Genomic DNA, 110,439 nt, shown 5'->3' on the forward strand with positions numbered 1-110,439 from the left:
AAAAATTGGTATTGTATTTGGAGTAAGTAAATTCACCTTTAATGTGGCTATAGGAAAGTTAACAGTAAACTGAGGCTGATATCAAAGAGGTCAAATTAAAAACTGTACAACTGAATTACATGCTGCATTTTTCCCTGTAGATACGAATCAGAATACTGAGCAAAATGTAAATGTAATGGCTGTAGCTGAAAAATGTTGTGTTATCAAAAATAGTATAAAAAAATGTGGTTTGACTTAATGAAGATCTTTTATTATATTGTTATGTAGTTATGTTGGACTGTAACTTCTAAATCATTTACTACATTATTTATGTAAACAGATTAAAAAATATATAAAAATAGTGTCCCACCTAAAGAATATTACTGGCTGCTTCAATCACACCACATTGTGCTGGAGCTCCTATGAGCCAGTAAAGATAATTTATTTGTAAGATTGTCAGTCCCTACTCCCATATATAATTAGTGCCACGGGTGCTCAGCTCCGAGGCATCTATCAATCTTCCCCATACTTATTAGTGCCACGGCCATGAGTGCCTCAGGGCATCTATTAATCTTCTCCATACTTATTCTTCCGCCGTTTTTCGGCGCGTAACTCCTCCCGCAGCTGTGAGAAAACCCTGACAATATATACATCAAAACGTGCAGCTCGATCAGAGGTGCTATGACTTTTGGTATTGAAATTCCAATTTTTTCCAAAGTTATTCCCAAAAAATTGGGAGATTTCTCCATTGGAAATGAATGGGAATTTTTTGAAAACCCCCCCAAATTTCACCATTTTTCACCTTGCTCTCTCATACGTGCACGTAGAAACGTGATTCAAACTTTAAAACGGAGGAAAACTTTTCCATAAAATGTAAACTTTTCAAACTATGAGCAGTCAAACGAGGAGTGGAAATCACTTTTTCTTCAAAGTTAGAGTGGAAGCGGCAGTTAGCTTGAGTGTGACTGGGGATTTCCACTGGGTCCGTCAGCGGCGCGGAACGGCTGCACTACGGTTTAGCTCCGTACTCTGCCCGGCGTCAACTCACACCGGTTACAGCAGCGGACCGGAGCATGCTCTGGGAGAGAAAGCTGCCTTTTAAAATGAAGTTGTACTGTTAATACAGTAATTACGCCAGCCCAATCAATCCGAAGGAGTGCCTTTAGTCTACTGTAGTAGCAGCATAACTACAGTGGTGGAAAAAAGTTTTTGGACACCCCATGCATTTGTGAAATATAGCATTAAGAATCACTCTTAGTTCTTCAAGTGCAATTTCTTTTAGTGCAGTCACAGCCAAAACACTAAACAAATCTTAAAAAATCCATTAAAAATTTAAAATTGATTGGTTCCATAAAAATACATAAGATATTGTCAATATTGGGTCATTTTGGTACCAGTGATCCACTAATGAAGGTCATGGTTTTTCTTAAAAGACACAATTTTTGTTGCTGTGCTTCGTGCCTATATAAAAGGCAGCACATTTCAAAGTTCATCAGAGACAAAAATGGCTAAAACAAGGAACCTAACGCAGGAAACACGCCTGAAGATACAAATTCTAAGCCAGGAAGGGTACAGCTGCCGCCAGATAGCCAGGAAGTGCAGATGCAGTCCTTCAGCAGTTGGATATACTCTGCAGAAATACAGACAAACCAACAGCTTGGAAGACAAACCAAGATCTGGGTGTCCAAGGGTTTCTTCAGCAAGAAATGACCGCATCCTGATCCGCATGTGCAGGGAAAACCGCCGAATGACATCACAGGAACTTCAGCAGCAGTGGTCAAACCAAACTGGTGTCCAGTGTTCCACCCGCATTGTACGTGGCCGACTTTTAGACCATGGCTTAAGGTCCTACAAGGCTGTCAAGAAGCCCCTGATCAATGAGAGACAGAGGTTAGCACGGCGTCGTTGGGCCCAAGCACACAAGAACTGGACAGCCAGGAATTGGAAGAAGATTCTGTGGTCAGATGAGTCCAGTTTCCAGCTTTATCTTCCCCCTGCTAATGTGAGGGTACGCAGATGGCCAGGCGAAGCATTATCTCCAGCATGTATAGTGCCTCCTGTCAAGCATGGTGGAGGCAGTATCATGGTTTGGGGATGCATGAGTGCTGCTGGTGTTGGTCATCTCACTGTCTGTGATGGCACATTGAACTCTGCCAAGTACTGTGCGATTCTCGAAACCCACCTGCTCCCTTCTTCACGTGCACTGTTCCGTCGAGGTCAAAACTGGGTGTTTCAACAAGATAATGCCCCTTGCCACACATCCAGGGCCAGTAGAACATGGCTGCAGGAGCACAGTATCCAGGTCTTACAGTGGCCAGCTCAATCCCTGGACATGAACCCCATTGAAAATCTGTGATGGATTATCAAAAGGTCTGTTTCAAAGCGTAAACCGAATAATTTAGGAGAATTAAAAGCAGTAATTCAAGAAGAATGGGACAAGATTACCCCTCAACAGTGTGAAAGGCTTGTGGAGAACATGCCAGCCAGGATTAGAGCTCTACTGCGTGCTAATGGCAGGGCTACTAAATATTAATTTGATGATGTGATTGTTTATTTATTTTTTTGTTCAGTTTTGAACACATTATCTGTTATTTGTTGATTTTGATACCGACAATGTTGAGAACTGACATATGGAAAATGTCAAGAATTTAGTTTTGTTAAGTTTTTCTTGTGAACAATAAACAAAAACAATATCATTTGTATTTGTTTGTGTCTGTCTAATGCAGCCACACCTTTTGAAACACAAAAAAGATTTTTCCACAAACATTTCATGATAATATTTGAGATTGTGTAAACTTTTAAGGGTGTACGAAAACTTTTTTCCACCACTGTAAATGGCCCGGTTTTGCTAACTCAATTTTGGTTGATTCGGTAATTTTCTTTGAGTTTTGTGCTTATCTCATGTGTCAGTAGCTACGTAGCTAGATGGAGTCTGTTTTATTCATGTTTGTTGCTGAAATACGATCGGGAGGCTGCACGGGTTGTTTTATTTTGAAAGACGGAAGTTTTATTATGCCGATTCAGTGTCTGACTTCCTGTCTGGTGCAATCTGCTCTGTTGAGCTTGTCGCGAGTTACAAACGGCTCCGTCAAAAATAAAAATGCTACCTATTGATAGCGCTGCGGCAGAGACCGGCAGCAATACCTGTCTCGCTCCCCATTGACCCTAATACCTATTTTAAGGAATATCTGAATGAAATAAACATTGTCAGAATCTGCCGGCTTCTGTGTCTCTCACAGTGTTTTCGGTTTGTGGACAGGAGTTACGGTTTTCTCAACAGCTTGCATGATAGGCGGCACAGGACAACAGCTTCAACCACAGCTTCATAGTGGTCATAGTAAGAATTTATCAGTTTCAACTGTGAAGACAACACTTCGAGTTGCAGGATTGACAGGTTGAGTTGCAGGATTGACAGGTCGAGTTGCAGCAAAAAAGCCATTGACAATATCTTTGACATTTCTCTACTGAAATTCACTCTTACTTATCCACCAAAATGTACACCAATTCTGGCCTGTTATACTGATGTAAATCTAAAATGCTGAAACATGATTAGGTGATAATGTATTTAATAGATTGTTTGCATTGACATAATTACAACATTTTTCTTCCAATCAACCAAAATATTAATATAGTAGGTAGAAAAGGTAAGCGCTGATCCTGAGATATTTTGAAAGATAGCAAACGGAGGTCAGAACAGCTGAATACTTATCAAATCTGCTCTGGAGAAATCTGCTGTAACATGTCAAGAAGAAAGTTAAAGATCACTATCACCATGGCTTTTCTTCAGACTTCTCTTGTTGGTTTATCTGGAGTACTACTTTGTGAATGTGTGTTTGAGACAGCCAATCCATCAGTCTTCCTGTTGCTCTGGAACAGCTTCATACTGCGATGGACGTCTGTAGAAACAGTGTTGACTCATGAAGAGGATGTCAAACACCACAGAGAACAAACCCAGACCAAACTTTGTTGGATCACCAAATATCAGCCTCCACTCATCTAAGGTGAGACACAGATTACAGTTACAGTTAGTACAAACAACATGCTCTGTCAATCAAATACTGTATACTATTTGATGCGTGTTAATTGTTGGGGGAAGGGGGTGAGAAGGGGGGATTTGAAAATTCTGTGAGATTCCTTTGTAACTTAGAACACTAACATTTTATGTGCTATCAAAGAAACCTAGAGCTAAGTTGTTTCTGCAGGCTTTCCAGTTTCCCAGTAATGTTACAGTAACTGTAACACCCATACTGTGTCTCTAGTGATTTTGTCATTAGATTTTCTCTTGAACTTCAAATGATTTGTGCAACACATCACATGGATACATATATATGGGGGGGGGGGGGTCTGTTTTTCCTTTATCTTTAAGACAACATTATACTTTGTCTCATTTAAACCCAGAATCTACATTTAAATGTTTTCTGTTATATAAAATGGTCCAGAATATATCTACAGCCACATCATTCTTTTCAGGCATCTTTAACTAGCCTTCTTTAGACCTACATGCCACAAGGCCAAAGTATTTATGCAACCACAGAACCTCAATTACTCTTTGCCAAATAGAAAACCTCCTTTTTTTATTAAATTTGATTTAAATTTATAGCCATTTTGTCAACTGACTGCCCTAAATGCTACAAATGATAAAGTACAGCATTGAGTAAAAAATAGGATAAAGCACACTACTTACCATTGTTGTAAGACTGTAAAATCATCTGTAGAATACTAAGGGTTCCACCAGTGAAGTCCAGCAATACGTTACCAATACTCCACCCCTCAGTACTCTGTCTTCTGTAGTTCATGTATGCCTGGAAAGAGCAGGAAACCACCAACACTGTAACCATCTGTCAGTGATAACTTACTTAAATACTATAAAATATGATACTAGACTGAATTTGTGGAATACTATTAAAACAGTCTGATTGTATACAGTTTATGTACAGTGTAGTATGTTGTATTGATAAATTTAGAGTAACAATAAATATGTAAATATATATAAAACTTGTAATGCAATTCAATAAAATAGTCTTTCAATAAAAGGGGGTTGCTGTTGCTGTATTGTATTGTTTTTAATATTTTTGGAAAATTAAATACACCCTAACTACAATCTAAAAACATACAGCTGTCCGATATTGAGCATTTTAACAAAACTGCTGCATGACTATTGTAGTGCAATGCATTACACATGTTTCCTTTTTTAAAAAAAGTCTCTCCACGTGTATGTGTATAGCTTACCTGGGGCACATATTTGATCAGAGTGACAGCCAGTTTAATATAGGAGAAATAGTAGAGGTAATCCAACCAGGTGATCTGTTTGGCTACAGCAAGAAACAAACTGACCAAGGCAAATGTCCAGCCAATCAGCAACAATACCAGGGCCGTCCAGGAGACCTTCTGACCCCCTCTCTGGAAGAGATACAATACACACTAATTTACACAAAGATACTGTGTATTATGGTATCACATAGTAATGACATGGTAATATGATAATGTCCAAATGTTATTTTAATGTTGTTAGCAAATTCATCTGGGAGGGCATTAGGGTCTGTGGTTAGTAAGTTTAAGATATGTAAAACTCTTGGATATTCTACCTATTCACAACTTTATGATGCTTGTGTTTCTCCCATATTAAATTATGCTTCAGGGGTCTGGGGATTTAAGGAATCTAAAACTGCAGATTCTATAGAGAACAGAGCTGCTCGCTGTTTTTTAGGTGTTCATAAGTTTGCTCCGATTTTGGCTGTTCAAGGTGACATGGGTTGGCTTCCTGGTTCTATAAGACTTAAATTTATTTGGAGTAAATTAAACGGCTCTCCATGGGCTTAAGAAATATTTGCTTTATTTGAAGAGGTTGGTTTACAGTATTTGTACAGTAATAATTTAACTTGTTCAATAGCCTCATTTAGTGAGAAACTATTTGCTTTATTTGAGACAAAATGGTTAAATGATATTTTATTAAAGCCCAAATTACGAACATATATTCAAATTAAACATAATTATTGCCCTGAACCTTATGTTAAAGCAAACTTATCAAGAAATCAAAGATCCTTAGTGGCTCAGCTGAGAACAGGAATCCTTCCCCTGAACCTTGAAGTCGGTAGATTTAAAAATATGTTGGAAGACGAAGGGGTATGTGAAGTATGTGAACTCAATGAAGTTGAAAATTAATCACACTTTCTTTTATACTGTCCCTTGTATGATGAAATGAGAAATCCTTTATTTACTGAAATGTCTGTTAAAAACCCTGAAATGATTTGGGGCTGTGATGATATCCAAACGGACTGGTTGTTTAATTGTAATGTTTTTAAGTTGGCTAAATATGTAACCGAAGCCTGGAAAAAGCGTCAGGCAGCTATATGTTTAGTTTCTATAATGCCTGTTATCGCGTTATCTGGTTTTGTTATTATTTGTGCTTTTCTTCTTTTGTTTTAGTGTCCTGTAAGCCCATTTGGGCTGGGCACTTCTGGTGCAAGACACGTAAATAAAAAATCAATCAATCAATCAATCAATCAATCAATCAATCAATTAATGTACAGTATATCATTGTAAATTATTTTTGCTCTGAGAATGATACTTGTAATAAGTTGGGTTTATTTCTAGTTGGTAAGTTCAAGTAAACTGTAGATAACTTATAAGATCATTGTTGGCAAAGTGTGCCTCCCAGTGTTTTAAAGTATACTTCAGATGTAAAATGGCAAAAGGCTGTATTGAGCCTAAATAACTTTTATTTGGATTGAATCAAATTTTGTCTGATATTGTTTTGGATTGTATTGGATTGAGTTGGACTGTAAATATACCTTTGCATAACAAAATACATTTCAATTATGTAAAAGGAAGATTATTGCTGTCTACCAAAGGACTAATAAGTAGTCGTAGTAAGTAGAATATCAAACTATTATTTTGACTCACAGTGGATTTGTGAGTGCACTGTAGAAATTAAACAAACAGAAACATTTCAAAACAAGAAATAAGTGAAGGAGACTTGAATTGGTTGTTACAGATATCTTCTTTGACAAACTTCCTCTGCACACATTCACACAGAAAATATTCAAGAATCAACAATGCTAAGGAAATTCTTTGTACTACAACTCGACTCAAAAAAGAAAATAAATTTAGAATAAAGCAATCACCCCAAAATTCCCAAATTTAATCTCCTTCTCTATTGCTCTCCCTGAAACAACTAGCAGCACCACAGTCACTAATGTTTTCTTGTCACATCAACTCACTTGTTAGATGATGGGAGCATAGTAATAATATAAGAAGGGAGTCTGGGTTGGACACCATAGGTGAGTAATGTATCCTCCCAAAACTCCTGCCTTCCGCTTTTATTCATTATGTGAATTTCTTCATAATGTTTGATTGAGAAATGTTTCTTAACTTGAATTACTACTGACACAGTTTAACAGATTGAGTGCTGCTTTCCTCTCCAAATAAGATGGGAAGGGAGATATGATATGTAAGAAAAATGTTTATATAGCTTTGTTAAAAGAATACAGGTTATTCTGCCCTTATTAGTCGAGGACATAAAGCTCATGTGATTCTTATCATTATCTTTTCCACTATACATGGTGTTTCTTGTTGCCTGCATGGGGGAGATAAGGCAGTTTTGGGACGGCATCCAAAAAAGAAAACCCCTCCGCTTCCACTATAGGAAAGTCCCTCCACAAACTGTGTAATTCTCTCTCTCTATAAAGTAGCAGGCTATTCCAGTATTCTGTGCCTTCTTGAAGAGAATTTTCTTAACATGATGCAACTGCTTCAAGTGAATCATCCTGATGTAAAAGATGGTCATCAATACCCTGTTCAAGTCTGCAGAGGTGGTGGTGACATACGTTAACCTTAATATGAAGAAATAATACTCCAATAGATTTCACATAGTAATAAGTGAAAAACCCGGCAAGTGACTGCGGTTATGTAAATTATCAACCTCTTTAATGCCATAAGATGAAAAGTAGCCAAGCACATTTACTTTTACTACTACTGTTACAGGTATGTAACAGTAGTAGTTCTTCCTGCTCTCAACGAAGGCGGTCGCATCTCTCCCTCTCTCTCCTTCTCCCTTATCTTCCCTGCTTTGCTTCTCACGTCTCGTCCTGTCTTGTCTTAACTTGGAGCCTCTCTCTGCACTGCTCTCTAAATCTGAAATCATGGAATTGGTCAACTGGTCTCTCAACGCAATTGACAGAATTTTCTCGACGAGAAGCTTAGGTTCGGGGGAACCTGTCTGTCCTGATGGAATGTTTGCCGCTGGCTACACGATGGACTCCTGGGAGAGGTGGAGGGTCGTGTGCCTGGCGATTCTTTCCGTTGAGGACATCGAGGATGTCTACATATTCGGAACCATGATAACAGGCTATCTGCTGATTGGATTAGGCATTGCCCTGGTGTATCGGGGAATTCGGGGGTCGGTGTCAGCAGTGCAAATCTCCATGAAGCTGCCCGACATGATTGAGGGAGTGGGCAGAGCTGTTAGCACTCAGACTGCAATTATGAACCGCAACATGGAAAACATGGACAGAGCTATTAGTGCTCAGAATGTGGTCATAGATCGCAACATGGGAATTATCTTGGAGAAGCTTTCGGCTTTTGGCGGGCAAAGGGATCGATCTGAAGACCAGAAATGGACAAGAGAGTAAGTCGTGTCTATTGAAATTCGACTACTCGCCTTAACAATCATAATCTAATCTGCATTCCGGCCTTCCGCAGCACCGGCCTTGGCCAAGGCCGCTGCTGAAAACAACTCCCCCATGAGATCGCTGCAGCGAGAAGCCCTGTATTGTTTTCCCTTCCTCCCTTCTTCATGGACACCTGTTGATTGTTGACTCGGCCTGGGACACGATCAGGGACGTCTCCATGGCAACTTGCTGCGTTATCGCGATGACACCCTGCGAACTGAGGCACTGATTGTGAAGCGGGACGAAGAAACTCTCCGGGCTTATGTACACACACGCATCCATGGACACTTACACACATGAACATATACTACATTCCCCCCCCCCATCCCACGCCTTCGCCGCTTTTACCCCCCGGTGCGACAGGCGGGGTCCGATGGCGGTGCCGAAGATGGCTGCGGCCGCGGCTGGCTGCCTGTCTGAACTGGAACATCTCCCTCTCCCTTTCCCCCCTACCCCGGTGCAAAAGTTTTTTTTGGTGTTTTTAATGTGGTAAAATGTGCTTATATGTGCTCATGTTGCTGGGGGTTTTTTTTCCCGTTCCCACACTGTACTCAAGAGAGCACAGTCTGGGTGCTGCTTTTTTTTATCCCCCTCTCTCCTCGTTTTTCTTTCCCCTCTTTTCCCCTCCGTCCTTGCTCAGTCATCCAGTTCTGTCTTGTTATGTATTGTATGTTGTATATGTACGGACGGGTGATTGCTGTAATTTCGCTGTACTTGTATTTGTACTTGTTATAGTGACAAATAAAGCTATTCTGATTCTGATTCTGATGAAGAACATTAACTTAAGTTTAATATTTCCGTTTATTGCAACTGTTAATTTCTACTCACTTCTACTGGGAGGGATTCAGTTCCTTCCATTTCAGAGGAAAACAATAACTTGTCATTCTACATTTATCTGGCTTGTTACTAGTTACTTTACAGATTAAAACTGTACACACAAAGTATTTGATAAACAAATTAAATATATTGCATTACTATGGATTAAACTATTCAGCAGTATAAAAAGTAGTTCAAATGAGCTCTACCTCTACATTGTGCCAATAATATTTATACATTAAGTATATTTTCTAATGTAGTTTTAACAGTTTATATTTGGTGTGGCATTATTAGTTTAAAGTGCTGAGTGGACTACTTCTTCTACTGCCAACAATATCAACATTCTCTAATAGACAAAGGCATGAAAGACACCCCCTGACTCAGTTAGCCTAGGCACCCAAATCATTAAATTCATACCTGGCTAAATAACAGAGATGCAAATTGGCAGCTCTAAAAGCTCTCATCCATTTTAAGTTTCTTTTTAGATACTTTGGGATCAAATATGAGCACCAATCACTCCAGGGTATCTGATGTCTGCTTAAAAGTACTACTAACTATTACTATACTACTGTATTACTATAAGAAGCCCACTGCCTTAAAAAACAGATTGCTAATCTTCCAGATTCTCAAGACCTGCAGCAATGACATTCCTGTACACACATCTTTTAGTAGCTTCAATGTATTGATGTTGGACTAACAGAAAAATTACTGCAGAAACGGCAAATCAGACTCATCAATATGTTAGCCAAATTAAAGGACCAAACCTCAGAGGAAATCGTTATCATACACAGCAACACACAGAATGAGCTATCTGACCGTAAACCAAGCATTTATCTCGCCTTCCTCTGTGCCAAAACATGTTATGATTTAGCCTTGGATTTGATAACAGCTATGTTCTCAAAATCGTCACAACTTGAACGAGTGCTCTCCCTTTTTGAATGGTCAGTTATTTTAAAACTCACTGTTTTATAAAAGTATTACTGTGTGCACAGTAGCTCACACTAGTTAATTTACTCTCTACCTGCTGATAGTCCGCTGTCTTTTTATGGCAAGACATCTGTAGGCTTGTAGTCTCAGGCCAAAGGTGCATTTGGTCCAGTTTAACATCCGCGGTACGCTGGCCAGAGAAAACACTTGCCGAGACTCACTGCATATAGCGACCCAACAGCCACAGTGGTAACCCACTGGAGGGCATGTATACACTGCTCTACTAGTTATGATCATAAGACATAAATAATATAGATGCATTACTTTGAAAAGTTTACAGTTTCTAAGTCTTGGTATTTCATGGTACAGTACAGTACAGTAGTGTATTATACTGAAAAGTGTTCCTAATATTTTGTCCACCCCATTGACATATACAAGGGGGGCAAAATATTATGTACACCTCTTAATTAAATGCACTCCAGTACACCCTCATTACACAATATGACCTCAAACATTTACAAGTACAATTATTACCCTTCTGACAATGTCAGCAATAAATAAAAATGTATGCGCTGATGTACTGGAATACATTACATACATATATTTCATAGGTGCTTATTGTAATGTTCTTGGTAAGAATATGTTCATTCACTTTCTCAAAAGTTTCTCAACGCAAGAACCACACACCTCATATACAGCAGCCTGGCTGATGTAGACCACACAGAGCAGGAAAGCATGTAGACTGAAGAACACATCATTAGCGTTTACAGGGTTAATTCCATTAGGGTTCTTCTTCAGAAACCCCTCCTGCAGGGAAGAGAAACAGCAACTTAATAAACAACAAACATGATCAGTCTTTATGTATTTATTATACTATGTGCACATTTAATTTAAAATCAAATAATGGACAATAAATCAAAGCACCAAGTCTCAGTTTCAATTTGAGCAGGTTTATTTCAATATTGCAAGAACTGTGTGTAAGATATAGGGTTAGGGTTAGTTTATAACACATTGCGCCCACGGGTTCTTAAGTATTTTGACACTTGGCTACTCAGCAGCCTGGACAGCTATGTTGTTTCATGTAACTATAAAAGGAGGACTCTAGGTCTGTTTGTATGTAAGTCCTTCACATATGTTGATATTTTCATATCTGGTGGATATATTGCTACGGACCCAAGGAAGTGCAGTGTCAAATTTGGAGCAATTTGGACACTTAACATGTTTAGTATTAATAAACTTTGATAAACAAGCAATCATTGAGTCGCTCTGCTCTGCAGCAGCAGGGCGGGGCTTCTGGACTCAGGTGGTGAAGCTATATAACCCTGCCATGAGATGAGTCAAACAAATTTAGTCTGCTTCTCATGTGCAAAATCTTTTGGCAAGCTGCCTCATGAGCAGAGGTGGACAGAGTACACAACTTCACTACTTGAGTAAATGTACAGATACTCATTGTCAAATATTACCCCAATACAAGTAAAAGTAGCTTTGTCAAAATATTACTTAAGTAAAAGTACTAAAGTATTTGCTTAAACAATTACTTAAGTAAAAGTATTTAAAAATATCTCAGAAAATACAGGAAAGTAGCTTTATTGTCATTATACAATACACTGATGCGATTCTGCTTCAGAAATGTTTATAGCTCAAAAATAAACACATAAAGTCAAGAAGCCTCAGAACACCGTTACATTTCAGTACACCTAACCCCTACCTTGGACTCTTTGATATGAATTGTATAAAAAACATGAACAGAAAGTCAACTTAATCATTCAACTGCACTGCAACAGTTGCCATATTTTTAAACCGTTTAAAAATGGCAACTATGATACTACAAGCACATACAATTACGTTTAAAATGTTCATCTGCAATTTAACAAACATTAAGCTAGCTAACGTTAGTAGCTACTTTACTGCGACATACTTCAGGTTGGAAGACGAGTTTTTGTAGGCTGTGATCAGTTTTTGTGACAAAAATCTCAATCATGGGTTTGAGATAAGACCTGCTCGGTGGGAGTTTCTTCATTTCTTTGTATGGCATGACGTAGTACAGGTACAGCAATACGACTAAGACAAACCATATGCAAATCAGCAGAACGTTTATTTTTCTCAGAATTTTGCACAAAAAAAATAAAATAATGATAATAATCAGCTGACGTAAGCTCAAAAGTAGCAAGTAACGAGAGCATCAATAGAAATGTAGTGGAGTAAAAAGTACAATATTTGTCCTTCAAATGTAGTGGAGTGAAAGTAAAAGTATCTCCCAAAAATAATACTCAAGTAAGGTAGATACTCAAAAACTGTACTTAAGTACAGTACTCAAGTAAATTTACTTTGTTACTGTCCACCACTGCTCATGAGTAAGTTGCCGATCATGCTACCTGTGCACAGTCCACCCGTGCTAGAACCCTGGATTCTAGAACAAAGCTCTATGGACTGATGAAACTAAAATGAAACTTTAGCAAAATGATAGAGCATATTGTGGAAAAAAAGGAACCAAAAAACATGACACCTCATCTGTCTGTGGGCATGTATTACTGCCAATGCATTCAGCACACTGGCATTTATTGATTATGTCACTGCTGACAGAAGCGAAAGGATTAAGGCAGAGGTATACAGTAACATTATGTGTCCTCACATTCAGCCAAATGTAACAGAATGTATTGGAGCACATTTCATCTTTCAGCAGGACAACTATCCTAAACATATGGTCAAAGCAACCAAAGAGCTTTTTAGGTCGAAGAAGTATAATAGGGTAGATACAAATTGTATGTTGATGCCTATGGGTCGAAGATGGATTTGTACAAAATATGAAATGTTGTGATTTTATTTGACTTTATGCATATCTGTCCAATATAATTTAACCCCTTAAAGCCCACTGTAGTTCTAAACAAAGGCAACATTCATCCATCCAGTGAATGGTCCAAATTCCTCATGAAAATATGAATTCATGAACAAGCAATGCCCCAAACTGTCTGTGGCTACACTGTGTTGCAATAATTCAAATATATAGACAAACATATGTTATTTAACAAAATTATTGTCAGATGGCTTTAACATTGCCAAAAAGGACAGGTGGCATGACAGATGTAGGCTTTATTTTTAATATAGCTTTTTAATTGAAAATTGAAATATGTGTTATTAACTTTTATTATTATTCATTCCTGGCCTAAATTTTCCATTTTGTCTGAATTGTAATGCAAGGCTCAGAGACAAATCCTGTTCTGTAGCTGCCCATAGAGCTGCAATTGTGTTTCACTCTTGGTAGCGGAACACAACTGTACTGCAGTGGTACTCCAGTGATTTAGAATTTCACTTGAGAAAGTAGAAAATAGTACTAATCATGGGTGACCTTGGGTGAAGGGTGAAGTTACCTTTATATCAGGCACCCAGAACAACCCTATATTGAAGACACTGTAAGCGATGAAGCCAGTAAGGTTGAGAGCCAGGAAGTCAAAGTTGAGACCTACAACACTGAAAGCAAAGATAGTAATATCATTAATCTGAGTCAGTTTATTTTTCTTACATCCACATCTGGAAACTGAGTCTGAGGCCACTTGTATTCCAATGTGGTCCAATTAGAATATGTATGTGAAGCAGAAATCTATTGAAAGTCACAGGAAATATATTTGGAAGGTATTTGTAAAACACAGTTATTTACAGCACAATCAAAGACTATGCAAAGATCTGTGTGTATATATATATATATATATATATATATATATATATATATATGTGTGTGTGTGTGTATATTATGGCATGCTGTTCAGGAAATTAATATTTGTATATATTGAACGAAACTCTGAATATATTGAATGAACCTTGAATAAATATATATACAAATATATATATATATATGAAACTCTGAATATATTGAACGAAACTTGACTGACGTCATCAAGGCACTGGCACCATCTTGTATTATAACCCATGCAGATGCGGCAGCAAAAATGACGTGCTGCGTTAACGTGAGACTCTTATCGGGCGATAAAAAAAATATCGCCGTTAATCTATTCTCAAAGTTGGGTTGGGAGCTGGGTCTATACTAGGCAAGCTATGATGACTTTCACCTTGATATTGTAACGTCCCTCAATAACCACACGCCGAGATGTTAGCCGGTTTAGCTGGCTTTTTATTCTTGACTGTTACACAGCCTATTGTGGCCCGTAGCCAACGCCAAAACAACAAAAACCTAACATCAGTAGCTCACTAGCCACCAGTGATGGGGAAAAAAGTAACTTTTTCCCCATCACTGGTTACTAACGGCGTTACTTTTTTCAGTAACGGGTAATGTAACTAATTACTATTTCCATCGTTACAAAGCCGTTACGTTACTTAATTAAATGAGGCACGTTACAAATTGAAGCTAATCTACTCAGCGAACCTGTTCTCATCCAACTTTGCTCTCAGCCACAAAAGCTGCAAAGCCTTTTTTTTTTTTTTTGGAGAGGGGAACGGGAGAAGGGAGGGGCGGGACAACCGTGATGATGATTGGTTAAGGCAGAGTAAGATTTCATGGTAAGCCAATCAGAGGCAGTGTTTACACATGCACGACACATGCACACAGCAGCCTCACACACACAAACTAGCAGAAGCTGCAGCAATGGCGAGTTTGGAGGAAAAGGTTGCGTTTTTTACAGACACTACTTTAATCTCCTTGAGGTAAGAGGCAGGAACATACATGTGAAATGTACATTATGTATCAGAGCGAAGTATTTGTCCACGTCCGTTACAAGCAACTCTAACCTAATGAAGCATCTCTCAATGGCACACGCGACTACAAAACTTGTGGCCAAAAACACAGACATATTTATACTTTTTTTAAAAATTATTATTTTTTAAAGTAACGCAATAGTTACTTTCCCTGGTAACTAGTTACTTTTATAATGGAGTAATTCAGTTACTAACTCAGTTACTTTTTGGGAGAAGTAACTCTAACTATAACTAATTACTTTTTAAAAGTAACGTGCCCAACACTGCTAGCCACACACGTGCTGCCGTCTTCTTATGCAGAGGCTAACAACAACAAACACACTTACACGCTAGCTGCAAGGCTCACTCTCAAGATGCGTTCACAGACACTCGGAAAAACTAGCACTTTAACTGAACAGAACAGAATCTGGCTTAAACTCTCAAATTTATAAAACACAAAACAGTGACATGCCCAGTTCGTTACAATATTTTAGCGCGGATATGTAGTTTGTCACCAGAAAATGTGAACAAGCTGGTCTGCCTGAGTGACTGGTGGTACAAAGGAGAAATAGAGCTTGGACTGATTGACACAAAGCTACTGACTGTAAACAGTTCATCACGACCTCTTATGTAGGCCTACATTTCAAAAGTCATGTTTAACTGAATAAACATTTAGTAAACACAAGTACATCTTATTGAACATGATTTATTTTCATCACCAATTATCATAGTAGAACAGCTTTCTCAAGCAGTTTGTGATGCATTTGGAAACAGGAGATGAGCCCCTGGTCTAATGTGCCACCTGGCTTGAGAAACCCGTTCTCAAAAAAGAGTTCATTCAATATATTCAGAGTTTCACATATACACGCACATTATATACACGCACATTATATATATATATATATCAGGGGTCGACAATATAAATGGCCCGGTGGCCCGACGTACTTTTAAAACCGTCAGGGCCACCAGAACGCTCCAACCACTGGCCCGATGGTGCCAGTAAAAATAATGCCCTTGATTAAAAAAAACAAACAAAAGAAAAACAAGTAAAAAAAATCTAACTTCACATTAATTCCCCGTGGTTCCAATGTTTTGCGATGATTTCTGTTAAATCATCTCGGTAACTATACCGCTAATACTTTACGTGATCCCGATCAAAGACAGCCGTCAATGCAACCAGACTGTGCTCTCCGTGGGACGTAAACACACCTTGCTCGCTCCCGCAGAACGCGCGCGGCCGCTCAGTGCAGCTGCTGATACCGTGTATTTCGTGGATCATTAAGCTTGTTACAGCTTCTACCTGTTGAGAAGATCTCAGTCAGAAGTATGAGATGAGGAGAGCAGCAGGTTGACCTCAGGTCTCTACACTGAGAGCCTGAGGTAGGAGCAGCGGAGGAATCTAGCGCAGCCATGGAAGCCTAATGATGCCAAAAGTAAAATTAGTCACACTACCAAATTATAACACTATTTATATTTTGTTCTACTTGTGTATTTATGTGATACAGGATTTGTGCAATTTACTTTTATTTCTGTGTTGTTTTATTTATTTTATATTTATTTTATTTTATGTTATAATTTGTGAGAATTAGATTCTTTATTTAATTTATATTTATATATTAGAATTGTTTCTACTCTTTATAATTTACTTTTTAGTATTTGTGATTTATCTAACTTAGGTATTTATGGTTGTTATTTCCATTAATATCAAAATTATCAATATATAAAATATCTATATGGGGAAACCTTTTACAGTGCTGCAAACTGCATAGGATAATTATATATTTAGAAAGTAGAACTGAAGTGATTCATTATAAGATGATTAGTTAAAACATTTCAATTCCATTTTGTGAATTTCAAATAAAAGAACAGTCATTTATTTCCTCATTGAAGTTTTCTTAAAAATACAGTTAAAGTCTCGTCTTGATCTCGTAAACCCAATATCGTGCCTCGTCTCGTGAGCTGAGTGTATCGTCACACTCCTATGAAATACAAATACAATAGTAAAGCAACGTTTTTGGTTTTGGCTAGTAAAAAATCTGGTTGGCTAGTAACTTTTTTGATCTACTAGCCACTTGGCTAGTAGATCAAAAAGTTAATTTAAAGCCCTGGATGCAATTATTTTAACAGGCAATTAACGATAGACACTTGCTTTATAGAAATGTAGAGTGGCTAGTTTCATATATTTACAAAGGATGAGCAGTAAAAATTATTTTATTTCTTGCTTGTTTATTTGAGGAGTTCTCCACTCTACAAGGGCCATGTAGCAGAGCGGGCTACTGGCTTTGACCCTCATGAAAAGAGCATCGCACACCAAAACTGCTTTAAAAAGAAGTAGGCAGAGAATGTAACATCTCCTGTGTTAGCTTGTGTGCATGTCAATAGTGAAATGGCAGCAGGGTTCAAAAAACAAATGGAAAACATGTTCCACACAGCCTATTATGTGCTGAAGAAAGAAAAGCCATTTACTGAATTGTTCTTTTTCATGATTATTGGGATCTATACCTGACGTTGACCTGGGCCAGTGGTTACAATAGTCAGGCCAGTGATCTGCAAAAGCCACTGGCCCTCAAATTTTCCTTATTGTCTACCCCTGTATATATATATATATATATATATATATTCATATTCAAGGTTCATTCAATATATTCAGAGTTTCATTCAATATATTCAAATATTAATTTCCTGAACGGCATTCCATAATAAATATATATATATATTTCACATTTCCGGTGCTACCATCATGTAGTTTGAAAATTAAAATTCAATGACAAATCAGTTTAAGTTTAAGCAAGAGTAGATTTGAGTGCATGCATATGATTTCATATGGTATAACTCAATTGAGCAAAACATTCAAGAAACCCCTAGATGAATGAAGAAAAAGGGCAGAGACCAGGTGAACACTACCTTTTCCTCTTCCAGTTTTCCAAGGCTTGTGGATAGAAGGACACCGACCAGGCCAGAAAGTATATCCAGCCAATCACCTCACCGATTACTGACAGGACATTGCTATGGACAACCATAAAGCGGATCCTGACAGGCAAACTGTTGGAAAGAGGATGAGGTTTACAGACAGATACTATCATTTTTTACAAAGTAGCAGTCCTTACACTTACACTCAAGAAAGGCTGTTAAGGAGTATGCTCATGTAATTGCAGCATGCAGTATATAAAATACATTAGTAATAAACTATCAACTATACCCAGGTGTTCTGGTTGACCCATGAATGTCATTCTAAGCATAGCCTGTAATTAAAACTGCAAGCAGCATTGGGCGGGACCTCGTCCCCTTTTGCATGTCGGGCCGTGGCAAAGCGGAAAAGTTTCCGTTAGGGGCATTTAGAGGCTTTTATCGGACATCTCTCTCTCTCTCTCTCTCTCTCTCTCTCTCTCTCTCTCTCTCTCTCTCTCTCTCTCTCTCTCTCTCTCTCTCTCTCTCTCTCTCTCTCTCTCTCTCTCTCTCTCTCTCTCTCTCTCTCTCTCTCTCTCTCTCTCTCTCTCTCTCTCTCTCTCTCTCTCTCTCTCTCTCTCTCTCCATTTAGACTGAGCAACTGAAATGAACTGCCAACACTTCGATGAGTCAAACAGGAACTTATTTCCAGTGAAACCTGTAGATATGTTTGTAGTTCATGCTCTTGTACTTTGGTTTGATCTAGACTTTGACAGCAATGTCAGTGAAATAGTTGACAGACTGCACAGATATCTAAAAACATAATGCAGTCAATAAACTTGAACCAGAAACAGAAAACTGAAGGCACCTTTTCCTTATCAGGTATCATGAATCATTACAAGTTTTCTCCACTGGGTGGCACACTACGACCACAAATGAATCAGGATGACTGCAGAGCACAAATTAATCTAGATGACTGCTGGACTTCATTATCTACTGCAATGAAACAGAATTACACACAGATTACACCAAATTACATACATCTATAGATGAGACTTGCAGCTACATTTTGACTTTTGAATGGAGTCTGTATAGCTGAAAGTATGCAGGAATAATGTATATATTTTGAAAAGCCTGAAAAATCGACGATAATCATACATTTAAAGGCAAGTTGTTCACTTCCTGTTTGATTTAGGTCAGGGTTGTCAGCACGTGATTGGTAGGTCTTGATAAGACAAATAATTAAGTTTTAGTTTGATCCTTCTACATCATTCCTATCAGGTGTAGTGGCCGTTTTAGTCTTTCTAGGTGGTGCTAGAGCGCACATTTTGGCACTTTTGAGGTTAATTTTTCCATTTCATGAAATTTCTGGCCAGACCTGATGTGCATGGTAAATTTGGGTTTTTGGGCACTTGACCTTTGAGGGCTTCTAAAATCCAAAGCGGACGAGTAATGAATCTAAACATGCTTTCGTTCCCACCTTAATGTTGGAGACGGTGCATTACTCTGCAGTCATACAGAGTTACCATCACCCCAGTTTTAGCTGACCAATTTCTTTTTTAATCCATTTTTAAATCTATTGTTCACTCACAACACTGTACATGGTCAGGTACCTGAGCACATCAGTGAGTTCTTAACTACTTACTTTTCAAATAGACCTGTCAGATCTGCAGGGTTATGCCTTTTAGCTGTTCCAGGGTCCAGGTTGAGGTCAAAAGGTGATCAGGTTTTTGCTAAACTGGCTCCTTGCATGTCCTTCAGGCTGCTGACATTGCTTCAGCATTTAAATCTTTCTTCAAAACACATTTCATAGACTCGACTTTTTATCTGACGACTTTTTTTTTTTTTTTTTTTTTTACATGATACATAATCCAGCTCTTTTGCCATATTTTAGGTTTAGTTTTAATAGTTTTATCTTAGGAATGATTTATTTGTAACTGTCCATTGTAGTGTTGTTATTTTAGTTTGTGAGTAAATATGAATATAAATATTTTCTGTATTGTGGTAGAACTACTACTACTACTACTACTACTGTCAACAAATCACTCTTCATTTCTTTTTATTGTACTTAGCAAATAAAGTGATTTGTATAGTCATTCTGGACTCAAAGGAATGACTAAAAAGGAGGTGAATTTAATCAGACTGTCAGTGCTGCATCTGTACTCACCTGTTAAGGTCTGAGTTGTTGCAATACAGGTATGTGGTTACCTGACCAACATCATTGGCTGTCACATTGAAGCTGACTGAGGTTGCCTCTGCTGGCAGCAACACCTAAACAACACCAAGAACAATATAAGCAAAATAAAATTTTAGTAATCTACTTATTCTCTTTCTGGTTAAAAAAAAAGAGAACTACAGGATTCTTGGGGCTAATGCCGATACCAATATTAGGTATAAAAAAATTCTGATAGAGCTGTATCAGCCAATAAAATTATACGTAGATAAAAAGACACAGAGATAAACATTTATTTGCAATGATCCATCATTGGACGGACGGATAGATAGGATAGATAACATTGATATGATGTCTTCATGTCTGCTTTGAGTAGAATGAGACCTTTTCTCTCTCCATCAGTGGCTTAATCTTTGATAAGTCTCTATCTCTTGAAGAACACTGAACGGACTTGGCTGGTGCTGGGAATGCCTTTCCATTTTTCCTTTCGCTCATGCCAAAACACTCTCCATAGTGGTAGATCATGTCACCCATCTTCTTACCTATGAGAAGTCTTCGTGGTTCGGTGGGTCCCCCTATCAGCATCTCTGTGCTAGTATTAACCTCCTCAGTGACAGGGAAGCGGAAACTTTGAAAACTTTGATTTGTGTCCCGTTGCTGTGCTTCACTTGACTGAGTTGACAGGCTGCTTAAGAAGCATCCTGGGCAATGTGACGCCTATATCTACTTTCCCAGGCACCTTTTCTTACCTTGATGGATCTTCAAACCCATTGCTGTTATGACTTTTTCCTAACCACAAATACAAATCTGAAGCTTGTGTCCTGGTGCTGTTGTGGTGTTGTGTCTAGTGTGTTGGGCTCTCATTGTTCATGGTTGTTTTTTTTCGTTGCTGGGTGTCTGTGTTGTAAATTGGTGAGCCTTCTATGTCCCCCACTCTAACACACTGAATCCAGCATCCGACCATCTTACCAAGAAAAAGTATGTTTCTGCTCAATGCACTTTTGCCCCTTTGTTTTGGTTTCATGTGTTACCTGCTCAGGCAGTGAGATGACAGATGAGTAGTTCCACTGGGAGCTGTAGGTTACATTTAACTGAATCAAAGTTGACTGGTTGAAAGTGGAGCTAGAGAAAGACAAAATAAAAGAAGAAAAAAGGAGGTTTCAGTTGTTTTTGTTGAATTGTCCATTAAAACACCCATAACACGAATGAAATATCTATCATTATGCTCTATAAACCCATCATAAGGAGATTTAGGTAATTTTCCTTATAAAAACCAAGCAGGCCTTTTTCACTGTCAGGGTCACACAATCATGTTCCTTCACAGAAGAAGCCAAATTACTTGAGTCTTAGGACATAGCTGTGTGATTCTTTTGAATGTACAAGGCCTATCCTTCTCATTAAGTGATTTTTTTACTGAGGCTACACCACCAATTGGTATAAATTCAAAGCCTCTAGAAGTAGTCTTGAAGCACATGTTGCTCTTTGAACATGGCTAAGGTGAAGAAGGAGCTAACGAGTGAGCAACGGGTTCGAATAAAGGCCCTTTTTGATGATGGCTGGAGTTACCGCCGCATAGCCATGGATTTGAGATGTAGTCCAAGCACTGTAAAGTACAACCTTAGACCACCATGATGCCATCAATTAACGCCAGAACCGAAATGGGAGAGATAGAAAAAGGACATTTTCAGACAGACAAGTGAAGCATCTCAAAATGTATATATCTATGTATGCATGTGTGTATACTGTGGGGAAAACAATTATTTGATACACTGCCGAGTTTGCAGATTTTCCCACTTACAAAGCATGTAGAAGTCTGTAATTTTTATCATAAGTACACTTCAACTGTGAGAGACGGAATCTAAAAAAAAAATCCAGAAAATCACATTGTATGATTTTTAAATTAATTTGCATTGTATTGCATGACATAAGTATTTGATCACCTACCAACCGGTAAGAATTCCGGTTCTCACAGACCTCTTAGTTTTTCCTTTAAGAAGCCCTCCTGTTCTCCACTTATTATCTGTATTAACTGAACCTGTTTGAACACGTTACCTGTATAAAAGACACCTGTCCACACACTCAATCAAACAGACTCCAACCTCTCCACAATGGCCAAGACCAGAGAGCTGTGTAAGGACATCAGGGATAAAATTGTAGACCTGCACAAGGCTGGGATGGGATACAGGACAATAGGCAAGCAGCTTGGTGAGAAGGCAACAACTGTTGGCGCAATTATTAGAAAATGGAAGACGTGCCGCACTGGAAAGCACCGCTGACACATCCGAACAGCATGTCAAAGTCTTCCAGGAGAAAATACAACAACTCCAAAAGCGCGTCGAGGATTTGGATAATAGAGGACGACGCTGCAATATCAAAATCCTGGGCATACCGGAGCTAAAAGAAGGGAAGGACATGATTCAGTTTTTACAACAAGAAATCCCAACCATGCTGGAGCATTGATTCCCGACACTGGAGATACAGCGCGCACATCGAGTCCCCACTGGCCCGCCGAGACGAGAGCAGAGAGAGGGCGACCGGCCCTGGCCCGTGATGGTCAACATACTACGCTACCAGGTGAAAGAGGAGATACTTCGAGCGGCCAGGGAGAAAGGTCAGATCATGTGGCAAGGAGCCAGGATCATGTTTTTCCCGGACTACTCTAAGCAGACCATGGAGCGGAGAGTGTCCTTCAAGCAAGTTAAGACTGATCTGAAGAATAGAGGAGTTGAATACATGCTCCGCTTCCCCGCCACCTTGGAGATTAAACATAACGGAGCGCATCATCGTTTCGCTTCCCCTGAAGAAGCATCAGAGTTTGTCAAGAAGAGGATTATAAAGGAGAGCTGAGTTAAGACAGAATCTGGGGTAAATATTTAGAACCCTGACAGGCTCCCAACTATATTGTGATGATTGTTATGCTGACACTAAGATGTGGAGCCTGTCAATTTTCTTTGACTTTTTCAATTTTTCCTGTCCCTCTGATAATACTTCCTCTGCTGTTTTATTATACTCCACCTATTTACACGTAACCTAGGCAGCAGCAGTAAGTCAAATTTTCTTGGTTAACCTTATAATAGAAGGCCGCATTTAAGGCTTTTCTTTTCTTAAGTTTCTTTTCTCTTTTTCTCATTTAAATCTGTTTACACAATTAATAAGGAGCTTTGTTTAAGTTTTGATAATCCCCATTTAACACAGCTGATAAGGGACTAAACACATAGGCCTATGCAAGTGTTGGGTTTACGGAAAGTCGGGTTCGGGTGACATTTCCAGGTTTCCTAGTTTTACTGAGTTTATGACTTGGTTTTCATGTTTATATCCCGGTCTTTTAAATGTGACTGGGTTTGTACATAGTTTGTTTTTTATGTCTATTATTTGTTTGCCACCACTCTGTGCTTTTTTGGTAACACACACAAGATTTATGTATGCTTTACTACTCCATGGCTAGCACAACTGATTTGAAAATTGCCAGCTGGAACCTTAAGGGCCTTAACGATGTAATTAAGAAAAAGAAAATCCTGACATATTTGAAATCGTCTAAAGTTGATATAGCCTTCGTTCAGGAAACGCATCTAAATATGAAGGAATCCTTGAAATTAAGGTGCTCATGGGGGGGGGGGGGGGTCTTCTCAAGCCCAGGAAATGCAAAAGCAGAGGGGTTTCCATTCTGATAATAAGACAGATGTGTTAACAGACTCCGATGATCGATATGTGATAGTGTACTACTGGATACGCCAATTGCTCTTTGTAATATCTACGCACCTAATTTTGATAAGCCAGACTTTTTTCACAACTTCTCTTGGACCTCTGTGATATGCAGATAATAGTAGGTGGAGATTTTAACCAAATACTAGATCAAGATCTTGACAGATCATTACCTAGATGCAATACAGAAAGCAGTTCAGCAGCTGCCATCAGACAGCTTGCCACTGATTTAGGTTTAAAAGATATTTGGAGGTTAATGCATCCAGACGGTAGAGATTACTCGTTTTTTTCTTCTCCCCACAATGTCTACACAAGGATTGACTATTTTTTAATTTCTCAATCATTAGTTGATTTTTCTCTTAGTTCGGATATAGGTAATATAATCATTTCAGATCATGCCCCGGTTTTCCTCTGCCTAACAAAATTTTCACAGACACCTAAAAGTCGGAGATGGCGCCTAAATGTATCCCTACTGAAAGATAACTCATTCCTCGAGATGATACGCAATGAAACATCACTTTTTGAGGAAACAAATAGTAAGCAGGATAGCCCCATTTCTATTTGGTGGGATACTTTGAAAGCTTATTGGAGAGGGAGAATTATGTCTTATGCCTCCTTCAAAAAGAGATTAGCTAACGAGGAATCCAACAGATTAGAGAGTGAACGTAAAACGCTTGAAGTCTCATATTCTCGGACCAAGGACAGATCCACACTTAACAAAATAATTGCCACTAAATTTCAATTAAATAAACTATACCATAAAAGAACCGAATATGTCTTGTTTCGAACCAAACAGGCATACTGGGAAATGGGTGAAAGGCCTGGTCGCCTACTGGCCTACCGCTTAAAGCAACAGAACAGTATGAACCATATACCTGGCACATGACAACCAGATGGCCATATCTCTACCTCCTCTAAACAGATAAATGAAAGTTTTAGATCTTTTTATAATACTCTTTATTCATCACAAGGTGATTTAGATAAACAGAAGTTTGATAGTTTTTTTGCTGATCTTAATCTCCCACAATTAACTGACATAGACAGAGACCTTTTAGAAGCACCAATGAAACTAGAGGAGATCTCTCAAGCAGCCAGAAGCATGCCACCAAATAAATCTCCCAGGCTAAATGGACTGCCTGCTGATTTTTATAGAACATTTGAAGATATTATCAGCCCTATGTTGCTCGAGATTTACTCTGATGCATTTAAAGCAGGCTCCTTACCACAGTCTATGCACACTGCAGTTATATCTTTAATTCACAAAAAAGGGAAAGATGATTTAGACCCTAGTGGCTATCGACCTATTTCCTTACTCAACTGTGATCAAAAGATTTTAGCAAAGATATTAGCAAATCGTTTGTCAAAAATCATTGGAAGTATAATTCACAAGAACCAATCAGGCTTCATCCCAAATCGATATAGCTCCAATAATATTAGACGGCTTGTCAATTTACAATGATTAGTATACGACTCCCCCAATCCGACAATTGCTTTGTCATGTGACGCCGCTAAGGCTTTTGATTGCATCGAATGGACTTATCTTTTTGAAACACTTGAAAGATTTGGCTTTGGGCAAAATTTTATTACATGGATCAAAACTTTATATAATACTCCCTATGCTTGCGTTTTAACTAATGGTCTTATATCTAATCCATTCCAGCTACATAGGTCCACAAGGCAAGGTTGCCCCTTAAGTCCAGGCTTATCCGTGCTTGCCTTGGAGCCTCTAGCGCAGAAACTGAGGAATAATTCAGATATACATGGGATCACATTGGGCAGTAGTCATCACAAACTTTCACTATACACAGGCGATATGTTAGTACTACTTACACAACCAGAGAAATCCATACCCACTCTATTGAACTGTATTGGAGTTCACATTGCTATCTGGATATCGTATCAATTGGGATAAATCTGAGGCCATGCCTTCATCAGGCTATTGCCCATCTACCCTCTTAAATAGGTGGAAATTTCACTGGGCCTCGAATGGCATCAAATATTTAGGCATTCAAATAACTCCTGATTATAAAGATATGGTTCGAGAGAATATTAACCCAATGTTTTGGAAGATGAAATTGGATTTTGGCAGGTGGACTAAAACCCACCTTTCGCAGTGGGGAAAAATACACTATTAAAATGATGTCTGCACCGGTGATCTACTACATACTATCTCACCTTCCTCTGAATATTCCCGAGTCCTACTTTAGAGACTTTGACACCCTTATTTTAGACTTTCTCTGGGGCAATTCACACCACTGTTTAGGAATAAAGAAATGACAGGCCCACACAAAAAGAGGGGGATTTTCTCTTCCCAACTTCAGATGGTACTGCTGGGCTTTTAATATGAAACACATAAAAACGTGGTTACCTAATGACAAGACAGGAGATAAGCCAGGGTGGTTCCAAATAGAGGCCGAAGCAAGTGGAGGGCTGTCCCCTTGGTCTGAGATATTCTGTACGAAATTGCCATTACAGAAGGATAACCCTATTATCGCTAACACTAAATTAATGTGGCATAAACTACACAGAGCAGGCCGTTGGGACTTTTTCAAATCCCCTCATGCACCTCTCTGGAATAACAAGCGAATTCTAATTGGAAACAAAACAGTTGGGCGATTTGGCAGAAAGCAGGGATAATCTATATTTTACATCTATTTGATAGCAATACTAAGCACTTTTTAAGCTTTAATAAACTACTATACCAAATAGTAGATACAAATTGCCACATAATCAATACTGGAGGTATGTCCAAATGCAAAGCACCCTGTCTCAATGGTTAGGCGGTCCGCTTACCTGCCCTACGGGTAGCCCAATTGAAGAACTGCTGATTAGATCGAGTTCAGGTAAGGGCATTACTCCTAAGATCAATAATTTATTACAGGAACAACTATGTGACCCTTTGCTCAAGGTTAAGAAACACTGAGCAGGGGACCTGGCCATAGACATATCTCCTGAGGATTGGAAATCATGTTTAGATAACATTAATACAATATACAAAGAAATGGGTAATAGGTTTATTCAACTGAAAATAATACATAGATGGCATCGGACGCCACAACAACTTTATAAATGGAACTTAATACCAGCAGACTCTTGCTGGAGATGTGATGGGAGTGGTGCTTCTATACTACATATACTCTGGACATGCCCAGCACTTAAGGACTGGTGGAATAACATTCATCAGATTATATTTGAAGTCTTGCACAAAAGTTTCCAAATCTCTGCAAAACTGGCTATCTTGGGATCGACCACTGAGCTTCAGGACAATGACTTTTCGTGCTTTGAGAAAAGATGGATTATTTTGGCTCTAACAACAGCTAAACGGATACTACCAAGACACTGGAGGAAAACATACCCCCCATGGACTACAACAATGGCACAGCTAGCTGCCTACGAGAGGGTGATATACTCCCGACAAACTGGATCAATTTATGTTTACTTGGCACCCTTTTACTGACTGGCTGTCTGTAAGTTAGGCTAATGGTTGCCTTGATAATGTAGTGCTGTCAATGATTTATTGTGTTTATCTATTGAGAAGTATCAGTGTGGTGGTCTTTGTTGTTTTTGTTTTGTTCGTTTTGTTTTCATACTACACTCACTTACAAAAGGGAGCATATTTCTGACCTAGATGGTTATCTGATTGAGTGAATTGATCTCTCCCTGCCTGTATTATTTGTGTGTTAAACTTCAAAAAAAAAGTGTGCATTAAAAAAAAAGAAAAAAAAGAAAATGGAAGACGTTCAAGATGACGGTCAATCTCCCTTGGTCTGGGGCTCCATGCAAGATCTCACCTCGTGGGGCATCAATGATCATAAGGAAGGTCAGGGATCAGCCCAGAATACACAGCAGGACCTGGTCAATGACCTGAAGAATGCTGGGACCACAGCCTCAAAGAAAACCATTAGTAACACACTACGCCGTCATGGATTAAAATCCTGCAGCGCATGCAAGGTCCCCTTGCTCAAGCCAGCACATGTCCAGGCCCGTCTGAAGTTTGCCAATGACCATCTGGATGATTCAGAGGAGGAATGGGAGAAGGTCATGTGGTCTGATGAGACAAAAATAGAGCTTTTTGGTCTACACTCCACTCGCCGTGTTTGGAGGAAGAAGAAGGATGAGTACAACCCCAAGAACGCCATCCCAAACGTGAAGCATGGAGGTGGAAACATCATTCTTTGGGGATGCTTTTCTGCAAAGGGGACAGGACGACAGCACCGTATTGAGGGGAGGATGGATGGGGCCATGTATCGCGAGATCTTGGCCAACAACCTCTTTCCCTCAGTAAGAGCATTGAAGATGGGTTGTGGCTGGGTCTTCCAGCATGACAACGACCCAAAACACGCAGCCAGGGCAACTAAGGAGTGGCTCTGTAAGAAGCATCTCAAGGTCCTGGAGTAGCCTAGCCATTCTCCAGACCTGAACCCAATAGAAAATCTTTGGATGGAGCTGAAAGTTCGTATTGCCCAGCAACAGCCCTGAAACCTGAAGGATCTGGAGAAGAACTGTAAGGAGGAGTGGGCCAAAATCCCTGCTGCAGTGTGTGCAAACATGATCAAGAACTACAGGAAACGTCTGATCTCTGTAATTGCAAACAAAGGTTTCTGTACCAAATATTATGTTCTGTTTTTTCTGATGTATCAAATACTTATGTCATGCAATAAAATGCAAATTAATTACTTAAAAATCATACAATGTGATTTTCTGGATTTTTGTCACTCACAGTGGAAGAGTACCTATGATAAAAATTACAGACTTCTACATGCTTTGTAAGTGAGAAAACCTGCAAAATCGGCAGTATATCAAATACTTGTTCTCCCCACTGTATATATGACCAGAGCACTTCTCACAGTGAGTATACCAGTAAGTGGAGAAGGCAGATGAATGAGGCGTACAGGCTGGAATCACAGACACCTCACAGGGAATGAAACAGTGCAAAGAGATAGTACGACCACAAGAACTACAAACAGGGTGTAGAGTATTTGTGAGGAACTTCAGGGACAAAGGTGGTCCTGTGAAGCTCAGACCTGTGGAAGAGGATAAGCTGGAGAAAAGGATTATGGAAGGGAAGCCAAACCCAAAAAGCACACAAAGCAAGAGAGGAGAAACTCTGACAGTAGTTCATAGGATGAAAGTCACTGCAGATTGGTAACGGAGCAGAGAGGACACTGGCGTTGTTTTGTAAAAACACAGATGGAGAAGCGACGAACAGTTCACAATAGTTTTAACATCAACCTCACTATTGTCGCTTGCCACCAGCCTTTTTTTTGGATACTTTTTTGGATATTTAATTGTTTTTGTGTTGATTCTGCGGACTCTGACTGTCAAACTACTTTAAGCGTTTTGAGATCTCCATGGCAACAGAAGAGTGGAGAGGACGCTGATGCTGTTTTTTTCCACAACTTCTCTACAGTTTACAATAGTTTTATTGTCATCACTTGCCCGCAGCCTCTTATTGGATGCTTTATTGCCTCCTGAACACTCACAATTCATCCACCCCGACGATTTGGCTTCTCACTACAACAACGGCCTCAACAACATCCTTAATTCTCTCACTCCTCTGAAAACTGGTCTTGCTATTCATAAAGAGATGCACAAAAATCACATGCTACATTATAAAGGACTCCATTTCTCAAACCAAACTCAACTACTACTCTGACATAATCAGTTCACCATTTTCTCTTCTCAACAATATTCTCAGACCCCCGGCCTCTCTCCCACCCCACCTGTACTCAACTGCTTTCTGTAACTCCCTGATGTCCTTCTTCAATAAGAAAATTCATCAGATCCACCTTCACTTAACTCCAAGCTCCTCCTCCAGTACCTCCCCTGAACCCTGTTTGACATCTCACTCATTCTCCTCCTTTCAGCTGGCCTTTGACTCAGATATCTCAGACTTCATCCTAAAGTCCAAGCCCTCCACCTGTCAGTTGGATCCCCTCCCCGCAATTCTGGTGAAAGTCTGCCTCCCCTCTCTGCTCCCCCTCATCTCTGCCATCGTCCACTCCTCACTCTCCACTGGAATTGTCCCTACACTTTTCAAAACCGCCGCCAACTTTTCTTTTGTTAAACAACTGGAGTCTAGGTTTACTATTTTATATAACTGCTTGCACTTTGATTAATTCTTTTCCACTTAGCACCTGTCATTCAATTACTTTCTGGCTTTGTGGCTCTCATGTCTAGTTCACTTAAACTCACCTACTTGGAATGTCCAAGGATTGGGCCATGTAATTAAAAGGAAGAAGATTTTAACTATTTTTGCACCTTTGTCCGGAACAACCTATCACAATTCTGGATGGATAATAATAGTTCTCCTGTGTCCCTTGCTACAATCTGGGATGCAGCAAAAGCTACTTTACGTGGACACCTTATTTCCTATAGCTCTCATCAGAAGAAAGTCCTAGAGAAAAACAGGAAAAACCTTGAAAAAGAGGTGACTAGACTGGAGCAAATACACAAACAATAAAGGCGCTAGTGGCTGCTAAGACTGAACTTAATATGGATCATACTCGTCATGTCCAGAAACTATTACTTTATACTAAACAGAAATATTATGAATTTGGTAATAAGTCCAGTCGCCTGCTCGCCCACCAATTGAAAAGCCAAAATAATGATTGCTCAATTAACATGATAAGAAAACAGAACGGGGATGTCACATGTGATCTGTTAGTTGTCAATAGCACATTCCGGGACTTTTATAAATCACTGTACAGTGCAGAGAAGGCAGACACCAATATCGCTTCATACTTGAACAATATTCCCTTACCTACCATTGTGTTGAGAATTTATTTTGTTGGACAGACATTATTTCTGAAGAATAAATGAATGATAAATAAAGAGCAATGAGTTAAAATACAAATTAACATTAATATTGATAAATACAGTTCATATGTTGAATATGTGGTTAAAAAGGAGACTGCATTTCATTTGATTTGGCGTTACATTAAAATGGACTTCATTTCCCATGATGCTTTAGGAGCAAGAAGGTAACTTAACGTGATTACGTCAGGTTTGTTGTTGTTAGTCAGCCATGCTGAACCTTGCAAAACTCGCACACGCTGTATGATTTTCTCTTTTCTTTTGTTACTATTATCAACTAAAGTACTTTTGAATGGAAGAAAACGTCTCGCTTCGTCATTTTTTAGTTTGAAGTTAAATCTACAACATTTTTTGGTGCCGAAACCCGGGAAGGAAGGAGATTATGGCCGACGAAGCTAAAGACACCGAGGAGCAGCAGTTACTGGACGATGTGGAACAACTTGTTGAAAGGTCGAAAAGGAAGCGTCGGACAATACGGAGGTCCACAAGGTGAAGCGCAGTATAGTGAAGCTCAGCTTGGAGAATATCTGGGATAAACAGCAGAGAACTGAAATAGAGGCAGTTGTGACCCCCAAAGTTTGTACTGCACTGATGAAAGTACCTGGTGAACATATACAGAGAGAAATGAATAAGAGAGGTCTCCAACTCGCAGACTTCGCTGGAGATGATGAACCTGAACTTTCTGTGCTAATTGGTTCAGATTACTACTGGCAGATAGTATCAGGCCGAGTAGAAAGAATGACAGAGAGCCTGGTAGCACTGGAGAGCACCTTTGGATAGACAGTGCAGGGCCCAGTAGCAGTGTCCAGCATGACAGAGACAACATGCATGCACATTCAGCTCAGCGAGGATAAACAGATTGACAAGCAGCTGCATGCATTCTGGGAGCTTGAGTCCCTGGGAATCACAAGTGAGAAGTTTGAGAGCCCAGATGATGTGGAAGCGTTGCAGCGGTTCGAGGAAACTTCCATCTTCAAGGATGGGCGTTACCAAGTGGAGTTGCCATGGAGACAAAACCACACTCCACTGCAAGACAATTACCGCATCGCAAAAAAGAGACTTGAGAGTTTGAAAAGGAAACTACGAAAGGATGTCACACTCTACAGCAGATACAACGATGTTGTGGAGGACTACTTAAAACAAGGAATGGCTGAGGATGTGCCAAGGGAGCATACATCCCCACCAAGCAGTCAGACATATTACTTACCTCATCACGCTGTACTGAGGGAGGATAAGGTGACAACAAAATTGCGGGTTGTCTTTGATGCTTCATCCCACGAAGATGGAAGTCCCTCACTAAATGACTTAAATGTCTCTTAACAGGTCCCAATTTGAATCCAGATCTGATGAGTGTTTTGATTAAGTTTAGACGGCATGAAATTGCATACATGGCAGACATTAAGAAAGCATTTCTGCAGATTTCACTCTCAGAAAGAGACCGGGATGCTGTAAGATTTCTGTGGTTCACAGGCCCACCAACAGAGGAGAAGGACGAGAAGCTGCGCATTCTTCTTACTTGCAGCCACCATCAGGAAGCATTTGAGACAATATGAGCTTGAACACCCACAAGTGATAGACACCATCAGCTCCTCACTTTATGTGGATGACTTGTGCGAGCGAGGTGACAGAGGCACATGCAGTGACTACCACAGCCAAGAACATCATGTCTGCTGCAGGCATGGAGCTATGTAAATGGATGACGAACTCTCCTGAGCTGAACGAAAAATGGCAGGAGAGCTCACTGGATTGCACTGCACAGCCAGAAACACACGGGTCAGTGCTGAAGGTTCTGGGCTTGGTCTGGAGACCTGTCACCGATGATTTTGTGTTCGACCTCAGGGGACTGCTTGATATTCTGAAAGAAAGAGAAAACACAAAACGAAGTGTTCTGCAGTCTTCTGCTCGCATTTTTGACCCTCTAGGATTTTTGACCCCTTTCACTATCAGGATAAAATGCTTGTTCCAGGAGATGTGGGAAAGAGGGCTTAGGTGGGATGAGGAACTGCCGCCTGATTTGACAAAAAATGGCAACAGTGGTGCTCAGAGCTTCCCCAACTCCACCAGCTGTCAATCCTACGTTGGTACAAAACACACATGCAGCAGCAGGACAGTCAAGATTTAAGGCTACATGTATTTTGTGACTCAAGTGAAAAGGCTTACAGTGCAGTTGCTTATCTCCAGGGAGAAACAAAGGATGGAAAAGTGACCGTAAGCCTGGTTGCATCCAAGTCCAGAGTGGCTCCACTCAAAAGAATGACACTGCCACGCCTGGAGCTGATGGGAGCGGTAATAGCAGCCAGGCTTGGGAGCACCCTCATGAAAGCACTGCAGCTGGACAAGACACAACTCAGACTATGGACAGACTCAATGATAGTGCTACACTGGATTCACAGTTCTGCTCACAAGTGGAAACAGTTTGTAGCAAATAGAGTGACAGAAATCCAGACTCTAACTGACCCACAGTCATGGTCTCACTGTAAAGGAAAAATGAATCCAGCTGACCTTCCCACCAGAGGACTAACGGTGCAGGACTTGAAGCAGAGCACACTGTGGTGGAAAAGGCCTTGTGTTCTGATATCACCTGATCAGTCAGAGAGGAAGATGTTCAGGAAGATGAGGTAAAGACTGAACTCAGATCCAAACACCAGATTGTTGTACAGTTTGTTAATCAAGACATAGACTTTTTAAAACCTGTTCTGTGTCTGGAGAAGTACAGTAAACTAAAAACAGTGCTCCGAGTGACAGCCTGGATAAAGAGGTTCATCACCAACACTCGCTCAAGCACAAAAATGAGTGGTGAACTGACAGCAGAAGAGCTGAATGAGGCAGGAAAACATTGGATAAAAGTGATTCAGAACCAGAGTTTCAGCTCAGAAATTGACCTGCTCAAAGCACTAAAAGGCCCAAACTCTGACTCCAGAATCCGAGAGCTAAAACCATTTCTGGATGAAGATGAGCTGCTCAGTGTGGGAGGAAGGCTCCAGCATTCTGATCTCTCTTACAGAGAAAAGCATCCATGGATTTTGCCCAGCGATCACAGATTTACAGAAATGTTGGTGCAATATCAACATGAGAAGATAATGCATGCAGGGGTAGAAGACACTTCAGTGCAGACGAGAGAGAAGTATTGGATTTTGAGAGCACGACAAGTAGTCAAGAAAGTGGTGTCAAGATGTGTACTTTGTAAAAAATTCAAGGCAAAGGCGGGACAACAGACTACTGCACCGCTACCAAGGGACAGAATAACAGAGTCACCGCCATTGAGATCACAGGTGTGGACTTCGCAGGGCCACTCTATGTGAAGGCGCAGAACTCCATGACAAAATCCTACATAGCGCTGTTTACTTGCACTGTAACCAGAGCAGTGCACTTGGAGCTGGTCTCAGACCTATCTACAGAGAACTTCCTACTAGCACTAAAAAGATTCATCTCAAGAAGAGGATTATGCAAGGTGATCTACTCAGATAACGCTAAGACATTCAAGAGAGCTGATCAGGATCTAAAGGAGCTCTGGAAAAGCATTAAAGATCCACAGCTACGAGAGTTCTTCTCAGAGAAGGGCATCGTCTGGCGGTTCATCGCTGAAAGAGCAGCCTGGTGGGGGGGATTCTGGGAAAGGCTTGTAAGGTCAGTCAAAATTATTCTCAGGAAGGTGCTTGGCAGAGCTAGACTCAACTTTGAAGAAATGTGCACCATTCTGACTGAGGCAGAAGCCATCATAAACTCGAGGCCGCTCACTTTTGTGCACAATGATGTGGATGAACCACAGCCATTGACACCTGCCCACTTCTTGGTGGGTCAGAGACTGACTTGCTTACCCCCTAAGCCATTTCCAGCTGATACTAACCATCTAACAGCAAACAAGGAGGAGATGACACGGAGGTGGCGTTACAGACAAAGACTTATGACTAACTTCTGGAACAGATGGCGGAGAGAATATTTATTGGACTTGAAGTCGGCCCATTGCTGTGACATCCCGCAGCCTTCTCGGCTGAAGGTGGGAGACGTTGTACTCATCGGAGAGGATAACACACCAAGGCAGAGCTGGAGGCTGGGAAGAATTCAAGAACTCTTTCCAGGGCGTGATGGCCTAGTCAGGTCATGTACAGTTCGAACCAGCTCAGGCACCCTTCTGAGGAGACCAATTCAACTGTTATATCCTTTGGAAATTTAGATAAACTGTAGTTTATGGGGGGGGGGGGTGTTGAGAGTTTATTTTGTTGGACAGACATTATTTCTGAAGAATAAATGAATGATAAATAAGTTAATGAGTTAAAGTACAAGTTAACATTAATATTGATAAATACAGTTCATATGTTGAATATCCCCTCCCTGAGCTACTACCTTACTGTGGTGGAGGGGTTTGCGTGTCCCAATGACCCCAGGAGCTCAGTTGTCGGGGGCTTTATGCCCCTGGTAGGGTCTCCCATGGCAAACAGGTCCGGGGGGAGGGGCCAGACAAAAGGTAGCTCAAAAAACCCTGATGACGAGCAAGATAATTGGATTTTCGTGTCCCTTGCCCGGACGCGGGTCACCGGGGCCCCCCCCTGGAGCCAGGCCTGGGGGTGGGGCTCGGAGGCGAGCGCTTGGTGGCCGGGCCTTCCCCCATGGGGCCCGGCCGGGCATAGCCCGAAAAAGGGACATGGGACCCCGCTCCCACAGACCCACCACCAGTGAGAGGGGCCAAAGGGGTCGGGTGCAATGTGAGCTGGGCAGCGGCCGAAGGCGGGGACCTTGGCGGTCCGATCCTCAGCTGCAGAAGCTAGCTCTAGGGACGTGGAACGTCACCTCTCTGGTGGGGAAGGAGCCTGAGCTGGTGCATGAGGTTGAGAAGTTCCGGCTAGATATAGTCGGCCTCACCTCGACGCACAGCAAGGGCTCTGGAACCAGTCTCCTTGAGAGGGGTTGGACTCTCGTCCACTCTGGAGTTGCCACTGGTGTCAGGCGCCGGGCAGGGGTGGCAATACTTATTGCACTCCCCCTGGGGATTCCCTCGTTCTGCTGGGGGACTTCAACGCCCATGTTGGTAGCGACAGTGAGACCTGGAAGGGTGTGATTGGGAGGAACGGCCCCCCTGATCTGAACCCGAGTGGTGTTCTGTTGTTGGACTTCTGTGCTCGTCACGGATTGTCCATAACGAACACCATGTTCAAGCATAAGGGTGTCCATATGTGCACTTGGCACCAGGACACCCTAGGCCGCAGTTCGATGATTGACTTTGTAGTCGTGTCGTCGGACTTGCGGCCGCATGTCTTGGACACTCGGGTGAAGAGAGGGGCGGAGCTGTCAACTGATCACCACCTGGTGGTGAGTTGGCTCCGATGGTGGGGGAGGATGCCGGGCAGACCTGGCAGGCCCAAACGTATTGTGAGGGTCTGCTGGGAACGTCTGGCAGAGTCTCCTGTCAGAGAGAGTTTCAACTCACACCTCCGGGAGAGCTTCGACCATGTACCGGGGGAGGCGGGGGACATTGAGTCCGAGTGGGCCATGTTCCGTGCCTCCATTGTCAAGGCGGCTGACCGGAGCTGTGGCCGCAAGGTGGTCGGTGCCTGTCGGGGCGGCAATCCCCGAACCCGCTGGTGGACACCGGCGGTGAGGGATGCCGTCAAGCTGAAGAAGGAGTCCTATAGGGCCTTTTTGGCTTGTAGGACTCCGGAGGCAGCAGACAGGTACCGGCAGACCAAGCGGAGCGCAGCTAGGGTGGTCTCTGAGGCAAAAACCCGGACATGGGAGGAGTTCGGTGAGGCCATGGAAAAAGACTTCCGGACGGCTTCGAAGAGATTCTGGACCACCATCCGGCGTCTCAGGAGGGGGAAGCAGTGCACCGTAAACACTATGTACGGTGGGGACGGTGTGCTGCTGACCTCGACTCGGGGCGTTGTGGATCGGTGGAAGGAATACTTCGAAGACCTCCTCAATCCCACCAACACGCCTTCTGGTAAGGAAGCAGGGCCTGGGGGCTTGGGTGTGGGCTCTCCTATCTCTGGGGTGGAGGTCGCCGAGGTGGTTAAAAAGCTCCTCGGTGGCAGGGCCCCGGGGGTGGATGAGATCCGCCCCGAGTTCCTAAAGGCCCTGGATGCTGTGGGGCTGTCATGGTTGACACGACTCTGCAGCATCGCGTGGACATCGGGGGCAGTGCCTCTGGATTGGCAGACTGGGGTGGTGGTCCCTCTTTTTAAGAAGGGGGACCGGAGGGTGTGTTCCAATTACAGGGGAATCACACTCCTCAGCCTCCCTGGTAAGGTCTATTCGGGGGTGCTGGAGAGGAGGGTCCATCGGATAGTCGAATCTCGGATTCAGGAGGAGCAGTGTGGTTTTCGTCCGGGCCGTGGAACAGTGGACCAGCTCTACACCCTCTACAGGATCCTTGAGGGTGCATGGGAGTTTGCCCAACCAGTCCACATGTGTTTTGTGGACTTGGAGAAGGCATTCGACCGTGTCCCTCGGGGGATCCTGTGGGGGGTTCTCCGGGAGTATGGGGTATCGGACTCCCTGATAAGGGCCGTCCGTTCCCTGTATGACCGGTGCTCTCCCTTAGAGATAGGGTGAGAAGCTCAGTTATCCGGAGGGAGCTCGGAGTAGACCCGCTGCTCCTCCACGTCGAGAGGAGCCAGATGAGGTGGTTCGGGCATCTAATCAGGATGCCTCCCGGACGCCTCCCTGGTGAGGTGTTCAGGGCACGTCCCACCGGTAGGAGACCTCGGGGAAGACCCAGGACACGCTGGAGAGACTATGTCTCTCGGCTGGCCTGGGAACGCCTCGGGGTCCCCCTGGAAGAGCTGGACGAAGTGGCTGGGGAGAGGGAAGTCTGGGCTTCCCTGCTTAGGCTGCTGCCCCCGCGACCCGACCCCGGATAAGCGGCAAGAAGATGGATGGATGGATGGATGTTGAATATGTGGTTAAAAAGGAGACTGCATTTCATTTAATTTGGAGTTACATTAAAATGGACTTCATTTCCCATGATGCTCTAGGAGCAAGAAGGTAACTTAACGTGATTACGTCAGGTTTGTTGTTGTTAGTCAGCCATGTTGAACCTTGCAAAACTCGCACACGCTGTATGATTTTCTCTTTTCTTTTGTTACTATTATCAACTAAAGTACTTTTGAATGGAAGAAAACGTCTCGCTTCGTCATTTTTTAGTTTGAAGTTAAATCTACAACACATTGCGGAGGAGGATCGCTCTTAGACGCTGCATTTACACCAGAGGAGGTCTGGGCTGCAATTCAATCTATGCCAAATGGGAAAGTCCAGGCCCAGATGGGTTTCCATTGGAATTTTTTAAGAAATTCTGGCCAGAGATCAAACCAATTTTTATGCCCGCCATTAACGGTATTTTAAGAGGTGGCACCCACCCCCCCTCCTGGAGATACGCTTCCATTAGTCTATTCTTAAAAAAGGATAAAAACCCATTGGATCGTTCATCATTCAGGCCTATTAGTCTCCTCAATGTGAACTACAAAATTGTTGCAAAAGTACTACATCTTGCAGAAAATAATAAATCCAGATCAGGCAGGGTTTGTAAAATCAAGATATGGCACAGACAATGTACGCCGTGCTCTTAATGTTGTTCAATATCTTAACACTCATACTCCCTTGATGCCGAAAAGGCCTTTGACCGAGTAGAGTGTCCTTTTTGTTTCTGGTATTAGAAAAGTTCGGCCTAGGCTCTAACTTCATTAATATGATTAAAACCTTCTATTCCGACCCAATAGCCACAGTTAACACAAACGGCCTGATGTCTGATGGTTTCCCGGTGCTCAGGGGTTGCAGACAGGGGTGCCCCCTGTCACCTTTATTGTTCATACTATTCATTGAACCTCTGGCCGAGGTCATCAAAACTAACCCTGATATATCTGGAATTAGGGTAGGTGAAGAAAACCACGTCATTTCCTTATTCGCAGATGATGTTGTTTTATATCTGAATAAACCAGAGAAATCAATTCCGGCAGTTTTGGAATCCATAGCTACATTCAGTGCCTTGTCGGGTTATAAAATTAATCTGGGGAAATCGGTCGCTACGCCCTTTCATATCCCACTGGATGTGTCATTACAATCTCCTTTTCAGGTGTCTAAGAGGGGCTTCAAATATTTAGGTATCGTTGTCACTACTGATTTAAATAATCTTTGAAAGTAATTACTCACCCCTAATTCAAAAGGTTAAGAATGATCTGACAAAATGGACCTCCCTACCAACTTCTCCCCTTGGGAGAATCAACTCTATAAAAATGAATATTCTTCCCCGGTTGAACTATGTATTTCAAAATCTTCCCTGCTATTTGACCCCTGCATTTTTTAAGTCGCTGCACTCTCATATCTCTCGCTATATTTGGAACAAGCACCAAAGAGTTCTCTACACTTACTAAGCCAAAGGATCTGGGAGGCTTGTCTTTGCCCAACCTACAACTATATTACTGGTCAGCGCAACTTAAAACGATGTCGAATTGGTTTGTGAACAGAAAATATTCTTTATGGTTGGGTCTTGAATCCCTATCTTGCCATCCCAGAAGGCTTAATTCTCTTCCTTATATCAATAATATAGATCAGTTAAATCATCTCAAGAACAACACTATCGTTTATAACACACTACTGGTCTGGAGGGATGCGAAGAAATACCTAAACATTTCCCCTGCAATCTCTCTTTGGTCTCCTCTGACTCTGAATTCCGATTTACCAGCACAGATTAGAAGTATTGGATTGCTGGAGTGGTCATCTAGGGGCTTGTAAAACTTTGCAGACCTGTTGGTCTCTGACTCTATTAAGTCATTTGAGCAAATTAGGGCTGATTTAAACATTCCCCATACAGATTTCTATAAATATCTCCAAATTCGTCACTTTATAGGGTCTCTCTTGAGGACAGGTGGGATTCGCATGAGACTGTCAGAGCTGGAAAACATAGTTTTGACCAAATCCCAAAGGACTGCTTTCCAAGATTTATGCCTCACTACTTTACTCTGATTCTTCAGGTTTTGACTCTCTGAAGCTGATGTGGGAGCATGATTTGGAGGTGACGTTCAGTCCTGTAGACTGGGACAAGATCTGTAGCGGGGTTTTACCTAAATGCACTTCAATCTCTATACATGAACATCATTTTAAACTTTTTCACCGAACTTATTACACACCTGTTCACCTCCAGAGAATGTTTCCTGCCACCTCCAATCTTTGTTATAAATGTAAAATACACAAAAGGTACATTTATACATTTGTTTTGGTCATGTGACCGTATCCAGACTTTCTGGAAGGGAGTTCACACTGTAATCCAGCAGGTCACTGGTAAACAGTTTTTGCTGTCTCCTTCTTTCTGTCTTTTAAACCATACCCCAGGAAATGTTTTGGATGCGGACACCAAATCTCTATTAGTGATTCTTTTATTTCTGGCTAAAAAATGTATCTTGCTGCGGTGGTCGGCTCCTCAGGTCCCTACAGTCGACATGTGGATAGGGCAGATTTCTGCTCTTATTCCTCTTGAAAAACTGACTCATGACCTTAATCACAAATCGGACAGATTTTGGAGGATCTGGGAACCATTGCACTCCTTCCTATAGGAACTTAACTCGGTCTCATCGGTCTCTGTTTATTGCAGCGCTTGATGTTAGTTTGGGGTGGGACTTTTAGTTGTTTTGTATGTTTTGTTATTGTTTGTTCACGAATCTGGAAAACCAATAAAAAGAATATTACAAAAAAAAACCCACCGCCATCACTCCAATATTGAAAAAACCAACCCTAATAACAATAATCCTTGTCCCATCTCCAACCTACCTTTCCTCTCCAAAATCCTTGAAAAAACTGTTGCCTCGCACATTCACTGTCATTTAACCCTGAACAACCTGTACGAGCAATTCCAGTCTGGTTTCCGCCCCCTCCATAGCACTGAATCTACCCCCCCCCCCAATATCTTCCACAAATATGACATCCATTTCCACTGCTACGTGGATGACACCCAGCTCTACCTCTCCAGCAAACCCAATTCCACTCTCCCACCTTCCTCCCTCACTGACTGCCTCAGTGAACTCAAATCCTGGTTCTCCGCCAGCTTTCTCAAACAGTGATAAAACTGAAATCCTCCTCATTGACACAAAATTAACCCTTGCCAAAGTCGAACAGTTCTTTCTTCACCATCGACCACTCCTCTGTCTCCTCCTCCCCTCAGAGGGAGTCTGGGTGTCATCCTCGACAGCACATTATCTTTCCAATCACATATCAATAACATCAGCTGGTCTGCATATTTCCATCTACGTAATATCAATCACCTCCGCCCCCTCCCTCTCTCCCCACTCCACTGCTTTTCTTGTACACAGCCTTGTCACCTCCTGCATTGACTACTGCAACTCCCTTCGTCTACCTCACAAATACCTCCAAAAACTTCAACTGATTCAGAACTCTGCAGCTTGGATTGTCACCAGAACCCCCTCCATCCACCACATCACTCTGTTCTGTTCTGCAGCAACTCCACTGGCTTCTGGTCAAGTTCCGAATAGACTTTAAAATCCTCCTGTTTACATTCAAGGCCATCCACAACCTTTCCCCTCCTTATCTGTCTGACCTCCTCCACATCACCACCCCTTCCCATTCAGATCTGCCTCCTCCATCCACCTCTCTGCCCCGCCAGCCTCGTCACCATGGGGAGAAGGTGCTTCACTCATATATATTCATTCACTTGCAAGAGCAACTGTAATATTTTAGTAGGTTAATTCAGTGATATTGGGAGTAAAGCTCACACAGTCACCCTGGGCAGCTGAGGGGTCCTTTAGGCAGGACACAAGGGTTTCATTCAGTAAACAGAGGCAGCCTGCAGCATGTAGCAACACTGAGCTAATGTGCTTGTGTTTCTGTATTTCCAGTACAAGTGGGATGTTTGAAATGATGTGTACCTGTGGTGACCTGTCACCAATGTCCTCCATCAGGCATCTTCACCTCTTACTGAGAATCCTCCTAAAGTAGCCTTGTCGTGGCTCATCTCTTCAGAGTGTCTTGGAAAACTGGCTCCAGTTGGAGATAACTGTATGTATATATGTCTGTATATATGTCTCTATATGATCTTATTATTCTTTTTGCTGTGGTATATGACAAGTGTAGAGCTTTAAGCATTCCAGATACTGCATTCTATGCGTACCATTCCCAGAAAAGGGTATTCAATAATGGAGACCTGGCCAGCGACAATTATTTCATTTACTGTAATGTGAATTTGACTTTTCCGAAACCTTTATTAAATACTGTGCTTCTCTGGTTACCTGGAAGTGACGGTGATGTTGGCTTTAGAGTATTCTTCAAGTGTGACTGCATCAGGAGCAAACAAATACACTCTGGAATCTGTGGAACAGAGATATAAAAATGAAGAAATATGACAACTCATTGTTGACATCACTAGGTAGTAGGGATTAGGGATAAAATAATATCACTTTGTCAGGGCTGTAAGTCAAGGAAGCTGATAACCGATATTGAGTTGCAGTAAATGGTAAAACAGAACTTATGTTACAGCATTGAGTTTTGTAACTATGACAGGTCCTTCTTACCAACTCATGTTACAGAGTGAGTTTTATGCTTATGGCATGCTTCTCTTAACTTCTTAATTTAGAAAAATGGTCTGTAGAAGCCAATAATATAATAACGGCAGATAATGTAATAAAGGTGAAGTGCTTTATAAATTTGACAATTTTTTAATGTAATAAGCCAATAATGTAATAACTTGCCAATGATGTAATGAAAGTCCTGAATCAATAATGTAATAACTTTTGGTAATTACGTTATTGGCCTGGTAAAAAAAAACAAACAAATGTAATAACTGGAGCAGATAACATAATAATAGCAGTAATAATAAAAATGATAATAATAATAATACATTTTATTTATAAAGCACAGGTCCGGACACTGAATGGGAGACAGAGAGTTGCTCGTCAGTAAGCGGCTACAGAGGTAGCGGCTGTAGGACGCTGAATTCACTTTACACGGTCTTTAAGCTCCACAAGATAGATATTGTTTTCCTTCAGGAAACTCACCTTACATTGAGTGATCATACAAGGCTTAGGGGGACGGCTATTTTGATTTCTAAGAAGCTAAAAAATCATACCAGATCATTATGGGCGCTTCATCATTGTCTCAGGCTGACTCTTTCATATACCAGTTATACTAGTCTGTGTTTATGCTCCCAACTTTGACTATGCCAAATTCATGACCACACTTTTATAATCAATCCCATAGATGGATACACATTATTTAATTTTTGGAGGAGACCTGAATTGTGTTATGCATACCCAGCTCGATCGCTCATTTATTATTTATGGAGGACTATGGAAGTTGTGATCCCTGGAGATTTTTACATTAAGACACCAAGGCCTGTTCATTCTTTTCACATACATACAACATAATTAAATCAATGTACTCAAACTCTAAATCAAATATTAAAATTGGCAAAAAAACGAACAGAATTCTTTCCTCAAAATAAAGGAGTGAGACAGGGCTGTGGTCTGAGTCCAACATTGTTCAATATTTACATAAATGAGTTGGCTGTGCAGTTGGAACAGTCTACAGCCCCTGGACTCTCAGACTCCAAGAAACGGAGGTCAAATTTTGGCTCTTTGCTGATGACATAGTCAGAGGCGCATCTCGTCACCAGGCAGGGCAGGCAGCTGCTTGGAGCCCCCGATCCGCTAGGTGGCGAAAGACTCTAGCGTCGAGCTACGGTCATTTACTTGCACGTCCGCGTGGCCGGAATAGTTGCAAGCCCGCGGTCTGCGTGTCTGGAAGTTGTCTCTGCCATGCACACATTGGCAAACCAAATGACAGCTATGCGAACATGAAGAGGAGTTATCCTTCCGGTAGTGAGAAAAAAAAGAAGAAAAAAGACGCAGAGGAGAGGAAAAAGCAAGACAGAGGTATGTCAAAATAACAACGAATGCTGTGCTGTGCTGCTGTCCATGGTGCTAGCTAACCTAGTTTCACCTGCGTTAAAATGGCCATACTTTTCACGTTGTTTTAAATGACTGTACAGTCATACAGCTGTTTGTTTTAACGTGCAAAGTTAGTTTGGCTCCACGACCCCACACATGGTCGCACTGTGTCATCATGTCACGAATGGTCAGTCTCTGGCGCAAGCTGTTAGACCACCGACTACCGTCATTACGAGGCTGGAAGCAGAACGCAGGCGGCAGCTAAAAGTTGAAGATGACACTCGAATACTTTCAGACCAGAAGACGTAATCCATGTATTGCTTTTAAATTTGGCAAATTACAACGCACTTACAAACACTCACTGTGGAAAGGGCTGAACTGTAAACTGGGACTGGAGATGAAAGCTAATATCAGCAAACGTATGGCAGGCTAATATTCTGGCGTTTTTGTTGTTGTTTTAGCGGCAACTGTATTTTAAGTTTTGTATCTAGGCATAAACCAAGTATTTTCACCACCCAACCAGTGACAATTTAACTTTTTGCTTTGCTGTGTTTTTAAAGAATTGTTAAAATAATGTGGAAATATTTAAAATGTAATGGATATGTCATGTGATTCATAGCCTACTAATCATCCATTATTTCCCATATACATTTATTTAGGGTCATTGCTGAAGTTTTTAACACCAGCGGTGCCTAGTAAAGAGAGCCAATGCGATGAGGTGTCCTCTTTGCCAACTGATGGCTGTGAGTATAACTTCTACAGTACATTACATCTAATGTCAAAGTCTTGTACATAAATGTCAAAGTCTAATGTCAAGTTTCTGATTTTTCTTTTTCTTTTTATAATTGTGTATTTTCAGCTCAACCTGGGCCATCTTCTGCTCAGCAGTCAGTGCCAAGTGAAGAGGGTCAATGTGATGATGTCTCATCTTTGCCAGCTGATGACTGTGAGTATAACTAGTACAGTACATTTACATTTTATGTCAAGGTCTAATGTACATACATGTAAAGGTCTAATGCCAAGTTTCTGATTTTTTTTCCTGTTTATAATTGTGTATTTTCAGCTCAACATGGGCCATCTTCTTCTCAGCAGTCAGTGCCAAGTGAAGAGGGTCAATGTGATGATGTCTCATCTTTGCCAGCTGATGACTGTGAGTATAACTAGTACAGTACATTTACATTTTATGTCAAGGTCTAATGTACAGTTGAAGGAGAGGATTGTGCACATCCCAGGGAAAGGTGCAGGACAAAGCAACTGTAGTTTTCAGAGTGAGAAGTCTGCACACTTAGAATCCTTTTTGTTGTGTTTTATTTTTTCATGGCAGGATAATGTTTCGACCTCAACAGTCTTCTTCAGATCTGAATGTACATACATGTAAATTTTTAATGCCAAGTTTCTGTTTTTTCCTCTTCTTTTAATGTACTATTTTCAGCTGAACCCAGGCAGTCAGAATCATCCCTCAGCATGTCATCGGCCAGCAGGCAGTCTGTCTCCACATTCTCCAGTGCATCTACCTCCATTGCACAGTCAACACTTGCCTCCAGCAGAATAACAGATAGCCCTGCCCCTGCCAGTCCTGACCAGGATGTACTAATACCACAGACAGATCAGACAGCCTTTTCAAGTGGTACTTGTGATATCAGTAAGTTCTACAAAATCTCTAAAAATGTTTAAATGCACCATATCCTATAGCCCCATAATGCACGCTGTTCCACCAGTAGAACACTGTAGTAGTCATTAAAAAGTTAACTACCATAATACTACACTACTATGACATAACATAACACAGGGCCTTTAATAATGCACTACAACTTGGTCATTGTCATTCTGGTAACAAACAATGTATAATGTTCTGTCTTAACAGCCAGGTGATCCTATGTAATTAAACTACTTTATGATATTAAAACACTTTTTGTCATTTCAGCTCCGTCATCGCCCTCCTTGAGTGAACATCATGAAAATGACGACGTGCCACCCTCTTCAAAAGGTTTAATTATCTCAGATGACCCCGCACAATGGCCAGATGTTCTCAGCCCTAGTCAAATGTGTGATGTAGTCAAAAAAGGACCCATACAGGTAAAAGACATGCTTTTCCCTCAAAATGCAGACAAGGGTCCACGGAGGTTCACCAAAGAAAGTTACAACATGGTGATGAAAAATGGGGAAAAAATACATAGGACATGGCTTGTATACTCTGTTAGTGCAGATGCAGTCTTCTGTTTTTCTTGTAAACTCTTTGGAAAGCAGGACAATGCACTTAGCAAACAAGGGTTTAGAAACTGGAGAAACTTAACTGGCCATTTGAAGGAGCATGAGCATTCAAAAACCCACATCACCAACATGAGAAGTTGGCATGAGCTCCAGAAAAGGCTCAAAGGCAAAACGACAATTGATCAGACCAACCAGGACCTTTTACATCTTGAAGTGCAGCACTGGCGAGGTGTTGTATCCCGAGTGATAGCAGTAATTTGTCACCTGGCTAAAAGAAACCTGGCTTTGAGGGGACACACAAATCTGCTGTATGATCCTCAAAATGGAAATTTCCTATCCCAAATTGAATTGATGGCAATGTTCGATCCAGTCATGACTGAACATCTGCGCAGAATTCAAAACAAGGAAACCAAAGTGCACTACCTCAGTTCCACAATACAAAACGAAATAATTTCTCTTCTTGGGGAGAAAATACTGGAAGAAATTGTGAAGAGGGTGAAAAAAGCAAAGTACTTTTCAATCATTATGGATTGTACTCCAGACAAAAGCCACACAGAGCAACTCTCTGTTGTATTAAGAGTGGTTAACTGTGAGCCATCAGTTGGTGCATCAATAATTGGAGCACTTTGTCGGATTCATTGACGTGGAGGACACCACCGGCAAAGGTCTTAGTGAAACACTCTTGGGAAAGTTGGACCACTTGAACCTGAATATTGCGAACTGCCGTGGTCAGAGTTATGACAACGGCAGTAATATGATGGGCCACAAGCAAGGCGTTCAGGCCAGGATTTTGCAGATCAATGACAAGGCATTGTGTGTGCCGTGCAGCAGCCACACCCTTAATCTTGTTGTGTCTGATGCTGCACAGTCTTCAGTCACCTCTATTTCATATTTTGGTGTACTGCAAAGATTGTATAACCTCTTTAGCTCATCTGTTCAACACTGGGCAGTTTTGGAGCAGCATGTCACACAGTTGACAGTAAAATCACTCTCAACAACCAGGTGGGAAGCAAGGATTGACAGCGTAAAAGTGGTTTGTTATTTCTTGCCAGAAGTTGTGAATGCGTTGTCTGCCCTGGAAGCCCACTCTGTTGCAAAAAAAGACACCGTGACGCTGTCCACCGCAACCAGCATTAAAAAGGAGCTGCTGACATGGCGGTTTGTGCTGTGTACTGTTATTTGGTACAACATACTGTACCAGATAAACCGCATTAGCAAGCTGGTACAGAGCCCCAGTGTTTCTCTGGAAACCCTAAAAAGAGAAACCGCCTCAGTCAGACAATATCTTGAAAACTTCAGGGAAAATGGCCTCCATGCATCTGAAACGGATGGCAGGGAAATGGCGGAGGCACTGGACATTGAGAGGACCTTTCCTGCAAAACGAAAGAGGAAAACCACCAAACAGTTCTCATATGAGGGCCAGGAAGAGACCCAGTCTTCTCCTGAAGAACACTTCAAGAGAGAATTCTTTCTATCTCTAGTGGACACAGCCCTTACTAGTCTGAATGATCGATTCAGCAAACTGGAGAAGGTGTACGACCTTTATGGATTCATTTTCTCAAAAGAAGACATTCAGAAAGCAATTCAGAATGCAACACTTGGAGAGAAGTGTAGGACACTAGAGCGAAATGTCAATGACCTTGATGCTGAAGATCTAATCCTGGAGGTCAGGGCTGCATACCATGCATTTCCAGATGATGTATCTTCTCCAAGAGAGATGCTGGATTACATTTATAGGGAAGATCTTCTGGATCTGTATGCAAACCTGAGCATCGCCCTTCGCCTCCTCTTAACCCTACCAGTAACAGTAGCTTCTGGAGAGAGAAGCTTTTCATCTCTCAAGTTAATCAAGACATATCTCCGATCAACCATGTCACAAGATAGACTTTCAGGTCTAGCAATGATCTCCATTGAACACAGGGTGCGAAGGTCATTGGACCTTGAGGACATGGTTACCGCATTTGCACAGGCCAAGGCCCGGAAACAGATACTGTGAAGACATCACTTAGACTAGTGTTTCTCAAAGGGGCTCTACAGGGCGTTGAGGAGACAGGTGGAGGGTGGGGTACTCAGTTGCCAATGGTTGCACAATAGTCTATTCTATTTTCTTAATACTAAGGGGGCATTAGTAGACTTATAATGAGGTCAAGGGGCTGTTGGCAAGCTTACAATGAGGGCAAGGGGGTATTTGTTTAAAAAAAAAGGTTGAGAACCTCTGGCCAAACATTTAAGCACTCAGTTGAAAGGGGTTTTTGTTTCTTTTGTAAGTGAATTGACAATGACTTTGCACAATGAACAGAAACTTGAAGCAATGTGAGAAATGCAAATCACAATTTGTTGTTGATTTGAAAATGATGACTATCTATTGCAACTTATTCTAACCTCACTTTTTATAACCCTCTTTAAAGGGTGTTTTGTTGTTGTTATTGTCTTTTTTTAAGTGAATTGACAATTACCTTGCACTCTGTTGAAATTAACAGAAACTTGAAGCAAACTTGAAGTTTGTAACTTATTCTTATTGCACTTTTTATTACTCAGTTTAAAGGGGTTTTTGTATTTGCTATTATTGTTATTTTAAGCGAATTGACAATTACCTTGCACTGTCTGTTAAAATGAACAGAAACTTGAAGCAACTTGAGAAATGCAAATCACAATTTGTTCATTTTACAAAAATGATGATGACACTCATCTACTCGTTACTTATTTCTAACTGCACTTTTTCATTACTCAGTTTAAAGTTTTTTTGTATTTGTTGTTATTGTTGTTTTTAAGTGAACTGACAATGACCTTGCACTCTCTGTTAAAATGAACAGAAGCTTGAAGCAACTTGAGAAATGCAAATCACAATTTGTTGTTTATTTATGAAAATAATGTCACTCATTTATTAGTAACTTCTTCTAACTTCACTTTTTATAACGTGTGAAATAATAATAATAAAAAAAACTGTTCACAATTTGTTCTAGATTTATTGAAATGGTGCAAAATTTCACATATTTGCAACATGGGGGAAAAAAGTACTATTATCATTTTTAGGTGAATTATTTATGTGACGAAAAACGACATTTTGGGAATTTCTGTTGCGGTGGGGGGCCCCCACTGAATTTCCGCTTGGGGCCCCAACAGACCCAAGAATCGCCTCTGGACATAGTGCTGCTGTCACCTTCAGAGTAGGGGTTACAGCAGCTCCTGGCACAGAACTGCCAGTCCTGGGCCCTGGCAGTTAATCCAAAAAAGACCACATTTATGATCTTCCAAAAAAAGCCTAGGGGTCAGGAACACAGATACATGTTCTGCCTAGGCAGCACCGCCCTAGAGTACACAATGCAGTATACCATACCTACCAGCATAATTCAGCCTATTGCAGAATTAGGCCTTTTTCCATTAGCTCTATCAATCCAAAAAAAAGAAGCTTAAAATTCTGTATGCACCTAAGCAACAGTCCCAACAACACAATCCAATTTGAGGCACTAAAAACCCAAGAGATGAACCCCAAAAATGGTAAATGGACTGTACTTATATAGCGCCTTTCTAGTCTTTACGACCACTGAAAGCATTACAACTCATTCACCCATTCACACACATTCATACACTGATGGCAGGGTGCCAACCTGCTCATCAGGGGGAATTTAACCATTCATTCTCATTCACACACCGTTGCCGCAGCAACGGGAGCAATTTGGGGTTAAGTGTCTTGCCCAAGGACACATCGACATGTGGACTGGAGGAGCCGGGAATCGAACGATCAATCGTCCAATTGGAGGACGACCGCTCTACCTCCTGAGCCACAGCCGAAAACCTCCTGAACAACAACCGAAAAGAGTCCTCTGTGCCACATTGGCAACATTAAGGACAGCGGAAGGGCTTTCTGTTACCTTGGCACTTTGAATTGAATTGAATTGAGAGAGAGAGACAAACAGACAGACTCTCTTTGTCTCTGTCTGTCTCTCAATTTAATTCAATTCAGAGAAAGAGAGACAGAGAGAAAGAGACAGAGAGAGAGAGAGAGGCAGAGTGTATTTGTATGTGTGAATGTATTTTGACTGCATTTTCACAGTTGTATCCAATAAATAAAACTTAAATTAAGTTATATTAGCATATTATTACATTATTGGCTCCAGTTATTACATTTGTAAAGGATTTTGTTTTCACAAGGCCAATGACATAATAAGTTACTACTTTATTGGTTAAGGACTTTTATTATGTTATTGGCAATTTATTACATTATTGGCTTATTACATTAGAAAAAGTGGCAAATGTATTACGTTATCGGTCAATATTAAGTTATTGGCTTCTACATGGTCCATGAAAAGTTATATCGCAACTGCTGTGTGCACACGCTCAGTTCCCAGGTGAAGTGCAGCTCCCAGCATGAGGGCGTGAGTCGAGCTGTGCCAGAGAGAGTGGCGGCTGTGTCAGAGGAGGGTATGTTGCGTAACGGAGCGCAAGCATCACAAAAGTTATTGGATTTTTTTGTAATCAGCCAGCTGATAAAAACATACAGATCCTAATAAAATGAAAAATTATGAATATCTATTATGGTATCTATTATGGATGACTGAGCATGTTTGAACACTTTAAAAATCTATACGTCTTGATCATGTGCTAAAACATATTATTTCTTAAAATACAACCTGGTTCAACTTTTTTGATGGATATTCAGTGTCAGTGTCAATGCAGTGGCCTCAGTAAAATTCATTTTATACAGTGAGATTGGACTCCCAATAATATCAGTGAATCGCTCACCAGATAAATTGATCAGCATCCACATCAGTAGCATCTTAACAGGTAGCCATCTCGTTGCCAAGCCCAGATCCGCCATGTCCACGTAATGATGGATACTATGAACCTAACGAAAAACAAAACAAAATTTTAAAATTTTAAAACATTTAGGTGTTTAGCTGGTTTCACAAAAGACGTAGCATGTGCTTGTATCAGTATAATTTTTACATTTAAGAAGGAATGTTTTTCCTGGGTAACGTTTATGCATTCTTAAAGTGACTTCTCTCACTTAATAAGACACTGGTTTAAAGACAACGTCCAGACTTTCTTTCAAGGAACATTTTCAACACCATCCCAGTATCAAATTACTGCAGGTACTATAACAATATCACATTTAAATAACAGCTTGACTCCTCTTCTTGTTCTTGTGACTATAAGCGGAAACCCCCAATGCAGTTTCACAAGGATTGTGAGTAAACAGTAAAATACATAACTCCAGAGGGAATTCTGGACTCTTCAGGAGTTTTTGGAATGGTACAAGAAATTGTGATAAATGTTATAGCTTACCATTTGGCTTAAGCAGCTGCACAACCAGCAAAATATTATTTTAAGGCAATCTCCAAGAATAAAGACTTTTTTTTAAATAATGTTCCAATTATTCCAAGTTAAATATGTGTGGATAGAAAAATGATGTGCTTCAGGCAGTTTATTTTGAATCTGTAATCAGAAATGCAAAATCAAGTACAGTGAACCCTCGTTTATCGCGGGGGTTACGTTCCAAAAAGAACCCGCGATAGGCGAAATCCGTGAAGTAGTCAGCTTTATTTTTTACAATTATTATACAATACAATACTGTACTATAGAATGAAACCAAAGATCAAAACCTGTTTTCAGGCCCAAGCATTTGTCTAAGAAATAAAAATATAAACGTTTTCTTACAAATAACTATGATAGTTTTTAGAAATACTGTAAAATAATAATTAATCAATACGAGGTTGGACACATTGTGACTGACGCTATGTCACAGTTCCTCTGACTGTGCCTCTTCGTCCTGACTCCGCTCCGCTGTAGCGTCTTTCTACTGAAGGCTGTGGTGCAGGTGTCTTTTTCCGAGAGAAGAACATAGTTATGGGTAGTTGTTAGCGCTCTTTTTTCTTCTGGGCAAGAAGATTCTTATAAACAGACATGCCACCCACATCGACATTGTGGGTTTTGTCATGGAAAAAATTGCAAGCGTAAATTTGGCGAGCTGTACAGAGACGAGGCACGGAGACTGTTGACATTGGTCTACAGTCCCTTAGCCAATCAGGATGCAGAACACAATGCACTGTAAAAAAAAAAAGCATGAAAAAACTGCACTAAAAAAATCCGCGAAAGGTGAACCGCGTTATAGCGAGGGTTCACTGTATATTTAAACCACCACACTCTCTTGTCTACATCGCAAAAGATTGCTGTGATTGTTGTTATAAAGTAGACCAATGAATAACTGTCGTTTTTTATGAGGAGCAGATCATATATTTATATAGACAGTGCTGCATAGCCTTTACCTGTGGAGAGCAGAATTCTAACCCTTAGTGATAAAATTCACTGTAGCCATGAGCTTACTTTTGGTTTTATTAGTGTGATAGGTGTGAAGTTGGATGGACATCTTCTACTGCAGTGTTTGCTTATGATTATTCACAAATATGTTACTTTAATTTTTTTATGGAAATGTTACATATAGATGGAGTTGCGCAATCTTTTGTAGCCAAAATCTCACACTTTTAAAAACAATAGTCTGGAGTTGAGAGATGTCTGTAAGAAATAATTGTATCATAAGTATTAAGGTAATGATTTGATTTTAAAACTAAAAAACAAAAAAGATCAACGGATTGGTTTTATGCCCTAACAATTGTCATTTACATTTTTAAAGTCTTCTTAAGCTGAGATAGTCTGCATGGTATCAACTTATATAACTGTTTTTAAAAAAGCTACCATGAAACTAAATTTAAGTGTTGCACTTTTTAGGTGGTCCCTGCACACTCATCTCAAAGCCGGCTGTACGTTGAGACCGATTTTATTTGTCTAGGATGGCTTATTTAGGCGAAAATGAGGTTGTAGCTCACTGTCTACCTCACTACAGAAGGCAAAGGGTGTGGTTTGTGTTTTAATAGTGTTAGTTATTGTCTTAAGAAGTGTCAGAGCTGGAGTAGCATGATTGGTTAAAAATAATTATCAAAAGGTAATTATTAATATTAATTAAGTTGTTAATATGATCAGGGCAACACCCAGAAGCCGGGACCAATAACCAAATAGTGATGTAGTCTCATAAAAGGGAGTACACTTATAAATGTAATATCTGTGGGATACCAGCATGCAATGTTTGAATCTGAGTTGTGACTCTCTCAACCAGTCTTTTGTCACAATAATCACAAAAAAAACAACAACTTATCTTTCAATGCACAACAGAATTTATTAACCTCAGCAAGAATTAATACAACTAGAACAATGCGCCCATTGGGCACTGCAGTATGTTTACTTGCCAAAAGACATGCTGATAGATTAAAGCAGTGAGAAGAATGTATATTTGTATATAAAAAGGTCACAGTAAGTATGTGTCAAACAAACATACAACAAACAAGCATGCGTAACTTGGTGTGGAGCTGTCCATGCTCTTTTGAAGTTTTGATTCCTCTTTCTGGTTTTGTCTGTTGTTCCACACTGCTGAGCTGCCATTTGTTGTTGACCTTAAAAGTCATAATGTTGTCTGAAATTAGTTAAACATAACCAGGGGCCACATCATGGCTACGGGCAATTGTCTGAAAGGGTTAATTGGGAAGTAGGGGTACCTATAGCTGCAGGTGTCTCCAATGATCTCTTCAGTCTCATTTGCTGCTGACTGTCCTCACAGTGCTCAGCTGAAAAGTAAATATTTCAAATGTGGCTTTTATGCAGTTGACTAAATGATAATTTTTGAGTGTAGTAGAGTCAGTTTGTAGTTTGAAATGAGATCCACACAACCAAGCTTAGTTAGGCCATGTGTGAATAAGACTGTATGTAAAGCAGAATGTATGAGTACTTGTAATTTGAGGTGGCTCCAATGTCTCTTTCACTGACGATTGTTCTCACGTCGCTCAGCTGAAAAGTAAATATTAAAGGGCGTTTTTTTATGCAGTTGAGTACATTATAATCTATGACTGTAATTGAGTCAGATAGTCATTTGAAATTAGATCCACTTAATGAAGGCCACATTAGGCCATTTGTGAATAAGATTGTTTATGTAAATTATCATTGTTAGTGTTGTTACTGTGGGATGAATCAGCTGGGGTAATTAGAAAGTATGAGTATCTGTAACCTGAGGTGGCTCCAGTGTCTTTTTCAGTGTCTTTCCATGGCGATGGTTCTCACGGTGCTCAGCTGAAAAGCAAATATTTCAAATGTGTTTTTAATGATGTTGACAAAATTATTATCCATGAGCATAGTTGCGTCAGATAGTTGTTTGAAATTAGATCCACATAACCAAGGACATGTTAGGCCATGTGTGAATAAGATGGTATATGTAAATGATAATTGTTATTGAGTTGCTTTGGGATGAATTAGTCATATAGATATGTAGGTATTTAATTAGCATTGTAATACTAGCAGGTAGGTAAGAAAGTGAAGCAGAAATGTTTACAGTGGAGGAAATAATTATTTGATCCCCTGCTGATTTTGTAAGTTTACCCCCTTACAAAGACACGAACAGAGAGACAGAATATCAACAAAAAATCCAGAAAAAAAACATTAAATAAAAGGTTAGAAATTAATTTGTATTTGAGTATTTGATCCCCTACCAACCACCAAGAATTCTGACCCCCACAGACCAGTTATGTGCCCACAAGGCACTCAAATTTGTCCTGTCCCTTTAGGAAAGTTCTCCTAATCTCAACTCATTATGTGTATAAATGAAACCTGTCACAGAATCAAACCATTCAAACCTCTCTACCACCATAGGCAAGACCAAAGAGCTGTCAAAGGATGTCAGGGACAATATTGTAGACTTGCACAAGACAGGAATGGGCTACAAGACCATCAGCAAGAAGCTTTATGAGAAAGACACCACTGTTGGAGCAATAATTCAAAAATGGAAAATAACATGAAAGATCAGGGATCAGCCCAGAATTACACGGGAGGATCTTGTTAAAGCTACCTTTGTTACATTTTTACACTTTTTTTTTGTTTAGGTTAAAATGCTATTAATAAGGTAATGGCACTCTAAAATGTTAGAGAGATCCGCCAGGCACAGAGACAAAACATTATTCCATTCTCATAATATTCAGTGAAAACGCCGACCAATCATATCATTCAGTCCGATATGATTGGCCGAGCGACCTGCCTGTTTTAGGCCTTCCGCATTACGTAATCGTGTGCGCACCCCTACCCGGAAGAGAGTCTGTTGTGGGTCCACGGCATTATAATACATCCATGATACACGGAGATAGCCGTAACCAGACAGTAACGACTGACAATGACCGACAAAAGCGGGACACAGCTTCCACCTCCAGCCGCTCCCACGGAGAAAAAGAAAAGTATATTAGAAAAAGCCACCACAGGTTCAACTCTCAACTTCCGGTTTGGGTGAGCATGTGAAGGCAGCACTGTCTCAGTCTCCCGCAGTGAACATTTTGAAAACTTATATTTTCTTCTAAAACCTCACCCAACCAAGACTGAATGAGCTTACACCTGAGCCCTAAACACCTTAGACGAATGCCAAGGAAAAAGAAAACAGAAACAGAAACAGATGCGGCCGCCTCTCCAAGGGATGATAGCACGGTGCTAACTAGCATAGCTAACTTGCTAGAGGACCACAGAGCTAGCATTGCAGCGGACTTCAAAACTACATTCGCGACCCTGGAATCAAGGCTCGACAAAATACAGACAACAATCACAGAGCATGGTCAGTGAAGGGACTCACTGGAATCTCACGCTGAACTGCAAGCTCAACGAATTCAAGCCCTGGAGGAGAGGTGTGTAGCATTAGCACATAGCAGCATCACGCTAACAGCTAAGACTATTGATCTCGAAAGCTGCCGCCACAGAAACAACATTAGAATTGGTCTCCCAGAGTCAATAGAACCCCACGAGCCTCTTTGCCGACCTTCTGGCTGAACACCGGTAACCAGATTCTTCAGTCTCCTCCTCCTGAACTGGACCAAGCCCACAGAGTGCTCACTGCAAACCCACAACCTGGCTCTCGGCCCAGACTGGTAATAATTCGCCTTCATCAATACCAGATCAAGGAGTTGATCATTCGAGAGGCTCGTAAGAGGCGAGGGAAGCTCCAGTACCGAGGGTCACCAATCCAGATTTTTGAGGATTACACGCCTGCAATCGCAGAGGAACGAGCTAATTACCGGACGGTGATGGCCAACCTCTACAACCTGGCTCTCCGGCCAGCGCTTCTCTTCCCGGCCCGTCTACAGATTACTCTGGAGAACAGCGCGAAGAAGAGATTCTCACCAATCTGGTTTCCTCACAGGAGGAGCTGATTTCGTTTTGGTAAGTCTTTAAATGAAGACAGGAGCCTGGAAAGCCCTGGCACTTACTGTTTGTTCAAGGACGACATACTAAATTAATTATTTTGTTTAGTTTAAAGCAGCGGTCCCCAACCCCCGGGTCATTTGGTACCGGGCCGCACAGAAAGAATAAATAACTTACATTACTTCCGTTTTATTTATTTCGGAATCTGAAAGATATTTTAATTTGAAAAATTACCCGATTCTCTGTTACATCCGTCTATGTCACTCTTGACGCAGGTCAAGGCGCTCTTCTCGGTCACGTGATAGGTTACCGCTAAATTGAAACCCAGGAGCTAGCAAAATGAGTAAAAAACAAACGTCTTTGGAAAGTTTCTTTGCAAAGGGGAAAAGGCCCAGCCAGGAGACAGAAGAGGAGCCTACGACTTCCAAGAAAAAGAAAGCTACATTTAATAGACAATATCAGGAGTCCTACTTAAAATACGGATTTATCCCAACAGGAGATTCCCACGCACCAAGCCCGCTCTGCATAATATGCGGCGACCGGCTCTCGAATGAGGCAATGAAAAACTCTTGCCACTTGGAGACCAAGCACCCTGCATTAAAAGACAAGCCCGAGGAAGGAAAATGGCAGCGTAGAGAGTAACCCTAACCCTAACCCTAACCCCGCTAGCGTTAGCATGTCTGACTCTCACCCAGGGGAAGAAGAGCAACAATCGCCACAAGCTAGTACCGAGGTTGTCCTTGACTCTGCTTTTCGCCAAGCTATTCAGAAAATAACGGCAAACATAACTATGGTGATTGACGAAAAACTGGGACCGCTATCCCAAATGATCCAGGCTCACGCCCAGCAGCTGAAAAAGATCGAAGAGAGAACCACCGAGGCGGAGAATAGGATTGCTGCGGCTGAACACACCTGCGAGTCGGTGGACACACGGGTTCAGGTGCTTGAAAACCAGATACAGAGCATGGCCGAGCATATTGACGACCTCGAGAACAGAGGTAGGAGAAAAAATGTTCGGGTTATGGGTCTACCAGAAGACATAGAGGGGAGTAACCCAACAAAGTTTTTCGAGAGCTGGGTACCCCAACTGCTCGGGATGGAGACGAAAGCCGGCCGCATAAAAATTGAAAGAGCTCACCGCACCCTAGCTCCAAAGCCGGGACCGAATCAGCGACCACGGCCCGTCCTGATCAGATTCCACAACTTCGCTGACAAGCAGAGGGTGCTGGACGCCGCAAGACGCAGCGGGACCGTGAAGTACCAGGACTCCACCATCATGTTTTTCCAGGATCTGTCAGCCGCGGTTTTGCGCAAACGAAAGGGATTTGAGGACGTGAAGAAACGTCTGCGGGACATTGGTGCCAAATACATGATGCTCTACCCGGCTACGCTGAAAATAATGCACGGTGGGGAGACCAGAGGCCTGTACTACGAAGCTGGATTTTCTCTTATCGAGGTAACTTCAGGGTTAACCCTGGGTTTTCCGTACTACGAAGCTGGTTCACTTCTTACCGGGGTAAGTCACCATGGTAACTTATGCTGAACGGCTAACCTGCTCCGGAGCAGGTTATGTTCTGGATAAGAGATCAGTGAGTACAAAAGCACCACCGCCTGACCAATCAGCTCTCTTAGAAAATGACCTGCCCATTCTTAGAAGATCCTGGCTGTCAACATTGGTACGCGGATCGCGAGAGGAGCGCTTAGGAGAGAAAGAGTTTTTAGGGATAGATGCAATTTTTTAATTGGCCAAAATATATATTTGTAAAATAATCCTTGAGGCACGTGGGGGATATTATTCTGTAGGTTTGACATCCTGAGATCAAAGTGTCAGGGAGCATAATAACTGTATTTATTTATTGTAATTGTAAAAAATTGACGAAAATATATTGAGGCACATGAGGGATATTATTCTGTATGTTATACAGTTGGTTTGAAATCATTCACTCAAATGGTTGAAGCGCATAATAGGTTAAAAGTGACATTGTGTGATCAGAGTGCTGTCCGTTTATATTGACCAATAAATTAATATTGTATGATCTCATGAATTTACACATTAACAGAGTCGGCAATTTTCTGCCAGCATTGCTTCCTGGCTGTTGCTGCAGCAGCAGTGTTGCTTTTGGCCTGGATGATGTGATTGAATTCTTCATATAGTTGAAGAATAATTGTCTGCTCCTCCATGGTAAAGTAGTCTGCTCTGCAGGGTTTCTGCATGTTTGTGATTGGTCAGACGCTGCAAACACCTCCCCTTTATGTGAGCGCGCAGAGATCCAGATTGGAAAACCCTGGGTTGATTTACCGAGTTGATAACCAGCTTCGTAGTACCGCTTATCCTGGACTGCGAAGATCTGGTTAAGTCAACCCAGGTAACGGAGAGAGATCCTGGATAGATTAATCCAGCTTCGTAGTACAGGCCTCAGGAGCTGTGACTCCCCCGCTAAAGCCATGGCTTTTGTTGACACACTCAGATGAGCAACACGTGAGTCACCAGCCGATTTGTTTATGTTCATGGGCAGGCAGGTTACCTATCTGGATCAAAATGTATTTGCTTTGAATTTATTTTGCCTGCACACGAACTATATACCTATCATGTGTGATTAATGATGATGCACACAAGGCTATAACTGAGCAATTTCTTTTCTGTCCCATCTTTCTACACTGTATGTTAATGGTGATCGTGGGTGATTGATAACGTGATGTGTAAACCGTTATTATAGGGAGTATCCTAGTACGTTCTTGTGGAGAGATGGGGTCCCCCCTTTTTATTATTTTTTATTTATTTATTATCTTATTTTTTTTAATTAATTAATTTATTTTTATTATTATTACTATTTTTTTCTTTTCTTTTTTCTCTCTCCCTTTTCTTTTCCTCTTTCTTTTCCCTCTTTTATATTTATTGGTCTGCTCGTCCATGGTTAAGGTAGTTAATTATCATTCTGGTGGTGTTATTTGAGCTCGGAGTTGTAAGAGAAGTTAACCAAGTTAGTTTCCAGTTAAGGAGAAGGTTATGGTAACACACCTGAATGATGAGGAGCACCTAAAGCTGCAACAGTGTGGCTTTGATCAAGTTTATTTCTCATCTTTCACCTCCAAGAGTAGAGGGGTGGCAATACTCATTAGGAAAAATTTACCAGTTAAAGTGTCAAAATGTATTAAAGATAAATATGGACGGTTTGTGCTTATATTAGCCTCCCTGCACGGGGAGGACTTTGCTCTCTTAAATATCTACTGCCCTCCATGTCTTCCTCCTACCTTTTTGATGGAGGCATTTGCCAAATTATCTGATTTTGCAGTGGAAAACACTATTGTAGGAGGTGACTGTAACTGCCTTATGAACCCTTTGATGGACAGGTTTCCTTTGGGTGCTTTAGCCACATCGAAACAGTCAAAACAAATCATTGGTCTCTGCGAGGACTTTGGATATGTGGACATCTGGAGGTCACTCCACCCTGCAGACAAGGAATTCACCTTTTTCTCTAACCCTCACAAGTGTTACACAAGAATTGATTATTTTTTTGCCCCAAAACAGCTTGTGGAATCTGTTGTCTCCTGTTCAATTGGAAACATTATAATATCAGACCACGCTGCAGTGTATATGAATGTCACATTTAAAAAACTGTCTAAAAAACCCACTAGTTGGAGATTGGATACCTCAATTCTCAAAGATCACAAATTCATATCATATTTCACTACAGAATTCAGGTACTTCCTTACCACTAACTCTCCCTCGGCTACTAACTCATCCCTACTGTGGGAGACCTCTAAGGCCTATGCCAGGGGGCTGATCATATCCTACACTGCTACCAAAAGACGTAAAAATATGGAACAACAAACTTTATTAGAAAAAGGGTTAAGCATATCTGAGAAGGAATATGTCAAGAAACCCACAGCAGCTAAATTGAAGGGAATTATTGCTATCCGCTCCACATTAGACTCCTTGCTAACAAAAAGGGCAGGGGAAAAATTAGGATATGCAAAACAAAGATTATTTGAACATGGTGACAAACCAGGAAGATATCTAGCCAATTTGACAAAAAAGCGAAGGACCTCTCAAATCATTGAATCAATTCTAGACAGGTCAGGGACTTGCACCTCTGATTCTAAACTAATTAATGACACCTTTGAAAATTTCTATACAAAATTATATCAGTCAGAACAAGCTAACAATGCTAAAACACTAATGGAAGCTTTTTTCTCTGAACTCGATCTCCCAACTATATCACAAGATCAGAAATTTAAATTGAATGCCCCAGTCTCAATGGCTGAATTGCATGAGGCCATTCAACTTCTTCAAACAGGCAAAGCACCAGGCAGTGATGGTCTTAGTAGCGAGTTTTATAAAGAATTTCAAAATCTTTTATTAGAGCCTATGATAAATATGTTTAATCACTCCTTTGACTGTGGCACACTTCCACCATCACTTAGGGAAGCCAATGTTTCATTGATTCTCAAAAAAGGGAAATGCCCCGAGGACTGTACCTCGTATAGGCCAATCTCGCTGTTAAATGTGGATTTAAAAATCCTTTCCAAGGTCTTAGCAAGACGCTTAGAAGGCCTTTTACCATTCATAGTGAAGGAGGATCAGACTGGCTTCATTAAAGGCCGTAATTCGTACAACAACATTAGAAGATTGCTAAATATCATTCAGCTATCTGAACAACAGGACTACAGGATGGTCTTGTGATTTCCTTGGATGCGGAAAAAGCTTTTGACCGCGTAGAATGGTCTTATTTATTTTTTACTTTGGATCGGTTTGGCTTAGGTGGGGACTTTGTCAAGTGGGTGAAGATCTTGTATACAGTGCCATTGGCTGCAGTACTAACCAATGGACTTAGGTCCACAAATTTTGTGGTCCAGAGGGGTACCAGACAGGGCTGTCCTCTGCCACCACTTCTATTTGCAGTGGCTATTGAGCCTTTAGCGGAAGCCATTAGGCGAGACCCCTTCATGGCTGGATTAGATGGATCACATAAAATCTCCTTATATGCAGATGATTTGTTGCTGTTTATTTTAAACCCCTCTGTTTCAGTCCCTCGTCTTATTCAGATTATTGACGGATTTGCTGCCTTTTCTGGATACAAAGTTAATTTTTCTAAATCAGAGGCAATGCCTCTGGGTAAATTACGACAACCACCAGATAATCCCAATCCTTTTCCATTCAAATGGTCCTCTACGGGTTTCATATATTTAGGTATATATATATTACACCTAAATTCAATCAGCTGTCTCAAGCCAACTTTAACCCACTATTTGATAAAATTAAACAAGATTTGGAGAGATGGAACAATCTTCCTATATCATGGCTGGGCCGAATCTCACTTCTGAAAATGATTGTCCTTCCGCGTCTGCTCTATCCAATTCAAATGATTCCTGTCTTATTCAGTCATAAAATAGTGAAAAGACTCAATGGTTGGTTTAGCTCATTCATTTGGAGTAAACGAAGGCCACGGATTAGGATGTCAGTGCTGCAGTTACCGAGTGCTATGGGCGGGCTGGATCTCCCAGATATTAAGAAATATCAACTCAGTGCCCACTTAAGATACATATCTGAGTGGATTAAGGATGATGCCTCCTCCACCTAGCTTGATATTGAGAAGTCCTTATCCAATTGTCCTCTAAAAAATTTACTTTTTGTTGATAAACTGAAATGTATTAAAAAGCTTTGCAGCAATCCAGTTACACTTTGTCTTAAATGTAAGACAGAAGTCGGTGATCTTACTCACTGCTACTGGTCTTGTGTAAAAATACAAAAATATTGGAGCGATATCCTGTTTGAAATACAGAAGGTTCTGGAGAAAAAACTTGAACTCGACCCGGTTTCCCTTCTTCTGGGCCTTCCCAGTGATCATGTTACGGATATGTATCAAAAAAAAATTGTATAATGTTATGACATTTTGTGCCAGAAAAAATATTCTTCAGCAGTGGATCACAGATAAGGCCCCCTCAGTGGTGGGGTGGCACAGGACAATAATGGAATACATACCTCTGGACTTTCTCACCTGTCTTTTGCACTCCAAAACTAATGCTTTTGAAAGAACATGGAAACCATTCCTTGATTATATTGGTGTAAATATCTCTGTTATACTGACGAGAGCATTTATATAAAACAAGGGGAAACAACTGTGTTGTTTATTTTTAGCTCCCATTGTATTTTGCTCTGTGTTATATGATGTACCTGTTACATTTTCCTGTCACACAATTGTTTTTTCTCAGAACTGATCTTTTTGTTTAGGTTTTTGTATTGCTACTCCCAGCTTGTTTATTGTATGTTTTTGATGTCTTGTTTGGTCCTGTCTTCTGTCTGTTTGTTTATGGAGAAAATTAATAAACACATTTGAAAAAAAAAAAGCGTGAACAAGAAGGACAGAAACAATTACTGAGGGCCACCACATCAACAAATGTGAGTGCACTGAGAGCATCATACTTGGTGGCTAATCGTATTGCTAAGGCTAAAAAGCCATTCACCATTGGCGAAGAATTGATCCTGCCCGCCACTAAAGACATCTGCCGTGAACTTCTAGGAGAGGCTGCGGTTAAAAAGATAGCACAGGTGCCTCTTTCGGCCAGCACCATCACTCGGCGCATTGAGGAAATAGCAGAGGACATTGAGACACAATTGCTGGAGAAGATTAACACATCATGGGGTTGAGCATAGCTCAGCGGGTAGAGCACCCGCCCCATGTGTTGAGGCTATAGTCCTCGTTGCAGGCGACCCCGGTTCGAATCCCGAGCCGAGCGGTCTTATCCTGCGTGTCATTCCCCCCTCTCTGCCTCCTGTTTCCTGTCTCTCTACACTGTCCTGAACATTAAAGGCAAAAAAGCCCAAAAAATATACTTTAAAAAAAAAAAAAAAAAGATTAACACATCACCATGGTATGCACTCCAGGTTGATGAGTCTACAGATATTGACAACAAGGCAATACTACTGGTTTATGTGCGATATGTTCATCAGGAGGATGTGCATGAGGATATGTTATGTGCACTGTCATTGCCAACCAAAACCACGGCCGTAGAACTATTCAAGTCCCTTGATGATTATATATCAGGAAAACTGAAATGAGCCTTTTGTGTCGGCATATGCACAGACGGAGCTGCTGCCATGATCGGACGGCTGTCTGGTTTAACTGCTCGGATTAAGGAGGTTGCACCTGAATGTGAGTCTACACATTGTGTCATTCACAGGGAAATGCTGGCTAGCCGAAAAATGCCACCGGAACTTAACAACGTATTGAATAATGTCATTAAAGTTATTAACCACATCAAAGCACACGCCCTTAACTCGCGCCTGTTCGAGCAACTTTGTGAGGAGATGGACATGGAACACAGACGCCTTCTGTTATACACATTCTGGTTATCCCGAGGGAGATCGCTAGCCAGAGTGTTTGAATTACGGGAGCCGCTGCAGAGATTTCTCTCAGAAAAAAAGTCACCGCTGGCTGCACATTTCAGTGACGAGGAATGGGTCGCTAAACTTGCTTACTTGTGCGACATATTCCGCCTGCTCAATGAACTCAATCTGTCACTCCAGGGGAAAATGACAACTGTCTTCAAATTGGCAGATAAAGTAGCTGCATTCAAAGCCAAATTGGATTTGTGGGGACGGCGACCAAAACAAAATTACGAAGTACACTGGACATAAGCCACACTTCGGGTGTCATTGTCTCCTATTACCCCTAGATGGGACCGCCTGGTTGCAGAAAAACAAGCTCAGGGCTCCCACTGATTCAGCATTGTGGTGAGTTGTATTTTTCATGCACTTTATATTTGCGGTGTATCTTATTTTGAAGGCATGTTTAAACGTTACCATAGCGACCAGAGAGCGTTGCGACCAGAGAGGACGTTACTCACATCATGATTCGTGTTTATTATTATGTTTAGAAAATACTACAGTTTTCATGCAGGTCATATCATATTATTTTGTTGTATTTATCCGCCACACCTTAAACGCCGGTCCCTGAAAATATTGTCTGACATTAAACCGGTCCGTGGGGCAAAAAAGGTTGGGGACCGCTGGTTTAAAGGGACTTGAGGACTATTCAGATGTGCTAGGGCCCAGGCGGGATGTTTATCATTTAGCCTAGCCTTGGCGCTATCCCAGCTGGTTCAGAAGCTGGTTACACTCAATTTCAATTTGAGACTAATCACAGAATAAATAACCTGTTTTATTTCAGATCATTATATTTCATATTTAAGAAAAGGTTGGAAAGATATTACATAATTAAAAACTTAAGGAAAAGGAAACCAACCTCAAAGTTTAATTCTAAGTGACCAATATATATATATATATATATATATATATATATATATATATATATATATATATATATATATATATATACACACACACACACACACACACACACACACACATATATATATACACACACACACATTCAATTCATACTGCACAAGTGTCACGAAAATGTGTTTGGGGTTCACATTCATTACTATGGGGGTTCTAACTGATCTTATAAAGCTGCAAAAGCTGAGACAAGTAAAGGAGAAGAGGAGAGAAGACACAGAAAAAGAAAGGGAAGTATGACAGTTCGGGTTTAGTTTTGATGATTAGGGCAGGGGGAAAGGGATGGGGGAAAACGTTTTCACTCGATTTTGTTTATTTTGAGTTTTGTGCTGTGTGCGCATTCATTCTACATTGTGCTATTTCTGTACAGAGGATTCCACTCACTTGTCGCTGCTTGCTCCTCCAGGCCAACCTGACAATTTTACTGCTGGACACCAAACCATGGCTAGTGTAACCAAGGGGGGCGCTGCTGGTGGACAGGCTGTGAGGATAATTTCACTAAACACTGGTGGGCTAAACGCTGCAATTAAACGTACAAAGGTTTTGACACACATTAAAAACTTAAATGCTGACATAATGTTTCTCCAGGAAACGCATTTATGCAACTCCGACCATAGGAAACTAAATAGGCCTTGGATTGACCAAACTTTTCATTCTCATTTCAATGTAAAAACAAGGGGCACAGCTATACTAATTCGGAAAAATGTTCACTTCACCTCAGATAAAGTACTAACAGACCCAAACGGCCGATATGTTATTGCCACAGGTACGCTATATGGAAAACATGCCCCCAATTGGGATGACCATAAATTAGTGAGCTCACTGTTTACTACCATTCTGAAATTAGATTCCCATCTTTTAATAATGGGAGGAGACATGAACTGTGTGATTGATCCAACAGTGGGTAGGTCGAGCTCGCGATCAACGATCATCTACGCCTATGAAAATGTCCCAGGCCCTCGCCACGTTTATGAATCAATTTGGATTAGTTGACCCTTGGCGATTTTCACATCCCTCCGTGAAACAATACTCATGCACATCGCTCATTCTCGCGCATAGACTACTATATTTCTGAAGCAATTACTTTTTTCTGTGAAACCAATAAAAATAATGAAACCTCTCCGTCTCTAAAAGCCTACATAAGGGGTAAAATTATTTCATTTACGTCTCATGCTAATAAATTACGCAGATCCCAGCAAAAAGATTTGGGAGAAGCCATCGCTGATGTGGATAATTCCCTCTCATCTACAAATACACCTGATTCATATAAAGAAAGAACAAGACTCCTAACAGAACTTGATCTCCTTCTCACTTCCAAAGCTGAACAACTTCTCCTTCGCTCCCGTGGGTTAGTGTACGGACATGGGGACAAAGCTGGCCGTCTCCTGGCACAGCAACTGAAAGCAAAAGTAGCATCAAACCAAATTACTCAGATAACCGATGATTCAGGCTCAATAACTTTGGACCCGGACAAAATAAATAACACTTTTAGATCTTTTTTTCTCCCAACTTTATACTTCAGAATCACTCACAGATGAAAACCAACTAAATAACTTTTTTGAAAAATTGGACTTACCTAAATTTCACCCGAGAACAACTTGAAATTAGACGCCGCTCTTACACTCTCAGAAATTAAAGAAGCAATACAGTCAATGAACAGTGGTAAATCAACAGGCCCAGACGGTTACCCGGTCGAATTTTCTAAAAAACTTTCAGATCAATTAGCTCCACTATTACTTGAAATGTTTAACCACTCATTTGAACAAGGTACCCTGCCGCCCACACTCATGCAAGCTTCCATCTCCCTAATTTTTAAAAAGGGTAAGGAGCTGTGCATCCTATCGACCAATATCACTCCTCCCGGTAGATGTTAAAATACTCGCAAAAATCCTGACTCAGCGATTGGAATCTGTTATGCCCTTGATTACTTCAGAGGACCAGACGGGATTTATAAGGGGAAGACATTCATATTCCAACATAAGAAGGCTTCTCGGTGTCATCCTCTCTCCATCTCCCTCTTAACGTCCCAGAGGCCATAATATCTCTCAACGCCGAGAAAGCCTTCGACAGGGTGGAGTGGGCCTATCTCCAATTTGGTTTTGATAATAATTTCATTTCATGGGTCAGATTACTCTACTCCTCTCCATGTGCCTCAGTCTGCACAAACAACCAACACTCTGCTCCGTTCCCACTTTTTCGGGGAACAAGACAGGGGTGCCCGCTATCCCCATTATTATTCGCACTAGCGATTGAACCACTATCAGTAGCTTTAAAAATGGTGGGGGGATTCGGAGGGATTGACAGATGGGGCATAAAACATCAAGTGTCGCTATATGCAGATGATCTGCTTCTCTGTGTTAGTGATCCCTTATCAAATATCCCACGCATTCTGACTATTAAACTCCTTTGGTCGCCTATCTGGATATAAGCTTAACATTACCAAAAGCAAATTCTTCCCAATCAACCAATTGGCCGCAGACTTACCACCGTCGACTATAGCCTTTAAAATAGCCAGCACAGGATTTAAATATCTTGGCATTGTGATTACACGTGATCAGAGTACATGTGATTATCCCTGCAAACAATACGAGAACAAAATCTCACTTTATTAACAATGAAGGTCAAGTCCGATTTACAGAGATGGAACTACTTGCCGCTGTCCCTAACCGGCAGGATTCAAATTATGAAAATGAATGTATTACCAAGATATTTATATGTTTTTCAATGTTTCCCTTTTTTTCCTTCCCAAATCATTTTTCACGATTATAAACGACATTATCTCATCTTTCATCTGGGCTGGCAAACGACCAAGAGCTAGTCGCTCGCTTCTCTACAGGGATAGATCAGCTGGGGGATTGGATTTACCTAATCTAATTGGTTATTACTGGGCATCAAACATGCTATATATTATCCTGGTCCCTTCAAACCAGTTGGTGCCAGAGTGAAGCGGCCTCCTCCTCCTCCTCCTCGTCGCTACGAGCTTTAGCATGCAGTACCTTTCATTCCTCCCCGTCAAGTCTTTCCTCCAATCCAGTTGTGGTTGGAACACTAAAAATTTGGACACAAATAAGAAACCACACCTCCCTCTAGCAACCCCAATTTGCAACAATCATTTGTTTGCTCCAGCAAAAACTGACCCACGCTTCTCTGCCTTAGAAAATAAGGGACTTCGCAGTCTGGGTGACTTATACGTTAATGATATTTTTGCAAGTTTTCACTAATACAATTTAAAGTTTTTCATAGACTACACTACAATAAAGAAAAATTGTCTAAGCTTTATCTGGATAAATTTAATGACAAATGCAATAAATGTTCACAGACTCCATGCAACCTCACCCACATGTTCTGGGCATGCCCTAGGTTGTCTGAATTCTGGCAACGATTCTTCAAAACAATTTCAGATATATTAGGCATAAAACTAACTCCAACTTCACATACTGCTATATTTGGTAAACCTCCAGACAACCTTCGCACCACAATCATCCAAAACAACTTTATTGCCTTTGCCTCTCTCATCGCCCGTAATAGAATTTTGTTGCTATGGAAATCGTCCCAGCCACCATCAATCAAAGTCTGGTTACATGACATTTTGGGTCTCCTGAAGTTGGAGAAGATCAAATTCCCCCTTCGAGGTTCCTCTGGTTCTATACTCATTGAAGAACATTACTCAAATATTTAGATGAGCTACCAGCTCGGGAAGTCCATTGCATGACCATGCACAATTTTGCCCACTTGTGTCAGCAGCGCTGCCGGCAGTTGTTCACTGAATGTTATAAAAGGAAAAAGAAAGAATGCTATGTGTATGTACTTACACACTTTATGACTGTCTGGCATTTGATAAATAAAAGTTACCAAAAAAAAAAAAGAGAAAGCCACCACAAAGAAAGAGCTTGATGCAACAAGAGCTAAAACAAGAATCAACATCGGCTCCGCTTTCAAGCGATGGAGGAGTCTGATGAAGCTTCATCCAGAGCTAAAAAGGGATAAAATGGTCGCGGCGTTTCTGGTTGAACGGTATTTTTATTTTGTATAATCTAACATACAATTTCTGTAGGAGGGTGTGTATGTGGTCTGGAAACAATATAACAAACGGTAACATTAATCACCATGGCAACAATGGTATACAATGTAACTGGAGGCTATCATGTAAAACATTAACATTCAATAAACTTAAGAATTGACATCAATAAACATTTATCAACAATTTATCTCAAAGTAATATATTAATGTGTTAATGGTGATAAAATTAGTTGTTGCTATTTCTGGCACTAATAACAGAAAACCGCTATAAACGTTATAGAAATGTGCTAGCATAATTCTAACGAGTGCTATAACTGCCGTTTAAATTCTATAAATGCCGTCAGATTTACATAAATCAATAAACAGGTTATAGTCAAACAAACAATCAGTGAAACATCAATTCATATAACTTACTTATCATTTAAGGATGCACATTAGGGAAAATAAAGTTAGCCGCTTCATAGCGTGTAACACAATAACCGGGCAGGGAGGAAACCATGGCAACAACAAACTTAGGTTCCGCCTTCAGTCTTTCTAACATCATATGTGATAACGTTACGTTTGACTGTATTTGTTGTAACATTATAGTTACCGGATCACGGTTTAACTTTCTACTGTAACAACCCGTCCACTCACGTTACTATGTGTGTGTGCATGTGCATTGTCTTGGTCATCAATATTGTAGTGTGCATTCGCGGATGGTAAAGGGAGTGCAGAGGTGGGACATAGGAGGGAGGAGGGGTTGTTGCTGTTCAATTTTTTTCAATGTGCTGTGTGAAATGCAAGAAAGTTAAGAGTAGCTTTAATGAACTTAAGGGAGCTGGGGCCGCAGTCACCAAGAAAACCATTGGTAACACACTTCGCCATAATGGATTGAGATCCTGCAGTGCCCGCAATGTCCCCCTGCTCAAGAAGGCACATGTACAGGCCCGTCTGAAGTTTGCCAATGAACACTTGAATGATTCAGAGCTCTACGGCATCAACTCGACTCGCCATGTTTGGAGGCAGAAAAATGCTGAATATGACCCCAACAACACAATCCTCACTGTCAAATATGGAGGTGGAAACATTCTGTCTTGGGGCTGTTTTTCTGCTAAGGGTACAAGAAGACTTCATCCCATTGAAGTGCTGACGAATGGGACCATGTACCATAGAACCTTGGATGAGTAACACTGAATATGGGTCGTGGATGGGTCTTCCAGCATGACAATGACCCAAAACATACAGCCAGGGCAACAAAGGAGTGGCTCAAGAAGAAGCACATTAAGATCCTGGAATGGCCTAGCCAGTCTCCGGACCTTAATCCCATAAAAAAATCTGTGGAGGGAGCTGAAACTTGTTAAGCGACAGCCTCCAAACCTTTAGGATTTGGAGAGTATCTGTAAAGAGGAGTGGACCAAAATCCCTCTTGAGATGTGACCAAGAAACGTCTTGCCTCTGTGCTTTCCAACAATTTTCTTGGGGACATTCACATTTTGCTTGAGGATCAAATACTTCACTCAATGTCTATGGCTTCACAAAACGGCAATCCCAAAATAATCTCTGGAGCCCTGAAATACCGAGACTGGAGGTACGTGGAGCATACTTTTCACTCAATCAAATACAAATTAATTTATAACCTTTATTTAATTTCTTTTTCTGGATTTTTTGTTGATATTCTGTCTCTCTCTGTTAAAATAAACCTACCATACAAATTATGGACTGTTCATGTCTTTGTAAGGGGTAAATTTACAAAATCAGCAGGGAATCAAATAATTATTTCCTCCCATGTATGTTGATTTGTGCATTAATTGAAATATAGGCATACTATATGTACTATATATACACACTATATATACTATATAGGCATATAGGAGTACCTGTAGCCTCAGGCAGCTCCAATGACCTCTGCTGTCTCATTCTGTGGCAATTGTCCTCACAGCGCACTGCTGAAAGGTTAGGGTGAGTTTATTTAAATGAGATAATGCATGATGACACACCACTGGTTAACAAAATCAATATAAATTGATAATGGGATTTCTGAGAAATGTTTATATAGACTATGACACACAGACTAAATTGTAATATAGTGGACTCAATGCATAAAAAGGTTAGGCTTTACATGCATAATCACATGAAGTTTAGTATGATTAGTATGATCTCTTACTAATGAAAACAGTCTTATTATGTTTAAAAACAAAAATCTAAGTAATCATGTCTAAACCTTGGTAAGGAATGATAGAGGAAAATGTGTATACTCATTATATCAGAAAAGTGTAATATTTTATGCAGGTATTGTCTGAAACAATATATTTTCCCTTGTTTTAACCGGTGTTACACCAAAATCTGTGACCATCAAAAATGGTGACCTTGTTGCTGGCTCTCTGCTGAAGAAGTTGTTTATAAACCCAAACTTCACCTTAACCTTAACAGTGATATAGTTTACTTTGCAACTTGGCTGTTTAGTGGTAACACACATAAAAAATAAAAGATCAACAATAATTTTACTTGCAGCCTTATCCAACTACCAAAAAAATACTACCACCAGAGGTGTGGGTGGGTGTGTGTGTGTGTCCGTGGCGCGTGTATTTGTGATAACAACATGATACCGGACCCTCATTCATAAATCAAAAGTTTTTGTTAGGCAAGTTATTATTTAACTTTGGAACAAAACGGATCTTAACCTCAGAATGCATGAATTCATGTCACGGAAGGATAATTACATGGTTAGAAGGCTGTATGGGTGAGTAGCCAACAAACTGTAGCATAAGCATTAGCATTAGCTACTGTGTGGATTGTGTTTTGTGGTTACTTACCTAACTTCTCTGGAGTTTCGCCACCTTGCGTTAATGTCATGCGGCGTTTGGTGGCATTTTCCAACAGTGATTTGCTCTTGTTAGGCATGTTGAAAATGTTTGTGACCTTGGATAACTGTCTCCTCTTCCTTCGTCTTCTTGTCCCGTTATTCACGCTACATACAGCGTCTTTGCGCATATACGTCACAGGCCGAAAAAATAGTCCCAGCTGGCTGTAGCTTCGGAGTCTGAAATAAAAGGTATAACTGCAGACAATTTATTTAACAGTGAAATAGAAATTGAAGCTGACAAGAAACTAAATACGAAAAAAAATGCCAAATGCAATGGCTGGCTCCTTGAACCTTGGAGGAGATGGAGGGGGTTGGCGAAAGGTGAACGAACAGATGGACCGACAAACATCCTGCTCTCCAATTATAGTAGTAGGATAACCAGAGGTGGAAAGAGTACGGAAATATTTGACTCAAGTAAAAGTACCACTACTTTGAAGAAATTTTACTTGAGTACAAGTAAAAGTACTGGTCTAAAAATATACTCAAGTAAAAGTAAAAAGTAGCTTGTTAAAAAAATACTTTGAGTAAAAGTTACTTAGTTACTTTTATAATGGGGGTGGGTGGGGGGGGGGGGGCGGCTGTAGGACAAAGTGATGGCTCATAAATCTCTAACTAGTTGTTTTAATTAAAGATAAAAGGTATACATTTACAAATTCAGCTTCAATGACAAAATATGTCGACACACAACATTTAAAACATTTATGGAGATATGTCATTTTAGTGAAGACCATCCCATAAAACATTTTCAAATAACACAACCATTAAATTGAAGGTGGCATAGTTGTGGATTCTGTAAACCCAGAGCGATTTTAGAATTTTTTGGGGGATTTTCTTACACCCCTAAATTTGATCTCAGCACCCCTAAAAATAAATAATAAACCCTCCATAGTCTCTAAATATTGTGTGGGAAACACTGAATGATTATTGGGGTTTTTTAAAACACTTGCAGGGCATTGAATGTCAAATTCTCATTAGGAGCTGAGCTCCTCTAAAGCTCTGATCCTAGTCCTACATCACCCTGGTTTAAACCAACAGTCATACTGCATATCTATGAATCACTATGGGTCAAAGTCACAAGAGCAATAACTTTTCTTTACATTACCCAAAGAAGACCAAACTTTTAAGTACTCATGTTTAAAAGGCTGTGCCCCTGTGCAGCTTTCGCTCAATTCTCTCATTTCCGACGCTGTCCTTTTCACGTGAACGCATCATGCGCAATGCCTCGTCCTACACGAAGAGTGAGACAGATGACAGCACAACGTCTAATGGACATTTCTTTTAGAGTTTGTTGTGTTGTGTTAGAGTTTATATGTCGCTATGAGAGCTAGCTGCCAGGTGTAACAGGCTGCATGAATGTTAAGTCATTGTATCATGCTGGTTAATGATTCTGTACGATACTCTTTGCTTTAAAAAAAACATTCGGCCAACATTTTTTACTCAGTAACGGATGTGATTTAAAGTGTAGCGAAGTACAATACTTCACACAAAACATACTTAAGTAAAAGTAAAAGTACAGATTTTTAAAACTACTTTGAAAAGTACAAATACACAGAAAAGCTACTCAATTACAGTAACGTGAGTAAATGTAATTCGTTACTTTCCACCTCTGAGGATAACAAATGCTTCAGTCAAACACTGCATTACACCTGACACTACTAGGCAAACATACATAAATATACAGAGTAAAGAAGTCTGACATATTGTGGACCTTTAAATCGCTGGTCAGGAAATGCTCTTTAACTTATACAGTTTTAAGTCCATCAAAGGTCATCTACTTGTGGCAAAAAATACAAATAAGTTAATACCAGTGTTATTCACATAACATGAGAAGAGACAAAGGTATGAGCTAGGAGACCATGCCTGGTTGCATGGCGTGAAATGCCTCAGTGAACTTATCATTTCACAACAATTACCTCAAGTAATATCTTGGCAATTGATGAAGGCTCGTGCTCCAATGTAGAAGGCAAGTTTTCTTTCATTTCTTGCTGCCTTAATCATGGGCCTCAATCTGGTATGGAGTTAGATTTGTTTCATAATGTTATCTTGGGATGTGGACTTATAGTCTGTCCTCCCTTTGCCATAAAAAGGGCTTTTTTGCTGCTGAGGATTTACACGGAGACACAGGAAGCTCAGGAAAGTCTTCCTCAGACATGGCAGTCAATACTGTTGGTATAGTGTAGTCATAGCACAAGGATCACAACATTGCCCGGTGTGCTGTTTGTGTTCTTTTGCAATCTTTTTTTCTGTTGCGACTCAACATTAGGTTGTTTTCAACTTTCACTGAAACAAATCCACTGTACTGAACAGACTCTGGCTGCAAATGATGTCAAACAAGCAAGATGGCAACTCTTGGAAAAACAATATTTTGCCTTCACTTTTGCATAGCAGTAGGAAGTGGAGGAACATCATTGATCTTTAGGGATTTGTTATATTTTATTTATTTAGTTATTTCCCAATTAACTGGCAACAATGTAGTTTAATCTTATCTTGTGTACAATTATTTTGAGTTATTGGAGTTTTTATTTATTATTTTGCCTTCTGTCTGTACTTTCCTGTTTAGCACTTACGTTGATGTTGAAGTGCACTACATGTAGAGAAATCAACATTAAATTATTATAACATGAGACAAAAGTCATGAGGTATGTGTCCTCACCTTATTCTATCACTGTAAATAGTCTATTGAAATTGCACATAATACTAAAACTTAACCTTGAGATTCTATACCAGTAAATGCACAATTGCAGACTAACATACACAGGACGGATAGTCACTTTGGCTATAAAACAACTGTTAGGCCTCTTAAACAACATTTAAGCAGTATCACATGGTGGGCATAGAGAAAAATAAATAGGTCATCTAGCCCAGATGTTGATCTGTTTCAGTGTTGTTGGCTACACAAAGGAAAGAATGAAAGCACAATTTGGGAAAAAACAGCATTACACAAGTTAACCAAATAATGCAGGTAAGCTAAAAATGTAATTTGCCCTCAAGATATCTTCTACAGTATAGTTCTGACCTCATGGCCTATGGACTAGTCAATAATATTCCAAGTATCAGTCATATTTTAGAACGTCTAGCTGTACTCAAAACATTAACATGAATAGATGTAAAAACAAATTCACTGTAATATTTAAATAGACCCCACAATTTATTGTGTTCGTGCTGCTTAATAATAGGTGTAGGAGCTATATGTGTGTGTATGTGTCATGTTGGTAAGTTGGCACTTGGGTGGTGGGCGTGTCACTGGGCCGTGTACTCTGATTACAGATACTTGTGCTCACCTGTGCTCAGTTCTGGTTTTGTCCACGAAGGAGGGTGAGTCAGGAGGGAAACTTTCTGTTGACCGCTTAAACATCACATTATGGACCCTTTTATATGCATTTTTAACTTGCACTAGCACATGTGTTAGCATCTGTTAAAGTGTATCAGCTGCACAACCTCGTAATATGGTAATAAAGAGCAATAAACTGAGTCAAAGGATTGAATGTGAATTAATTTATGGGCGCGTCAATAGTTATCTCCCGTGTTGAGCCTCCTGCGGCATGTTGGTTTTGTAGTGATTGTCAGTCAGTCGCAACAATAGGCTAATCCAAATTTTTACATGGGGTAAGTCAAAATCCAAAAATCCAGGTCCCAATCCAGCAATGTTTTAGGGGCAACTTCTATTTCAAATTTTATCTACTAGATTGTGTCATTGTTCACTGTTAGACTTACTAGTAACATTGCAAAGTTAGAGGAGGTAATTTTCCCACATTCCCACAAATAATATCATTGAGTCATCGTTTTAAGCACTTCAATCCATTCAACAGAGTGAGGGTATTCTAGTTAAAGATAATGCCAAATAGGGAACATGCACTAAGTGAGAGGACGCAAAGGCTGAGAGCTCCTGACCACGTGTCAAACAATTTACTGAAAGTCATCACAAAATCTCACCTCAAAAGAAAATTAAGAGTCCCATTGATTAATTAAATCCCCTTGTGCAAAAGCAGCCTAATGGATGGTATTTTTTCTGAAATGTTGGACAAAAGCTGACTGCTAATTGAGCAAGGATAAAGGGACTGAATAAGGTGCTGGACACAGCGGTTAAACCGGAAGGAATTAGGAGGAAGCAAGATTTATTTATTTAAACATAGAAATATGAACAGATTAACATATAAATACTTCTTTTTTGGGTTGTGAAAAGGGCCATTTCTTGGGTTTGTTTCTTGCCACCTTATTTTCCCTTTTCAAAAATATTTGGAATATGGATGAAATTTGAGAAACAGCTGAGGAGTTACCAGCTGGAAGAGTGGAGGAAGGAGGCGGGGGGAGTAGTTGAGGTGAATCGGTCTAGTGCTAAATTCATTTAAGTGTTAAATGATTAATACATACATAAATGCAATGCATTAGTCCATACTGGATATCTATTATTATTTTACAGCCTATAGGTAATTTATTTTCTCTCCTATTTTATTAATTAATGTATTTGTTTATTATTCCCATCCCTTCTCTCTCCCTCCTTTTGTTTTTTTCTCTCTCCTTTATAATTTTTCAAAGTATGAAGTAGAAGATGGGGGAGGGAAGGAGGAGGAAAAACACAGACAAACATTTGGTTGATGAAATCCTTGAAGGAGGAGGGTTTAGTTGGTATTAAATTGGTAGAGAGTCAGGTGTTTTTGTGGGATTATGTATGAGTGTAAAATTCTGAAGATGTGAGTGAGAATGAATATTAGTTACGACCATTGTTTGCACAACAAAATAGAGGGGTTTATAGCTCTAACAAAGCATGTTCCTAAGGGATAGATTTGGGGAAGAATGCATGGGGTTGTGTGTGTGTGTGTGTGTGTGTGTGTGTGTGTGTGATGCCACTGCTAGCTGCCTCTGCCACCTATCGGTCCAGTACCGTAAACCACTACTGGACCAGGAGGGGCATAACATCAGCCTTTTGATCTCAGCGTCGCTCGAACTATTTTGTGGTTTAGTTTGTCAGCTGTATAACTTTATTCCATTTACTTGACTTCAATATGGCGTATATTCCTTATGTGTGTGTGTGGGGGGGCTCCACCATTTTCAGTCGTAGACCTACGCTAGCCTATACAAGGAGGCAAAACATTAACATACTCGTCTTTGTAGTGGGTTTAATCATTTTATGGTGATACTTAGTGTATATTTATTTTTTAAGTATTAACAGAAGCCAAGATAAGAAAACTGTAAGAAACAAAGGCTTCCTATTGATTTCGAAATGTGATCTATCGTTATGGTATCGAAAAACTCAATTTAAAGTTAGGGTTTACTGTCAATGTGAAAGAAGAACTTGGCGTTTGACAACAAAACTTGCACTATAACCACAACAGATTATTGCTTTGTTCATCCATTTGGTCTCGGAGAATGCCTTCTCTGTAGACAGGTATTGTAGTCTACTCAACGACCTTAACTTTTGAAAACGTAAATTTGCTTAATCTGAATTAATAAAAAATGATTCCACTTACCGCAGCTGATACGAGCATTTCCTTATTCACGGATCACAAGACCAATCGAAATTGGCCGGAACTATTCTGCGCTTTATATTGTTCCAGTAGGACATGGACTCGGGTGTTTTCCAGTGTGTGACCTTCTAGTTTACGTACTTCCTGTCAAAATATATGACTTGTCTCCACTCGGCTGCTGTTGGATGAATTACAAATACATTTTGGTTTAGTGTTTTCACTAATTGTAAAAATGTCTTTTATGAAGCTTTGTGTTCCACACAGTTTATCAAGGTAAGACTCACAGAATAATGTTGGGAAATGCAAGCTAAATAGAGATTACAAAAGTAAATTTGATACTGAATTGCTTATCGTGAAATGAAACACGTTAGCTAACTTGCTACATGACAGCGTGTGCATTACTGTATTGATAGAAACGGATTTAGTGTCTAATATGGTCGTTTTAGCTGCGGTACATATTCAACGTTTTACACGACGCTGAAGTTGGCTTCCGATTCGCCAGCCTCCGATTCGGCAGTTAAGGGGGAATGAATTTAACGTGCAATGCGACTGTTTGCCCAATAATTGTCAGATTTTTGTGACACTTCTTGATGTGAAAACATTTTAGATATTTTAGGTAAGACATTAACTTTGTCTGAAACCTATTATTGTGTTTGTGAAACTTTTATTTTATTTGTGAAAATGCTAAAGGGAAAATTTCACCGTTTTTGTTCAATACGTCTATACCTCATTAGACCAGGTCCAGATTAAAAACCACTGACCCTAGACTTTTTCAAATCTGGACTAGATTATCCTACAGACCCTGAATTGTGAAACCCTTAATCTATTTGTGAAAATGCTATAAAGGCACATTTCACTGTTTATTTTTTGGACCTGGTCTAATGAGGTCACAAAAAACAAACAGTGAAATGTGCCTTTATAAATAAAAAATATCTAAAATGTTTTCACATCAAGAAGTGTCACAAAAACCTGACAATTATTGGGCAACAGTCACATTGCACGTTAAATTCATTCCCCCTTAAGTGCCGAATCGGAGGCTGGCGAATCGGAAGCTAACTTCAGCGTCGTGACATTTATTGTATATTTTTTGTGTGTGTGTGTGTGTGTGTGTGTGTGTGTGTGTGTGTGGTCAGGAGTGTTTGCCCTATGTTCACCCGGACAGGTTACCTATCAGTGCTCGGCCAAGCTTCCTTTCTTCACACACAAACTCCTCAGCTGAACTCTAACAGGACGTCAGTGGTGCGCTGTGGCCGACAGAGATATGAGAGACTGTACCCTGTGATGCTGGTCCGGCCTGATGGATCCACATTTAACATCAGATACAAAGAACCCCGACGTATCCTTATGGTTAGCACACCATCCCTTTAACTTTCTATTGAGTGCTTTCTAATAACCATTGATTTTTGAGAAATAACATTGTGACTCTGCATTAGAATGAATTCGAGTTTAAAGTAAATTCAGTTTTAAACATGGGCTGTATTTGCATAGTTTAGTCCAGTCGTCTTGCTTTTGATAACTTTACTGACTAACTACTCCAGCAGTATTATTATTTTTTCATTTAAGCATGTGCAGTAAATTAGTCTCATGATGTTAACACATCCTTTATTGGGAGACTTTAGTGATTAAGTATTGCATTTCCATAATACTAGGGACTTGTAGAGATAAAGTTAAAGCGATGGTTCGGAGTTTATTAAAATAAACACTTACCTGATGGCTTTTACTCTGCGGCTACTGCTAAAGTTGAAACATCGTCAAAATCTTGCACAACCACACCGTATTTCAGTGATCGTGCAATCGTGGGGGGGTCTGGAGGTCGATGTCATTTCCTGTATTCTGGTGCTTTTTAACAGGTGTTTTGACACTTTGAACTGACTATACTGTGAGAGAAATGATGGGTACATTTTTGTAATTACATCCAGATGAAGTGTTTGGTCCCAGATCACATTAGAAGTTATTAAAAAGCTAAGTATAGAACTTGATTAATCTATATGTCACAACTGTAACATATGGCAAATTCAGATATTTTTTGGGTGGTCTATGCCTTTAGATGCTTCTTTTTAATGTGTTTTTAATTTATGTAACTCTGTACGGTGTCCTTGAGTGCCAAGAAAGGCACCTTTTAAATAAAATTTATTATTATTAAATAATTCAATATTCCCATTGACAAATTATTCTAAACTGTCAAATCCCTTTCATCACTCTCTACAGTAAAGGATCTCTGTATGAAGGTATTATTGGTGCAAAAGGTTTGAGCACCTGTAACAGTGATTTGTAGTTGTATACAGTGATGTGTGTATGTGTCACTCCGCATGTAAACAAAAGCCCATCTCTGATTGACTGTGGGACAAAAGCCCCTCTCCTCTCTGATTGGCTGTGGGATCGTGCAAGATTACAATGATGTTTACAGCTGTTAATAAACTCCTGGTGTACTTTTGCATGGATTTATGAGTTAGACCCTATTTGTACTACTGTAGAAGTTTGGTAACAATCCAGGCACTATTAGTGGGGTAATTTACGAGGTACACTTTTGGTTCCATTAGTGCCTGTAGTGGCTCTAACTCCACTGATATGTGACCAAAAAAAAAAAGGGCTGAGGCGGTGTTTAGATAGACATAATGGTGCATATGATGTGAGGTCTAAATTACACTGAACCATCCCTTTAACAAACTGGTAAAAAAAACAAAAAAACAGGGTTATTTTTCAGGCATGAAGAAGCACCATCAAAACCATCATATAGCTGGTTTCACTGGTTAAATAGTCCCCCTTTCTTTCTTTCTCCCCAAGAAAGAAAGAAACTGATATTCATTTATTGAAATTGTTTCATTTAAAACATTGTGTGACACCCTGTGTTCTGTCACATCCCTAACCCAACCCTGTTAATACTGACAACTTCCTTGCTCAAGAAAAAATATATATTACTCTTATATGAAATGAGTTATTTATTGACATTTCTTCATATCTTTTGAAAGATGCCAGTCGATCTGTCTAGTCTGTCTGAAGAGGAGCGTCGAGCTCGACAAAAAAAGAGAGAAGTGAAGAAGACAACACAACAGACAGCAGTTCACTATGAAGACGACTTTAAAGCTGATAAGTACAGCCACTTCTGGAAGAAGAAATAACTTACTTATTTGTCAAAGCACAACCAAGGCAGCATCCCTAATATTAATTGCTGCAACAATGTTTAGTTAATAATTGGATTTAAAACTGTGTAGCTGTGTCGTGTATTTTCATAAAAGACAAATTTGCTGTTAGATGCTGTACAAATTCTGCTGTCGAAAATTGTCGATGGCCTTGTTGGCCCTGGAAGAGCCATCAAAGAAGACAGGTTACATAGTGTACTTGCTGCAGAAAGCAGCAGCTTTTCTCTGTACTCCTGGATGAAAATGAAAATATTTCAAACAAAAAAATTAAATTCCTGGAGATCTTTCAGTTGAAGGGACCGTCCTAAAGCAGTCTTTCTAAACTGAAGGTATTTCTGGATTTGTTTATGTATCCCTGTCATCCATGTTGATAACTGAACAGCTTTGTTTTCAAGTAAAATATTCATTTGGAGAAATAAAACAAAGACTACTAAATATGCCTTATGAGTGTCATATTTTAAAAATAAATTGGTAGAAAGTATTTCCAATCATAAGAGACTGTGGCAAGATGATAAGTTTGAAAAGTTTGTGGTGGTTATCAATAAGTATTTGAGAAGACAGACATGACACTTGACTAATTCTTTTATTTCATTTTGGGGGGCCTTTCATGGTTATTGGCCGCTACCATACATCAAAGACATTTTAAATGTGGGCGTAACATCTCATGGGGGGGGGGCGGGGGGGGGGGGTCTGGAGGTCGATGTCATTTCCTGTATTCTGGTGCTTTTTAACAGGTGTTTTGACACTTTGAACTGACTATACTGTGAGAGAAATGATGGGTACATTTTTGTAATTACATCCAGATGAAGTGTTTGGTCCCAGATCACATTAGAAGTTATTAAAAAGCTAAGTATAGAACTTGATTAATCTATATGTCACAACTGTAACATATGGCAAATTCAGATATTTTTTGGGTGGTCTATGCCTTTAGATGCTTCTTTTTAATGTGTTTTTAATTTATGTAACTCTGTACGGTGTCCTTGAGTGCCAAGAAAGGCACCTTTTAAATAAAATTTATTATTATTAAATAATTCAATATTCCCATTGACAAATTATTCTAAACTGTCAAATCCCTTTCATCACTCTCTACAGTAAAGGATCTCTGTATGAAGGTATTATTGGTGCAAAAGGTTTGAGCACCTGTAACAGTGATTTGTAGTTGTATACAGTGATGTGTGTATGTGTCACTCCGCATGTAAACAAAAGCCCATCTCTGATTGACTGTGGGACAAAAGCCCCTCTCCTCTCTGATTGGCTGTGGGATCAGTCGATCTCAGATCAGCACCCGCCTTTTGCTCCATAGACTGAATGCACAGATAGTTCTGCACCACATATCTCAGTGGAGGCGCGATTTGTGATGTGTAGTTCTGTGACTCGTGGGGAAGATTCGAGCAGTTGTACTTATCGATTTGTGTTTGTGTTTTAAAAGAACACAAATGTTTTCGTGAGAAATTATTTTGCATACATTGAATATTTATTGCACAAGTTCACGTTCAGATTTGCACATATTCAAATTTTATCCACAACTTCACATTGTTTGATACAGGTACACAAATATGTTTTGCACCAAATATACTACAACAATAGGAGCAAAAATGTGAACGTGTCAGTTTTTTAATCTGTGACTTGTAAAATAGGATTTGTGCAATTAAGAATTGTGAATGTGTAAGTGTTGTAGATTTTTTCTCTCTCCACAAATACAATAAAAGTACACAACTCAGAGTATGTGACCTCAAATTTACTGACACACATACACAATCACTGTATACAACTACAAATTTCACTGTTACAGGTGCTCAAACCTTTTGCACCAATAATACCTTCATATCTCTGCACTGTCCCTGCATCCTGTTCCTGTCTGTGGCTCACTCTCATGCTCCTAGATGTCAGGAGAAGAGGTGCACTGATCATTATTTAGTGAGCAGTATCTATTCTTTCATGTTTATAATCAAAACAAATGATACTGAATTTAAATACAGCTGACTGTAAAATACCAGTCTGTGCAACAGGAAATGTACCCAAAGCCCTCAGCAGCAGGCCAAAGATTACTCCTCAAAAAGTAAAATATTTGTCGCTCTTATGAGCCAGTTTATAAATGAGGAAGCCAGGCTTTTATTAGTCAGCTCCTGACTAATATTTAGTTTCAGTAAGTTAAAATTGTCCTGAACATTTAATGACAGTGTTTGACCCACCTTAAGTTTCCCGGTGTCTGTCATCGACCGAGCGTCAGCAGTGCAGTGTTTGTACGCCCAGCTCGTGCGTGTGTGCATGTGTCAGTATCAGTCTATGGTTAAAACATGGAGGGGACAGGGGAGTTTCACTGATTTGGGTTTTCTAAAATAGATCTCTCAATAAGTAAGTGGAACGTATTCAATAATCAAGCTCTGACACAGCGCTCTGAAAACAGCGCAGAGTGGATAGACTGATGTACTGATTATCGAGGCCTTATTAGATTAACTTCATCAATTATATAAATATGATATTTAAACACTCATGGTGTCTTTCCAAATGAAGACAAGACGAGAGGAGGAGAGAGACTGCTATCCAAGAGGGAGTGTGTTTCTATCAGCAGCTGCTCTGAACATTCAGTGGCACTGAAGGGAGAGGTTGAGGTTGAACTGTAGAGGTTGATGGACCTTCTTTCTCATTGTAATTTCCAGCATTGCTCTGTTAGAGAAAGAAGTTGCAAGTTGTATTGTGGAACACAAACTGAAACCAAAGTTGTTTTATTTTTAAAAAGAAAAAAGTGTAAACCTCAACAGGCCTCTCTGCATCTTCCCCCTCTGTGGCAGCTGATAAGGTGTCTTCATCATCCTCCTGTAATGAAACAGAATGTGTATATTATATTCTACCCATTATGCCAAATCTGTGGAATATTGAATACTACAACAGCATGGAGGTCTGTTATGGCAGAAGGCTCCACGAGGCAGATTATGCCATCAGTAACTGGTAGAAGAAGATTAGATGGTTGATTACCCAGACAAGTGCCCCACCTAATTTTATTTTATTTTTTTCTTACAATAGTGTGCAGGTCCTATCACAATTTCTCAAACTCTGAGTCACCTTAAAATAGGTTGATATCTGAAAGCAACAGCAGCCAATTACAAAGAACTGTAGCCTACTGCTACAAGAAAAAGGGTGCCAAGTTGTGTTTAAGATGAATAAGTGGCCATTAATGAGAACACAAAAAGGATTAATGTACATGCCATTCATTTGAATAACTTACCTCTTATGTAGGCCCCTGTGTCCTGGGGCGTGGCTGGGTCCGATGAGCTCCCCCCAGAGATGCCCTCAGCAATGGGTTGCCCACTGTTCTGACTGAGGGCCATCTCTTCAGCCTCTGTGAGAGGTGGTGGTGGACCGTCACCTGTTTTGCAGGCCTCAGCCTTTTTTCTGTTGGCTATAATGGAGGTCAAATTTAAATATATCCAGAAAACACAAATTTGGAGACTTGTAGGCTACTGTATGTATAAAAGGCATTTAGGTGTGGTGTTGCGATCTAGAAATATCTGGGAAATTATAAACTTCAGAGGTATAACAGGTGAAGCAGTTACAAGAAAATGTATTTTTATTTCGTTTGGTTTATCCATTATCCAGATATTTTGGTGCTTATGCTTTATTTCATTGAGTGTAATACGACAGTATATGTTATGAGTCGGCACGTAGGTGTGCGACAGTCGTGCAGTTTGAGTTTGGTTTTTGGTACAGATACGATATTGCTGTATGAGCTCCGGCTGCAGTCTTTTGAAAAACTCTTATAAAAAAATAATGCAGAACTGGGAAAATAAAGTTGCCTAAACGGAAGATGGAGTCCTGTCTTTTTAAGGGTGCAACAGTTGCTTTCATATAGACAATATTAAATACTGGCAGTGTTTCCCTAACGAATGAAAATCTATCACATGTGGAATGTAGCCACTGAATGCTGTTTAATGAGGGCAGGCTAAACAACATCACAATTGGTTGTACTTATTATACCTTACCTGTTTGAACTACATTTTTATATTTCATCTTTAGTTGCTGCCAAGTCCGTTTGGTGCCTGTTGGGTTGCACCTGTGCGCACAAACACACATATGGAATATAATTGTTGAAAAAGTGGAACATTCAAGACAAAACATTTCTTTTTTTCAGCAATTTTCTGCCATGCGAGCTCTCGCTCTTTTGCTGCTGCCACAGTATTGCTTATTTTTTTAGAAATATATGCTTACTTTCTGCATATGCGGTCATTAATATTTCCAGCTCCACCGGGGAGAAGTAGGAGGATCGAGGCTTTTTCTCACTTGTTGCCATGGTGAATCATGTTATCTGTGTGCCATTGATGAGGGCTTTTTATGTCCTCATGCACGGGCTTCACTCGGGGTTACCTTGACTCCGAGTTGATTGAACTAAGTGTTATCACCTGTTCTGAAACCGAAAACTCTGAGTTTGACAGCTCAGAGTTGGTCAACCTAGGGTTAAGGTTTTAACTCAGAGTTTGTTGAACCTGCTTTCTGAAACGGGCCCCAGGCCTCTGCTCTGTGTAAAGTGCCTTGAGATGACTTTGTTGTGATTTGGTGCTATACAAATAAAGATTGATTGAGAGTTAATTTATTTTCCAACCTGTGTGTGCAGGTTCATTCAGTTATGAACAGCATGTGTGATTTGGTGGTTGTGTGTGAAGTGTTTTGGGACCACCAAAATCCTAGGGCCTTGCCTGTAAAAAAGACTTTTTTACACAAATGTTACAGATTTAAAAAAACAACAAAAAAACAAAACTGAGATTGTATTTTCATAATGATAAGATGATCTCATAATCATATACACATATGTAAATTATTCATACCCCTGGCAAATTTTTGACTTTTTTTGACATGCCACTTTTTGTTCAAATGTCAAACATGACTGACAAATTTTTTTTTTTCCACAATGATGCCTCTTGTACATTGTCTTATTGTCTTCTGGGAGACGCCTGTGTCATTTCCGGTCAAAAAAACAACTTAAAGTTAAATTTTGACTTAAAGTAGCTCTAAGTCAAAATTTGCCAGGGGTATGAATAATTTCGGGCTTGACTGTATATTCTCATAATTATGACTTACTATCTCAAAATTACAAGAAAACATCTTGTATGTCATAATGTGTAGATTGTAAATGATGTGATCTTTTCTCATATTTATGAGATAGTAAGCCATAATTATGAGATACAGAAGTCATAATGAGTTAAGCCCTCCGATTTCTTTCATTGGTAAATGCAATAGACTTTTGTAATTATCTGGTGCTTGTTGGTTTGTTTGTTTTTTTAACTTGCAATGCAATGATCAACATTCATTGAGTATGTGACCACTCTACCAATGAATAATGCTTATTGTGCTCACATATCAGGCAATTCACAAACGACATACAACGTAAATAACAACTTACCTGAAAGGGTGTTCACAGTCTCATATTTACCTAAGACTGCAGTGGCCGAAACGTGTGTTCATAAAATATTAAAATAAGGATGTGGAACAAGATTGATTTTCGTTATTATGTACAGACTGTTGTCCACCGCTTGCAGGAATTTGCCTCCTGATGACTGCCCTTCTATTCTTCATAGACTGTTGTTAAATATTATACTTATAGCCTAGTCTATTTACAGTCTATGGTACCAATACGCACTCCATTCCAGTAGGTGACGTTATGAACTATAAAATGGGTTACATACTCGGTCCACAGTAATTTGTAGTGACTCCCAATCAGCATTACAGTCTATAGAAAACTGTAAATCCAAGGCTAGACCAGACATTTTAACAGAAATAATGGTGTCTATACTAAGAATGACTAAATTGAGATGCAGTGTGAGATATGGAGACAATGGAAAAACTGATGGAATTTCTGCATTCCACTGGTTTATACCCTTTCTTCTATACAGTCTATGTCAGATGATTTAAGTTTAAACAAATAAAGACTTCCGACTGAGGGGGGCAGCAATATGCCGTTGCCGCGTCTAATCTGCCAAACCCAAAGAAGAAGGAGGAAAGCTACGATGAGGGTTTGTTGACGGAAAGAGGAGGTGCAGGCGTACGTGCAACAGATCTCAGCGACGGACAAACAAACGGCGGTGATTTTGAAATTGCGAAGTGGTGGTTGGCATAAACTGGTTTGTGACTGGATCAGGATGGCGGCACAGGGGATAGGGGTGGATGATGATGATGATGATGAAATGGAGTTTGGGGAATGGTCTCGTGTTGCTAGTGGGGGAAGGAGAGGAGGAGACAGGCAGGAGGGAAGGAGTCAGAGCAGCAAGAGAAGTTGGGATGGAAACAGTTCAGAGGAAGACAGGAGAGGTAATCGGAAAAAGACTCTGAGGGAGGAGTGGAAAATAATCCTCAGATGCAGAGAGGAGGATAGGCATATTAGTGTGAGCCCGGTGGTACTGTCTAGAGAACTGAGAAAGAAGCTAGGAGAGGTGGAGACGGCTAAGACCCTGAGAGTTGGCAACTTGTAAATAGTATGTGTAACAGAGGTTCAGAAGAAAAAAGCGTTGTTGATGGAAAGTATTTGCAAGAAGACGATAAGTGAAAGAAGGGTTCTGGGAGAGAATAAAATTGCAAGAGGAGTAAGAACAGGGATTCCTGTAGATGAAGATTTGGAAAGGATCACACAGAGTATTGTGGGGGGTGAAGTGAGTAGAGCAAAGAGACTGCAAAAAACAATAAATGGGGAGAGAGTGGACAGTATGTCTGTTCTTCTGGAGTTTCGAGGTTTGGTGCTTCCAGGAAGAGTGAAAATAGGGTGTATGAGCTTTCCTGTTAGAGCTTATGTACCTCCACCGCTTCGATGTTATAAATGCCAAAGGTATGGGCCTATTGCAGCAGTATGTAGGGGGAAACAGAGGTACCTCAAATGTGGAGGTGAACATAAAGTTGAGGAGTGCAAAGAAGAGGCACAAAATACATGTTGTAATTGTGGTGGGCAACACAGGGTCACGTTTGGTGGATGTGAAGTAAGGAAGGAAGCTGTAGAAATTGAGCAAGTGAAAGCAGTGAACAACATAAGCTATGCAGAAGCAGTGAAGAGGGTGCAAGGACAAAAGAGAAAGGCAGAGAGCAGAGCAGAGGAAGGCCGAACAGAGGAAACTAAGGCAGAACTGTCAATTGATAAACTGATATTGTTCATGGCTTATGTAATTAATTGCACTGACCAAGTTAAACATAAAACAGAGAAGATTAAAATAATTGTGAGGGGAGCTGAGAAGTTTTTGGGTGTGTCTTGGGAGCAAATTAACAAAAGACTTGAAATAGATGGGAAACCAGGTGCTTCAAGTGATAAAGCAATCTGATTGTTCTACAATGGAATGCAAGAAGTCTCATAGCAAATGGCCAAGAATTCAAAGGATTCATTAAAGACTTAGAAAAGAAACCAGAAGTAATATGTGTTCAAGAAACCTGGCTCAAGCCATCATTGGATTTTGTAATTACGGGCTATGATAGTATCCGTAGAGGTAGAGGAGAGGGGAGTGGAGGGGGATGTGTAACATTTGTGAAGCAAGGGTTACAATATAGAGTTTTGGGAAAAGTGACAGGGTTGGAGTGTTTAATAATTGAAATCTGGACAAAAGTCGGGAATATAAAAATTGTAATTTTTTATAACCCAGGTAATAGGATGACAGTAGAAATGTTTGATGAAATAAATGTACATTTAGGGGGGAAAGTGGTATGGTGTGGGGATTTTAATGCACATAGTACGTTATGGGGTGGTAGGAATGATGAGAATGGTATAGTGGTTGAGGAACTAATGGAGAGTAGAAATTTAGTATGCTTCAATGATGGGAGTGGGACAAGAATTAATATTAGATCTTACACTAGTAACAGATTCATTGGCAGGCATTTGTTCATGGACTGTGATCAGAGACACTACCATTGGCAGTGATCACTATCCGATTAACACAGTGTTAGGTGTGGGGTTAGAGGGAGGTGATAATGAAGGAGTGGAGATGTGGGCGTTTGGGAGGGCTGATTGGGGAAAATTTGGGTGTATATGTGATAAAGGAATGGAAGCAATTGATACTAATACAGATGTTGACACATTAAATATTTCTGTTTGTGAAGGTATTTTAGATGCAGCAAGGAAGGCCATTCAGAAGAAGGGAGGTAAGCGCGTGAAGAACATTGTTCCATGGTGGACAGAGGAGTGTGATAAAGCAGTTAAATCTCGAAATAAAGCTTTTAAAATGTTGAAAAGAAATCAGTTTTCAGAATCTGATTGAATATAAAAGAATGCAGGCACATGTAAGGCGGGTCATAAAAAGTGAAAAAAGGGAATATTGGAGGGCATTTTGTGATTCCGTGGGGAGGGAAACAGAAATTGGGAAAATCTGGGGTATGATAAAGAGAATGAATGGTATTAAAAGAGAATATGGGTATCCAGTATTAAAGGATGGAGAAGTGACAGCGGTAAAAGATGAAGAGAAAGCAGAGATGTTGGTGAAGGCTTTTGTCAAAGTGCACAGTTCAGGGAATATCACTGAGGAAGGGGCAAGAGGAAGGGAAGCTACAATAGCGGAGAATGTGGTAGTGGTGCAGTCTGAGGAAGATACTAATGACTTATTAAACAAGGCATTTACAAAGGCCGAACTAAACCGCGCTCTCAACAAAACTAAGATGTCAGCTCCAGGCAAGGATCAGATTTGGTATATAATGTTGAAGCATCTTAGTGAATCGGCCAAGTACATATTATTGGAGTTATATAATAAAGTGTGGGAGGGTGGGAAGTTGCCACAAAGTTGGAAGGAGGTGGTGGTAGTTCCAATACGCAAACCAGGAAAAGACTGCACAAATCCAGGAAATTATCGACCAATTGCTTTAACATCCAACGTTGGAGAAAATGGTAAATGACAGCTTAACCTACTATGTAGAAAGTAAAGGATATGTGTCTAAATATCAAAGTGGATTTAGAAGAGGGAGGAATACTATGGATCCAGCTGTCTAGAACATGAGGTGAGAAAGGCACAGATAAATCGAGAAAGTATAGTGGCAGTGTTTTTAGATGTAGAAAAATGGAAATTGGAAATTAGGTGTTAAAGGTCGTATGTTCAAATGGATTAAGGATTTTTTATTTGGAAGACGTATACAAGTCAGGATAGGGACTAAATATTCAGAGAAAATGGTTATTGAAAATGGAACACCTCAAGGGAGCATAGTGAGTCCATTATTGTTTTCTATAATGATAAATGATGTGTTTATGAGATTAGGACATGAAATGGGGGTGTCTCTCTTTGCAGATGATGGGGCAATTTGGAAGAGGGGAAGGAATCTGGAGTTTATCATAAAGAATGTACAGAGTGCAATCACAAAAATAGAGGAATGGTCATATAAATGGGGATTCAAATTTTCAATTGATAAGACAAAGATAATGGTTTTTACAAGAAAAAGAATTTGTGACAGTTAAATTAAGATTGTACAATCAAGAACTGGAGAGAGTGAAACAGTTTAAGTTTTTAGGAATATGGTTTGATGAGAGACTCACATGGGCGGTGCATATTCAAAATGTGGTGGATAAATGTAAAAAAGTCTTAAATGTGATGAGGTGTTTGGTGGGGTATGCCTGGGGGGCAGACAGGAGTGCGCTAAAAGGTATATATTGTGGGTTGATGAGGTCTATTTTAGATTATGGATGTGTGGTGTATGGATCCGCGGCAGGCACATGCCTGAGAAAGCTAGACATTATTCAATATCAGGCATTGAGGCTATGTACTTTTAAAACAACTCCAACAGCAGCATTACTTGTGGAAATGGGGGAAATGCCATTAGATATGAGGAGGTTGCAATTATTGTTGGTGTATTGGGTTAATTTGCAGGGTCATGTGACAGACCATCCAACAAAATGCACTTTAGAACTGTGTTGGGAAAAGGGAAAAAGGGACAGTAAAAGTTTTGGTTTGACAATAACACAGGAAACAGAAGAGATTGAAATAGCCCATTTAGATATAAGTCAGACAGTACCATCGTCAATCGTTCCACCTTGGGTTTTGCCAAATGCCACAGTAGATTTTACACTACTAATGCAGAAGAGCAAGGAGGGAGAGTTTGGGTATAATGTACAGAAGGTACAGACATGTATTGATAGATATCACTTTTACGTTCAACTGTATACAGATGCATCCAAGAACTCAGAAAGGGCAGGAGTAGCTTTTATTGTTCCTGAGTTTCAGGTAACAGTAGGGAAAAGGATTAGTGGGGAAGTGTCCGTGTACACAGGGGAAATGGTGGCAATATATTAGATTAGATATTAGCAGTGCAGTGGGTTGAAGAAGTAAGACCCCTCAGAGCAATTATTTGTTCTGATTCAAGTTCATCACTAAAGAGTCTTCAGTACAGTCACTCACACAGCAGGCCAGATATTTTGATTGAGGTGCAACAAACACTATACAGGGTGCAAATGATGGGGATTACAGTGTTGTTTTTATGGGTACTGGCACACATTGGGGTAAAAGGGAATGAGGAGGCAGATAAGGCTGCAAAGGAGGCAACAAAACATAGTGTTGTTGACTTGGCAGTTAGCCTCAGTAAGGCAGAAATCAAAAACATAATCAAACAAAGATTGAGGAGTAGGTGGCAAAAGCAATGGGAGGAAGAGAGGACAGGACGGTGGTTTTACACAATACAAAGGAAAGTGGGAGACATGAGAAGTACAGGACGGGGCAGAAGAGAGGAAACAATAATATCAAGAATTAGGTTTGGGCATACAGCACTAAATACACTATAAAATAGGGAAACATAACACGGGTGAATGTGAGAAATGTGGTCAAGCTGAAACAATAGAGCATGTTATGGTGCATTGTCGGGGGTATGAAGCTGAAAGGTAGAGGTGGATTAGAAAACTTACGAACAATAAGATACAGTATGATCTCAGAACAATGTTACAGGAACACGCTGGAAGTAGGTGTTGGCAATTGATGTTAGAGTTTATTAGAGTGAGTGGTTTAATGGGGAGGATAGAAGTTCGTTTTGGTTGTTTGTTTATTTGTTTGTTTTAATGTATTATTTATTTATTTATTTATTTTTCTTTTAGTATTTATTTAGTTATTTTGTGAGGGTGTTATGGCCATTTTGATCCACACTCCATTCCAGTAGGTGGCGGTAATGCACCAATTCGTTGTTTGCCAACCGCCATTAAACAGCAGAAGAAGAAGAAGAAGAAGAAGAAGAAGAAGAAGAAGAAGAAGATACGATGAGTTTTTTCTCGCGAGAATTTTGGTAATCTCAACCTGTCCTTGCAAAGACCGATCAGAAATGGGCTACTGGGACCTGCCAGAGGGCACAGACTGCGTCGAAAAGACATGGATCACTACTAAACTTGCAACTGCCTTGGGTAAATGTCAGCATTAGTAAAAACAATTCAGAGTCATGCTGTCTAAAACGGGATGTTGTTGCGCTGCGCTGTGACAGTTAACTACGCGGTGAATGTTTTAACTAAAGCGAACGGTTTTTGAGCAAGCAGTTTAGGCTAGGACTGTTATAAAGTTCTAGTATGCGATCGGGTTACAACCAAATGCTAAGCTCAACCAATTTAGTTTAGGTTTAATATTGCGAATTTGGCTGCGGAGGTGTTGCAGTCCGTATGTTTTTAAGTCAGAAACAGCCATTCTATGAGGTCACCAGCCAACATTATGTGTATTGTTGCTAACAGTGAGCTAACACACACAAACCTCTTGCCATGCACAAACGGTTTACACATTAATTATAGTGCATACATTTCATAACGAGTTCAAGTACAGTAGTTTAAAGTCTTATTGGGTTCAGGGGTCAGAAAGAATACATTATCATAAATTAGTACAGAATAAGAATACAAGAGACCAAATATACTGCCAAGAGCTGATTATGTCTCTGTCTTTTTTTTTTTTTTGTTACTTTTGTTCCCCTTTTTGGACATGCTGATAACCTAGAAATTTGGAACTAAAACTGACAATTTGAATTGTAAATTACTGGCAATGTAATAAATCGATTAGTTTAAGAAAATGAACATATGTAAAATGCTCCAGGTAATACAAAAGCCAACTGACAGCTCTTAAAAGCGTTTCATACTCAATGCTACAGTTACATTTATTTGTTGACTTCCAGTTTGTTAATGTGTGTGTGTGTGTGTCTATGTGTGTGGTTTTCCAGGCCTGGTTGGTTCAGCCTATCACATAGTGGCTTTCCAGCCTGATTCTGCAGTGGCAGCGGTACAGAGGGCCACCAACACCACTGTTACCATGGGTAAATATTTATATTCTCATCTACAAGCTACAAGTACACAAGTGTCTGGTCAGTTTTTTCTGTGCAAGGTTGTTAACAGAGGAGAACGAAGAAGATAAACATCAAAGTGAGGAGTAGTCTTTGCGTATTTTGGTTTGTTTAGAAATATGCGTATGTGAAACCGAAACCATACCGAATTCAATATGCCTGCTGCGGATCAAACAATGAAACTGTAGATCTGAAAAGGCCCTATGTTACTGTCCAGATGAGTCTTTATTTGCCTGATTGTTTCAAGTAGTATGGTCTAAATGAGTTAAAGCACTAATCTGTGGATCCGACAAATTGCTCTGGAAGATGCCATCAAATGATGTAATGATAATGTATGCGTCTGTCTGTGTTGTACTAGCCACCATGGGAGCCATCTTTGGCATGGCCACATGTCTCAGTGCTCAGGCTCGTGAAGCTCCAGATGACCCGCTGAACTACTTCATTGGGGGCTGTACTTCTGGGATCTTCCTGGGAGCCAGGAGTAAGTAACCATACTGGCAGAGAGAGACCCTGTGTGCTGTCAGGGGGTTTGGGTGTTCTTCCCTGGAAAAATGTGTTGTTTGACTAAAAACTATGGACTATTATCATTACAGTTCAATTCAAATTTGATTAAGTACACAGCTCATGGAGGGTCTAGTCACAATAAAATACAAAGTGATACAAAAAGAAAGAATAAATAAATAAGAAATACATTTTACAATGATCAGACATGTGCCTTTAGGCTGGAATACAATCTTCTGGACAGGAACCTTGCAGAACTCAGCTCACATACTAACTTTATGAGCCAACATGTTTGCTTGTACGTACAACTTTTGACACTGTCTGTATATGTCCTTATCATCTGATAGATAATTAGTTATGTAATTGCCTAAATATTGAGCCTCATTACAAACTTTAAGGGCAGTACCAGACACAAAGAAATCAGGAATGACCAATTTTATGTCTTCCCTCCTTCTGACTATAATAATATTACTCTTGTTTGCATTATATTTCATATCAAAATATATATCATATTGTGAGCATACCTCAACAACCAGCACTACATGGACTGAAAATCATCAAGTGATCTGTGTACATAAGGTGGTTATGGAGATCATTACCAACCATACACCCTGTTCCCTGTCAAACTCTGTGAATTAAAAGGGGGACATTCTGTACCTGATCAATTGTATGTAAATGACAAAGCGTGATGAGCATACCAAACAATGTATTTTGACTGAAATCTGGGAACCCCTTTTATTGTTTTTCCCACTGAATTTTGAGAGACTATGGTGGCAGGAAATGTTTTCCATTTTTAAATCAAATGCATCATTCTGATGCACTCTGAAAGCAACATTAAGAGGTCATATCTAAAGAAAATGTTTTGTGTTTAAGTAATTTAACTACTGGTGGAATAGTTATGAATGGTGATGACGCAGCAAAAAGGTCACACCCCCAAAGCACAGGAAAGGCATTTTACCAACTGATAACTGTTCCAAAGAAAAAAGGCTAATGTCCATATTTCAGATTTGAAACAAAGACAGCAGAAGTGACTTAAGTTCAACGAGTTAATAACTTATGAACATATACAATACTGTTTCAATAAATATATTTTTCTACATTGTGCTTCCTCAAATAAGGATACATTTATTGATCCCACAGTGGGGAAAATTCATTGCTGCAGAAGCTCAATAAATAGTGATATAGAAAAAACAAATGTATACAACAATACAATTTTAAAAACGAAATAAAACAACCCTAAAATGCAATTATAATTTTATATATATATATTATATATATATATTTTTCAGTGTTGTGTCAGGATGGAAACACCATCTAGTGGACCAGTAAGAGAACAGTCTAGTGCTGACTCAAACAGGTTGTCTATGTATTATTTAGAGGCAGTTATTATTTGTACAACATGGTGTTATGATGGTCAAGACTCATATTATTTTGTCTGTTGATATATTATTTTTACACATTGCTGGCGTTGCTAAGGAGTAACGCAAAGGTAATGTAATAAGAAGTGTAATTTCTTTCTACAGGGCGTATTTAGTATCGCATCACTTTTAAAAAAAGTAACCTTCTGTAATATATTAGATTTTTTGAGCAACTTCCCCAACACAGGGTGTCAGTAGTCAGGATGTGCTGTTCCAGACTATTTAGTAGGGTTCTTTCAAGCACTTTGGATAGAATACTGGCTAAATCTATAGGCCTGTAATTCTCCAAGCTGTTACGTTTACCAGACTTATTTTTAATGCCAGGTACTAGTATAACAGATAGAACAGAGTCTGGTAGAATATCATGGACTAAAAGAGGGTGGACTTTTCTACTAGCAAGTTTAGGTGTTCAACAGCTATATTGTCCATAGCAGATGCCTTATTATTTCCTAGCTTCATAACAGCGTCTTGGACTTCTTTTGGGGTAACAATCACATTCTCACTATTATCTAATGAGTTAAGTATGACCAGTCCAATTTTCTTGCACTTATGTTGCTATCAACAGACAGTAACTTTTTTTAATCATGATTATTGGGTCAAAATCGGTTTAATTAATTTTCTCTGCCGCTTAACGCAACACACAGCAGAAAATGAGCAGAGATATTAGAGCTGAGCAAGTTACCATGACGATAGTTCACACATAACATCCTGCTTTTAATAATTAGTCAGTAAACTCAGCATTGTCTGACGCAGGCTGGAAACTCTGCACTTTTATTTACAGTTAAAACAACCCTAACCCTAACCCCCCCCCCCCCCCCCCCCCGATTTTATTAGTTTCGAGATCATTTGGCCCCTAAATCATAATCACGATCAAATTTTGATTAATTGAGCAGCCTTAATGTTTTTGCCATTACAATTGAGCTCTATTTGAATAGTCCAATCAACAACTAATCTAACCACATTAACCAGTGGATCGTATTTTTTAATCCATAAAATGGCAATTCCTGGGTATCACCTGGTATCGTGCCATGTAGTATTCTGCTACTAAGGTCAGTAGCTGACTCACACGCCCCATAGAAATCTTTATGCAAAGAATTTATTCTTTCATTGTCTCGCATACCACCCTCATCTGATCCACAGGCCACACTGTCATTAGTAGCTCTTGGTCAACAACCCCAGTAATAACCATGAACATTAGTTCCAGCTGGCCAAAGTTGTAGATTGTACATATCAGCGACTTCATAACGTTCTACAGTGACATGAAATGAGCTGCATCTGTTCCGGGTCAAGTCTATCTTTAAACATGGACACTGATTTTATTGTGCTATTTCTCAGTCAAATAATGATGTAGAGGGACTGCATCAAGATTAGGGGAGAATCTAGAGGCAAACACATTCACCAGTTTGTTTTTTATGTTACTCTTTGATTGGCCTTGTGGACTCTTCAGGCCACTCAAATCAGAAGTTGTTTGAAGCTAACAGAACAATTTGTCGTCGCCATCGTGGCTTAGTGCCCTCATTTTAGCACAAAAAAGTTCAAAAGCACATCTTCCACTACTGGTCAACCGTATTATAAAGTTTGTTTTTTGTACGAGAACAAACCCTGCTACCAACAACAGCACACACTGCCACTCGTGCCATCTTATTTAAGTTCTTCAATATTTAAAAAATGAAATATTTAGTCATTTTTTCAAATTCCTGCGAAGTAGGCTAGATGTTTGGATTCTGTGTGTTTTTCTGACTTCCTGTTACCCTCCATCTTTACAAGCCTTTTGGATCCTGATTTGAAAAACAGGGTGCCAATACTGTTGTGTAACAAATTGTCCATTGGGGTCAAACACGATTGACTAATTGAATTCTTTTTATAGGCACAGTTTATTATTGTATGACAAATAAAGTGTAAAATTATGCCATCAGCTTGCCTAATGTATGTGTGTCTGTCTCCATGTATCCAGCCCACAGTGCTATGACCGGTACATCAGCATGTTTGGGTCTAGGAACACTGGCCTTCTTTACTAAAGTTGGCAAGATGGAAGGATGGAAGCTAGCTGGGCCCCCCAAACTATGAGGAGGAAGATGGCTGTAAGATCAACAGTATGCTGTAAATTAAGAGTTCATGTAAGAAATTTTTTTGTGAAAATAACAATAAACTCCACTACTGAAATAACTAAAGTTTGATTGATCTTTTATTGATTTTATCATAAATGCTCCTGTTTGTGGCATTTGTTTTACTATGTAGAAGTGCTTAGATACTCGGTGCTCAGTCTCTGATACAATACTAAATTTTAACAGCAACATGCTTGCATTGACATTGCTTCACTAACCTGTTTAACTACTTAGCCCTAAACATAAAGTACAGTAATGGTTGATGGTGTCAGTAGGTCATAAACCAAAATATTGGACAAATTTAAAATTTGACCTTTAACGAGGCTAGAGAAAAAGGTAAAGGAGAAGGTAAATAAATGTCTGAACCAAATTTCAGAGCAAGTTATCTAACAGTTCTTGAGACATTGCACTCGTAACCACAAATGTCAAGCTCATGGTGGTGCCACAGAAAAAGGCAGGGAACCACCTAAATCACTCAATCCTCCTGTAGTAATGCCTATATACAACATTTTGTGCCAATCCATCTAGTAGACATTGACACATTTCTCATTGAATTAAAAGTAAGGGGCTTTCTTCTTTTTTCTCAAGGGAAGCTGCTATAACATTTTTGAGAGAGCAGGGCAAAGTCTTATTTTTTCTCATCCCACATTTATTGTAAAACATGTTTATACATTTTAGGCTGCATGTGTGCCCCGTGTGTAATACTGGGGCCTGTTTCAGAAAGCAGGTTTAACTAACTCTGAGTTAAAACCTTAACTCTAGGTTGACCTGCTCTGAGCTGTCAAACTCAGAGTTTTCGGTTTCAGAACAAGTGTTAGGGCTCAGTCCTCCTACTTCTCCCCAAAGAAGTTAGAAATATTAATGAATACATGCAGATGATGAGTATATATTTAAGAAAAAAAGCAATACAGTAGCAGCAGCAAAAGAACATGAGCTGATGTGGCAGAAAATTACTGACAGTCAACAGTGAGTATTAATGAAAAAAAAAGTGGTCGACTTATCCAGCCTTTATATTCTGTGTATGTCTGTGTGCACAAAACGTAGGCCTACTTGGCAGCAACTGAATATGAAATATAAAAATATAGTTCAAACAAGTAAGGTATTCATTAGAAGCAATTGTGTTGTTTAGCCTGCCCTACCTCATTAAACAGAATTTAAATGCTACATTCAACATGTTATATATCCCAACACTGCCAGTATTTAATATTTTAACACCTACAGTATGCCTTTATACATACAACCCTACAAAAGTGTAAACGTTTAAGTGCAATAGTCAAATTGAGTTTTATGTTATGTTATGTATGCACTTTCACCTTAATTTAACAGTAGCTGGTATAGAGAGAGAGAAAAAAAGTTCCTCACTGGTATCAAACCAGCAACACTGTCAGAAATTAATATTTTAACACCTATGCCTTCATACATACAACCCTACAAAAGTGTAAATGTTTCAGTGCAATAGTCAAATTTAGTTTTATGTTTGGGCACTTTCACCTTAAATTAGCAGTAGCTGGTATAGAGAGAGAGAGAGAGACAGAGAAAGTTCCTTACTGGTATCGAACCAGCGACACTGTCACTATGAAGCATGCGCAGTAACCACTTGGTTATCAATCACCTTCAAATACTGCATTTGTGACAGCCCGACAGACGTTTGCCTTGGAAACATGAACTTGAAGAGAAAACTTGTTCTGAACTGAGAGCATGTCCATGTGGTGTCATACAGACGATACGAGGGCTGAGAATATTGTTCAGATAAATTATCGGTATAGAAAAATGGAAACACTCAAACAGAACATCATCAGAGAATGATAAAACATCCCAGCAGGGTCCGATCACCCTCTGACGGAGATTTGTGCTTCAATATTAACTGACTCTTTAAGAAAAGGACACACCATGTCTGACACCTCCTTCAGTCTGCGGGCTTCAACTAAAAAGGAGGAGAAACTCAGGGTTAGTTGAAGAAAACCCATCCAGCGAGCAGGTTAGGTTCACAGAGTATGTTGCCAGGGTAACTGACTCAGAGTTAAGCTGAACTGGCTTTGTGAAACCGAAAAACCAGAGTTTCCCTCATCTCAGGGTTAACTAACTCAGAGTTTTCACTAAACCTGCTTTCTGAAACGGGCCCCTGGCCTCTGGAATACCCCGTATTCAAAACAGTGTGACATATGGTCATGTAATTGTTGCGATATAGAAATATCTGGGAAATTATAAACTTCACAGAGATATAACAGGTGAAGCAGTTACAAGAAAATGTATTTTTATTTCGTTTGGTTTATCCATTATCCAGATATTTTGATGCTTATTATGCTTTATTTCATTGAGTGTAATATGACAGTTTTACGACAGTATATGTTATGAGTCGGCACGTAGGTGTGCGACAGTCGTGCAGTTTGAGTTTGGTTTTGGTACAGATGCGATATTGCTGTATGAGCTCCAGCTGCAGTCTTTTGAAAAACTCTTATAAAAAAATAATACAGAACCGGAAAAATAAAGTTGCACTGAAGTATCTGCTGACCACAGTTATCCTGCCCACTCTCCAACCAGCTGATTCCCCTGGAGCCTAAATAATGAAGTGGATGACATAACTCTGCAGGTGTGTCTCAATTAAGGATGGATTACCCAAGGGGCACACACCTAGGGGTTGTAATTGTAATTTCAACTTCTTGGTTAGATACCCAACCTCCCACCTTCTCACCAAGATATCAGACTTTTAATTGTACAGTGAACCCTTGTTTATCGCAGGGGTTTCGTTCCAAAAAGAACCCGCGATAGGCGAAATCTGTGAAGTAGTCAGCTTTATTTTTTACAATTATTATACAATACAATACTGTACTATAGAATGAAACCAAAGATCAAAACCTGTTTTCAGGACCAAGCCTTTGTTTAAGAAATAAAAATATAAACGTTTTCTTACAAATAACTATGATAGTTTTTAGAATACTGTAAAATAATAATTTTAATAATCAATACGAGGTTGGACACATTGTGACTGACGCTATGTCACAGTTCCTCTGACTGTGCCTCTTCGTCCTGACTCCGCTCCGCTGTAGCGTCTTTCTACTGAAGGCTGTGGTGCAGGTGTCTTTTTCCGAGAGAAGAACATAGTTATGGGTAGTTGTTAGCGCTCTTTTTTCTTCTGGGCAAGAAGATTCTTATAAACAGACATGCCACCCACATCGACATTGTGGGTTTTGTCATGGAAAAAATTGCAAGCGTAATTTGGCAAGCTGTACAGAGACGAGGCACGGAGACTGTTGACATTGGTCTACAGCCCCTTAGCCAATCAGGATGCAGAACACAATGCACTGTAAAAAAAAAAAAGCATTAAAAAACTGCACTAAAAAAATCCGCGAAACAGCGAAGCCGCGAAAGGTGAACCGCGTTATAGCGAGGGTTCACTGTAATTGTAAATTCAATTCCTTTGCTTTTCTACTACCTGAGACACCCATCCTCCCACTTTCTCATCAATATTCAAATCCTTTTGTATTTTAAATTGTGTTGACTAAACCTCTTAACTTCACAATTCAGGGGGTCGGTGCCAATACCTGCGAAAGACAAAAGAGTGTGGAAGCACACCATAGGTAAGAGGCCAACCCCACAGCAGACAAAGGATATAAAACACACCCCAGGGGTGGGCCTTTCCCTCAGGTATAAATGTTTAAGTTTCCCCATGCTCGGGGTCTTTCTTCATTTTGAACCGCTCGCATGTTGATTGACCTTTTCTATGCAAATATATTTGCATTCTTCACCAAGAGCACAGAATTTCCACGACAGGGTCAAGGTGATATGGGGCCTTGGGGACTATCTCTGAACCATTAATATCTTAGTACAGAATGAAAGGACTGAGTCTCAATAAAAGATTCCTAAAGACCTTCAGAAAAATATCTTAACAGGTAATGTTTATCCCCTCTGGTTTTCTGAAAGACATTCAGGCCTATGTAGCAGCCAATAACGCAATAACGACCCCCCCCACACACACACACACACACATTTACATCCTTTATACTTGGCACACCTTACACAAATTTGGCACAATTAATCACTACAAAACTGAGATTAATTGATTGGGTACACAAGGTCATGGGGTCAAGGGTCAATGTGACATGAGATCGTAGATGATATGTTGCTCCATAATGGTTTGCTCACTATTATTAGTATTACCATCACTACATACAATACGAACTGAATTGCTGCTATTCACTGACTGTTCTTTTTTTTAACACTGTTACAACTTAACTTATACAGGAATTTATGCAGCTACTTCCTGCACACACACACACACACACACATATATGTATATACACTCACCGGCCACTTTATTAGGTACACCTTGCTAGTACCGGGTTGGACCCCCTTTTGCCTTCAGAACTGCCTTAATCCTTCGTGGCATAGATTCAACAAGGTACTGGAGACATTCCTCAGAGAGTTTGGTCCATATTGACATGATAGCATCACGCAGTTGCTGCAGATTTGTCGGCTGCACATCCATGATGCGAATCTCCCGTTCCACCACATCCCAAAGGTGCTCTATTGGATTGAGATCTGGTGACTGTGGAGGCCATTTGAGTACAGTGAACTCATTGTCACGTTCAAGAAACCAGTCTGAGATGATTCGCGCTTTACGACATGGCGCGTTATCCTGCTGGAAGTAGCCATCAGAAGATGGGTACACTGTGGTCATAAAGGGACGGACATGGTCAGCAACAATACTCAGGTAGGCTGTGGCGTTGACACAATGCTCAATTGGTACTAAGGAGCCCAAAGTGTGCCAAGAAAATATCCCCCACACCATTGCACCACCACCACCAGCCTGAACCGTTGATACAAGGCAGGATGGATCCATGCTTTCATGTTGTTTATGCCAAATTCTGACCCTACCATCCGAATGTCGCAGCAGAAATCGAGACCCATCAGACCAGGCAACCTTTTTCCAATCTTTTATTGAGATCCAATCTCCCGGAATCTGGAGTGAGCAAGAGCGCGAACTAGAGAGTGACTGTGTGTGTGTGTGTGTGAGAGTGAGAGAGAGAGAGTGTGTAAGAACAACGGGCAGTATTTCTTCCTGTTGACGCTCTTTATTTCTTGCAGCACACCGGCAGTAACTTACAACTACTTCAACTTGACGGGACTACTTTTTGCGACCCTTATCAATACACATGTGAACTCATATTAATGCGCACAGTGCGCGCATACACAAAACAGTCCCCTGTCTAACACACTCACATGACATCTCCCCTCTTTTGAGTCATAGACATTAATGTATGCAAACAATAACCAAGAAAACCTGCAGTGTCTCTTCTCTTAAGAATTATATAACTGAGACAGGTAATAATGAGAGAATAGCAATTAACCTCAGTATGATTACACCACAGTGTATGTCAGAACAACAATCTGTAACTTAATAACGTGTCACTTGTCAGCCACTTATAAAAAGGCAATAAAGTGCTATAACACAACAGGAAGAATAACATTAACAGTGCACATCTGCATTTTTCCCTTCTTTTTTTTTTGAATTATTTCCCTGAGGTTATGGGGTAGACTGCCCATTCCCTTCCATAGCTGCCGGAGATTATTCTGCTCCTTTGTGGGCAAGCTATGTGTTAAGTACATACAAAGTCTTTGAATCTGTCAGGTGGACGGATGACTCTTCCACTGGAAGTCACCTGAGTCTGATCATGTCCCCCAGGCTCAGCTGGAACAGTCTCTCTGACAGGTGAATCTGGATGTGAGCACAGGGGTGATGATGGTTGTTCACTCGCCTGCGTGCTCTCTGTCTCGTCTGGCTGTTGGACAGGAAGGAAGACTGGGCGCAGGTGGCGCCTGTTCCTCCGCAGCGTTCCACGGTCTGTCTGGATCAGGTAGGATCTTGGTGCTGTGTGTAGTTGTTGGACTGTCCCTGCTGTTCCCCATTTTGACTCTCCATCAAGTTTCACCACTACTCTCTCTCCTTCTCTGAGTGGTGAGAGTGCTCTAACACCGTGGCGCCTGTTGTAAGTGTGTCTGTAGGTCTCCTTCGCTTTGGCGTCAGCTTTACGCACCTTGGTGAAGTCAGGCCACTTTGGGGCAAGGATTTTGTCCACTGTTGGCACAGTTGTCTTGATTTGACGGCCCAACATGAGCTGTGCAGGGCTGGCACCCGTGGCTTGTAGCGGTGTAGCTCTGTAGCTCATAAGAGCCAGGAACGGGTCGGCCTGTCGAAGAATCTTTTTCGCCGTCTGAACTGCTCTCTCAGCCTCACCGTTTGACTGAGGGTAGTAAGGGCTGGAGGTGATGTGTGTGAAGTCATAAGCCACAGAAAAGCTTTGAAACTCCTTACTAGAAAACTGTCGTCCATTGTCTGTGTGTAGCTCATCTGGACACCCCCACCTGGCAAAGATGTTCTTCAGCCGTGCGCAGGTGGTCCCGCTGGTCATGTCAGGTAGGTGTCCGATTTCCAGATAGCGAGAAAAGTAGTCAATGACAATCAGGTAGTTTTTCTTTTCATACTCACAGATGTCGGCTCCGACCTTTTGCCATGGCCATTGGGGGAGCTGTGTTGTCAGCAGAGGCTCCTTCCTCTGTGTCGGTCTGGTTTGCATGCATTCGGGGCCCTTTGTCACCAGCTCTTGAATTTCCTTCTCCAGACCAGGTCACCACACACTCATTCGCGCCCTCTCGCGATACTTAGTGATGCCCTGGTGCTCGTCATGCAAACGGTGGAGTATGTCACCTCTCATACTGTGTGGGATAACAATGCGGTCTCCATACAACAGAAGTCCTTTTGAAGTTGACAGGTTGTTGCCCCATTGGTGATATGCTTTGGCTTGTACTGGGACGTTACCCACGTGCTTTGGCCACCCCTGTCTCACCAGGTTACTCATCACCTGCAGGTCAAGGTCAGTGCTTGTCTCTTGCTTGATCCGCTCCAGCTTGGAAGGCGACACTGGCCACGCTGCACGAGCTGCATCCTCGAACACTGAAACATCACAGGTGAGTTCTGATATTTCACTCTGATATTTCACTCTGAATTACAGGTAGTGGCTGTCTGGACAGCGTGTCGGCTACTGTCAGTGTTTTCCCTGGTACGTACTCTGCAGTGGGGTTGTACCTCATCAGACGCATTAGCAGGCGCTGGCACCTCAGAGGAACCATGTCAAGGTCTTTGTTGTTGATCAGCGGGGCTAGTGGTTTGTGGTCTGTGTGCACGGTGAAGCTTTCTAGTCCGTACAGGTAGGTGGAGAATCGCTCACAGGCCCAAACGACTGCCAAGCTCTTTCTCTATCTGCGCATAGCGCCGCTCTGCATCAGTTAGTGTCCTGGAGCAAAAAGCTACTGGTTTCAGTCCCTCAGCATGGCGCTGTAGCAGCACGCCACCCAACCCGAAGCTACTTGCATCTGCGCTCACTATTGTGGGTTTGTTCACATCATAGAATGCAAGTGTGGGTGCTGTGGAGATGAGTTGTTTCACTTTGTTGAAAGCGTTGACTTGGGCTGCATCCCAGGTCCATACCGCGTCAGCTTTCAGTAGGTCATTGAGGGGTTTTAGCACATCTGACAGGTTGGGCAGGTATCGACCCAAGTAATGAACCATGCCCAGGAACCTCCGGAGGCCTGGCATGTCATCTGGTGGCTGTAGCTCTGTGATGGCACTTACTTTTGAGGGGTCAGGGCGGATGCCCTGTTCATCGATGAGGTGTCCCAGGTAGTTCAGCTGCTTTTGGCGCAGGCGGCACTTTTTGTCATTGAGCTTCAGGCCTGCGCACTCCAGTATCTGCAGGACGTTCTGGAGTCTCTCCTCGTGCTCTTTCTCATCCCTGCCGTGAACAAGAATATCGTCCATGTACACCTCAACCCCTTCTTGGCATCTGAATAGCACAGGCGTCTCCCTCTGAAAAATCTCTGGTGCACTGGAGATCCCAAACGGGAGCCACTTGAAGAAATACCTCCCCATGGGGGTGATGAATGTGGTTAGCTTGGCTGTTTCCTTCTCCAGCAGAATTTGCCAGAAGCCACTCGCTGCGTCGAGCAGGGAGAAGACTTGGGACTCTGCCAGCTTTGGCAGTATGTCATCTATAGTAGGTAAGACGTACCTTTCTCTTTTAACTGCCATGTTTAGTCTCTTTAAGTCCACACAAACTCTCACATCATCAGCTGCTCGTTTAGGCACCGGGACCATCGGGGCGCACCACTCCGTTGGCTCTGTCACTTCCTCAATGATGCCACACTTCACCATTCTCTCTAGCTCAGCTTTAACTTTGGGGAGCATGGGTGCAGATACTCTCCTCGCAGTGTTCACACTGTATGGCACAGCATCATCTCGCAGGCATATTTTAACAGGTTTTATTTTCAAGAGGCCCACACCTGCGTCAAACGTGCTTTGGACTTCATCCACTCTTTTCACCAGTCCCATGGCCACTGCAACAGCACGGCCCAAGAGGTTACTGTAGCTGTTTGTTTTCACGACATGTATGATGAACTTGTATTGCCGGCCTTTGTACCATGTTAAAGCTGTGAACTGTCCTAAACCATCAAGTTTTCCACCTGGGCTGTCAAAGTCCGTGTCATCACTTGCTAACTCTGGCTGGAGTTTGAGCTTGTGGTAAGTTTCATCTGATATCACACTGGTATCAGCGCCTGTATCAATCTTGAATGTCACAGGAGTGTCTCTGATGGCTAGTTTAACAGTCCATGGTGTATTAGTGTCTGCAATGTAGGTGTACTTTGTTTTGATCTCACCCAGAAAATGTCTGCCACTGTGGTCAGCCTCCTGCACCACCATGGTTACCTCGTTCACTTTGGCAGAGCGACACACCACTGCAAAATGTCCGGTCTTGTGGCAGTTTCTGCACTGAGCATTTCTGGCGGCACAGGCTGCATCTTTGGGGTGATCCTTGCCGCACCTGAAGCACTTGTTCCTGTCGCCGCGGTGTCCTGGGCTCGCGGTGTGGAGACTGCCGGGCCTTTTCCCCCTTCCTTTGTGTTGCGGGGTGGGAGCTGCGCGCGAATATGTCCGCGCCACTTCGCTGAGGTAGCTAGCGTCGGTCGAGCTAGCTCTAGCCTGCTGGCTTACTTGCCCCTTTATCTGCTCCGACTGTCTCACCATATCCACTGCTCTTTCCAGCGTTAAGTCTGCTGTCAATTGTAGTTTTTCCGACAACTCCTTGTCCATGATCCCGATGACCAGTCTGTCCCGAATATTCTCTATCTTCACCGGACCGAACTGGCAGGTTTCAGCTAGCTCGTAGAGGGTACGGATATATTCCTCCGCCGATTCACCGTGCTTCTGCGCTCTAAGATAAAAACGAGCCCTTTCGTGGATAACGTTCACTTTCGGTATGAAGTAGGTGTTCAATTTTTCCAACACAGTCTCATAGTCTTGAGCATCTTCATCCTCTCCGAACACAAACGTGTTGAACACTTGCTCAGCCTCTTTGCCAAGTGCATAAAGCAGCGTGCTAACCTGCACTTCTCCCTCCTCCAGGTTTAGCTTCGTCGCCATGCGATACCTCTGAAACCGCTGCCGCCACTCTGGCCACTGCTCCGGACGGGTAATATCCAGTTTCTCGGGAGGATTAAACTTCGCTATAATCCAGTCGCTTTACTTCTGACACCATGTGTAAATTATTACTCAAAGAATAACGGGCAGTATTTCTTCCTGTTGATGCTCTTTATTTCTTGCAGCACACCGGCAGTAACTTCCAACTACTTCAACTTGACGGGACTACTTTTTGCGACCCTTATCAATACACATGTGAACTCATATTAATGCGCACAGTGCGCGCATACACAAAACAGTCCCCTGTCTAACACACTCACATGACAGAGAGAGACTATAAATGCAGCACGCGTGTGTGTTGTGTGACTATAAATGCAGCGCGTGAGAGTAAGCATCGTTATTTTATAGCTCTGTATTGCCGCTTATTAGACCGATCGCACCCCCACCCCCACCCCACCCAGCACCGACCTACACCAAGTGTAACAGTAATCCCATCCCCGGAACGGACCTCCCTTGCAGGTTGGGATGTCTGGTATTATTTGAATATTAGTATTGAATGCACAATAACAAGGTACATAATACATGGCACTATAGGACTAGTTTAATATAAAACACAATTTTATACAATATGTAAAAGTAGGGGGTCCCCGCTGTGTCTCCATCTGTTTGGGGGTCCTTGGCCTGGAAAACGTTGAAGACCCCTGGTCTAACTAGTCGCCATCCACTTATTCGACGTCGGAGCATGGTGCATCAATAAGCACAGAGCAGATCGTGCGGGACAGGAAATCGTGTACAAAATAAAACACAGGGTTAATTTTCAAAATAAAATGCACCGTGTTTACGGCAGATCATATTTCCCTCACTACAGGTCTGAAGTACAGGTCCGAGGTTTAGATATAGAGTTTATTGTGACTTTGATAATGTAAATGGTAAATGGACTGTACTTATATAGCGCCTTTCTAGTCTGTGCGACCACTCAAAGCGCTTTACATGACAAGTCATTCACCCTTTCACACACATTTATACACTGATGGCAGGGGCTACCACGCAGGGTGCCAACCTGCTCATCAGAGGGAATCTAACCATTCATACACATTCATACACCGTTGGCACAGCAACGGGAGCAATTAGGGGTTAAGTGTCTTTCCCAAGGACACATCGACAGGACTGGAGGAGCCGGGAATCGAACCACCAATCTTCCAATTGAAGGACGACCGCTCTACCTCCTGAGCCACAGCCGCCACATGTGAATGAACTCATGTTCATGTTGACAATAATTTGTTGACACAAAAGAAATGGCAATTGCATATCACTTTCACCTACACAGGACACACAGCTAAGTCAGGGTATCCGCGGGGTCTTAAAAAGTATTAAAAAGTCTTATCACGACTCTTTAAAGTCTTAGGCTGTGTCCCAATTTGGTCCAAATTGCGAGGCTGCATCCTCGAAGTGCGCATTTCGAGGCCGATTACGTCACAACACCGCGCGAAGGCTGTCCCAATTCGAAGACTCCTTCAAATGCAGCCTTGAAATGCGGCCTTCTTTTCCCTCTTTTTCGAGGATGCATCGCTACTATCCTTCGTGGCCTCCCAAATCCCAAGATCCTTTGCGCGGCGCTGTTCAGTGCCGCGAAAACACAACAATGGCGACACCAACAGGTGAAGACTTTTCATTCAAGTGTAAGTATTGGTTTGTTTTATTTAATTATTTTGACTTATTACTACTTATACTTTTATACTTTTACTAATTACTTATATTTTATTACTTGACTTATATCATATATATATACATATATATATATATATATACATATATATATATATATATATATATATATATATATATATATATATATATATATATATAAATGGACTAAGATGAACAAATTTAGATTTTAATGAAGAGCTACGTTTGGGATTATCACTATTATATGTTATACTTCATTATTATCATTATTATGATAATTTTTTGCTATATTAGAACCCTTTTGTCTGTTGACATAGTAAAAAAAAAAACATGTTTTACATTACATTTTGTTTTATTTTTGGTTTAGGGAGCAAGGAGCAAACCGAGCTCCTGATTAAACAAAGAGGGGAAAATGACCATCTATTCACGGGGGCCAAAAACTCCGCCACGGCGGGATGGAGGTAAGGCTGATGTCCATTTTTGTACATCTTTGCATCCCTGTGTTGATGTGATCTTGTGTTTACCTTTTCTCTTGCTTCCCTCTGTGTTTAGAGCAATACTGGAAAAGATTGGGCTGAAGGGGAAGGTCCAGCCCTACCAGGCCAAAAAAAAATGGGACAATTTAAAAATATATATATAAAGTAGGTAGCCTACAGGTTTGGATTAGTTTTACTGTTACTAAATACTTTTGCTGAAAATTGCTGACATGATTGATTTCCACTGCCTTAGGATTGAATATCCAGGGACAGGGGAGGGGGCCAGCGGCAAGCCCACTGCTGGCACTTGGCCGTGGTTTGTCCTCATGGATGAGGTACTGGGGCAGAGGCCATCTATTGCCCCCCCTGTCCTCATTGCCTCCATCCGTGAGGACACACCAGGGCCAAGTGCCGCAGTGGGTGAGCAGGAGAGTGAAGAGGAGGAGGAGGAGGAGGAGGAGGACCAGCCAGGGCCCAGGAGGAAGAGGAGGAGGGAGGATGACCTCCTTGACCTCATAAAGGAGGACATGAGAAGGCAAAATGAGGCAGAGGAGAGGAGGGAGCAGGAGGGGAAAGACAGGATGGAGAGGCTCTTCTCTCTCCTGGAAAAAGTAATAGAAAAATAAATATACATCTATATAGATGTGCTTAATTTTATTTTATTTATGATTTTATGATTTTTCTTTATTTTTTATTTGATTGTGAAGATTTTGATGTTTTATGTTGTTATTAAATAAAAAATATTGTTCATTGTTACACGTCTATTCCATTTAGTATTTACAACTTCAGTACAATTTATAACAGGGTTGCATAAAGTGCTACTGTTCAGGAAGAACAAGGGATTAAATATTTTCTTTTATTATCAAGTGATGAAACATTTCACTATTTACAAAAATTACATCAGAAATAACTATTTACAGATTATTATAAGAAAATTATAAAAATTATGTACAATTATTATCAAAATAATTATTAAATACAATATACAATTCTTTCTATCAAGGAATGAAATATAACTACGGTCTTAACATTTAACTATTTACAAATTTACATCAGAAATAACTATTTACAGATTATTATTATTTTATTATTCTTTCTCTTGTGTGTTTTCCTTCTTTCTTCTTCTTTCTTTCTTTCTTTCTTGTGTGTTTTCCTTCTTTCTTCTCCTTTCCTTTATTCTTCTCCTTTCTTCTCTCTTATAATTTTGTCAGCTTTTTCACCGTCTTTTCGGTCGTGGCGTCTTTCTCGTCTTATGGGCGGGAACAGCTGGTGACGCAACCAGGAAATGCCTCGAAGGCTAGACCGTCTCATTTAACAACGGTTGATGCATCCTTCGGAGGTTCCTCAAGGCTGCATCCTTCGAAGGCTGCAAAGGCCGCGTCCTTCGAGGATGCAGCCTCGCAGTTGGGTCCAAATTGAGACACAGCCTTAAATTTTTAAAGTATTTTCCCAAATTAGCTGTCCAGGAGTTTGAGTCCCAAAAAACATTGTAAAAGTGTGTCAAAAAAGCAAAACGAAGATGAACAGGTAACAGTAAAAAAATAAAAAAATAAAAACCCTAGGCGGGTGCGTTCGTGAATTTTCTCGGAGACTGCCGGCATGAGTGGGCGAGCGGACGGGCAGATATTCAGAAGCACAATCTGGCACTCCCAGCGAATATTACGAACGCACCTAAAAGTACACCCCGCGAAAACGAAAAGTGATGTTGGTGAAGGTTGGTGAAGAAGATGGGGAAGTGTAAGTTTGCAGAGTCCTGGCTGGAAGTACCGGATTTTAAAGAGTGGCTACAGCCAGTGGAGGGGAATGTAAGGAAGGCATATTGTTTTTTTTGTAAAAAAAAAAAATCAGCATTTCCGCAATGGGAATCAACTCCCTTAAATCGCATATGGCTTGCGCTGCTCACAAAGCCACTGCTTGCCGCCGAGAGCGGCAGCTCTCCATCGCAAGCTTCTGCGCAACACCACCGACAGCCGCACCTGTACCTCCAGCTACGTGCCGTGCTCTCTCCACCTCTTATGCCGCTGTAAGTGACATTAGAGTGGCTCTTGGCGGCACGGCAACGCTACGTGCGGAGGTGTTGTGGTGTCGTCATTGTGATCCAGTGGAGCAATGTTTTTGTTTTTTTGTGATCAAAATTTTTTATTTGTGGCTCTCTTTTGTATTTTATTGAACGGTTCCTAATAGTTTTTCTGTTCTCATGTATGTTAATGTAGTTCAAGGTTAAAAAAAATAATAAATGAATTTACAGCAGAGCTGTTGTATTGAATTGAATTGACATTGGATTGTTCAAGTTACACAGTGCGACATTAATATCACCATTTATATATAATATAACCAAGTCGCGGTGAGGTATTAAAAAATATTGAGAAGGTCTTGAAAAGTCTTAAAAAGGTATTAAAATTAACTAGAAGATTCCTGCATATACCCTGTAAGTAGTTAGCTTTCTATTAGCACTTTATTTTTTAATTTTACATTAATTTCCATATTGTGTAAAGGACCGGAAAAACAATTTAGCGCGCACACATGCTGCCCTTTTCTGAGTTTGAGCCACTGCCCCTCTATAATCATGTGCAAGTCCCTGAGTGTGGCCAGTTGAGAGATGGAGGAGATGAGGAAATGCCCCCATCTGCTGACCTGGTAGGGGCAGCCAATAAGCCATCAGACTGGAAAAATGGTCCACCAATTGGTGGGCAGCAGCTGAAACGATCCACCAATCCTCCTCCTGTCTTCACACACACATAAACAGAACAAAATTATATATATATTTAAACAGAAATTTGTACCATATTAACTGCACCTAAA

General features: G+C 40.6%; 3 protein-coding genes and 1 long non-coding RNA gene across 5 annotated transcripts; 3 read left to right on the forward strand and 1 right to left on the reverse strand.

Moving 5' to 3' along the window:
- Positions 1–3,433: 3,433 nt before the first annotated feature.
- Positions 3,434–76,627, reverse strand: ctns (cystinosin, lysosomal cystine transporter). 2 transcript variants are annotated; one of them, XM_053321768.1, is made up of 11 exons: positions 76,603–76,627; positions 50,493–50,595; positions 41,883–41,961; positions 21,168–21,258; positions 20,131–20,234; positions 17,982–18,119; positions 13,760–13,859; positions 11,079–11,198; positions 5,209–5,379; positions 4,664–4,781; positions 3,434–3,875 (listed from the first exon to the last, which is right to left on the reverse strand). In XM_053321768.1, exons 1-11 carry the CDS (start codon positions 76,618–76,620, stop codon positions 3,763–3,765), a joined length of 1,155 nt encoding a protein of 384 aa, XP_053177743.1. In that variant the 5' UTR covers positions 76,621–76,627; the 3' UTR covers positions 3,434–3,762. The 2 variants fall into 2 exon arrangements, with proteins under 2 accessions (XP_053177743.1, XP_053177742.1); XM_053321767.1 differs by having other exon boundaries at positions 3,434–3,975.
- A 144-nt stretch (positions 76,628–76,771) lies between these two features.
- Positions 76,772–80,166, forward strand: mrpl55 (mitochondrial ribosomal protein L55). Its single transcript, XM_053321778.1, has 3 exons — positions 76,772–76,872; positions 77,733–77,946; positions 79,569–80,166. The coding sequence occupies exons 1-3, from the start codon at positions 76,832–76,834 to the stop codon at positions 79,716–79,718; spliced, it is 405 nt and encodes a 134-aa protein (XP_053177753.1). The 5' UTR covers positions 76,772–76,831; the 3' UTR covers positions 79,719–80,166.
- Positions 80,167–90,920: 10,754 nt separating this feature from the next.
- ndufa11 (NADH:ubiquinone oxidoreductase subunit A11) lies at positions 90,921–96,069 on the forward strand. The gene is made up of 4 exons (XM_053321777.1): positions 90,921–91,065; positions 91,860–91,952; positions 92,338–92,460; positions 95,853–96,069. Exons 1-4 carry the CDS (start codon positions 90,987–90,989, stop codon positions 95,963–95,965), a joined length of 408 nt encoding a protein of 135 aa, XP_053177752.1. The 5' UTR covers positions 90,921–90,986; the 3' UTR covers positions 95,966–96,069.
- Positions 96,070–107,093: 11,024 nt separating this feature from the next.
- On the forward strand, positions 107,094–107,729 carry LOC128361351 (uncharacterized). The gene is made up of 3 exons (XR_008321578.1): positions 107,094–107,154; positions 107,529–107,622; positions 107,714–107,729. It is a non-coding gene; the product is annotated as an uncharacterized LOC128361351 (long non-coding RNA).
- Positions 107,730–110,439: the final 2,710 nt, after the last annotated feature.

Source organism: Scomber japonicus, chromosome 7 (assembly GCF_027409825.1).
Source record: "Scomber japonicus isolate fScoJap1 chromosome 7, fScoJap1.pri, whole genome shotgun sequence".
Lineage (NCBI taxonomy): Eukaryota > Metazoa > Chordata > Actinopteri > Scombriformes > Scombridae > Scomber > Scomber japonicus.

Bases quoted from the DNA above. Each gene is read 5' to 3' on its own strand.
- mrpl55 (XM_053321778.1), top strand. From the start codon at position 76,832: ATGTCTTTTATGAAGCTTTGTGTTCCACACAGTTTATCAAG. The intron at 76,873-77,732 runs GTAAGACTCACA...GTGTGTGGTCAG, and splicing joins GTTCCACACAGTTTATCAAG to GAGTGTTTGCCCTATGTTCA. The intron at 77,947-79,568 runs GTTAGCACACCA...ATCTTTTGAAAG, and splicing joins AACCCCGACGTATCCTTATG to ATGCCAGTCGATCTGTCTAG.
- ndufa11 (XM_053321777.1), top strand. From the start codon at position 90,987: ATGGGCTACTGGGACCTGCCAGAGGGCACAGACTGCGTCGAAAAGACA. The intron at 91,066-91,859 runs GTAAATGTCAGC...GTGGTTTTCCAG, and splicing joins TAAACTTGCAACTGCCTTGG to GCCTGGTTGGTTCAGCCTAT. The intron at 92,461-95,852 runs GTAAGTAACCAT...CCATGTATCCAG, and splicing joins GATCTTCCTGGGAGCCAGGA to CCCACAGTGCTATGACCGGT.
- ctns (XM_053321767.1), bottom strand. The intron at 21,259-41,882 runs GTAACCAGAGAA...GTCTTTCTCTAG, and splicing joins AACATCACCGTCACTTCCAG to CTCCACTTTCAACCAGTCAA. The intron at 18,120-20,130 runs GTGAGTACAGAT...TCTTTCCAACAG, and splicing joins AACAACTCAGACCTTAACAG to TTTGCCTGTCAGGATCCGCT.